At 37.3% G+C, this 144,179-nt stretch overlaps 4 protein-coding genes across 10 annotated transcripts in view; 1 reads left to right on the forward strand and 3 right to left on the reverse strand.

The window, feature by feature from the left end:
• Window positions 1-2,217: 2,217 nt before the first annotated feature.
• On the forward strand, window positions 2,218-6,725 carry LOC133521014 (O-glucosyltransferase rumi homolog). Its single transcript, XM_061855737.1, has 7 exons — window positions 2,218-2,309; window positions 2,418-2,537; window positions 2,620-2,804; window positions 3,065-3,253; window positions 3,898-4,028; window positions 5,078-5,225; window positions 6,058-6,725. The coding sequence occupies exons 2-7, from the start codon at window positions 2,426-2,428 to the stop codon at window positions 6,478-6,480; spliced, it is 1,188 nt and encodes a 395-aa protein (XP_061711721.1). The 5' UTR covers window positions 2,218-2,309; window positions 2,418-2,425; the 3' UTR covers window positions 6,481-6,725.
• On the reverse strand, window positions 6,715-25,758 carry LOC133520972 (probable serine incorporator). 7 transcript variants are annotated; one of them, XM_061855699.1, is made up of 12 exons: window positions 25,564-25,758; window positions 24,608-24,772; window positions 24,147-24,235; window positions 23,291-23,386; window positions 22,207-22,385; window positions 21,952-22,067; window positions 21,480-21,701; window positions 20,458-20,481; window positions 19,555-19,690; window positions 16,425-16,451; window positions 9,418-9,565; window positions 6,715-8,116 (listed from the first exon to the last, which is right to left on the reverse strand). In XM_061855699.1, the coding sequence occupies exons 1-12, from the start codon at window positions 25,597-25,599 to the stop codon at window positions 7,984-7,986; spliced, it is 1,371 nt and encodes a 456-aa protein (XP_061711683.1). In that variant the 5' UTR covers window positions 25,600-25,758; the 3' UTR covers window positions 6,715-7,983. The 7 variants fall into 7 exon arrangements, with proteins under 7 accessions (XP_061711683.1, XP_061711678.1, XP_061711687.1 ...); XM_061855694.1 differs by having other exon boundaries at window positions 9,418-9,580; XM_061855703.1 differs by lacking the exon at window positions 20,458-20,481 and having other exon boundaries at window positions 9,418-9,580.
• A 3,030-nt stretch (window positions 25,759-28,788) lies between these two features.
• Window positions 28,789-107,553, reverse strand: LOC133521048 (zinc finger protein 395). The gene is made up of 8 exons (XM_061855779.1): window positions 106,852-107,553; window positions 82,070-82,239; window positions 71,930-72,057; window positions 69,358-69,515; window positions 40,780-40,877; window positions 39,554-39,712; window positions 39,126-39,213; window positions 28,789-37,514 (listed from the first exon to the last, which is right to left on the reverse strand). The coding sequence occupies exons 1-8, from the start codon at window positions 107,230-107,232 to the stop codon at window positions 37,353-37,355; spliced, it is 1,344 nt and encodes a 447-aa protein (XP_061711763.1). The 5' UTR covers window positions 107,233-107,553; the 3' UTR covers window positions 28,789-37,352.
• A 34,954-nt stretch (window positions 107,554-142,507) lies between these two features.
• LOC133521018 (methylcrotonoyl-CoA carboxylase subunit alpha, mitochondrial) overlaps window positions 142,508-144,179 on the reverse strand; it is an 11,265-nt gene continuing 9,593 nt past the window's right edge. Inside the window, exon 14 of the mRNA XM_061855740.1 lies at window positions 142,508-143,659. Coding sequence (XP_061711724.1) covers window positions 143,486-143,659 — 174 coding nt within the window. The 3' untranslated portion in view covers window positions 142,508-143,485. The remainder of the gene's footprint in view (window positions 143,660-144,179) is intronic.

Below are 144,179 nucleotides of genomic sequence, written 5' to 3' on the forward strand. Positions count from 1 at the left end.
GTAACTTCATTATTGAGTGTGTGGCAGTAAGACCTAAAGTACCTGGCAAGAGGCATCATGTGTAGTACTGCTGTCAGGCAGCTGGCGATAAGCTTAGCATAAGGCCTGAGGCTTTGACTGAGAGTAAAGAGAAGGTAACCTATAAGGTATGAGTTTGGTGTGTTCAGGAGGAAGTGGTAGGAGGCCCGTCAGGGAACAATAGGTTCCCGCCACCATGCTACCACATTCAAACTAGTAAAAAATGTACTAGATGCGATAGATAATAAGATTCCTGTCACTGTATTACTATTAGACATGAGCAAAGCTTTTGATTATGTATGTCATAAGCGCTTGTTGGTAAAACGGTACAAATACGGGATACGTGGTCCAGCTCTAGAATGGATCAAAATGTATATTAGTGATAGAACCCAATGTGTAGAGACTGTCAGATACTGTCCGGTAACTAAATCTCTAAATCATTACAGATCATCCTTCATCAATAATCATTATGGAGTGCCTCAAGGCAGTATTTTGGGCCCTCTTCTATTCATAATTTACATTAATGATATGCCCAAAAGCCTGCCACATAAAAGCCTGTTGTTCGCAGATGACACGTCAGTTATTGTGAAATGTAGAGATTTTCCGACTTATAATGATGACCTAAACAGAACTCTAGCCCTAACAATTAAATGGTTAGAAAGAAATAACTTGAAAATAAACCTAGACAAAACTAGCTACATTCAATTCCATACTAGTAAAGGCAAGTCACAACAGTTAGACATACAATATGACAATGTTTCCATAAAAGAAGTACAGCATGCGCGATTTCTGGGTATTTTTATTGACAAACATCTAAACTGGAGAGAACATGTAGACACATTATGTTCCAAAGTAAATAGGTTTGTATTTGCCCTGAGAAGAGTTAGCCAAACTATTTCCATTCAGGCAGCGTTAATAGCAAATCATGGATATGTACATTCGATTTTAAGATATGGCATAACAATCTGGGGATACTGCACTGATAAACATAACGTATTCATTGTCCAAAAGCGCTGCATTCGAGCCATATTTTCAGTTCATCCTAGAGATTCATGCCGTCCATATTTTATAAAACATAGCATTCTTACTTTTCCCAGTCTCTATATTTATGAAGTTTCTGTTTTCGTTCACAAATATAAATACCTATTCACGGATAATAACCCATTGGATTGCCGCGTAACTAGACCTAAATACAGACACAGATTACCTAAGCCATATGTAAACTTGTCACTCACTGCAAAAAATGCCTATATTATGTGTATCACAATTTATAACAAGTTACCTGATCGTTTTAAGGATATGGATCTCAAACTGTTCAAATCAAACACAAAAATGTGGCTTATAGAAAAATGTTTTTATTGTGTTAATGATTATTTAAGCGACTCATAAGTATTGTTATTCTTTAGATAAATATGTAAATACCTATATATGATGCAAATGTATGTACACCTGAAAAGGTAAAGTCTCAGTGTAACGGAATGTGTAATTGTATATTCGACCTGCAATGTAACCTGATTCTTATATTATATACAATAAATAACTTTGAACTTTGAACTTTGCTCATGTATCATCAGACAAGACCAATGTATAGTTGAATAGGCTACTTAAGGAGGACTGATGCATAGAAAGATTTAAAGTACCTACATGTCCTCACCAGTTTGAATCTGGTTCTCAGTATGAATAAGTAATTGATGCAGTAGACTCTAGTGAGATGATTTATAATTTGCGAGCTTGCTTTCTCGGGTTACGGTCACATCAATAATTATTGTGTATTTTTGTCACTATAAACATACGTATGAATTTACATTAATATCTACTATCTCTGCGACAAATGTGTACACTCTCGCCTCGTGGCTCGTCTCGTGTCATCTCTCATGTATCAATTTCAAACACAAGCGGCAATGTATAAGGTTTGTAACCGAATGAAAACCCGAACGTGAATGTAAATAGCAAGTGCGTGTCCCCCGCGACCCCTTTGACTCGTGCCCGAAAAACCACTCCCGGACGTTGTATGTCTATGCCCGGACGCGAGCTCACCGTTTACATACGCGACTCGTGGCTCGGCTCGTCACTCGCACGCGAATGTAAAGCGTCCTTATACCCTACTCATGACAAAGCAGTATGGCTTAAAGCCTTAGCCTGTCCAGATAGACGAGAAAAAAAAAAACATGTTTGACAGTTGACAGCTTTTGATTTGAACGAACGTAGTGATTATATGCTCTTTGATTTGAACTTGTGCTGAGAGCCTACCGCGAACCACGTTCGACGTGTTGCCTTCCTGTCACACTTACGTACGAATTTACGAGTGCGACAGAGAGGCAACACGTCGAACGTGGTTAGCGGTAGGCCTTCTGGTGCTGAATATGCTTTACTCTTGTTTGAATACATCCGTTGTAAAGTATTTAAGATGTTAAGTATACAAATCCTGATATTTTGTGTAACTGCAACATTATCCTACAATGACGAGACATGTTCCAAATACAACTCTTGTTCGGAAAACCACAATAAATATTCGAAAGGTAAGAAGTTACTTTAGTAGCCGGTATTAGGCCTCGGTTCTCGACATAAATTATCAACTTCACCAGCATAATTTATTTTCAGACACTAATAAATGGACTGCAAATATTTTGAATGAAATTCAAGCTGCTATTGCAGTCTATGTGCCCTGCGAATGGCAAAACTGTAGCTGCTACAAATCCGTGGTTGACCAAGACTTAGGACCATTTAAAGATGGAATTACGAAGGAAATGTTTTCGCTCGCTCAGTCTAAGGCCACCAAATATCAGGTAAGAATATGTTGTCCATGTAGCATATGAATTATTTGAAGAATCCTTCACAACTAAATTTGAAATTATCAATTTAAATTATAGTCCTATGTTCGTCCATTGCTACAGATTAGTAGTTATTGTTAACTTTTAATTGCGGAAAGATTGGTTGATTTTTGGTATAATAAAATAAAGTATGAAAATTTTGTACACTCTTTTTTTTGCATTTTGCTAATTGTTTTGCATAGAGTATACAATATAGAATTTCTGATTTGTTTCAGATAATTGAAGGTAAACTATATCGGCAAAAAGATTGCCACTTCCCAGCCAGATGTTCAGGTGTGGAACATTACTTGATCGCTCTGGCACCAAAGTTGCCAAATATGGAGCTAGCCATAAATACTCGGGATTGGCCTCAAATCAACCATGTTTGGGGTCATCTGAAGGCACCTGTATTTTCATTTAGCAAGGTATAAGAAACAATCATGTTTATATAAAAGAAATTTGTTTACTAACAAAAACTAGAAAACACTCAAGAAAAGTTTTTACATTTACAAATGAAAGCTTTCTTCGACAAAGATTGTATTTACAGACCAGTATGTTCCAATGGTGCACAACTTGGTGTTTAAGATTACATTAATCAAAGAATTTGATTTCACTCACTGCCAAAAAGGACACCAACCATCAACTAGTTTCTTGCATAAGAGTAGTTAGGAGTCTCTAGAACCCCAAAGCCATAAAGCCACTCACATATATGTAGAATCAAAGTTAAACTCTAATTTTAAAATTACATATTTACATCACATGCAACTTGGGAAGAATATTTACGTAACATATACTTGGATACCTAAGGTTGTCTGCATTTGCAATTTTTTTACAACTTACACAACACAACAGTGATTTTAGTTTAGAGCGTCGCTGTTGAAAGACTGATTGTTTGGTGGCAGGCAGCAGCTAGGTTCACCCAATCTTAAATGTGTATGTAAATGTACCTAGTGAATGTGATGAGATGTTTTTTTATAAAATCTAAAAATTGAACACTTATCATTGGTTGCTTCTGCACCACCTAGCTTGGGAATTTGATATAGATGATAAAAAAAATAAAAAATTTCAGACTAAAGATTACTATGACATAATGTACCCAGCATGGAGTTTTTGGGAGGGTGGTCCAGCAATAGCATTATATCCTAATGGAATTGGACGGTGGGACAAACACAGATTATCCATCTCTGCTGCTGCTGAAAGGTAACCTAGTCATTCATCGGGTCATTGTTATCTCAATTGTGTAAATTTTATATAATAGTGATATAATAAAGAGCTTTGCAGTACGAATACCGTGTTTAGACGAAGCATGCTGAGGGGATTAAGTACGAGATTGAAAAGCTTGCTAATATCACTACTGTATACAATACTTTTTCTACGAGTCATCTAAAATAATACTTTTTAGGGTTCCGCACCAAAAAGGTATAAAAGGAGCCCTTATGGTGCGACTGTCCACCCGTCTGTCTGTCTGTCACATTGCTAAATATCTCGAGAACCACTTTTTATAGAGAGAAAAAATGGATTTATGAAGGAGGAAAAATACTGTTCCCCACCTTATCTCTTAAGTTTACCGACGAAAAATTATGAATTTTTTACATAATATTAACATTACTATAAATTTTACAGGAAAAATATAATCAGACATCTATCTTGGTTACCTTTCTTTTTAATTAACAAAAACCTTTCCGATATCAGTTTGCAATTTAACCAACTTTGCGTGTGATTATTACCCTGAAATTTCTATGAGATTACATAAATAGATTTTTTTTCAAATAAAAGATACATTTTTGAAATCGGTTCACATGATAGAGACTTATTCTCGAAAAACCAACATGTGCATTACATGGCGCAAATTAGTTAGACAATTTGCCGATAGATGGCGCTGTACACAATTATACTTAGTATAGGTACTTCTGTTCAAGTCTCTCGCCTTTATAGTTAAACGAGATAATTCAAAGTTTGTACGGAACCCACGGTGCGCGAGTAAAGCGAACTCGCTCTTGACCGGTTTTTATTTACTATAAAATCAATTAATGAAAATTGGTAAAAGTAATAATTAAGGTGTTGTTAGTAATTAAAATGTTTATTCTTTTTTGCATGACATCCATAATTGCCAATCTCAGTTAAATATTGCATCCTACCCTTGTCTTATGCTATGAATGAATATTTCCCTAACGCCCCTAACTAACATAGAGTTTCAATGTAGGTTGCTGAAGTTAATCTTAATTTTCATTTACCAATTAATTTTACAGGTGGCCTTGGAGTATGAAGGAACAGAAAGGTTTTTTCAGAGGTTCTAGGACAAGTGAAGAGCGAGATGCACTTGTTCGCCTGTCTAGGGAAATGCCTAATTTAGTTGATGCCCAGTATACAAAGAATCAGGCATGGAAATCCAAAGCGGTGCGTAGTTATTCGTTAAGCATGAAGCTTATTGGGAGAATACTGCTTTTGGGTGGCTTACTCGTAGTTGGCTCAGGATTGCTTCTTCCAAAATCCTATTTTTAAAGGTGACGACCTTTTAAAATCGTCCACAATGCTATATCGTCAGCATACAATTCCTAAATCGTCACCTTCCTAACTCGTCCACATTACTATTTTGACTACAGTCCCAGATCACGTACAGTCTGTATCAATAGTAGCGGATGAAACAACGCGCCAAAAGTATCTGACATCCTGAATAAAAATAAATTTCTAAAATTCACATTCAAAAGTATATCTTTTACAGTTTTTTGTTAAGCTGTTACAGAATCGCAGATACTTATGAAGCGTTATTTGATCCGTTACTTTTGATACTGACTGTACATTCCTATTTTGACCCCACCACACCACTATTTTGACCACAGTACCAGCTCGTCAACATTAATGTATCATCCATTATTCTGACTGCCTTCTATAAATACGACAAATAAAATAAGGCACTTTTCATTTATTTAATTCCTTTTTTTCCAACTGAAAGTTTTGTTGGCCTGTCATTTTAACCGTCCATAAATTCGTCCACAATGCCAGCATTGTGGACCATTTGTGGACGAGTTATCATCGTAGACTATATAGGAATGCTGACAAGATAGGAAAGTGAGGGTATATAAATGTTGACGAATCAGAACAGTGGACCATATGATTATAATGATTGTGGACGGAGCTGTGCTGAACCTCGTCGTTTACGTTTACCTACCGCAGAAAAAAAGTAATTATTATTAATGTGCTTGTTTGACAACCCAGTACATTATTACAGGACACGCTGGACGCGGAACCAGCTACGGAAGTTTCCTTTGAAGACCATTGCAAGTACAAGTATTTATTTAACTATAGAGGCGTCGCAGCGAGTTTCCGTTTCAAACACCTGTTTCTCTGCAAGTCATTAGTATTTCACGTCGGGAATGAATGGCAGGAGTTCTATTATCCATCTTTAAAACCTTGGGTGCACTATGTACCATTAAGCCCAAAAGCTACACAGTCAGAAATCGCCAAATACATACAATTTTTCCAAGAAAATGATTCGTTGGCGCAAGAGATAGCAGAAAAAGGATATCAATTTATTTGGGAAAACTTGACAGCTAAGGATGTGAAATGCTACTGGAGACACTTGCTGAAAAAATACGTCAAATTACTGAAGTACGACATTGTGAGAGATGAAGATCTCATCAAAATATCATAAGTATGGATAAAGAACTGTTTAAACACGAAGAAGCCTGCGCCTAGTGATGAGGCTAAGGGCTCCTCTACACGATGGCCCAGCGTAGGTCAGTCTAAGGGACGCAGCTATGCGGTGAAATGAGATAGCAATATCATTTGCTCCCTCTAAAGCATAAATTCGTCCCTTGGACTGGCCTACGCTCGGCCATCGTGTAGAGGAGCCATAATATAGGCTGGTGAAAAATTAAAGAACAAGTTATTGGTGTAGATACAGAGTTTTATTGTAATAATTTCGTAGTTTAGGAGACTAGGATAACACAGAACTTCAAACATTTAGCTAGTACTACAAGTATTAAATCGTGATTAAATTTAAATGGGAGTAAATAGATTAGATATTATAGCCTACTAAAATTTGAAAAACGCAAACAATATTATTAAGCAACGTCTACTTAAATGCCAAACGCGAAGATGGACCTTACTATAAAACACGTAAGTCGCTTTTGCCATGATCTATCCGACGTGCAGCCTGGCCACAAAAAGCTCAACTAAGAAGTAAATAGTTACGCAAACTAACATCTGTGGCGGCTTCTCTTCTCCTTTTAACGACTTGCTCGCTTAGCCAACACAATCCCAGCAGTTCTGAACGCTCGTCTTTGTATATTTATATGAAAATGAACAAGTATGTCTAAAGTACACAGAATTACACAGGTCTCCGAAAATTACAACTCTAATACTATGGTATGTCTAAAGACAAAAAAATATTTTTTATGTGCGATGAAAATCAAGCGCTGGTGGCCTAGCGGTAAGAGCGTGCGACTTGCAATCCGGAGGTCGCGGGTTCAAACCCCGGCTCGTACCAATGAGTTTTTTGGAACTTGTGTACGAAATGTTATTTGATATTTACCAGTCGCTTTTCGATGAAGGAAAACATCGTGAGGAAACCGGACTAATCCCAACAAGGCCTAATACCCTCTGGGTTGGAAGGTCAGATGGCAGTCGCTTTCGTAAAAACTTTAGTTGTCAAAGCGGACACCACGCTCCCTTGAGCCGTGGCAATATGCCGGGACAACGCTAGGAAGAAAGAAAGAAAAAAGATGAAAATCGCTGGCAATATAAGGAGAGTAAAGTTTATGCCCCTTCGGCTATGTCCACGTTGTGGCGACCGCGAGACCTATATTATCGTAAATAATTGTTTATATGTCCGCAAAATAATAAACATCTCGCACTTGTGGTCAGAAATAGAGCCACCAAACCGCTGGACTCTAATGAACTTGTTGCCACATTCTCACTTCTCGAGTTATCCAATTTATTATCGATTAATCTCTAACACTAAAGCAAAATAGCTAAATATGGATGTGATATTTATATATCCCATAAAAAATAAAGTTAGTTTTACCCTTTTGGGTTTGCTGTATTGTTTGGTACATGAGATCCCTAAATACGTTTTTCATCTCAATTGCATTTTTTTGTAATTATTCAAATAATATGAACATAATTATGTAATTACATCACAAATACGTAAAGTTTAACTGAAGTCGCGATCTGGGAAGATAGCTGGAGCGACCATGGTCCATATGTAAATCCCGACACAGAGCCACGAGGAGGAGATCTTGATCCACATGGACGCCACGTTCTCTTTCATAAGCTGGGAGCTGGGGCTGAAAACAAACAATCCATACAAATATGTATTCTTGTAATAAATATCATACTCTTAGAATGAATTCAGAAACCGTGTGAATTTTGAACGAAAATGAATGTTCTAATAAAAATATACTTAATATTAATAAAATTACTATACTTAAGAAAAATACTGTAAATATTCGTTCCTATATTAGAAAACACTTTCTACGTAGGTGTCTTAATGATAACATACTATTTACTAAAAAGCTTGTAAATGGGATTAAGGTGCAGTAGGGTCAGAAAACGGAGTTTTTAAAGTCGTAGCGCTATTTTGGATCACAATACGGCTGCCATAAATTTAATTAGCATTCTTGATGTCTTTCTCGTCTCGAGGGACTATAGATTCGAATCCTGAGTTTTTAACTATCGCTCGATAGAAACTAATCACGAACAAATAGGTTTAAAATGCACTTTAAAAATTTGTAACAAATTATGCACAAAAGCTAAAAATATGAAAGATGCTTCTAAAAATCGGTAATATAATGTTTGACGTACCGATTAGTTTTTATTTTACTTAAATAAATAAATATTGGACATTCTTACATAAATTGACTAAGCCCCACAGTAAGCTCAAGAAGGCTTGTGTTGTGGGTCCTCAGATAACGATAAATATAATATATAAATACTTAAATACATAGAAAACACCCATGACTCGGGAACAAATATCCGTGCTCATCACACGAATAAATGCCCTTACCGGGATTCGAACCCAGGACCATCGGATTCGTAGGCAGGGTAACTACCCGTTAGGCTAGACCGGTCGTCAAAATTTTAAATATACAAAGAATTAAAAAACATGATATCCTCTCTTCCGGGCACACACGTCCATCTCGCTCACGCTAACGCTCAGAGAAAGTGAGAGATAAACACGAACTTACTGGGCCTTAAATTAAAAATGGGCTATTTTAACTTATGTTTATCCTCTCACGCCTCCATTTGTCGTAAGACCAATGTCACTTTGCTAATCAGTGCGAGAGAGCTCTAGTAACTTAGTAACTACTTATATTTTTATAAAGTAAATGGTTGTCAAAAGTGTGGTGTAGTTAGGTGTTCTACTTTCTGTTGATGATTATTGGTTAATATAGAAAGCTTTATTGAATATTTTGACCAGATAAACTATTGGCTAGGAATTTCTAGGTTGATTGAAGGGTATAGACGTGTAAGTATGGTAGATCGGCTACAGACGTCAAATTGATTGCCGTTTTGCAGATTCATGCTTACACGGCTATACCCCTTGCGCGTTATCATTAAGAGTGTTTGAATAGCGGAGTATACTCACTTAAACCAGTTGGTGAGCGTCATCATGGAGTACAGGGTGGCCAGCGCGAACACCACGTGGAAGAAGGTCCAGTTGTAGGCCACGCCGTCACCCTCGTTGTCGAACACCTTGGCCTCGCCGCCCTCCCCGCCGTCCGCGCCCGCGCCCTCTATGGAATCATACCCTACGCTCAGTGAGCGAACACACCCGCTGGTTAGCATTGTTATACTCATATTTTTAATTAGCTGGAATTAAAAGACGATTATTTTTCCTGCGAATCTACGTGATTTCATTTATACTTGAAGTAACGGCATGAACACCAACTAAAACTATGTGATTATTTAACTCAATAGTAATCAATTTAGTTCCAGCCAATTTAAAATAAGGCTACCTATTTTGTTAAAGAGATTATTAACATTTAGAAATAGATCAAGTAGACAGATCTCGGAACTGTACAGGTCCGCGCCTGTTATGGTTGCAATGATGACAAGAAATACATTATGTCTCTTATTCTGCTTTAATGTCTTATCGCTTTCACACTGGTTCATTAGCATAATTATGTCGTTTCGGGTTCAGTTAATTGAGATTAAATATAAGTAAATTATTTTGCTGTTGTAGACTGGGGTTGATAAAGGTCAGGTCAGACTACATATATGTAACATTAAAAACGCAAATGAGTACACGCACTATCTACGGGTTAGCTCACTTACCTTATTGAGCCAAAGTGTAACATTAAACTACAGCATTTTAGAACTAGTTTGCAAGGTTTCAATGTACAGCTCAGCGTTCAGCTTGAGGTTTAAAATGGTTATATACGATTCTCATCGATTTCGGTCCCCATAATAAGGTGTTTTTTTACGGTCAGACGTTGAACACTCGGGCCTAGAGCTTGCAATATCGGACGTTTTCCAATTTTCGATATTGGGTCCCAATTCCGGAATTGGGGTTAACCATATTTTTATTAGATTTTTTTTAATAAGAAACAAGAAAAATGTGAAATTTGATTCTATACGTTTATCAAAGAAAGTTATCGAGAAATATCAATAAATTGAGTAGTTCCGTCTTTGCACCTTTTATTTTATGGTCACTTTTATTCACTCCAATGATACGGCGGCGTATTTATTTAGGAAAACTACGGACCTAGCATACCATTTGATGCCTAATTTTATATAATGTCTAAGTATAACGGCTGCGTAGCCTAGTAGGTAGTGGCTCTGTTTACGAATATGAAGATCCTGGGGTTCCGATCTCGGTAAGGGCATTTATTGTGTTTATAACGGTTATTTGTTCCTGAGTTAAGGTTGTGTTATGTGTTTAAGTATACAGGTATAACTATTACCTTTATGCATTGCCGACTAGTGCCCAAAACAAACCTTATTGAGATTAAACCAAATGGGTTAAATTATTAGTGTTAAATAATAACTGTAATGGCTCATAGACTTAATGCAAAACTTAAACGTTACGCTTTTCAAGTTTGGTTTTTTTCTTACTAGTTCCTAATTCAGAATAATATATGTGCTGCTACAGGATCCGAAATCTTTCATTCTTCAACAATCTTTCTTAACTCCTTTCTGAATTGTGAATAAAATATCTAAATACATATTAATAAATTTTAATTCATAAGTTTCGCGTAGGTAGGATTTTGGGCAAGTATAAATGTATGGCTTTGCTTTCTACTTCGTTTTTAGTATTATAAATAAGGTAGTCTTTTGATAAAAAAAAACGCTTTTTGAAAATAAGTTACTTTTACTAATGAAAGCCAAGTAATGTAAATGATTGTATATGATTTATAATACTTACACATTGACTTATTTTTCAAACGTTTTCTTCAATTAAAAGACATGTTAATATCACTCACATCATTCTTTCTAATGCTAAAAAACTAAATCTAGCAAGTAAGTAAAAAAATCGATGATTAATGCGGCATGTTAATGCATGCTGCTAGACTTCAGACTTGTCAGCGATGGCTAATAACACAGTATAGTGTAGTTTCTTAACGAATTTCAGTAGTAAACGTAATAAAATCAAATTAAAGTCTTTAAATCCAATTCCGGAATTTTAGATATTCAATGGTCTCAATTCCGGAATTTCAATATCGGAAAATTTGCAAGCCCTACTCGGGCCCGCCTGCCTGATATGGGCCACACGAGTTATTTGACAGTTATACCGTCTATAAATCAAATATCAAAATTTGAGCCCATGATAAAACAACGACGCTGACTAAGCACGAAGAAGCATGCCAATCGTTAACGCACCGTTACAGAGAGTAAACGATTGACATGTTGGCTACGCGTACGCACCTTGTTCCTATCTCTATCGCACGCGTGTAATTATATTGCTGTCCCGTCGGTCATGCCGGTGGCAAATAGTAAGCCGGTGGTCAATGCCACGGTGCGAGCGGGTCAGCAATATAATTATGCGCGTGCGATAGAGATGGGAGCAGAGGGGTAAATGTACGAAGTTCTTAATACTTAGCGTCCTCACTTTAGTTTACATTGTGGCCACAACGAGATGTCACAGAGTTCCCTGAGTACGTTCGCTTGGGAATAGCTATGCTGGCAACGAAGACTGTACATTGTGACCTGCTAATCACCCGCCAGTCCCGCCACTATGCCTACTAACAGCGATGATACCGACACAAGCATGATTTAAAATTATATTAATTACTAGCTTTTGCCCGCGACTTCTTCTGCATACAATTAGTAATTTTGGTAGCTTGTTTTTTGTCCAATCTTCTTTTTATTGATTCGCCATTCGAACTTCCACCCCTCTTTTTACCCCCTAAAGCGATGACTAATTAGCCAGAAATGCATAAGTTTATTTCTAACGAAAAGTTAAATGATAGAAGTCTTATAGTCTTTGTTTTGAGAAATTGTGGATTCTCTTTATAAACTGCAATCCCCCTTTTTACACACTTGAGGGATGATTTAGGTGATAAAAACTCTTCTTATCCTTCATCACAACTCAAACTATCTTTGTACCAAACTTCATCTAAATTGGTTCAGCGGTTATTGAATTCCACCCCCTCTTTATGTCCTCCTTGACTTAATTAAACTATACCAAATGTCAACTAAATCTGTTCAGCGTTTTAACACATTCACTGCCAGGAACCCACCAGGTGGGCGCTCGGAAACTTTACTCGGATGCCGGACAACCCGCTGCGGGAGTTCACTTTATACACAGCTATAGACGACTACCGTCTACGCCAAAGAACCCACCGGGTGAGCGCACATCTTCACAGGCATATCTCAGGGTTGACACCGGCAGAGATTTATTTACAAGGTCCGACCGAGATCTCGGCCTCGGTCTCGGTCTCGGCATTCTCGGCCAAAAATCGAGCCGAGATCTCGGTCTCGGCTTTCGGCCAAAATGGGCCGAGATTCTTGCCGAGACCGAGAATAGGCAATGAGTTATCAATGTTATCATTGGTGAATTTGAATTTTCCGCGCACGAGCGCCGGGGGTCTAAGCCACTCGTTGCTTGCATCGCCCGTTTGGTGTGACGTTTTTTGTGATTTAAATTGGTTGCGTACCCAGATTTTTAGCCAATTATTATCAAATACTAAGTGTTGGGATCGAATAGGCGCGTTAACTTGTTGTGAGTGGAAGATAACACTGGATATTTTGATACTAAATATATTTGTGTTAACGGGAAAAATCAAAGCAGTAGGTAAGTACAAAACGACACCTGTGGCGGACATTTTGGGTTACAATATAGAACTCTTTATTTTGATTATTGTTATGTGCACCTGTTTTTGTGCACATTCGTACTGATAAAACCGGCCAAGTGCGTGTACCTTCATACAATACAAAAAAGCCGTACAAGCAAAAGAGCGTATGTTACTGGCCGCTTCGTCGTTTTAATGAGATCAGTTTTTTTATAAATCTTAAATGGCTTAACCAACGATATTCAAAATATTTTCCTGAAAAAGTATTTGCTTATTAAACTTTATTATTTAGAAATGTTTTAATGGTTTTGCTCTCCCGGTTCATAAGTTAGAGGGAATCACACTATTTTTTTTAAGCGATTATATCCAAAAGTATTTACTTATTCAAAAAAACGTTTTTAGCAACCTTTATGTATTTTTAAAAACCTATGTAATGATGAGCCACATGATTTTTTTAAAACTTTTTGTTACATTTATATGGAGTATATATTTGAAAATATATGTAACAACTTTTTCGAAACTAAGAAGCGACTAACATAATACATCTAAACCTACGTTCCAAAGGGTGTAGCAGGATATCCTAGGAAAAATTGCCCCCAGCGATTTTGGGCCGAAACTGTAATCAAACGATGCCTTTTGGGGAGGTTATACTCTGCACAAAGTTTCATCCCTCTGTTACCCCCTGGGGGTGAAAAACACCCGATTAACCCCAAAACTGTTTTAATTATTTTTTCCTAAACTATGAGAGTGACGAATTTCAAATTTTGTACAAATATTAATAAGCCTAAAAGCTATGTGCAAAAAAATATTAACCCCCTAACCATTTAAATTCTTGTAAAAAAACAAAAATAAAAAAAGAATCACCCTGTATATCAAGTTTGGCTCATGGTACACACACCATTTTTTTTTCAAAAATGAACCAATTTATTGTCTACATTATACAAAAGTTTGATGGACCTAATCCAGAAGGAACATTGCGAAATTAAAATAAACGTACTATTTCGTAGCCACTAATCATTATACTAGTATCATGCTTAATACGCAACGTCTCGGTCCCGAAACCAAAATAATTTTTAAAAAAACCGGCTAAGAGCATTTCGGGCCACGCTCACCGTAGGGTTCCGTAGTTACTCTTCCGTCACAATAAGCTAAACTGGAGCTTAAAGTATAGTAAATTGTTAACCAAGGGATGAAACGGTACCTTTCACGCGAGTTAAACAAATAGGCAAATTTGCATAATCAGTACCTAATTAAAGTAAGTCTTTTTACTATGAAGGGGAAACTTTTTGCGATAACTCAAAAACAGCTAAACTGATCATGTCCGCTATAGTTTTCATTTAATACCTTTCTTAAGCTCTACTTCCACGATTTTTTTCATATTTTTTGGACCTATGGTTCAAAAGTTAGAGGGGGGGGACACTTATTTTTTTTTCTTTCGGAGCGATTATGTCCGAATATATTCACTTTATCAAAAAATGTTTGTTTAAGACCCCTATTAGTTTGAAATACCTTTCCAACGATACCCCACAATGTAGGATTGAAGCAAAAAAAAAAAATTCACCCCCACTTTACGTGTAGGGGAGGTACCCTAAAAAAAATTAAATTTTTAGATTTTATTGTACGACTTTGTCGGCTTTATTGATTTATACATCCATGCCGAATTTCAGCTTTCTAGCACTATAGACCACGGAGCAAAGCCTCGGACAGACAGACAGACAGACAGACAGACAGACAGACGGATATGGCGAAACTATAAGGGTTCCTAGTTGACTACCGAACCCTAAAAATGTTTTTATAAATACAAATGAGTTTGATTCATACCTTTTTCAAATCGGGCACGAACAGCGGTCCGATCGCAAGCCATTGTTTATTAATAATGCAAGGCTCTTAGTGGGAGTTCAATGAATAGTACGCACCAAAGAGCCAATACATATTAATTTCGCAATGTTCCTTCTGGAGTAGGTCCATGAAACTTTTGTTTAATGTAGAATATAAACTGGTTCATTTTTGAAAAAAAAAATGGTGTGTGTACCATGAGCCAAACTTGATATACAGGATGATTCTTTTTTTAATTTTGTTTTTTTTTTTACAAGAATTTAAATGGTTAGGGGGTTAATTTTTTTTTTGCACATAGCTTTTAGTCTTATCAATATTTGTACAAAATTTGAAATTCGTCACTCTCATAGTTTAGGAAAAAATAATTAAAACAGTTTTGGGGTTAATCGGGTGTTTTTCACCCCCAGGGGGTAACAGAGGGATGAAACTTTGTGCAGAGTATAACCTCCCCAAAAGGCATCGTTTGATTACAGTTTCGGCCCAAAATCGCTGGGGGCAATTTTTCCTAGGCTATCCTGCTACACCCTTTGGTTATAAAATATATCGTATAGTTTTTTAATAAAATGGCTGTGACATACGCACAGACCGACAGACATAAGGACATGACGAAACTACAAGGGTTCCATTTTTGCCATTTTGGCTACGGAACCCTAAAAATACTATTTAATAGCGCTACGAATTGATTATTGATAACTTTTTTTCTGATAAATCGTCGAATTTCTATTATAAAAACATTTTTAGTGCAAAATTCGTCTTTTTTTTCTATGTTATAAATTCTCGGTCTCGGTCTCGGTCTCGGCCGAGAATCCCATTGGATCTCGGTCTCGGCCGAGACAAAAAAAGCGTTCTCGGTGCGGACCTTATTTACTTATTACCTATAATATTATTTATAGACATGGATCAATTACTTTTTAATATCTTAAATTACAAATTGGAGACTAACCTATGTATATGCACGACCCGATAATCCGCGTCAAATTATAATTAATTTTGGCCGCGGATTAAATGGTTTAATTTATGATTACTTACATTAATAATTCCTTTCTAAATGCATCACGAGGGCAAGGGCGTGAGTAGATCCGTACTAACGAAATAAAAGTACTAGGATGTTTGAATATGAAACTTAGCACAGCCCTGGCGCACGCAGGGGCGCCCGCCTGGTGGGCGCTCGGCGTACAGTACTGGTTTAATCATAATGTGAGTTCGCCAACCCGCACAGCGGGCGCTTATATATATTATCCGGTTCCTGGGGTAGCGTGCCGTTCGTCTGGCAGTGAATGTGTTAAGCATAAAGAGGTAACAGACAGACACACTTACGCATTTTAATAATATTAGTATGGATGGATGTATGTAAGTATTTCTTTATTAGTAACAAAAGAATTCCAAGACCATAATTGCGTTACCCATGGTAGTAAGCGGAAACACCAACAACCAACATTTTAATACTAATGATATCTTATTGTTTTGACGATGAATGAGAGGATTGGGGCGCAGCGTCTATCATGAGCTACCGTGGAAATGTTACCTTCGTTAGCAATGAGCCCTCCTTGCCCTGCGGCCGCCGCCGACCGCGCCAAACGTCGCAGGGAATGGATAATTGTGTTAATATTCACTTTTAAATACGAGTAAATTTCAACACTGACAGAGCCTCAACTAAAACACACACCGTGATCCTGAGGTTGCGGATATATTAATGAAGCTGTGGTTGTTACTGTTTGCACAAAAAATGCCACTAAGTAGAATTAATTTCAAATGTTATATGTGCCTAGTAATGTGTCGTTCTTGAGAAGAACGCGGAAGAGAGAATTATAGCGATAAAGATCTCAGTAACGTACAGCGGAAAGGAGATTTCCGAAAGTACAAAAAACGTGCACGAATTTCTGATTTTTTATTATTTATGTATCATTCTACCTTAGGGCCATACCTAGCCACTAGCGTCTCCCGATTGTCGGTGTCTCAACTCTGGTCGCTGTTTGACGGAACGTTACCGCAACTGCGCAGCGACGCCATTTACCATGGCGCTGACTAGACGCTGACGTTCAAAAGACGCTAGTGTGGGGTGGGTCTAAATGGTTGGTAAATATTTAAAATAATTATGAAATGTATACTCTAATCTAAGACTAAAATTTTCTACTCCTTTGAGAATGTCCGAGAATATTCTCGTGAATGTTCCCGGCGAGATCTTTCTCAACAACTTACCTTGCGATTGCTCCGTCGCGAAATAGTATTTCGAACTTTAATAGAACATATTACTTATTACTATTTATTATTAGAATTTCGCCGTCGCCCCCGAATATTAAAACTTTAAACGTTTAGCAAATTTTTAAAAATTATCTTTCATGTAAAATATAAAAAGATATAATTTTAAGTGACTTATTAAAGCCTAAATATGTTTGATTATAATTGGAGTTGCAACTTTACTTACAGGCATAAATAACCTCTCAGACTAGGTGGAACCTAATTTACAGTACATATGGGGCTACTTTATAGCACTAGTGCGAGAAGTAGCATATTACGTTACTGTGTCGAACATTTAAAGGGCCATATGTACTGTAAAACTTTGTACGATACATGTGCGAATAGGTAATTCGCAACTCGTGTCGATTTAAAACACTCCCTTCGGTCGTGTTTTAATTTATCGCCACTCGTTTCGAATTTCCTATTTTTCGCACTTGTATCGTAATGTACTATTATATATAGGTACAGTACCGTACCGGCCAATAATATATCACGGCAATTTTTGTACGGTAGAACTTTTTACAAATTTGTAAGTGATTTACACTTCTTTTTTCTCATCGCTCGCACAAAAGACTACTAGTAGACTACCTAGAGTAGTAAGTTTCGGTAGTCTACTAGTAGCCCTTTGTGCGAACGATGAGAAAAATTGGTCTCATGTAATGGTTTTTTCATAGAGGTTTTTTTATTAAACATATAGTAACCTCATTGTTTTATTAGAGTTTTTGTTGTAATATGCTGTGTCTCCTATAATGACTATAATGCACAGTAACACAGTATTTCGCTGCGGTATTCATCATATATTTGCATAAAATTACTAGAAAAATATGCAATCTACAAACTAACCTATATTGTTTACTCTGTACATGCTCATACAAAAAAAAACACAAAGGTTAGGGGAGAGTCGGCTATATCGTATCGCCGGTTAAATCGTACCAGCTATAGTTTTCCCACTAAACAACTTAGTTTATTGACACATAATGCACCAAACAGTGCTCTAATGGAATTAAGCTCAATAATCTAATCAGATATGGCATATTACTACCATCGAACAAATATGTTTTTCGTTGGACTTGATCTAACTTTTAATGTGTATTTGTAATACCATAACTTATGGTCAAGATAAGTTAAAAATACGAAATTAAAAGTATATTACTATAAATATAAACGGGTTTACTGTGTAGGTGTTAAAAATTGTCTAGTTTTTATACTTTGGTTATTATACTGATTATTTAATAAAAATAGCTAGTCGTTTAAATCATAAGTACCTGGGCGACCGAGCTTTGCTCGGTTATAACTATAGGTGATAATCTTAACTACATTTTTTTACTAAATTAAACTTGTCTAAAACAATAAAAATTAAAAAATATATATAAGCTTGAACATACAAAAAAAAACTAAAGTTCCGGGCGAGATTCGAACCCGTAACACTCGTTTAGCAGTCCGCGTCTTAACCCGCTGGACCAGACGGACAGTGGCCGGCAATACGAAATTAGCGACCATATTCTGCGTCGAAAGAAAAACGCATGAAAACTCGAAAACACGCGTTTTCCCAAACATAAGACTAATCTAGATAGATTGTATACCCCCAAAAACCCCCATATACCAAATTTCAGCGAAATCGTTAGAGCCGTTTCCGAGATTACAGAAATATATATACAAGAATTGCTCGTTTAAAGGTATAAGGTACGAATTAAACGACCAAGTATTTTTGAGTCGTGTATGATTTCGGATTCCAGTAATAAATATTTGTTATTCAAACCTAAAATAAGCAATAAACTAGCAAAACGCTTCATAGATACAATTTTATTATGGGTGGTACGATTTAACCAGCTGGTCCGGTAAATCGTACCAATGGCAGTGCTTCCGAAGAAATGCATTTTGACTTTGTTAATTTAATCTCAGAATGCTCATTTTCATAATGAATGTAGCCAAGTAACTGAACTTTTTTATGCACAGGAAAACATATTTGTATCTACCTCCAAAAACAAAATATCCAAGTTTATGTAAAAACTGGTACGATATATCCGACTCTCCCCTATATATTATTGGCCGTTGGGTTTATGCATATGTCCAGATCATCTATCGGATATGTACTTACCTCAATATCGCGGTGTTTAAAATACTGTTAATTGTTGTAAAAGTCAGAAATCAAAAAAGCGCATTAACTCTGTCAGTGTTTAAATATTTAAAGCCCGACCAGAAATATATGATCATTGTCAAGAGGGTGCTGTTATTTTCATGTATAGAGTGACAGTTCAGTTTAGTACGAAATTTTTACTTCCAATGAAATTCCGCAATATGGCGCGTGATGTATATTACTGGCCAGGCTTTAGGTATATTTGTTTACAGTAATGAAACATAATTGAATGTAGTATTATTGGTTACATAAATACAAGAGAGTAGAAGAAGGTAATCACCTGTGCCTTCTTTTGCAAGGATGTGCTCGGACATGGTGATCTTGGAGGAGTTGGAGGCGGTGCGCACGCACGAGTACAGTACGCTGCACACCCAGATCACCATCCCGATGATGGCCTGCTTGTCGAATGACGCCGCCTACCCACATTATAGTCATTTAGTATTTACATATCCACGTTGAAAATAATAAGTCAGGTCACACAACTAGTCAAATACAATCCTTTAATACATGAATATTCAACCAAACAATATATACGGATACGATATAATTGTTTAAATAAGTTTAGGCTGATTTAGTTAAATATATTATACAGAATATAGATAGTGATAAAATTCAAATGTCAAATCAAGAGTTTTCCACCTCGACAGCCTTTAGAGAGTTCAGTCTTTTTTTTATCTACTGCGCACGTCTCATCTATTGTTGCTGTTATTAAGGGTGTCATTAGTGCGGCGGTATAAGTTATAGTCTAAACCTTTTCTGATCAAGCTCCACGGGCCTCGTTAAATAGTCAAAGGTGCAATGAAATATTTTGCCATGGCCAATGACGACACCTGGGAAAAAAATATTTGTCTGCATAATTATTTGCGATATTCTTTCTAGCTGCCACATCATTTATATTTGTCATAAATTAAATAATATTTAATTATATTACGTTACTTTATTAATTTAATTCTAAGTGAACCAAGCTGGAGAAAATTCGTGCACGTTCATAAATGTATAGAGTGAGTGAGTAAGACGATGACAAGGAGGAAGTGAACTGGTCTTTCCTACGTAAATGCGAGCGTCTGTGGGAACGGGCAGAAGGATTGCTTCATTATGACATTGTGAAGGGTAAATTTGGAGGATTTACTGGGAAACAATGCGCGAAGGTGAAAATTACCAACTACTTTGTTAGTGTACATACCCAGTAAGTATCTTCTTTACGATCCTGGTAATGCATAATTGAATGTAACAAGTGGTCTTAATAAACATACAATATTAAACATATATAATAATAATATATATATACCTATATATCAGAAATTAGTCTACATATTATAGGCAAAAATAGCATTTATCTTCGTGGGACCAATTATTATTTTCTAGGGAGTTCCAAAAGCTATAAAGAAATCAATGAAGTATGTAAACTTGTATATATCGTACGTGTATACAATATATTTAAGTCGTTTTAAATTTTTTCAATTTCAGTCTAATGACGGCACGGCGTCTGCGCTACGGCTTTCCGTAACATGACGTCATTGACGCTTAACTAAGACTTTTATAGTAATTTTTTACCTTTTAATCAAGTGCAACTGCCATGAAATAATTAACACGCTTGCAAGGACACGTCCTTTTGGTGCATACATTAAAGCTGACTCGATAGAAAACAATCACGAAAATATGTCTAGGTAATTTTCATTTCTTGCATACCGGCTACATGAGTCGACCGCTCTGGCCTAGTGGGTAGTGACACTAGTGACCGTGCCTATGAAACCGATGACCCAGGGTTCGAATCCCGTAAGGGCATGTATTTGTGTGATGAGCACAGGTATTATATATATATATATATATATATATATCGTTGTCTGAGTACCCACAACACAAGCCTTCTTGAGCTTACCGCGGGACTTAGTCAATTTCTGTAAGATGTCCCTATAAATTTGTTTATGAGTGTAATGATACTGTATGAAGACTGTACCTATGCAATGTCATTACAACAAGTATAATTGTAGTATAAAATAGGTAGGTAGTAATCTAGCCGAGGGACCTGACGAGCAAAATTTAAATCAGAAGTATATTTCAGGGTAATTGAGGTAAAGGGTAAAAACCCGCGCGACGGCCTTTTTTCAGTCGCAAACTTAGTGCGGTGCGCCATATCATTAGATCCTTTCTAATTTCCTGGCTTAACACCCCTTAACAGGTTACGGAAGAACTAGGATTACGTACATTGTTAGGGTCGATGAGACTGTTGCAGGGAGTCGGCGAGTTCGACAAGGCCGACCACGTGAGGTACATGACGTAGAGCGACACCACCGAGGACTGCAACAGGCCCGAATGCGGATTGTGCTCCTGCACCGCTGGCAGGATGGAGATCGCGCTCGCAATCACCACCAGGATCAGGTTGATCGAGATGAAGAACTTGGACAGGCCGCAGCTGTCCTCCTGCGCCTATCAAAACTTTTTTTTATCACAATCTATCTAACTATTAAAACACCATTGGACTTTAGAACAGCGTCTTTCCGTGTGCAGTTATGAATATACTGAACACGGGTGCATGGGGATGGAGACATTATTATGAATAAATATTCGTAGTATACGTGATTTAGAATAGAAATAACCCAAGACTTAGATTTTAGAAAATATTTCATTAAATATCACCCACGCAGGTAATATCAATGTTGAAATGATCGTCACCGACCTGCGTGAAGTTGAGGAACAAGAGCACGATGCCAGTGAGGGCGAGCGTGAAGCACGTGAGCATGGCGAGCAGCAGCGCCGCGTACCACCCGCGCGACTCCGACTCCTCGTAGTTGGCTGCGAACAGGTGATGAAGAATAACAGAAAAAAAATTAAACCGAAATTCGGGTGTATGTCACAAGGTTCACAACTGAGGGCAACACTCAACTGACAGAAATTAAGAATCTTATGGTACAAGTGACGCAGTGGTACTTACAAACCCATTTCTCTGCCCACGAATGCGCAAAGTCAATAATCAACACCAGTTGTATAATGATGTAGCAAAAACCGCCGATCATGCCGAACACCATCCACGTGGACGCGAACGAGCCCTCGGGGATGAAGAACGCGCCGATTACACCGCCGATCACCACTAGGAACTTGATGCCCCAGAAACTAGAACATTTTTAATCACTTAAAATATAATCAATAATACCAACGAATCATTTATTGATGAAGTCTAAGAGAAAATCGTGTTTCGAATTTGACTAATATAGATGGCGCTGTTTGGCTCTTGTCAAAAGTTGTCGTTTATCAATTCAGTGACCGGGAAACATGACATCATACAGCACCACCTTCTTCAGCTGTCAAACCCTTAGGCCCATTCAGGGCCAGTGACTCCGCATATGGGTCATGCTCAAACAGTTCCGCAGGGCCAGTGACTCGCATGCGAGTCCTGAATAAATTCTTATTCAAACATAGACGAAACGCAATTTGACGTAATAACGTCATCGTCAACATTCGCTTGCTCAAAAGGATTATAATAAGCTAACAACCAATTATATAAGATATATTAGGATAAAGAATTATAAACACGTTTTTTTAAACAGGGTCTAGAATATTCAAGTTTGGTTTACTATCAGTGCAATATCGTAAATATACTGAAATTCTAGATACATACGCGTTGCAAGCAAACAGAAAAATCCATATTTTAAAGATAGCAAAAATATATATACTTCAGAAGTTATTGACATGGCTCAAATATGGGTGACCGTGACCTGGCGCTACTTGTAAAATCTACAAATATTTCCGTAGCCGGCTAAAATAAACTTTATTGGCACCAGCCAAATAAGCTTTTAAACCATTTAAAACTTATTTCATGTTAAGAGAAAGAAACTGTTTGATATTGTACCATTTTACAACGCCGTCCCCGAAACGTCGGAGGTAAATTTAAAACTTAATACGCGATTAAGTCCCGTTTGTATTAGTTAATAATGTGTAAAAATCGTAAAAGTTTAAATCGGTGTTTAATCAATATTTCTTTGGTAATACCCATTTTACTATGAAAACTGATTACTTACCCATTTTGTATTCCGGTACGAGGATCCTTGGACGACTTCACACCTATCATTATCACTGCCATCAGAACGAAGAACATGCACAGCGCAAAACAAATTCTGAAACGTTAATAGATTAATGTTACATAATAGTTATTTGTTTACAAGGGGGCAACGTTGTTGTTTAACCACTCATGCAAAAAAACTGCCTCAAGAGTTCACAAAAATTTTCACCACACCAACGCGAGGACTACTAACTATGAAATACCAAAAGAATGTAATTACTTAAATGAAACGAAGTTAATTTTTTATGAAGTTCATTTGGAATGAACTTAATAAAAAAAAATCGTTCAAAATCATCATTTATATTATAAGTCAATTTTACTAGCTAACATAAGGAAACAACTCAAAATTAACTTTTGCCAGTTGGTGTGGTGATAATTAATTTTTCTACTCCAGCACTCTTGTTTGTTAATTAAATGACTGCTAGTGAGATCGAAATCAACTTCATAAGCGCGGCGCACGGGGCCCGGCGCCCGTCTGCAGGATCCTAAAAGCAGTGTTCTTAGGAATATTATACAACTGTTGTTTTTTTTTTAATTCTGACTTCTATACAAAGATCTACAAATCAATTTTTTATAATTTGGGGTGTTTAGTAGCCGGTGATTGCATTTCAGTTTATTTCCTCATCCCTCACAAGACAGTGTGAAGTGTGGCTACTTTCACTGCATTATGTTGCCAGAATATATGAGTGTTTTACTTGTTAGAGTGAGGCGCGCTTAGTTGCCAGCCACACATTGCCTTAAAAATAAGGCTTGTTTGGATGCACTTCAACATAAAGTGCAATATAATATAATGTAATGGTATGGTTAACACATACCTATAAACTGCAAGGTAGCCAACAGCATTATTACAGTCTACTTTAAAATTGGCTGGTACGACCCCTGTTGAATTAGCACAAAAAGGCACCTAAAAAAAAAAGGTATTTAAAAAAATCTCATCATCAGTATCATCACTATTAAGTCAAGGTATTAAGTATTGATATGGACAAAGTGCTAAATTATGTACCTTACCAACCTAATTGGCCATACATTAAGGTAGTGTAGTGTTGTTAGGTAGTTAGCATTGCAGAACTTTGTCAAATATAAATTTGACACACTACCACTACTATAAAGAAATTACCTACCAGCTCATGCCCAGTAATTTTAACTGTAAATAACATATTATTATTTATCATATTTATCTAGCTTAACAATTAATATGTGCATGATACAGTTATTTGATAAACAACATAATTTTAAAACAACATTTAATTGGTAAGCTCCATAATCATGAGTTTACTTTTTGAAGTTCTGTTTTGAGTCCAGGAGCCAAAGTGATGCATGCGGCCACCATAACCAGCAGCAACATCAGGGTGTACATGAGCCGTGTGGAGGTGGAGTTTGCGCACGACGGGCACGCTGAACAGCATAGTGAGCATGCAGCACTGCCGCAGCAGCACGCGAGCTACAACATCACATATTCCATCTGATCAAATTTTACATAGCAAATGTATGCCCTTTCATGATATCGTATGATATCAGTTTAGGTACATAATACATTCAAATAAAAATAAAATAAATTAATAAATATATATTTCTACCCTAGCCATTGCGAGTGTTTTGATATGGTATGCAAAGTTGAACTTAAATTAGAATCTATATAAAATGTTTTATATATAGATTTTTGAATTTTTTATAGATCTATTGTGTGTGTATTATTATTTAGTCAGCTAGTGCACAAAACACAAACCTTATTGAACTTAATGGGGTTCTAAATACAGGTAAATGGGTCATACACGGTGAGTAACATAACATGAAGGACATTAGAGCCTAATTTCTGGTTAGGACTTATATAGCCAAAATCTACCTGCATGTAGTATTAGGGCTCCCACCCTACCCTCTTGTGCATAACCAAAGCCAAAATGTAGAGGCCCATTTGACAATTTAAAAAAGTGTAAGGGGTGCATCAGCAGATGCAGCGAGCAACAAGGTGTACTATTTGGAAAATTAATGAAATCTAAAATATCTAAATTTTACTAGGCTGTTGGGTTTGAACAAAGAATGAACAATCTGCATAAATATACTTTGGGTTGTTCCTTATACAAACATCAATAACAGCCTTGTTACTTTGGTATAAAAATATGGTTGAACAGGCACAGGCTGATGCTACAATAATTAAATTAGTGATTTACTTTTGTTCAAGCTTATCATGCTAGGTCACAGCAATAAATAATCGTAAATAAGCACAGTACTTACCTGCGCTGCTGAACAAAGACCCAAGACGGCTCCCATTTTGCAATTTTTTTAAGATTATACCAATCGCGACTTTAACTAGATAGCATTGAACACGGCAAAATAATGCAGCTATAACTTTAAACTATAACTAGAAACAAAGTAAGTAATCAGTATTGATTCACGTATGACGTACTTTCCCTTTTGGCAGATCATATCATAGGTCAGTCAGTGTCAATAGTAGTCTAATAATGCTCAGCCAAATAATGCGCGGCCCAATACGGGGCGTTAACTAATAGTACCAATAGACGTACTGGACCGCACCCTTGGTACGGGCCGAGCCCGGAGGGCAAATTCCTTTATCTGTTTTTCTATCGCTCAAAATCCGCAAGTGCGATAGATAAACTGATACCGAAATTTAGTTTTTCACGGTGGGGCCTGGGGGACTACCGCGAAAACTGAAATTCACAAATTGCGGGGATATTTCTCTTTTACTCTCACTAAGACGTATTTAGAGTGACGGAGAAAAATGCCCGCAATCAACGAACTTCGATTTTTCGCGGTTATAGCCTTGTTTTGCCGTTTTACCGCGGACGATAGACTGGTTGGTTGGTTATGTCTCGCTCAGCTGAACCACAGTATATATATATATATGGATGAACGCTCAGTTATACCTCCGTACGGCCGATAACAATGCAATAATATACTAACATGGAGCAGACCTTATGATGATTTCGGAAGATAGCCAAAGGAAGTCTTCGATGGAAAATCGTTAACACATAGGTTTAGGTTCATTAGAAACCTCTCGAAGAATGCTTGACAGACATGCAAAAGAGAGAAAGTACAGTCGGCAATAAAGAATATTTTTGACGATATATAGCTTGTTAGTATTATCATTTAAGTTTTCAATATTTTTAAGTATCTCAAACTTATTTTGCTAGCAATTGCCTCTCGTTCCCCATAGTTTCTCTTACCCCATCTAACCTTACTAATTTAATGTATACACTGCATTTTAAAGCATACACGGCCAAGCCACATATTTTGACTAAAGTGTAGAGTTTGTGAAGTTATGGCTTGTCAGAGGGCCTACCGCGAACTACGTTCGACGTGTTGCCTCTCTGTTGTACTTGTAAATTCGTACGTAAGTGTGACAGGGAGGCAACACGTCGAACGTGGTTCGCGGTAGGCCTTCTGTTCTGCGCTATAACCGCGAAAATCAAAGTTTCTCAATTGCGGGCATTTTTCTGTCACTCTAATTACGTCTTAGTAAGAGTAATAGAGAAAGATCCCCGCAGGCCCGCAATTTACGAATTCGGGTTTTCGCGGTAGGCCCTCTGCTTTTATTTGATACCCAACTCGTGTACATACATATGTGGCCAGTGCTTCTGTCTCCCAAGAGTTTTGGAATAACTGCTAAGAACGCGTTTTCGATGATGAACATGATTTTTTTAATCCTATTCATATATTTGGCAAATTATACTTTAGAAACCCTTCTATTTATGGCAACGAAAGAAAAAAAAACATTAAATATAAGCCAAAAGTTTCAAATACACTATATTTATTTTAAAATATGCATAATTTACATTATTTGGCAACTTTTGCTATTGCAAAGTTTTCTGAGGTTGAAAAACGTCGTACTTTCAATTCATTTTTAGAGATGGGAACGGGGTTTTTTATGGTTCTTATGTCCTTGATTCCGAGAATTTGGTTCGAACCAAAATTGTACATAGCTTCAGGAGTTAAAATGTTGTCACTACCTGTGATGCGTTGTAGACTAGCTTTTCTTACCAACCGTTTAATCGTGCCGCCAGCACCATCACAGGGTGATTTTCCATGAGAGGTGCCAAAAAAATCCATTCTGCTTTTATTCTGCAACTTCTTTCGAGTTTTATACGTCAAACAATAAATTATAGATAAAACAATTCACAAGTATTTTCTTCAAAGAGTTTGCATCGGTCCGCTATAAGTAATTATAACGTTAGGTACTTAATATTCTACCCACATGAAATATAAAAATTGAAGCGTTTTCAACGTCAGAACTTTTCTTTTCACGCAGAACATTTATAATAACCGTATGTTCAATGAAGAACCCTTTTTCATTCATTTATATTACATAAAATACTTTGTATAGGTTTCTGTAAACGTAGCACCTAAAAAAATCATATTTCCTAAATAGCTAAATACAACAGAATAATACTTAATGATGAATGAATAACGAAAGCATAGACTATATTTTCCGAAATTTTCAGATTTTTATTTTTTCCTCCACATGGGTTTTCTGAGAGTCAAAGTTGACCATTTTTCAAAATTCTCTATTTCCACAACTACTTTTTTAATTGAAGATAATATTCTATGGCGATAAAATTTATTTACCAGTATAAGATAATTTTAGAAAAAATTAACTCTTGATGTGCTATAGGGTTGCCACAGATAATAGTTGAAAATTGTAAAAATGGACCGAAAGCGTGACCATTTTAGATGACCACCATTTTGTTTGTAGTTGGTTTAGCTAACTTTTGTCATACAATATAAAATACTCATTTCACACCTAATGAAATAAAGAAAGATTTATTTGGTTACCTATTCTAAATCAAAAGTTAGACCACTTTATGTACAAGTAGGAATTTGACCCGATTTTTTCCTTCGAATGGACAGTGCTCTGAAATTAAAAGATAAAAAAAATGTTGGTTGTCTAACTCTTCTGGTATCATAAAGGTTATCCTCAATTATTTAAATTAAATCAAAATTCATGCGGCGCACTTTTTATTTCAAATTTGTTGAAATCAGATGGAATGGCCCCTATGTATAATAATGCCCCTGTGTAGAATAACGTAAGAAAATACATGAATTTTATAGGGAAGAAAAACAACAAGTACCGAAGATTAAAAAAATGTGGATACCCAATATTTGGATTCTGATTTTGATTACAGTGAATAAAAGTATGTAAGTTAAAATCACGAGTTGCCTATCCACATTGTTCAGACTATACTGAACTGTTGCCATACAAAATAAGAAAAATAGCGCCCTCTTGACAAGGATCATAATATTCCTGGTCAGGCTTTAATAGAGCCCGAAAAATAGTGTGCAATGATCCAGTGTGGTTTGGATCCAATAAGGTACCTATTACTTTTCTGCACCTTATTCCTTAAAAATAATGTTAATGTTGCTGATGTAATAGATGGTCAGATGCCTACTTTGAATCTCGGAATACTTAGGATACGAGTGAGAGGTGATAAAAATAAAGCCACATTTATACTAATAATTAAAATATATATTTTCAAGACACGCAAAATTCATTCTAAACGTATTGAGGTATAATATTTCAGGCAATAGTCTACCAGGTGTAGCACTAGCATGACGGTATTTTACAGTAGTATTTTAACATTTTTCGATAAAGAATTCATTTACTTTCTCTGTACCATTTTTGTTGTAAGTGGGTAAGTCTCTAGATACATTTTTTCGCAGTTAAATTTCAAAAAGGAGTAAAGTATACAGTAATAATAGTAAGTTTAGTTTGCTATAGAGAGCTTGGGGTTGCAATTTTTGCAACAATGCTATATTTATTAAATTTTGTGTTGTGTTAGCTTCACTGCTAATAAAGGTAATTTTGATTATAATATGACAATCTAAACGATTATATTTGTAACATATTAACGAAAACATTTTATAATATAATCTTTAATATCTATACTTGACAAAATCAATTTATTTGGAACACATTCTGGACCTTTTCTCATTACAATATAAAATAACTTTATCTATACTAACACGATTCTCAGTAAAATGTAACAAACACGCTCATCCAACATTAAAAATATAAATAATAATCTAGAAAAATAATAAATAAAAATATAAATATCACAATAGAATAACTGCCAGCTAGTTATTGAATCCAGTAATGCCTCTTTAACACAACAATAATGATTCATTGAGAACATTGGGATTGAAAGAGGATTTATTAGAATATGAGATGAATAAAATGACACGCATTCGAGCTGACAGTGCCGGTAAACTGCTGTGATATTGAGTCCAGCGCGACCGACCGGCGCGGCGCGGTACAGATTCGCGCAGTACAACACCTTTGATCGTCACGTTGCAACCTTAAAACTACTGGTAACCATTCAATCAAATCATTGCTTCAGCGGCTCAAGCGAAACTACGTACTATTAACTCCAAATCGAGTCATATTCGCCAGATTTTTGGCCAAGATGATACACGCGACATCGTTATATAAATATACAGATAGTAAACCATATAGGGTGAGGTGCTCATAAAATGTGCTGTAGGCTATTTCATCACGTTCTCGGTTTAATTTGAGAAGAGTCTTGCTTAAACAGGATGTGTAAAGTGTAACCGGAAATAAAGTTACATATAACGATATCTTAATACATAATGCTCCAAGTGATACATTTTTGAAACAAAGCCTTTGACCAAATAATGTATAAAACGTGTGCCGAGCAGCCGGCGGTCGAGCGCCGGTAGGCGCGGGCGCCGGCGCCGCTGTTGCCGACACGCGTTTTATGGAATACACCCCTACGTTCCTATTTCTACACAGGAGACATATTTTCAGAAACAATAATTGCCCACATATAGTTATTGACGATAAATCAATTTTTGGGAACATTAAAACGATTTATTTACAAACATAACATTTTCTTAAATTACAACTACTTAATCATATAATTAAAATCTTTACATTCGAACGGTAAAGTTTATTATGAAATTATATATGTAGTTTTTAATCTATATATTACTAGATACAGAACAAATGTTTGCTTTATAGACAAATTATTTTACCAAAATATCAAAAGGGATTTCTAAGAAGCACAGTGAAATCAAGTTACCAAATAATAAAAAACAGAGGTATATACAATATTTTATCCGTAAATAATATTCTACGTACAAAATACACATAATATCTAAAAATGGTTCTATTATAAAACATAAAAAAAGAACTATTGCAATCAACAAACATCTGAATCGTGACATTAGTGACATACAGTGGCGTGCCGTGGTGACCTGTTTATCGACACCCGGTCGAACATACGATTACCTACGGGGTATAAGGGCACCAAAGTATAAGGTAGAAGTACTAGTGCTCTACGCTGCACTAGTCACCGACATGGGCACTTTATTTCATGGAAATATAGGTCAAATTTGAACAACGAAGATTTTTCTGTATTCGAACTTAATCCTTGTCACTTAAACATAAAGTGCCCATGTCGAGTACTAGTGCAGCGTCGAACACTAGTACTTCTATCTTAGTGCACTTTTGGAATAAAAAACTATGGTTGCTAAGAATGAAGACTTGAAGAGGCTTTATTTCGTGGCATGTAAACAAATCGGTACAATCGATACAAAATATTATATGGGTAATGATCGTAGCCGTATAAACTCAAGTATAAAGTGGTAACGCCTTCGGAATGCTGCAAATATGTAATAGTGACGAAAAGTAGCACAATCATAATTGCTTTTTTTAAGTATCGGGTCTACGTAAGGGCACACGCTTAACATTAAGTAGGTACACAAAATACACTTTTTTAAAATTAGTAACTATTACTTATGAAACCAAAAGAAAGTAAATAATCGTATATATGATTTATAATTGTTACATATTTGCCTTGACCTATTTATTTTTCAAACGTGTTTGAAATATAAAAAAACACGTTAAATTCGCTTACCTTCTTTCTAATGCTAAAAAAACGTACAATAGGTGTATTCGAATAATTCTGAGTCGATTCGAAGTGTCGTCCAATTTCAGAATTCACCTATAATTCCATCAGAACAGAGTACTTTGTGGGAAGTATTCGGATTCGAAATGACTCGAATGTGAAAATAATGAGGTTAAAAGTTGCAGTTATATCTGTCCAGACGTACTAGGGGATGTACCAGACATTTGTCAGGTTGGCATACCGCAGGGTATTCCCAATAGTTACCACCAAGTTGTTAAAAGTTGGTAAAAGGTGGGAAATAAATCCAGTAGTTGCCACTGGCAACTATCTGGTGGTAACTAGTGGAAATAACCCATACCGCCTGCAATTCAAACCATTTGCATAAACATTTGCTATTTATTTATTAAAGGAAGAAAGCGAAACAGAAAATGTACCTACTCGTTAATTAAACGTTAGAGATTCGTCGAGATCGGCCATAGAAAGAATGGAGAAGATATTATTATTGTAGTGTACCTTATTTAATTTCATACACCAATATAGAGGCAACCCGAAGAAATTAAACACTTTCGATAGCCAATAGATACGTTTCAAGTCAAGCGACAGTGCGCCTGCAGTGACCTTTTAGTTTTTACCTCATTGACGTTGTGTAACTTTCGGCAACCATAAAACTGTAAAATTACCCGAAGTGGCATAAAGTACTACGTGACTTTTATGTCTCGGCGAAGAGACGAAGAAGCACGGGCTTACTGGGAGTTCTTATACTTTATTAACAGCTCGTCGTTTACCGTTCTCAAGTCTCTTACCTAATGAGCGGTTAGGTACAGATTATGCTTTTTGTACTGATATGTTTAAGTTATTTTTTTAATAGTATGACTTTGGCGTAGAGTGTAATAAATTGAGCAAAATTTAGCTAACAAAACTAGTAAATAGGCATTATTATGTACACAATAGCGCAATAAAAATAAAGTTGTCTTTATTATCCAAAAATAATTATGTTCTACAGTAAATATTCAACATAAAACAATCTTTAATACCATGTATTTCTACATCTAATAGCTTCGCGTAGGTATAATATTGAGATCGGTATACCGTAAAACTACGAAACTAGTATTAGAATTACAAAAGAAGTATTTAAACACACAATCGTCGAAAGGCGAACACCCAGCTTCCGACGATTCCTCAAACATGTCAACTTCTAGTAGATATCCTTGCCGTTGTTGTCTATCTATACCCATGCAACTGACATTAGTAATGAAGTGCATTCGACACCGCGTTTCTTACTTCGAGATGAGTATTAGGTGATCCTACACAAGGCATGAAGGAGATATAGAACCCATTAAACATGCTTATTACAATATTTTTCTTTTTGCACAATACTAACACATAACTTACATTAACAATGAAATAAAAATAGTTTGTACTGTCGACTTTCTTTTTGACGCCAATTTGATATTACAATGTTGAAGCGAGTGGCAAAAAATATTTTCTCAAATATTTTCCAGTAATTTTAGATCAGCACAACAAACTATGACTGTGCATATTTTAATCTTATTGCAGCTAGGCTAGCATACTCAATACTATATATTTATTATTATGACTTTAACTTAATATAACACTTATAAGTATCTTACTATTTAGATAACCGCGTTTACATCTAGGTCCTTATAATATGGCAGTTGTCAATTCGCTAGCTGAGTTGTAGTTATAGCCTACAATCTACTCTACCGAAACGGATCGAGCGTGTAGCGCGGAGTTCGTTGTCTACGTCCCACCGGGACGTCGCGGCGAGAGGGTTTGTCAACTTGACAAGACATTCATGCTTCTATCACAACCTTTATTGCAATCAAATTCATATTTGGTAATTTTTGCAGGTACGTAAAAATCATAACACTCGATAAGAAAAAAAAAACGCTAGATTAATGATTCCGTATGATGTTTCATGCTCACTTTACACTTATTTTAGTGGCGTACATTAGGCATATTCAGGCAATTAAGGTCAGTCGGAACAAGTGTGTATGCCTTTGAAGTGTGGAGTAACTATGCCAATTCGACGATTATAAGTAGGCAAAGCATGGAATAAAGGATGGAGGCCTTCTAGCGTGACCGCTCCTTCCATTCCTTATTGAAATAAGTGCGGTCTCGGTAGAAGTGTGATCCGTTATACTTAATATAAGCGTCGCATAGGCGCAATTGTCCCATGAACGGACTTGACCCTACTGACTGAAACTTTGTCAAACTGTTACGACGGGCGGACGGCTACTAAGGAGCAGGGACTGAAGACGGACAATATTGTTCATGTATTAATGTAATGAGAAAAATCAGATCGAGAACCTCCTCTTTAATAGAGGTCGTTAAAATGTATGTAAATTGTAAGGCAAGAATCAAATTAAGATTATGTAAATGAAAGAGATCTTGGTCAGTTTTTTAAAATTCGTTGTATGATGTGGATACTGTGTAAGTAAGTGTACGAATTGTAATAAGGGTAAGCTGGCGATTATTGTCGATGCAACCCACCTCTCGCCTCACCCAATAAAATGTTAATGAAATGTAACATTTAGATACGAAAGTAAACATGGAGAGCTTAAAGAAAGTGCAAATAACATCCCCGATACTTTGAGTACTGAGTTTTTAATATTAAACGATTATAAATATCTCTGAAAGTAGGATGGGAGTTTAATGGGAGTCGAGTCTAAGTTGCTCAGTTAAACTAAATAGTTATTTAGCATAAGACTACATTCCTTAGTTGTGACAAGAAAAACGATAGGAGTAGGGATATTGTGGAGTACGAAAAACAATTAAATAAACATTATATTACTGCGGAAATGTTAAGTAATTGCAATATACGCAATTATTTTAGAGTTGAATTTGAACTGACGTTGGAGCTGCCGAATTAAACGAAATAATTGATCTTAACTCAAGGAAAACTGATATTATCACTTATTAGCTTTCGTTAGTTTAATGAAAAGATTACCACGAGCAAGACCTTTGATAATTTCTTTGGTACGTAGAAACAATGATATTCATATTGCAAGTTGTCACGAGCAGTGGAAAAAGGATTCAGTTTAGACGTTACACAGTTAGCAAACTCAGGCAGGGGAGTCTCGAGCGCCAGTCTGTCGCTGCGTGCTCAACATTGCAGGGATACAACCACAAACCAGGCGGCTTTTATGTCCCTCCTATTCTTACCCCTCCTGTTTAACTAAACGTGCAACACGGACTAATCACCAATGAGTCATGTAATATACATAGTATGTGCCTGCCATTTTGAATGATACTATTTATTGATGTGCAGTTTGCTAAGTATCTGTACCTATGTAGGTTTCGTTTTACTCGGCTGTAGTGTATCAAATTTATAGCACTGCGTAGCGAAAAGAAGGCACACATCATATTTAAAAAGCTCACTAGTCTTATAGACATTAGTTTTCTGTGAGCAAATGCTAACATGCATTGATTGTTTATTCAATCATGATAGCCGACCATAGTATTTCAACGATTTATATACGGTGAATATACTTTAATCTAAACCTATTACTAGTGCTAATATTATTTCCTACTGTATTAATTAACAGAAATAAATAAAAGCATGCACACGTTTGGTCGAGTTCTATGGCAATAGTGCATTTCAGCTGCAGTAGGATGGACTTTATTTTTATTGACCTTATTGTTTAACATTTTATTGCAATAGAACATTACAGGTTAGCCCAAAAATACGACAATTTTTTTACCAGCCGCATTTTGTTGAATACTTCGAAGGAGAATATTTTGACGACAATGCGTTTTGTTTTGGTTAAATTATTGTAGTATTCATTTTTAAGGACTATTTGTAAAAGCGGTGTATGTAAGAAAAATGTTCCCAAAAAAGGTTTAAGTATCACGTATTTTTAGGGCCAACCTGTATGAAAAAGGTATTTCTATAGCTCAAAGTTGTATCAGTACGAGAAACATCGAATTATTGCTTTAACATTATAATATCATCGTTATTTGGGTTTAATTACATATAAGTACATCAGTTTGTTACATATGTTTTATATAGAAAGTCCTGTATCAGGAAACCAAGTGTTGAGATTTTTTTATTTCCTTGATATTTTTGCACTTCTTCAATAATAAGCGTAAAATAAAATAATAAAATCATATATTCCTGGGGGCCTAGCCAAGATGACAATTGAACATAGAAAATGTATCGTGATGACAATGAAGTATCTAAGCTTTTGTATTATAAAAAGTTGCACCATGGAAGACTTGAATTGACCCTCACCAACCACTATTGTTAATCCAGATTGTTAAGCAAACGTGCAGAATTATTCTAGCATCATGTACTGCAAGCGTAGGATACCCAATAACCAAAAGGTCTTATTTAATTGGCACATATAAGATAGTTGCGAGCTATCGGAGGACAAATTTTGAAACTTTTCCGCGTGAACCGATATGGGGTCCTAGAAGTAACGGACGCGCGTCCGCCGCGGTCTCGGCGCGGTGCTGGCACGCGGGCCACTTCATTGTTGGCCGTTAGAACCATTAACGCTGGCTGAACGGTGATTTGGAGACGTCTATACATGTATAAAACACAACATAATTTTACATATTCAATAATAATTGTTTTTCGTGTCGTGTCATATTCGATAAGACAACTTTGTTAAGTAACAGTAATTATAGTGTTAGTTATAGTAAATATTATAATTATGTACAAATATGAACATTGCTTTATTTAACCATTATATATGAATGCATTACGTAGGTAATATTTATTTATGTACATATTTATTCTTCAATATATAGTAATACTTATCTTTGTTATAATATTGCAAATAGCAATCACCTTAACTTTATGTTAATCTTGTATTCTTTTCACAAATGTAAAATAATCTTATTTCGGGCACGTTAGTTGCACAATGTTTCATTGTAGTTCGGTGTTCATTAAGTAACAATTTTACAATCGAATGTATGGCCGGTATGCACGCGGCGTCCGCATCATCGTTCCCGGGTCGGAGTCGGGCAGAGCTCGGTGCGCGGGTGGCTAACGGCCCGGAGCGGCGTGTGCGCGCCGCAGCGGGACGCGGACGCGGAGCAGGAGCGCCTTCACGCATGGGTGCGGGCCGATATCGTGTTGCGACCTTCTGTTTTGAGTATTGTCTCCTTGTTCACGTAGTACAACATACGACTCAGATATGTTCAAAAATTTAACTCTAAACGTGTTTTATAATAGTCTTTTCGTCGAATTAGCGATTTCTTATAACTACTTTAGTCTATTTTATATATTACGACATTATGATCCTCTTATTATTATTATCTAAATATTCAGTCAATATACATAATTTATATTAAGTGATAAATATCACTAAAGTATTCATGTAATTATGTATTTACGTAAATCTACTTGCCATTTTTCAGCAGTGTGAAAACATTGATTTTTATATAACTATTTAAAAGCACATTTGAAAATGTGGACGGATTTTTGTCTTTATAATGAACCTAAAAGTAAAAATCATTTTAATGGTGTGGAACAATGGTCATTTTGAAAAAGCTATAGTTTTAAATATGAGAATGGTATCTTACCTACTCATAAATAATCCGGTGATCTTAAGTGATGTAATAAAACGAATATTTTCACACTGATCTATATGTCAGTCTAAACTTACATTAAGAACTTAGTAGTACGAAATATTCACAGTCTGGGTTTCGGCGCGAGCGCCGCGCGCGGTTGCGGTGTCGCGGCGACCAACGGCGCGGCTGGCCCTGCCTTCTCTACCATGAGTTCGGCTACATTTAAGAGCTCTTTTAACATGAGTTCTTTTAAGGCGATGTTCACTGTTTTACAAAAATACGTGGGCAATGTCCATATTGTATTTAAATAACGGCCCAAATTTAGAGAAAAAAATATGTCTCCTTTAAGTTTATATACTCAATAAATATTTTAATATATTTATATCTATCGCATATATACTTATTCGTCTGCCTACTTTACCTTATATAAAACTGTCGTTTGTCACCTAGTGTTATTACGACTCGCGCACAATTGTCCAAACACCTCGCCTCGCCCATCAGGAAGCAAAGCGTGCCAGCTACGGGCGAACGGTATTGAGCAGGCTCGAGTTACTTGTGGTAGAGCTGCGCGCGCGCATCGGCGAGGTGGCGGCGTCGCCGCTAGTCGCCAAAGCGCGTGCAAGCCTTCTTCCACTTGCATTGCGTGCACCACAGCTCGCGCTGGTCCATGCCGTACACCTTGCGGCATTTCTTGTTGTCGGAGCGCGCGCGCCGCCCCGGGCTACTGGGCGAGCTGTTCGCCGCTGACAGCCGCATGTGTTTCTACCGAAAAAACAAGCATGTTATTATCATACATAAGGTAACAGTGAACGTTATTAAGGTGGGTCCACGCTAGGCGAGCCGAGCACGAGCTGAGCACGAGCGGAGCACGAGCCGAACACAATTCGTCTAGAGTGGACCGACTTACGAGCCTCGAACGAGCGCGCTCCGAACGTTTCGCTCGTGCTCGGCTGCGTTCCGCCAGTTGTCGGTATTTTGACGAACACTAAGGGATTCGCTTCGCGCTCGCAGTGCGCTCCTGGAGGTGTTTAGTGACAGACGTCGGTCGCTCGAGCTGAGCATCATGGACGCGTGGACTGCAATTAATTGAGTTATATCAAAATAATCCATTGATATGGGACCCAAAACATGAGGATTACTATAAATAATCTAAGATTGATGCATGGTCTCGTATAAGAATTGAAATCTGGTATTTTGTTTTGCAATGCGCGGTCCAATTGAGCGTAGTAAATTCTCAAAGTTCGTCGATGTCATTCGAAGAAAGTTCTTAAACTGGCCAGTTGCTTCTTGTCCTCTCAAAATAGTTAGCAAGTGTTGTTGATTGGATCTCATTTTATATAGATTTGTAGATCCCCATCGTCTTGGCCTTTTTCCTTTTTTACTGACTACCGCTATAATAATCGCTGCAACAGCAGCGGCTGCTGCAATATTATTGATATCGTCCATGTTAGCCAAAAGCCGCGAGCACACTGTGGAAAACTACGATTGAGGTAAGTGCTCGTTGTAGGTTCGTTGTACGTCCAGGCTTGACACCGGGAACGACGAACCCGAGAACGGCTCTGCTCGTGCTTCGCTCGTGCTCGGTTCGTCTAGCGTAGACGCACCTTTAGAAACGGCTACTTAGAAAACACGTAACAAATAGAGACATAATATAATATCTTGTGAAAATATAAATCTTTAAAAATTGTTAGAGGTCATGACATTCGGCTGGCAATTTGAAAATTGTATGTCAAGCGTCATTCCAATTTTGACCCGAGATATTTATCATTTCATAATTTCGTACGATTTTCTTCGTGGGTTTATCTAACAATAACAACCTATACATTCAAGTAAATTTTTGAAGCCTAGTTCTTGTACGACTGTTTACACTTAGAATTTCAAATTTAATCGCTTTTATAGTTTTATAACACATGATCATAGAAAAGCATGTCATTCAACAGCGACGTCATAAGACTCATAAGTTTACATCGCAGTTGTGTGGTTAATAAAAAAGATTGATGAAAAAGTTGCATATCTGTAGATTCTGAAATACTTCAGTATTCCTATGATTCCAGTAAAAAAATATTTCATGAATATTTACGCGTAAAAAAACCTATGAATTTCATACAAAACTTCGGACGCCCAAAAATAGCTGTATAGAAAGGGCATTGGAAGAATCAGCCGTGTGCGTTTCAGGGTGATCCTAACCTACGGAAAATTTGTACGCGTGGTCAGAAAGAGTGACGATCTAATTACTACACTTTCCCTATTCTAAAATCTTTCAGTTTGCCTCTCGTATCTATGCTGACTAGTCGACTTGCAAACATTTATAAGAATCTAATCAAGTGCTAATTTGTAATAACAATTGTCTGAATAATCATATCAGCAACTCACCGGAGAGTGTGAATTGGACCAGGAATGAGATACTGGAATACTAATAGGCCTCGCATTTCCATTCTGTAGTGTAGACAGTAGTCCTTGCCTGTAAAAACAGAAAAGGTTGATACAAATTATTGACTTGTTCTAAGATTACTATCAAAAACTCCTTGATTGTATGTGGATTGTATTATATAAAAGATGTAAGGTCTAATATAAATCTCACAGCTTGTGTAGATGGCCCTGTACGGCTCCGTACATTATACGGTAATTTTGCTTGTCAAAAGTTGACTTCCGTGACCACAAAACATGGCAGAGTTCAGTGTCATCTATGTACATATTTCCGCTGAAAAATAGAGGGCACAATTTTCTTTCTACACTCAATTACTCTTTGCTACGTGAAGTATTTGTGTACGATTGAGTCAGATCAAGTTTGGGGATATAACCTGTAGGAGCCGACTAGCTGGCGCTGGTAGTCAGGGTCCTCGTGCGGCGGGCGACACATATCCCGGTGCGAGAGCGTTGGCGGCGCGGCCGGCGCCGGCACCTCACGCTCAGTGTAGTAGAACTCCTCTTCGTGGTCGCTTTCTCCTTCTTTCTTAGGGCTGGAAAATTTAAATTGTCAGGCTGCAATTGAACGGCACGAGCACGATGGACGATCGGACACATGAACGTAGCCGAGTCTAGGGCAGAGGCGGCACTTCCCGGCGAATAGTATAAACGTTTATAAATGATGATGACATTTGCCGAGAATTAGCATTGTGCTGATGGCATGTATATACACACAGGCTACGTCGGCGGAGCAGGGCCGCGTTACGTAAGACGCGGGCGGGGTGACCTTGCGCGCGGGCGGCGCGGAGCGCGCACCGGCAACCTTGTCGTGAAGCCTTGTCGCTTCCGGGTCAGTCCAGGGCCAGCCCTTCATTTTCTACACCTATATATTTTCTACTCTATTACATTCGATTTATTACTAATAAAACTAAAGGTCGTACCCACTGTTAAACGGTGTTTTTTCTCTATGTCCGTGTGCCAAAATCGTATGAATATCTAATGTCACAAGTTTTTGAGTCATAGGTAGGTACTACCTACTACTATTATTTATTATCCATACGTTGTTAATGATTTTACAACTTTTTTACGGTAGAGGTCGTGAGAAATAGTTGAAATTTGAAAACAATGAACGAATGGCAAATCTAAAAGCGTAAATGTTTTTTATCCACGCTTTAACTGAGAATGCCGGTGATTCAATTAGGTATATGTAGCGTTGCAATAGAAGTAATGGCGACATGACGACGGAAATGAGATGGTTACATCTGTGCAGCGGCAGCGGAGTGCGGTGTGCGCCAGCTGGGCATTGCGCAACGCGGTAGGTATTATTGCACCGTGCGTCAGCGCGCGTGCGGCGTTGCCGGTGCACGTGTCCAGCCCGACCTTATCAACCATTTATCACATTTTACTAATAAACAATAACATTTGCTCCGAGCAAGTCAAATGTATATCAAATACTTATACAAAAAACTGATTTTGTGATTTATTAGTCAATAGTTACGTAGCGTAGCCTAATTATGGGACATAACTTTGACTCTTTAAAAATGAAATAAACCTTTTCAACCACATATATTTTAAGATTTTACTCAACAAAAGTGAATAATAATTAATTTCTTAGGCTTACCCTAAATGCGTGAGTCTGATATGACTTTCAATCGAAGAGCAGGAGTTAGTGATGTACCCGCAGCCTCTCCAGGTGCACTCGAACACTACACTGTTAACCTGGAACAATGGCAAAACAATAATTGAAACTGTAATATAATAGGTATATAAAATGTTTGCATAATCCTCGTGCAATGTATGTAATTATACTTATTACAGGTATATTGCAAATACCGTCATGCACATAGGTATGTTTTTTGTAAGAGGAGCGAATGTGATTAGCGCGGGGAAGCGATGAGTAAGTATATACGACATGGCAACGGCGGAAGCAGCTCTAGGTCGCGGCCTTGTTCGCTGCATGCCGCTGCGCGCTGCGCCCGTCCTCCTGCACCGGGCACGCGCGCCACCCACGCCACACCGAGCGCCCCCAGCCCCGATCTCTGACGCATCTCGTAAAAGCTAGCTATGCCATCATATACCCATTAAATAATAATAATAATTCAGCCTATATACGTCCCACTGCTGGGCACAGGCCTCCTCTCATGTGCGAGAGGCCTCGGGCTATAGTCCCCACGCTAGCCCAATGCGGATTGGGGACTTCACATACACCTTTGAATTTCTTCGCAGATGTATGCAGGTTTCCTCACGATGTTTTCCTTCACCGAAAAGCTAGTGGTAAATATCAAATGATATTTCGTACATAAGTTCCGAAAAACTTATTGGTACGAGCCAGGATTTGAACCCGCGACCTCCGGATTGAAAGTCGGACGTCATATCCACTCGGCCACCATCGCTTACTACCCATTAAACCGGGTTAACTGCCGTTTTTAGGATCGTTACTGACGATCTGCGTTCAACGTCTATTACCCGGGATATTATTTGATTCTATTAATCGATAGGTCTGTGTAAAAATGTGAATATCGCTAGCAAAACAAATGCCTTGAAAATAAGAGAAATGAAACGCGAGATGTGTGGGCATGAACAATTGCAATATGTTTAAAGCACCTACAGGATTCGTTGTCGCAACGCAGTGAGCGACGAGAAATCGCGGGGAGAGGGATCGGTGGGCAGCAAACGCTGCTTGCCAAAGATTCTGCAACGACCTTCCGCTCAATGCCACATTATTTCGGCCACCCAGACTGGCCGAGACAATACTATCGCTTTCTCACGCAGAACTGCCTGACATTTGATTTAATAATAGAAAACGCATTTTTTAATAGTATCCTTTACAAGTTAAATAAGAAAAATGTGTTTTTTTTTCATAAGTAAGTCGCTAATGGGCAGCGATTGGTAGTCGTATCAAATTAAATCGACAAACACTAATTAAAAAGCCCCAGAAATTACCATCACATTCACCTATTGGCACCGATCAGACTCTGAAGTAGTCCTGACGGTAATCTAAAAACGTTAAATTTTCAATGCTGTTGTAGAAATTCTTCATTTCATCGCGCTTGTAAGGGGTGTTATTTACTTTAGAATAAAGTTCCACGCAAGGGTACAGTACGTGACAATGCTACCAAAAAAAATATTTTATATGTATTAAGCGGGTAAAAAAGGAGGGTACATTTCTTGTGTTATAACAATTAATGTACCTGATGACCATGTCAATGAATTTAATATTTTAAACAATGTTCGTGCCGGAACTGAGTCTATTTCCCAAAGACAAAGGCTTTGCAACCTTCGAGGACCACCCTTGGCCGTGGTGGTGTGATCTAGTTCGCGGCCCGGCTGCCCGCGCCCCGCTGCCGCAATACCCCTGACCCGACCTACTTTTGGATGCACTTGATATAGGTAGGTGCGCTACCTATACATATACATTACCATAGAGATGGCAACGAAAACGTGTTTGACCTATTTAAGTTTTCAATACTGGTTCAAGTATGTGCAGTTATAATAATACTTATTATTTCAATAGAGTTTCAATCGGTATACAATGTTTCAAATTGATTCTACAATAAATCAGTTCAAAAGTAACGTACTCTGTTACATAAATATGTAGGTATCATATGCAGTGATGGGCAATAGTTATTTGTACAACAAGAGAGCAAAGCTTGATATTTCTTCGAGTGCTTGTTTTGAGTCCCGTGCAAGCGAAAGATTCTATAATAATAATTTAGAATCTTGAGCGTAGTAAGGGACCCAAAAGCGCACGAGATGTAAATAACTTTGATCTCGTGGAGTACACAAAATTTTTCACGTCAGTCAGCCATCAAAAAATACAACCTGAAAAAATGTAATCCAGACGGACATGACATTGACATTGACATGACATTGACATATTAAATACATATTAAATACATAGTAGTTATGTATTCTGTAGAACTAGTTTTAAGATTGTTAGCTTAACAGTATCTTGACGTGAAATATGTATTTCATACAATTTTTTATTTTTTTATTCTTTGACATTTGGAGAACCTTTACACCTCCAAATCTTATTATTGTGTATTATTATTTTTCTCAGACCGTGGGGACCTTATACATCTCCAAACTTAATGTATTAACCGTGGAGACTATGCGTCTCTGTCATATTGTATAATATACTTGACTTGGTACATACTAGTTATGTACAGAATGTAGCATTAGTTTATGAGACTGCTAGTTTAACAGTCCAGACGCGGTTTATTTATTTAGTATACATTTTATTTTGACACTTGGAGAGACTTTACACCTCCAAATTTTATTAGTATAAGTACTCTGACATTGGGGACCTTTTACATCTCCAGATTTAATGTGTTTTTAACCATAGAGACTATACATCTCTATTGTATTGTATTAATTATTTATTTTAAGATTATTATAATGTAATGTTTACCCAGGTATTGGCTGTTGTATTTATAAATGTTGTTATGTATTTTTCATGTCACTATATGATGTTACTATAAATGTTGTATTGACTTGTAAAAGAGCCCTTGAGGCCTCCTTGCAGAATAAATTTTTGAATTTTGAATTTTTTTTTTTAATTTTGGACGCATCACTATTTCACTCATGTTTTCTGAAGGTATTCTAACAATTAACTTTATTTACCGCAATAAAACAAAACGAAAGAAATTTCAATAAAATAATACGAAAATAATGAATTAACGAACATCAATTGACAGTTCAATCGACAACTGTTTTTTTGTAAAAAAAACTTTGTAAGATCCGGTCCGAATTGCGGATACTACTATTTGTCAACTATAGTAGAGATCGTTAAAAGTAGTTAAGTAGAATTATTTACTGCGTAACAATTGCGTAAATTTGTATAAGTTCATTGTGTTGATTGTATAATAAAATACGTAAAATATGGTGTTTTTATTAAATTTTAAACTATTATTTCATTCGTGGTAATTTAGTCGACGAATAATTTATTAAAATAAGAGTAATAATCCGTCAATTATAATCGTCATTCGCGAATAGTTTTGTTATTCTGATACGTATTTCGTCATCGATTAAATTTTTCACGTCAGCAGCTCGAACAAGGGTAATTTGCAGCTTAAAAACAGTGAGCAAAATCGCATTTTGCTCACCGACTGAGACAATAGTTATTTGTACAACAAGGGAGCAAAGTTTTATATTTCTTCGAGTGCTTATTTTGAGTCCCGTACAATCGAAAGATTCTATAATTCGCTACAATCGTGAATCTAATTTAGAATCTTGAGGGAATCAAGGGACTCAAAAGCGCACGAGATGTAAATAACTTTGATCTCGTGTAGTACACAAAACTTTTCACGACAGCAGTGAAAAAATGTAATCCGTCTTTATCACTATTTTACTCATGTTTTCTTAAGGTATTCTAACAATGGAGTTTAATTACCGCAATAAAACAAAACGAAAGAAATTAAAAAATAATAATACGGAAATAATGAAATAACGAGCATCAATCGACAACTTCTTTTTGTAAAAAAAAAACTTTGTAAGATACGTTCCTAATTGCGCATGCAACTATTTGTCAACTAGAGTTCGTTTAAAAGAGAATTAGTTACTTTGCGTAAAAATTGCGTATTTTTTTAAGTTCATTGTTTGATTGTATAATAAAATACGTATAATATGGTGTTTCCATTAAATAATTATTACGAATGAAGACTCGCTGTTTTAGAACGATGCGGTCTAACTAACGGGGGTCTATTATAAACCGTCAATATGCCGTTGAATTACGTATGCACTTTTTTTGTCTATTTCTTTTTGCTAATGACGTCAAAGGGTGAAAGACAATATAATCCAAATATTCTAACGGGGGTCTATTATAAACCGTCAATATGCCGTTGAATTACGTATGCACTTTTTTTGTCTATTTCTTTTTGCTAATGACGTCAAAGGGTGAAAGACAATATAATCCAAATATTTCGAAATTGTATTAGGCCCCGCACGTTGAAATATTTCGTCTCATTCAGTGAGCAAAATGCGAGTTTCCTCACTGTTTTTAAGTAGCAAATTACCCTTGTTCGAGCTACTGACGTGAAAAAAATATTCGCATGTTGCCCATCTCTGATAGGTTGCGTGGTTATTAAGAATAAAGATCTAATGCTCTCTGGCAACCCCACGGTTTATTTTGAATTTATTATTAAACATCACGATTGATTACCAAAGCACAATGGGTAGTTTGACTATTTTGGTGCTTAATTAGTAAACATGAATCAAAAAAATACAATATATTGTATGGTAGCTCGAGCCAAAAAAAGTATTTCTTCAGTGACGCTCCATAAATTCTTACAGATACTCACTTTTACAGCTACTTTTGAGCAGCTAGAAAAGTTTTGCTACAGTCAGTTATTTAGACCCGCAAATTTCTAACAATACACATTCATTATTATTCATATGCATCACATTGGGGTTCATAGTATCACATCAGTGTTTTAGTTGGTATTTTTTTTATCAAAGAAACACAAAAGCTAAATACCTACACGTCGTGTACCATCACGAAACATCAAGTTAAGAAGCACTGGTTGAATATAGCACAGTTTACCTTCCCCTTTTATAGTAAATAGGGCACGCGGGTCAGGAGGGGACGGCGCGGGACGAAGTCAGTTTGGGAGGGAGTCTCCCTAGGTGCACCACTGACCTACTTCCACCAAGCCGAGGAGAGCCGACCAGCCGGGTGACCAAATCGAGCTTTATTTTATATTATAACAAACGCAATTATATGGAAAGATCAAAACGAGTAAAATCAAATGTGATGTATCATATAACCAATTTGTATGATTGCAAGTCAGCCAAGCATTCGAAATAGTTACTAAGCGATGTTAAAATAACTGAGCGATTCCTTTGTTTGATAGAGTGAACTCATTTCTGCGGCTCAGATGAGTAGCCGCAACATGTACTCGCGTTGGACTCCATATTAGACGGCTTTAGTGTAGTGCACAGCACAGCTTACACGTGTTTGCCGATGTGATTGTGTGCAGTGGCGACGCACTCGTGTGGGTGAGTGCAGCCGTGTACATACACCGGGAGTGGGAGGAGGGCAGGAGGGGGTGATGCACGTGTAGCTGTGCCGCATCGGGGAAAACCCTGACACGGCGGGCGGCGGGGAAGGGCTTTGTCAGTTGGTTAATGTTAATAGCAATAGCCGCTTTGTTGCACTCTTTGTTCTTTCTTTATAGAAAGCTTTCAAAATAGGGTCACTATGTTTGAAGGTGCTAAGTTATTGGCGTCGTAACGCACATATATTATTTACCTTTATTTAATTCGTTCGGGGTAATCTATACCATGTAAGCATACATTTGACTCTATATCAAGTAAGTAACTAGGTAAATTGATATATTAACAGCTATATCGAGGTCTTACACGGCTATGACAATAGTATGTAGGTGTAGGTATCTGAAGAAGTAATAGTATGCTGAAAATACAGTAATTATAAGGTAGGGACATTCTATTTATTATGAAATATACCTATGTAATTCGATATATTTTGTTGCAGAATACTGGCTTATAATCCAAAATTTATATAATATAATATACCACACATAAGTACTATAGAAGGTATGTACATATAACAAACAATAAACCAACGAAGTAAATTGTGTGCCGTTCTATTTTAGTTCATTAGGTAAGCTTTAGAAAAAATGTTGTACGTATGTTTAAAAATTGCCTACAAAGACCAACTTATGGCATTAAATAATGAGTTCAAAATCAATTGTATCGACCGTTTATGTTAAACCTGCCGCTTTTGAGTAGTCTGCACCGACGGCTTTAGTCACTTAATTCTGGTTTTATGAGAAATGGTCATCCAATCATTTGATGAACCAACAGAATATTTCACAACGGAAACTGCTAGCTACTAGAAAATATTGCGTATCAAGTCTGTAAACAGTCTTGGTTTCCCCGAAACATATCTCAGTACCGTTTACATAAAGTTCAATATTGTCTACGCCGTGAAACCTACGTAAATGTGCCGGTATAAAATGCCGGTTTGTTGTTTCGCCGTCTCTCTCGCTCTGCCACGAACACGAAGATGATAATTATTGATTTGTTTTCATTGCGTCTCTCTTTTGCCTACAGACTCGCATAAGCTGGTTTCACCAGTGTGACCTTCTAGTTATTTTGTTCACGTACGTTGTTTACGTGTCATCTCGTTCTAGAACTACGGAGCGAGTTGTTTGTGCGTTAAAAGTACGTAGAGTCGGCCAACGCGCCCGGTACGCGTGTGTGCGTCAGACCCGTTGCTACGATTATTTCACTCTAGCGAACTCTCCTCCTTTTAACACACATTCGAAAACTTTACGAATAAACCGTCAAAAATGTACACGTACAAATAGATACATTTTCTACAGTGTCTTGAAGTTTTTATCCGAAAATAAATAAATATTGGACGGTCTTACACAAATTCACTATTCAGACTAGTCGTCTGATAATGTATAACAAAGGCATATGTCCTAGGAGTTCTAGGGCCTAGGAAACTTTCGTATTCGCCTAAAACTTGCCCATTTGCTTGAAATATACTTAAATATCACCTCGATACGCCTTCCACTAACGTGTACCTACATGTGCCTATCTGCCTGACATAATTCTCTGACATTGTTTAATTAGCCCAGATACTAAAATTGTTAAATCGGATCGCCATTTTAGTGCCTGGGAATTAAAAACTGATCTTTGGCACATATTTTTCATAATTAGTGCGAAGTACAAGGCGGGTAACTGACATCATCATAATAAGTATGCTAACTGCGCAGTAGAGAAAATGTTAATCATTGTTTTCATGATATAATATTTTTACACATAATTGAAATGTCGAATGGAAAAGTCTCCGTGTGTTAACTTGGTAAGTAAGTATTGACCAGAGTATAAAGCAAGTTGGGTTGTTGGCGGCGAGAGGAGCGCGGAAGCGGGAGGCGCGGGCTCACGTGGCGGGTCACCGGTTCGCTTTTCATAACAAGCTTTTCTTGCCGCCCATGTTTACAAACAGACTCATTCGACGCCGGACGAAGTCAAGAAATCTCCGTTATATTTCCGGTTGGCACTCAGAAGGAATAATGTCACCAACTTTATTATTTAGATACCTACTGTGGCTAGTCGAAGATATTGGGTGACAATGGCATAGCGATTGGCTTGCGATGGAACACAAAGGATTTGTTTAGTGTCTGCATCCGTTTCGCCGCGCGCCTCCGCGCGAAGTGAGACGCCAACACGCGCCTGCACCCCTGCCGCAGGGCGGTGCATGCAGGTCAGCGAACTCCTACCATCCACCCCGATTAATCATTTATTTCTCAATGGTGTAATCGTCACATTAGTTTTGACCTAAATATATATCATTTTACACCCCGTCTAATTTATAACTACTAATATTTGATATTTACTATTAATACATAAATGATTAGGATTTAGCGGTTCGTAAAACATGTTTGCTTTTCATTTACGAGTATAGTAAACCGAAATTCTGAAGTTAAAAGAAGCTTCGATAAAGATAACTAATAATAAAATATAATATCATGTATCTCTCAGCCCAGGTGTCGAATTTTCTCCAATGCGTTGAACCCTAATCAAAACATTCCCTCCCCATTCGCGACCCCTCCGCCGTTCCTCGCTACCCGCACTGCATGCCCACCCTCGGGTATACTTCTTATCCCACTACGATCCTAATACATATTTAGTCTCAAAGTGAGACTTTTTGAATCAAACGCCGATTTTTTAAAGAGATATATTGTAATAAAATTAATAATAATTTGGACCAGAAGAACATATAGTATATGGTCACGTGGGATGCAAAGCTTGTTCCAGACATAGTTAAACGTCTAATTAGGCTTGAGATTATAACTATTAGAAATCCCGTTTGTTTTTGTCTGTTAAGTAAAATAAACGGGTGATTTGCAGATAGGTACGTAGTTATGAAATGAGTTGGTGATTCAGCGGTGGCGAGACTCGGTCCGACGGCCGGCGCGGGCGCCGCTCTGGATTGGATGCTCACCGCCAGCCGTTTCTGGCTTTGGTCGCTGACCTCAACAGGTTCTGACTTGCTACAATTTCATGTGAATTTTACTTTTTTATCTCATAGAGTTGAGGAGCTGCAAAGAATCTTGCATCTCACATTCGTTTGGTTTTTATTTTTAAATCGTAGCGTTAATTTCTTAGAACCACAATGGTGATTAAATAGAAATATTAATAATATAATTATACTATCCATTGAAAATCCAATGTCGTAGTAGCCTAATGCGACAGCCCCTAATGTCACATGTAAAAGCAAATTTAGTGCTTTATTGAGTTGTCTAACACTTATTTATTTATGTACATACCTATGTACGAGTATGTACACTATAACTGGATGTTAATCAAGTATAAGTACTTAGGATACAATTACTCTACACTCGTAGCAATATAATAAAAATCTTTGGTGAGCTTCCACTACAATTAATTGTTTATTTATTTATTAGTAAGTGCATACAGACACTTAATTGCTGATAAAGTGTGTAGGAATTAGTGATGCGCCGTTTTCGTGAATGTTTTCGGCTTTAGTGTCAGACCAAGCTAAGTTGGCAATGATTTTGATAGCCCAGCCTGTGCAAGTGTAAAGTAAACGTCATAATTTCGTAGAAGTTTGACGCTTAAAATAACACTTGCACTGTCTGGGCTGTCAAAATCGCTGCCAACTTGTCTTGCTTTGACTCTATATATACAGCAAATACTCTCGTGCGAGAACGCAGGTATCCCATACTAAATAGAGAACGTTCTCAACAACGACACAAAACTAGTCAGATTATCTACAGTCCGTGTGTCTCTACATTCCTAGGTCAGTAAGCTAGCACAGTACACCTGCCCAGTTGCCGGACTTGACGAGCCAGCGTGGACTTTACCAATAACCTCTCCCTGTTTAGTGGATCTATAATTAAATGAGATTTATATTTATATTAGCTAAGCGGAAATTACAAGCTAAGTACAGTTATGCCTTGAATAATGATAGAGATGTTGTTGGTTTTGCAAATTTACCTTAGGTTAAGTATTGGGTAGGGGAGTTTGTTGAACCACGGGACTAGTCATTAGATATCGCGTGATGAGGCCGCCGCGCCCGCGCCGCTCTGTGCCGCGCCGCTGCCGCGGCGACGGGGATCGCCGCCGCATATTTGTCACTAGCGGTCACTTCTACGTACCTTTAATCGTTATAAAATTAAACATAATACTTGTTTTTAACTATTCGCACAGTTTGAAATAGGACCACAGCATAAACGTTTTATGGCTTAGATTTTATTGGAACACGATGCAATTTTGCGTCGCACATAAAAACGAACGCATTAGTAAATCAAAATTATTAAAATGACCGCTTATATATTTAATAAGACTACACAACAGACACAGATTACTAATATTATAGTAATACCGCTGTGCTCTAAAATGTTTTATTACGAAAAGACTAAGCAGAAACAGGCAATCTGTGATCCTTGGAGGTGTAGAGAAGAGAGTAAACATTTGAACTGTCAAGAACGGGCAGTGCCCGGGACGCGGTGTCATTGCCCTGTCGATGCTGTTTAAAAAAAAGCGTTGCCTTTTATACGCAACCCAGCGCTTCGTGCCGCTCCCACTACATAAAGAAACGCAGACCAAGTCTCCTAGCACAAGGAAATTTGAAAAATCATGACTTTCACTTATGTTATATATGGTTTATGCTTACTAAACCTTCATCAATGTTTTGTTTTAATTAAGATAATTAGTCCGTGGAAATTAAGATGATACTAATAATAATAAATAGGTAATTTATAAGTGTTTTTTCTACACTGAGGTCGCATTATTTTGACCATAATGTAATAATCTGTTCGCAATCAGCTATTCGAAGCTGGTCAATGTCTTCTTGGGTAGTGCTTTGACCGCGTCAAGGCCGTCAGGATAGGGTACGTGAACTTCGCGGCAACCGCATGCGAAATACCTAGTAACAATTAACTTTGTGCTCTATATAATAAAGAAAAACGTTACATTCATTCATTAATACTTATAATTGTGCAACAGAAATAAATGCTTGGATAATGTTTGTTGTCAGTAGCATTAGGGTTAAGATAGAGGGAGCACCGTCATTGGGGCGTTGACCTGTAGAGTGAGACAGAGCGACAACAAAAATGAAGTTAGAGCGTACCCCGGAGGGGAGTCCGGGGCTCTAGCGTCGCCACGGACCTGCGGCGCCACGCGGGGTTCCTCTTCCTACAAGCCCCGACGAGGGCCTGACGCTTAAGGTCTTTATAGTCCTACGTGATATTATGACGCTGTTCGCTTACGCTGGAACCCTTTGTTCGGAACTTACATTTAGTTAGAACTTACTTAATTATGTCTCTCATGAATGCGTGTAGCGTGTACATAAAAAAAAGTGGTTGTGACATAATCGGACAGACAGACGGACATGACGAATCTATGAGGGTTCCGTTTTTTGCCATTTGGCTACGGAACCCTAACAATTACTAAGTTCAATCGTTGATAGACACAAATATTTTTAAAACTTGTTCCGAACGTACAAGTAAACATTTCTTACAACGGTATAGGTAGTTACAATTGAGATGATATGTAACTATAACATTAAATATGCAAGTACTAAATATTTCGACTAAATGTGGCATGAAGAACAAAATATTAATATAGATGGATTCGACCGGTAAATTACGGAAGTTTTAAAATATATCTATTTCAAGTGCTAAAATTGATACGAAATTAGGTCTTAACACGCTCCTGCGAATGAGTGTATTGAAATGGAATCATTGCATCTGGGTTGTCGGTGGAATTGCTTACAATGCTTACTCAATGCCATCCATACTAAAGACGATTTTGAAATTAGGTCCTGGCACTTTGGCAAAGTTACTTTAGTATGTATGTCGGTAATTTTGGTGAGCTGGTTCGACAATTATTTAGATATTTAATGTCGATTTAGTTTTCGGAAATTTTCCAAAATAAGCCATGGGGCTTCGTGAGGTTTACAGCTCACAGAACCGTTAGTATATAATATAATATAATACTTGAATGATGAAGTTATCTAATAAGTTAACAATTTAAATAGACGTATCGGTGAGAATACATGCCGCCCTAAGTGGGTAGGCCTACTTCTTTTTGACATTAGTGGTCCACAGGAACAGAGAATGTGCATTGCAGTCTCCCCTGACTCCTAGCAGAACCTGCATGTCGCATCTTGTTTTAAAAATACTACGAGTTTACGTCTGATACAGGGATGTTGCCAATATTCGCATCCGCGGATATTCTGCATTATTTTCAAAAACCGCATCCTCATAAATTCTATGCGGTGCTTCTTACGGATGCGGATATAGAACAAGTCGGTACATGGACGTCTTAGGGCCGGCGTAAGCGTAATTTCGTCATTAGCCAATAAGAATCTCGTTAGGTTTTTGTGATTCGTCGATCGAGCACATAGCTTATGACAGACAGCAACAAGAAATTACGAATTTATATTATTTTGACTTTAGTATTGTAATGTGATTGTAGGGCTAAGGGTTTTATAGTAGTGTTGTTGAATTCATATAGAGTCAATAAAACCAATGGCCGCGCCGGCGCAAAGTGCAATTTGAAGTTATTTTAAACAAGACGAACATGGTCGAGAAAAAGCTCAATGTATTATGAATTATATTACCGGAAGGAACTTACAACTACTTTATAATAAAACCATTAATCTATGCACCCGGATCAGTTCATCTTGTTCAGCAGTGAAGTGGCGGTGCAAGAAAAAAAACCGGTCAAGTGCGAGTTCGTTTTACTCGCACACCGACGGTTCCGTACAAACTTTAAATTATCTCGTGTAACTATAAAGGCGAAAGACTTTTGAACAGAAGTACCTATACTAAGTATATTTGTGTACAGCGCCATCTATCGGCAATTTGTCGAACTAATTTGCGCGATGTAATGCACGTATGTTGGTTTTTCGAGGAAATTTATATGGTAATCTTAATATTATGGAAAAAACATAATTGTTCGTCGGTAAACTTCGGACTTCGGAGATAACTTCAAATCGATAGCTTAAGCGGTTCTCGAGATATTTAGCGATTTGACAGACAGACGGACGGACGGATAGAGCCGCACCATAAGGGTTCCTTTTGTACCTTTTTGATACGGAACCCGAAAAAGGCATTTTAGGTATTAGATATTTATTTTTATGTTATTAAATTAATAGTGGTACAACTAAGTTCAGTATATAATAATTTTATCGTCTAGATCCATAAGTCGGGCAAGTTACTGTTTATTATATACATATAATAACGCACCTATATTTTTAAATATTAATTACTGTAATATAATATTTGACTTTTTGTACCTAATCTTGACATCCGCATCCGAGGATGTGAGCTTTTAACTATCAGCATCCGCGGATGTCAAAAAATCTGCATCCGCAACATATGTACCTAATCTGGTATTGCCCTACTTCTAAGAGTTTATAATACCTACACTGTTTATTATAAACGTAGTTCGTTAAATAACAAGAGTAAATGCGGCATGTTGTACTAGTTAGTGCTATATCTATCTATTATCACAGCATGATAATGTGAAGCGTTTTAAATTGACGGGTAATTGTTTGACAAAAGAGTGTGTCGGGCTCTGTGCGCAGTCGCGGGCGCATCTAACGACCGTGCAGCGCACGAGTGCGCCCGGCACCCGCGCGGGTTACCCACCACGCACACCGGAAACACACTTCGTACCCCATAAATTAGCAGCCATGCTAGTTCAACACAGGTCAACGCTTAGAAATTTTAATTATTGGAAAATGTATATAAATCGGCAGTACAAGGTACTGCTTGTTGGTACGATACGTAACCACATACCATTATGTTCGCTAGGTTAGGCCTTTCTTTTTGCCAATAATTGTTTCGAAAAATAAATGCAATGACAAAAAGAACGTCTAAGTACAGTCTAGCTAGCGATACATTCGTCAACAAAATGCATGAACAACCCAAACGAGAATGTTTTAGTACCCTCCTGAGGCCCAGCCATACAAATGAAAAATCCAACATTTGTTACCGGAATTTGAACCTATACTATAGGAAATAGAGTTGATTTCGCTTTGTTTGAAAATAGAAACATGATTTAAATTTCATCGAACTGAATAAGTCCTATAGATAGGAGCTTGGGTTTTAGGAGTTTATATTTAATATTCATACTTGGCCTTGTCAAGAAATTTATTTGAAGGATTTAATTTGTAATAAATGCGATTGCTTTCTTTGAAACTACGATATTACAATACATTTTTTTTATTCGCTTTCAATTAATTAGAATAAAGTAATACCTAAATATTTCATAAAGCGGGAATAGTCAGTTTTGCTATATAATAGTAGCTTTTGTAGTTTCTTTTTCCTTATTGGTAACACTTGTAGGAGCTTCGTTGCATCGTGGGCGTTTCTACTGGTAGGTATTTCTTATGAATATCATCGTGATTTAAATCGCAACATTTTACTGTAGGTATAATATAATCTTTTGTTAGAAATTTAATTACAGATTAATTGTGATATAATTCACAAATGCACGTTTCTTTACGCGTCATATCTAAAAGTTATGGGCACACACTGGATTACGGATTGTAAAGTGTGCATGCGCCGCTAGACGCAAATATTCATGCGAGGCAAGCGTGACGCGCGCGACTTGTTCTGCGGGTGCCATTTACACTCCTAACTGTTTACCGAGCGGGGAGCGATCAGCGCGCCTCTACTATACCGCAATGTCTTCCGCGTTTTAATTTAGAACGCGATGCGAAGGCCGTGCTATTATTTGTGCGCGGTTCTAACGACCATCAAACAGCTGAACGCACTTGACAAACTTGTCAACGGAAATATTTTTTAAATGTGCTTTTCGCATTCAATACTGGCCAAGCTTCTATACCTATTTAAGAATAAGAATATTATTTATTGTCACAAACATACAAGAATACAAAGACGATAAAAGAAAAAGAACAAGCAGACACGTTGAATAGAAGAGCAGCAACAATTAAATTAACATAATTTCTTAAGTCTATCTAAATTATGTAACTGATAAGCAATACATTTATTGCCGTAACTTCTAGTTTTTAAAATTCTTATGCCTTTGTCGCCATAACATAATTATATATTACAAGATTGATTATTTAGCAAAGGCTAAACATTACACTCATTCAAAATTGCGCGTTTAAATAAAAATACCTACTTGATATAGTTGATATGCATTAAATGAAATAAAACGAAATTAGATCAATATTGATTGAAACAAAAAAATATTAAGTACCGGGTGTACGTGTAGCAATTACTTGTTTAACATTTGTCCTACCTATGGAACAACACGCTATTGTAAAATGTTCGCAGGTATAGTATATCATGAACGCAGTGGCCTAGCCCAGAACCGTCATCGAGTCGATTGTGTATGACTGTAGTCGAATCGAATTTAGAATAATCCACACATTTGAGTAGGTACCTGCCGCTGTGAAGGGGTAGTTACATTTTATAACATCTCCGTTTTCGGGTGACAAAAAACGGGACAAAGTACAGTTCAGCAGGAAATCAGCAAAACAAAACAGTCAAAATAAGCGTTTTCGGCCTTAAACAACAGGTCTGATTAAGCCGACAATTAGTGACGAAGGCCACAAGGTTTAGGACGCGAACGCGGAAGCACCTCGACGCTTCGGTAAATAACAATTGGCGTATTTTATCAGCGATACGAGATAACGTAAGAGTGGCCTTCAATTGAACAAAACAGCACGCAGTGAGCTGCTGCCACCGAGCTCGTGCTGTGACGCGTTGTGTTATTCCAACATTTTCAACATAGGACCTTGCTCGCTGATAAAACGCTAAGACGTCATGGTATACTTTTATTGCTACATAGATATCGGTAGGTATATTACAAACGTGACTATTTCAAAATATGAGCGTGCGTTATCTACCTTAAATTAATTTCGTATCGTACCTATCAGAATTTTTAGTAAAGTATTTCATTTTAATATCGCGCTTGCCTGGTCCAAGGCAGATTTCAGCAGCGCATGTAAGCAGTCACAACTACATGCGTTATCCACTGATTTTGAAATGCAGTCGGGACTATCGGGAGGCGTTACGTAACCTGCAAAGTCAGCAAACTACGAGTATTGCATGTATCTACAGAGTATTTAGGGTGTAGGTAAATATATTGATCTGTGATCAGTCCGTATGCGATAAAATGTAAGTGTTTGGCATACCTACGTTGAAACAGTTATATGTTTATATGTACAAGTATTTAGCACAATGGTATTGTTAACATGAGAAAACAATGACCTATTAAGTCGGTTGACAGAAGTACGAGTACCTAGTGTTAAGCAAACTAGGCTAGAAGTTAAGATTACATAACATGATATTATGTCTGTGTGATGCCATCATGCGATTTACGGATCTTTTTTATTAAGAGTAGATATAAACTTATTATTTAATGGGACCAAGGTAGATATTTAGTTGTGGAACCTGAATTTAACGAAAAAAGAAGTAGGCACACGATATTCTTCTTTTATTTATAAAATAAACCAATAATCATTTAATTGTTTATCGAAGGCTGTCAAAGGACAAGTGCGATGCACTATGTGCCATTGTGCATGTGCACGGGTTTCACGCCCGCAGCTGTAGCGAGCGAGCGCATTTACTTTATTACTATGGCGATTTATTACATTACCGAGGTTACACGTGCAGTCGCGCATAATGCAACTCGTGCAACTAACTACATACCTATCCATTTTTTTTTTAATTCGATAAGAATAATTATTTATAAAAGTTTAGAATTGTTGTTGACGTGATGTTGTAGAAACGTAGTAAGTAAATGATATATCAAGGCATATCATTACCTTATTTACAAACTTTATTTCGTTACTTACGAATCTTACGACGTAGGTATGTTTGTTTAAGTCAATTTTTGAAAGCATTCTTGAAAGTTTGCCATGTTTGGTAGAGCTATATCTAAGTAATCTAATAGCTTGCTCACTTCATTTCGTTGATTGTGGAATGTTATGGCACCATTAAGATGGTTGGACACTGGAGAACGAGGTTGCAGTAGGAGCTCTGTAATAGTATAATATCACAACCTCATTATATTTAACTAATTAGAATCGTCTTGATAATTAAATGACTGTGTAACAAAACTAAAGAATTATCTTGAAAGTTTGTAAACAAATGTTTGTTCGTTACGTAAAATATTATAGTATCTTCACCGGTTGTAGTTGTAACGCCCTTTATAGACGAGTCGCGATGGACGTTAGCTGGATGCTAGATCAGTTGAAGCACTTACGCAAGGGACGGCGCGGGCGCGGGCGCGGGTGAGTTGGCGAGGCAAGTGCGCGTGATGTAATGCCCTACATCGTTACGATAGAACCGTCGACGTCAGCACCGGTAGGCGGCGCCGGCTGCGGCCGCGGCGGCCCAGCTTCTCTGCTCTGATAAATGCAATAATCCGTGCGTAACACAACATGACGAATATCGATAACTACTATCAATTTGTATGAATTTTATCTTATTAGTATGGTGCTGTTTAAAAGTACATAAAGCGGAACATAGTCGTAGTTTATAATTAATAGTACATTTCGATGCTAGTGCGGAAAGTATGTCATTACTAACAAGAATGACATTTCGGCACGTGTATCGAACGACGTTTTTTAATACAGTTGCGAAAAAATAAGAAAAACAACAAGTACTTTTTTATGCATGTTCTATAAGACAGAAACAATTGTAAATAATATGAAATATGCTTATATTTATTATTTTTACATTAACAGTAGATTTTTTATGTTGATTACGATTTTTAAAGGAAACTAACATGAACACTCATCAATAAGTAGTCATGAATTGGAACAAGTGGAAAAGTAAAAAGCACTAGTTCGCGAAATTCAACTTTCCGCACGCTAAACAGCTACGTAGAGTAGCACTTTTTGAGCAACTGTATTAAAAAAGAAGTTATCGGCTTAGTTTTGAATAATCGTTGTAGAAGTAAATAGTAGTGGTAGATACAATGAGTGGTTTTAGTTCTCGGTTCTAGGAAAGGAACAGCAACGTAATGACAGAGCTGCGGGGCGGCGCGCCGCTCGCACGCTCGTTACTCGGTGTGCGCCCTCCGCCGTTCGACGCCACTGGAGTAACTGCGCGACCTTACTGTGCACTTTAGCGTCGAACAAAGGGTCTCAGAGAATTATTAATATGCCATTAGTTTTACATCAAGCTGATGAATTTATAAACCAGTAATCGCAATTTGACCACCCATTTATCAACTTGTGTAACTGGTAGTTAACATTGCATTCATAATCAAATAAAATATAAAAGAAAAAGGTTGGTAACTTCATATTCTATCTCAGGATGTCTAACTAAGCAAGTCTGCGTTCACGACGTGACTAAGTGAGATATTGCTACAGTGAGATACGTGACTTATGCAATTATAAGTACATTATATGAATCTGTATTACGTGAAGTAGTAGGATAGTGTTGGTCGTTAGGTGCTGTGAGGCTGGCAGATGAGCGGACACCGAGCATCGAGCACCGGGCATGGCTAGGCTAGAAGCGAGGGCACCGGTGTACGGTGGCACGCAAGTGGTGCTGGAACAGGTTCCGCGCGGATCACATGTGGCGGGTCGGCGACCTCGCCCACGGTGATCCGGGACGGCCAGTGTCGTTGGCCGGTTTTGCTGACCAGATTGGTTCAAATAAAACGTTCCCACGTTCTTAGTCCTTTTTTTTTAAAATCCCGATTTGGGCTTACCCTGTAGCCAGCTAACGTATGCGGAGTGAAATCAGGACCAAGTTATGTAAAAATTAAAAACAAATAAAGAAATTGAAATTATATCTAACTGCCAATTTAAAATCTGTATTCGCTATGTGCACGACTGTCACGCAACCTGGTGTCCGCAAGTCTAGGGGAAAACGTCAATTCACTACATCTCATAAAACTACTCCAAAACTAAAAACTACTGAACGGATTTTCATACGACTTTCATCTATCAGTATAGTGATTCTTGAGGAAGGTTGAGGTATAAAACTTGTTAAGGTTTTGTGTAAATTGGTTGAAATATAACGATGTTGTCGGAAAAAATCACACTGTCTAGGAGCTTTAATCGAAAACGCTGCCTAATCCGTTTGAGCTATAATAACACAATGTATGGTGGGGTTGTCTCTCTTTCATGGGTCTACAAAAAAGTCCACTATGTTGAATGTCCATCTTTTAAGGATAACTTACTATACCCATTCTTAACTTCAAGAAAAAGATCACATAATATGTGGCCTTTGCAAAGCTATTTACACTTGTATCCGTGTTAATAATTATCAAATTAAATACGTTAGTTATATTAAGCATTTCATACATATGACAATGGTCTCTTACACCATACAATTTAAATGAATACTTCAGAAGTAATCGTAAATCCAAGTTTTAATTCAAGCCATATAACTTGTAACCAGTTCTAATTTTTATCACCTCATGCGCTGGGATCGCTTTATATACCCCCACTATGCACTTCGCACGGTCCCAATATCTGTCAATTAATCCGGTAGGTTTCATGAGCATTGGATTCATCCTTTTGAAAATATGGTTAACTAGCTGTTGCCCGCTACTTCGTTCGCGTGGAATCTTATCTAGAACATTTTACATCTTTAGTAAGTACCTATAATATTCATATCCAAGCAATGTTGAAATTACTTTTCTTTTTTGCAAATTGTATGAATTTTTAAGTCAAGTGGATTTTGATGTTGGTTGCTGTAATTCAACATGAGCATATTTCAATGAATGCAGCAAATAATAGCAGTTGATTTAGAATTAGATGAACAAAGACTGTGTTAAGGAAATTAGACAGACAATTGTCAATCTGTGGCAGAGATACAAATCACACAGATCAGCAGATACATAATCAATAATTAGGTATTACATAGCTGCAGTAGTTAGAGGTCTGATAATTCATTGTTTGGGCGACGCTTTGATAAAGTTTAACGGAAATAAGGTCAAAGAGACGAAACATATTTTTTATAGAAGTAAGTAGGTTATATTTCACGTAAAACTTAACCTCTTAAGGCCCAGCCATAGAAATGAAAAATCCATTATTTGCCACTGGAATTTGAACCTATAGTGCACGGAATACAGTAGATTTTATTTTGTTTGAAAATTGCACGAAACAAAACAAATGCAACTCTGTCCTAATTTAATATGATTTAAATTTCATCGAACTGAATAAGTCCTATAGGTAGGACCTTGGGCCTTACGAGGTTAAGAGCATACGGAAGACAGAAAATTAAGAGTGGAGGTTGGATTTAAGCTCCCGAAATATCAGTATTTTTATTATTATAATCACCGTAGATCTTCGGTATATACAACGTTTGCAGTTTCACCCTGAGGTGCTAAAATAACCAAGTTTTTAGCAGAACTAACCCTGGAACAGGACACATACAACAACGTTAATGTTTGGCCTTGAGATTTATTTATTGTCATTACAAAACAAAGCTTTAGGGGAAACTGTATTATTTTAAACTGAAAAGGATAGTCGGATGGTATTAGTGGTATGCGTGGAATGAATTCCGACTCCCCTTTAGCTGATCCTGTCAGCACAGTGGCCACTATAACATTTCTGTGCAGGCTAATAATTCGTAACCTTGTGCCATTACACAGCTTAGGTGGGTTTAGATTTCTTAGCAACATCACGGGTGCTCCTACTTTGAGATGAAGGACATGTTCGGGAAGACCGGAAGGATTCAAAGAATATAAAAATTCCACCGGATAATGCACAGCCTCTTCCACTTCGATAACGGTGTCCACGGATTTATACTGCATTTCTGCAGCTTCAAATGATGTAATTAGGATTTTGTTTATTTCTCCAGCTGAGTTATTTTTAGGGGTCAAAATTGCATGATAATATATCTTTTACACGAAGTTTTAAATCCCTAGCTTAAATTAAAACATGAACCCCATTCAAGCTTTCATCGCCTTTTTACCCCAATAGGGGTTGAATTTCCAAAAATGATGAAATATTTGTTTTGTAATCCGATATTATGACTATCTTAGAACTTTCAAAGCATTTGTAATGGATTCAAACTTTCAGTTAAGGGATACTTTTCTTGTATTCTAACAATATGCAAATAAACAAACTTTCAAGTTCCGCACTCGAAAAACAATTTGATCTCCATACAAACTTTCAACCCCCTTTTCCCCACCTTAGGGGATGAATTATTAAAACGCTGAAATCAGTTTTTTTATTTTATTTTAACAATATGCAAATATACAGTTTCAAGTTCCGTACTCGAAAAACATTTATCTCGATACAAACTTTTAACCCCTTTTTCACCACCTCGAGAGATGAATTTTCAAAAACACTGATATTAGTTTTTTCTCTTTTAATAAAATAAATTTTTACGAAGATTCAAGGTCCTCGCTCAAAATAAAATTTGAATCTAATACAAACTTTCAACCCTCATTTTAACCCTTTTAGGGGATGAATTTAAAAACAAAAAAGCTGAAATAAGTTCTTTTCCCTTTTATTATAATACCTTCTGTACGAAGTTTCAAGTTCCTAACTCGCTATAAAATTTGAACCCCAAGACAAACTTTCATCCCCTTTTAACCCCCTAAGGGGTTATATTTATATTTTTGAGTTAATGTTATTTTGTTATCTTATATTATGCCTTTATAAGTAGTTTCAAGGAATATCCTTTTACGAAGTTTCGAATTCCTAGCTAAAAAATAAAACTTGAGCCCCATACACATTTTCCTCCCCTTTTCAACCCCTAAGGGGGTTACCCTTAGGGATTTAATTTCTCAAAATCGGTTTTTAGCTCTTTAAATTTTATCGATAAATTAAATTTCAACTTTCTAGCATTTGTAGTTTCGGCTCTGCATTGATGAGTCAGGACACGTGCATTTATATATATAGATCTAGAAGAATACCGTCGCGAATTTTTTTGTGGAAACGGGCTGAAGATCTGTTTATGATATTTCTACGTCCTTTTTTTTTACAAAAAACTACCAGTAGAAAGTCTGGTTCAGGGAAACATTCCAGCATTAACTAGTTTTCTGGGAGAGATCGATTAAAGAAAATGAAGGCTCGCTGAGTCACAAAATCTTACAGAGAGGTCACGAGAACATTCAAATGTAGGCAGTAAAACTGGTTAAAAATATTTTGAAGATACGGGTATCAACAAACGAAGGAAAATTAAGCCCACCGTCTCCAGAAATAAATAGGTACTATTGGTACTAACTCTGAGAATGCGGGTACGTCATTTGGTCAAAAATTTCAACATTCATTCAGCAACACGTCACCATAGAATTTACATACAAGCAAAAAACACATCACCGATTTTAAATACACCTAATTGAAAATATCAATTTAAACTAAAGTATTATTATTACTTAGAGATGTATAAAGTCTGAGAGATGTAGAATAACAAACAAATACTATAATAATATTATTTAAAAAAAATATATACAGATATAAGCTAATATTATTTAGAGGTGTCAGGACTACAATTTACCCACCTAGGTAAATAACCGGTAAATACCCATATATGTACCCGGTATTTAATCTTATCTACCCAAATGGACGAGTAGATTAATTTCTTATTGCACAAGTCGATTTGTGGACATATATACCTATATACTGAATTATTTGTAGCAATTATTGTGTGTCATTAAGAATGAAACAGTTTAATGAAATCTGCAATTGTAATTAAAGGTTTTTTTTCGTATAATTTTCATAAATCATTAAAAAATGCCGTTAGAAGAGTTTGCTTTTTAATTTGAGTAAATTATCTTACTCTCAAACTTATTAAAATATTTATTAAATACATAATTATATCAAGACAGATGTCAGATCCACGACGCAGGCTTCGTCAATGTATACGTAAACAAGCAAAAAAGACATCCACAACACGCTTCGTCATCGTAATGTACACCTATCCTACAAAATATATATCCACAACACGTTTCGTCAACGGCCTGCCTAGTATCTATATAAGAAAAAACAATAAACAAAGAGAAACGTACCCCCCACTCAGATTTTCACCCGGATCAAAAGTTCCAAAAATACTGGCGGCCTTGCCTCGCTGAATCGTACTTATAAGTTGATAATAAACATTCCGATTTCAGTCGGTTGGGGGTATGGTTGGGGGACGGGGTTAAAAGGCAACTTTTTCATATTTCTAGGAATCTGTCAGTAATATCGAAAAGTATTGTATGTACAGAAGATAAAATTTCATACAAAAAGGTTATATACGTTTTTGTTATACAACTAACTATATTTGATTTATGAGCTTCCCAAGTTGAGATACTACACATTTTTTTTATTAACTGGCAGTCATGGTTTTCATCAAAGCGTATTAAAATATCTCCGTAGGTTAGAGAATAATTTTACACGATTTTCATAATTGGACTGACACGTTAAAATCGAACTTCACCTCACAGCAAACTTTTCGTTATTAATTTGAATATACATTACATGTAGCATTACAAAATTAACTTAAATTAATCTCATTTAAACTATCACACCAGTTAACACATCTCATATAGAAAAAAAACTAAAATATATCTGGTATTTACTGGGTAAATACCCGCTCCCGGGTATTTACCCGGTTAGTTACCCATCTCTAGTCGTCTCTTACCATTATGAGTTAAGTTTATTTTAATGCTTGGTAGTGTAAGATTATATAAATTATCATCGAGCATGTACATTATGATACAAGTGTGCTAAGTTGGTCATTACACACGAGGCGATATTGTGCGCGCGAGCTGCAAGCGAGCGCGCAATAAGAAAGCCGATGTGTGTAAAGACCAATGCATACGCGTTTCATACGACGTTTTTCAACACACTTGCGAGGAAAAAATAAAACTTATAAATTAGATTTTTTTTTGTCAAAACAGTAATAGTACCATTTTCAAAATGGTGTCTTACAGTTTTAACATCGAATAATTGCACCAAAGCGTGCTGGGCTTGTATGCATTTATTCGCCAGTTCATTGAAGTAAGCTACCAACACGTTTTTCAAGAAAGCCTGGACGTTTTTGCTGATTTTCCATTGAACAAAAGTTTCATATGCCGCCAATTATTTTTCACTCTTGAAAATCCATTTTGATGGTAAAAGGCTATCGTTCTCGGCTCTTGCCTCTATTAGTATTGCTGGCAGCGTCCATTTTATGTGTTCGTTATTTTCAATGCTTGAAAATGACATTTTGGTCATTAAATAAACTAAAAACATGAAAACTATTCAAATTTTATGACAAATGCGGAAAATGGTTGGCGCGTTATTTTTTTTACGCACGATTCTAATGCGCGCGCATGGCCAAGGCGCGAACGAAATCGACAAACAGACAAAAAAAAAAATGTCAAAAAGCTAATGTTTTCGTAATTCTTTTCGACGGATGGAGATCAAATCGATAAAATGTTATGTTTAAGTCGTTAATGTAATTTAATAGATTATTTAATCTACAAATTAAGTTTGGTGTGATTAAAACCTCTTTGAACTAACATTTCAAACCCAATAGTTGGTTAAAAAAATGTATTACTCGAACAAACGAAGAAGGCTCCGTTCCCATGCATATTATTAACAATCAGTTACCTTCTTAACTCAGTCGGATAATAAATGAAAAAGCACGCGTGTTTAATATCTAGCATTGTGAGTCAAAAATCGGTGGAATAAAAACGTCGTTTTGAGCAAGTGTGTTGAAAAACTTATTACAACGATATGAGTATGACATCTTTGCACAGGCACGGCGACACTGCGTCTGGGTTATACCATTGTACTATTGCTGCTGCACCAATAATAGCCAGTGGTGTTCTGCGTGGGCGCTACTCTTTACAATATTTACGATACATTCCATTAGCAATGAGCACAAAGACAAAGACCGTTTTATTCAATTACGGAATCCGGAACCCAGTAATGGTTCATTCAAAATACATAGGTAATTTAATAGTTGTTGTTAATTAACTATAAATTAATTGATCAATAACTACTGTCGCAATTTTGGTTTTTCGCAAAGTAGCTACTTCTCACTGTTCAGAAAATTAAAACAGGTAGGTACAATATAATTTTAAGAAAAAAAAACTACTTCAATGAGGGAGACCGGTGAAAGAAAGATTATTATATTATATTAAAAAATGTCTTGAAAATCTAATTTACTTAACAAACACAGCGAAATGGATAAATCGCCAATCGTGAACTATGCGTCGTTGAAGAGTTCTATTCTGATCATCATCAGCAGTCCCACTTCATCAAATGTCACTTTTTTAAATGTAAATGCTTGATTTGTAAAAGAAAATACAAAAATCACTATATGTATGCCTTTAACATTTGAGGAGTTTTTTCGATTCCTCATAGATTCAACCATCAGATCTGGAGCTTGACAAAAATGTATCTTGAAAACCTTATTTGCCTAACAAACATAAAGAGGATGACAAGTCGCCAATCGGGAACTATGCGCCGTTGAAGAGTTCCATTCTTAGCAGCATCAGCAGCTCCATTTCATCAAATGTCACTTTTTAAAATGGAATGGTTTGATTTGTTAATGAAAATACAAAAATCACTATATGTATGCCTTTCACATTTGAAGAGTTCCCTCGATTCCTCATAGATTCTACCATCAGATCTCGCGCTTGACAAAAATTTGTCTCGAAAACCTAATTTGCCTAACAAACATAAAGAGGATGACAAGTCGCCAAGCGGGAACTATGCGCCGTTGAAGAGTTCCATTCTGATCAGCATCAGCAGTTCCACTTCACCAAATGTCACTTTTTAAATGTAAATGCTTGATTTGGTGATGAAAATATATAAATCACTATATGTATGCCTTTCACATTTGAAGAGTTCCCTCGATTCCTCATGGATCCCATCATCAGAACTGAATTTTGACAAAAACGGGACCATCTGTATATATATAGATTCAATCAAAAAAGAATTTTCGAAATCGGTCCAGAAATGACGGAGTTATGAAGTAACAAACATTAAAACAAAAAACACCCGAATTGATAACCTCTTCCTTTTGAAATCATGAAGTCGGTTAAAAAATACAGTAATGATGCTATTTAAATAAATTGTTCGCGAGAACTGATTATTGATTCATATCATTCCCTACATACCTATACCAATAACTTAAGTAAAAAGCGATCTTTGATAAAAAATGGTGTACCTTTCTCAATAAAAAGGTAAGCAACTTATAGAGATTATGATTGAAAGATGTAATCAGAAATATTGTTTATCGACAACCGGCATGATATTTGCTAGTTTGCTACGATAAAAGATAAACGATATTCGTTGCGTAATTTGATGCCCGGTATGAAGCCTACGTTCCGGCCTGCCCACCGCCGCTCTTGGCCCGCTCCGCGCGCGTGGGCCGCCCTCGAGCACACTCGCCCGGTAAACAAATATAAATAACTGCTGACTGTACTGTAATCTTACTATTACGTAAAATTGCAGTAAAGCTAAAATTAACACTTGACGTTTCACGCAGAAAATAATATGTGTACGACAAACAAAATACGAAAATGTTGTGACCGATATCTAAAAAAACTACCTACTGTTTGTTTGTTACGCAAATGATCTAATGAAATGACGTCAAATTCGTAAATTAAATCTATTATAGACCATCGATAAAGGAGTTATACAGAAAGTTAGTCAAAGGTTCGTTTTACGGTAATATCGCTAGCAGATCAATCATATTAAAGAAATGCTAAAACCGACAACGTCACCTAGCGATTAATGTTCTTAAAAATTTTAACAGCAGGTGTCGGGAAGGGTCAGAAAGGAAAAAAAAAATCCTTTCAAAGAAGAGTCTAATATTTATTAAGTATAACTGACGATTTATCGTATTTATGAAGACCATAAAATAATTTAACGATTGTTTTGCAGCACAATTGCATAATGCCGCTGCGGCTTCAGCCTTGACATTGCGCGGTAGACATGCAGCACTATGAACTCGGCGGCACGTGTATCGTAAACATGGATTCCCTCCTAAACACTGCATTTTACAGCATATACTTATGAAGATATAAGACTTAGAGTCAAATTAAGCTACTTTCTACTAGGGAGTTCGCGAGCAACTACGACGGATGTTGCTTACAAACCGTCAAAGTTAAATTGTAGGACTATAACTACTTTGAGAGCGCAAAAAGCGCATTATCTGTAATCCTCAATCATATAATAGCAGTACAGTATGAAAGTTTCCAAACCTTTGAATGGCACATTTAAGTGACCACTAGTCTTCCGATCCGAGAGACAACATGAAAACTACTAATCAGGGAAATCTTTGCTATGAACAAGTTTTATTAGGGCTGCCCGGCCCTGTACAGAAAATGTTAATGAATTTTCTTATCATTTTCAGCCCCATGTGTACCACTTTTTACCCGAGGGCGCAACCCAAAACAGTGTCTTTATTACGTTGTATAATAATGTAATTCTTTAAAACGTTATACTTAATTCTTTAAAGCGTAGTTCTTTCAAAAACTGCTTTACCAAAAAAATCATTTTATAGTTTTGTTTGGAATTGAAATATCAAGTATATACGAGGGATTTCGTTGCATGTTATATTCGTATTTAAATAACAGTTTGGAACCGAAGCTTTCGTCAAGCGCCTTAAATGGATTTGCGACACCACGACAGGAGATGATTCACTGAATAATCAATGTACTTGGAAGCGCGCATAAATCAGCCACCGTGACTTCCTCCTCAGTTTGTCTATGTTGTGTAGAGGTAGTTTAAATTGACGTTGCCATATAATGTGACGCTGCACTCAGCGTAGCTACGGCGGCGTAAGGAGATCAAGGCGTTTGTGTTATGTCGAGTTACCAGTGTTACCACAGACTACAGGCAATGCCTTCCATGTAGCCACCGCGCATGGATATAAACGGAAACGGGGTTATAATCAAAGTAGTAATATGCACCGTACTCTCGAATAACTTGGGTAGCGAATCAGTGCCACTGCCAATTATATTTTATCAACCATACTTTGCAGCTCGACACCATTTTATTTATACATAATATTAAATACTAGTGACCAGTACCATGCTTTTCACGAAACGCACAGTACTTAGTTTACAGTTTATATAAACTCGATACTAAATATTTGCCTGTTCAGTAGTTGTAAGTGCAAAAATGTATGGAGCAGTATGCACTTGTCCCAGGCGACGCCGCCTGGCACAATTGTTACTTAGGCCAAACAAAGCTGATTTAGCCCTGTAGACACGAGATCGTGCCGTGACTACCCCCCAATACCGTGGCTACCGGGCTAAATCAGCTCTGTAAGCGGCATCGCCAGCGAAAAAAAGTGCATACTTGCTGCAATTACATGTGGTTTGGAAGTGGTTCATATATTAAACAGATATTGATTGGCTTTTAAGAAATCGCGCTACAACGCTGTAAACAAAATAAAAATGCAATTTCGACTTACCTTTAAATACATTTGAATACTACATAGTTTGGACTGTTTGTGCCATAGTCCTATTTGCAAACATGTGAAGAAATACTCTTTCATTACAGGTTTTTTAAGTAGATACATAAAACAATATATTTTCGCCTAGCGGTTAGGAGTTCAGGTCGCTTTGCAATATGGAGTATGGTTAAAAATTAAAAAGAACATTTCGCTGAGCGATATTATAAATATGGCTTCGTTGAACCATCACTTTGTAACATTTTTCAGCAACATGACCATCAATTTACAAATCACTAGATAGATCTAGAAGACCTACAATATTTTAATGGCTATTGAGGTTAATTAAAATAAAATTCAGCAGTATCTAACTTACCAAATGAGTGCAAGTGGAGTCCATCCGTAGGTATAACAGTTGTCAGTAACATATGGATCATTAATATGATTTTACCGAATTTTGTTAAACACAAACAAAAAATGTGTACGTCACTAATTTCTACTAATTTCATTCAACGGGATAGGGAGTGACAACTACAGGGTGGGCAAATAAGAGTGATACACGTTGTTTTTAGATATTAATTATATTAAGTGCGAAATGTACTAAATATTTTTAAACGTTTTTTTAGATAATTACTTGATTTAAGATAATCTTAGCATATCATAAAAATAATTATGAAAGACATCGATTCGTAAAAATAAGCAAAGCAATACTAGTATAACTGAAAAGACAAGCGCGCGATAAATACACACCATAAAATGTCGACGTTAAAGGACGACCAATTGTTTGAGATTTACTGTAACTGGAATTGAGGAATTGAATCGGTGGTGAAATGTCAGCACACATTAGGCGCGTAATGTAAACTTACCCGTTTCTTGCGGGGGTGGAGATCTTCATAGTCCATAGCTATGCCCTCGTCGCTGAAGGAGGAGGAGGCGGGCGGCGGGGAGGGCGTGCCCGAGCGCCACGACGAGCCCGAGCTGCTGCTGGCGCCCGGCGACACCGACGATCGGCCGCCCCACCCATCTGTCACCACCACAATACATAAAACTGTTAATTTATCTACTATTTTTTAAATGTATAAATAGTACACAAAATTATGGATCCACTAAAAATTCATTATAACATACTGGTACGCTCAACTACATATTCGACTGAGCCTGCAATGTCTACATGCAAGACACATGTCATGTTGTTCTAGTCTTCATCAGCAGTTTCACTTTACCAAATGGCACTTTGTTGAATGCAAATAATGATAAAAATACAAGACTCGCTATATGTATGGCTGTTTCCTCAATCCCTCATAGATCCTATCATCAGAACTAGATGTGACAAAAATGAGACCAACTAGGAACTATATACATACTTACTGTTAAACAAAAAATAATTTTCTAAATCGGTACACATGAGTTTCAATGTAACAAACACACAAAAAAGAGAGAATACGGTCGAATTCATAACCTCCTCTTTTTTTAAAGTGGGTTACAAATGTACGCAATTATGAGACATCGACACTAAGCTAAATAATCAAAATATACGAGCCTCCTAATCATTGTACCACTATAAATTAATGTAATTACGAAACGGAACTGTGGCCATCAACTTTCACTGGAAAGAGCAGTTCTTTTCGCGGCACACATGCGCTACCACTGCCGCATTAGAATAAGAGGTCTCTCTTCACCATTGCGTAACGCTCTCTACATTGTAAGAATTTCAACGAATGGATCGTCTTCAAACTACACATTTTAACACATTATTTTGTCATAAAAAGTAATACGATAAGAATGTATAGATTTCAGTTATCTAATGTATATACAAGTTATTTGATAAATTAAAACCATGCATAAACAAAATGCTACATGCATTCATGGAGGGCGTATTTCGTAATATGTATTAGATTCTTTATACAGATCATTATTACGTTTATGTCTATAGCTTACTCAAACATGACGGTTTCACTTAATATAGTTAATTTATAAGAAGTTCGCTAGTTCGATTCGTTTAAGTACAAACATCCATAGAACTAAGTTATAAATAAGCGCCCTGGTCATCTGAAACACTACTTTATTGGTAGTAATATAAAGCCGTTATAACTGTAAACAACTGATAGCAACTCCCATAGTATGGGACAACCTAATGGTAGCTTTTCCTGTGTTTTACGTAAAAATAAATGTATAAAATAGCTAGCTAATCCATTGTTCTTTTTCTACTTATTACAAAGCATTTGGTCTGAGTTGTTAGCCCGAGAGCGAAGTTTCATCAAATACCTGTCTAGACAGTGTCTAGACCGCTGTGCTGTCTAGACGTTAACAACTCTATCCTACATTTAACATATAAACCTAAACGAGGTCCCTACTGAACAGGTATGTACATACCTAACCTAATCTTCGTCATGTTTTTCTTGTTACCAAAGGAGATCATCATTATGACGATATTAAGCCTTTTGCCTCGATATAAGTAATAATACATCTCACGACGGTACTTAAAAAAAAGTCCAAAAGAAAGTATTTCCACGATTGATTACCGTAGCTTGTCTTTTGTTTAGAGTCAACAAGTAGAATTTATTATGTACTAGCTGTTGCCGACGACTTCGCCGCGTGGATTTATTTCCCGAACAGACACTTTCAGTCCTTTTTTACCCTAATAGGGGGGGGGGGGGAGAAGAATAAAAAAAAAAACGATGTAATTACTTTTCTCGTATTTTAAGAAAATGTCTTATTACGAAATTTCAAGTTCCTAGCTTAAAATAAACTTGTCCCCTATAGAAACTTTCATCCCCCTTTTAACCCCCTTAGGGAATGAATTTCCAAAAACGCTGACACCACTTTTCTTCTATTTAAATATAATACTTTTTCACGAAGTTTCAACTTTCATACAAACGTTCAACCTATTTTTAACCCCCTTAGAGGTTGAATTATTAAAAATCGCTTATCTCTTGTAAGTACACTATATATATGTAACATATTGTGCAAATTTCATGTTTCTAGCTTTTGTAGTTTCTGCTCTGCGTTGATGAATCAGTCAGTCAGTCAGGAGTCAGGACACGCGAATATATATGTATAGATTAAGTAAAGCACTAGTATACAGAAATTAATAGCCTTCCTACCGGAGCACTTATACGCCTGTTTTAATAATGTAATGATTTACTGTGGTTGATTTAACTATTTATTCGAAGAATGGATAACCAAGCGCTTCAACTTCATTGTATAGCAACTGACGTAATAGCAACAACCGTAGCGGATTTTTACCTGATCACACGAGACAAAGGATCCTTCGACGAATTTACAAATTATAGCCAACTGTTCCGTATGACAAAACGTGATAAGGAAATGAAGAGAGTTTTAAAGCCTGAGTAACCGATCAGGCGACAGAGTAAAGCCAGGTAGACGAACATGTTTTAATTGGTAAATGTGTAGTATATAACTGAAGGTGCAACTCACTCGGACGCGGCGAGTTAGGCGAGCAGCTGAGCGACATCAGTACCAGCGCAGCGTTGCACTCGTTCATCTGGTCGTCGCGCTCGCCGTAGCCCAAGTCGCACGAACTGCTGGGTCGGCGCTTGCGCGATCTGCAACAACACATTTTTTTTTACTCGTGCCCAATCTAAGAGACCCTTCATTTGATTGCATAATTGAACATGCGCGAAAGGAACACCGAAATTGATTTACAATAACTTAGTTAAATATATGTTTAATAGGCATTGGTAATTGTTTATTTAATCGTGTGGCATTAATATGTACAATTCTTGGTAGCTTTACAAATTAATTCAATTAATATCTAGATTCATTAGTAATTGTGGTAATACGAAACAAATCCATTTGCTCCTCGTATTATGCATTTGCGCTTTATGTCCTTATGGCCTCAGGCTCTCAGGTATGTTGAATGCCTATGAATTGGAATAAACATGACTTGAAATAAATCTTATTTCATTTTCATTTAATTAAGGCCTACAAAGGATCAATCACCTAAGTGTAACGTCCTAACGTTACGTAACGTCTTAATTCATTAATCTTGTGACGATAGCATGAAAGCTAGGGTACCGTTGTGCATAGTAAATATTGATCCGTTTGCATATATATTATATATGTACTCGTATGTATATATTATTTATTTACTATGCACAACGGTATCATGGCTTTCATGCAATCATATATTAATACACTACCTATACTATCTCTGACCACATGTATGTACTTAACAACTTTTACTATAGGACCAACCCCGAAATTGCGAAAGAGAACATAATCACCCTGAATATACTGAGCAGCCCGTAATGATATTAAGCGATATATAGGTTGACTGGAGACTGCTAAATTATTAACGAAGTGCCCGCCAGCCGCAATAGTAACACGGTGCCTTTGCTGCGAAACAGGTCAGATCTATTACAGTATTTCCAAGTATAAAAATCAATATGGCCTTGCTATTTGTGTTAGATTTCTGAGTGTTCATAGTTCATAGGCTATGTCTGTCTTTCTATGATGTATAATAATTAATAGTGACGGATGAATGAATGATAAAGTTGTAAAAAGTCTAGACCAAGTAGTTTGTTGATCTGTCGAGTTCGTAGTGGAGGCGACGGGGGTCGTCGACGCGTCGGGTCGCGGCAGGGAGCTGTTGCGCAACCGGCGGCGGGCGTCAGACGCATGCCCAGATATTTGGGCAAATTGTGTGAGGTCGAGTACTCTGCTCCCGTCTGCGTCTGGCCGGTCACCCCGTACCACTTACCGAAGGATCGACCATTCAACTTTCACTAACTAGGTATTCTGAAAAGCGATTATAAATCGATTGAGACCAAGAACAGATGTCACAGAGGCTCACAACGGCAAATATTAGCCCACTTTGCTGCTAACAGCATCATCGCGAATTGACGTATGCACGTTGTATGCGTATATAACGTGAGTCATAGCATAGCAGTGGATGACGTAGTTTGTGTAGCGGTACCTAAACGTTGCTTCATAAAATGGCGTCGCATTGGAATCAATGCATTACAGTTAAAATTATGCTGATTCATACTTTAGGTCTAAAAAGACAAACCATTCTGGTTTAACAATAGTCTTTATCAAATATTATTAAAAAAAAAAGAGGATATTACAAGGATTGGCTTGGGATTAAAGTAAAATGGGACTCGGGTGCGCGCCGACGCAGTTTCGTGCGCCATAGATATTTCTTGTAATTTGACAAATAACCAGACGAGCGCCAATATCGCCAGAACCAATAATAATGGGCTGTGAGATATGGCCAGTTGCACCAAACAGAATTGACGGACTAATCAACGTCACCCAGCAGAGATCTACAAAAAACTTCCCATACAATAAAAATATGCCTATGCGAATGTTTTAACAGTGACAGATGATTTGGTGCAACCGGCCCTAAACTTGACCAAATTATAGGCCGCTTAGTCGACTGGTACAAACCTACCGGATAATTTAAAATAATGTTTAATGTCACTGTTACTTTCCTCTTTTAGAAAATTGCAATCTGCCAAAAGTCACTCAATAGGTAAGTATGACAATGAAGAGAATGAACTTACGTCACGTGCAGCGTGTCATTGTTTCGCACTTTATTGTTGATAAGGTTGTCGAAGTTAGAGGGCCATTGACTCGCGCTCGGTAGGTCGGTCGGTGACGCGGCTCTGCGCTCGACGCACAAGGTGCTTCACCCATAACCACCCATCTCAAACGCTTTTTCGTCCACCCCGGCCTCCATCCCTAACGCCCGCTTATCAACAAATCCGTTAAGTACCTGCTTATATTTTTATAATTATACCGATCTTTTAACATGCCAATGCCATTAGTTACATTTTTAACCCCATTATTTATAAAACTTGGCAAACCCTTACAAACCTCTGTTAAGTTTTGTCTCTTTCTAACAAACAGAAATGTTATAATGACAGATAGGGACAAACGATTATCAACAGTTGGTTAGATATACTCATAATGTACTCATCGAACGCAGGTTATGCTAGAGTTGATTAACTCAAGAGGGTTTTCAAGGTAGGTGAATGACTCGAGCGTTCTTTTCATCATTGCTCCAGCTGTAGGTGAGTCGTGGTCGTTATCGGCGCGGGCGACGACCGCCGCCCCCGGTCGCGGAGGTGACATTGCTGTCTATATCGCATTCAACTAGGTATAAACGTAGCGTTGCTAAAATAGCTCTGACGTATTTTTTAGTGACGTAACCTTCTGTGATACAGCTAGTTTGATTTATGATATGATGGCGCTAACCATCCTGTGTCTCTGTTACTCTACTATCTAGATCACTCTGACGTGAAAGCAACACTCATGAGATTACCCTATCATTTATCACGTGACAAACAGCATCTAAGTTTGCACGTTTAATTAGGTAATGGAAGGTGTTATGAATCGCCAAACAATAAGACATACGACTAACGTACGTAAGAAAGTTGCGCATGCACGTGATTGACGTCGAAATTTCATCCACATTTGTGAGTATGGTTGAACAAGTGTGTGGCCGTGTTGAACATGAAATCGTTTTGATAACTCGCCACGGTCACCGGCGGCACCGGCTGAGCACACACTCGCTACTATAGCTGCGTATTACACACGCAACATTGAAGACGACCTTGCCGCCTGTTGCCGCGCTCGGTACGCACAGATCTAATACGACCAGACAATACATTTTTAAACAATGATCTTTTGTGATCTTTCACGTAACTTACAAAAGATATTGGTGAATAACTATTCGGATAAAAGATCATGTTATGTACTTGCTGAAAAATATCGCCTAACAATTTAGTACATCCATTATTAAATATGTTTGGAAATGGAAATACGATGTTTGAAGAACAAGTAAAATTATCCCTCATATGGCAACGTCAATCGCTCACTATTTTAATGCTCTATTAAAATGATTTAATTTAACGTAAGCATTATAACCAGGTTATAACCTACTTACTTTATATGCTTTGTCACAATTTAAAATAATATTCTGTGAGTAGTAGGCCTTGAGGGTTCTTTTACAAGTTAATACTTACAACATTTATAGTAACATCATATATACGTAGTGATATAGAAAATACATGGAACATTTATAAATAAAACAGCCAATAAGTACCTGGGTAAACATTACATTATAATAATCTTAAAATAATAGTACATTACGATACAAGTGCGAAAAATATGAAATTCGAAACGAGTGGCGATAAATCGACACGAGTTGCGAATTACCTATTCGCACGTGTATTGTACAACCTTTTACAGTACATATGGCCGTTTAAATGTTCGACACAGTAACGTAATATGCAAATTTTCGCACTAGTGCGGTAAAGTAGCACCATATGTACTGTAAATAATTATTACAGTACAACAGAGGTGTATATAGTTAATAATACATAAAATTCTCCAATGTCAGAGTACCAATACGACCGGTTTTGACGACCGGTCTGGCCTAGTGGGTAATAGTGACCCTGCCTATGAAGCCGATGGTCCTGGGTTCGAATCCCGGTAAGAGCATTTATTCGCGTGATGAGCACGGATATTTGTTCCTGAGCCATGGGTGTTTTCTATGTATTTATATATTATGTTTTCGTACCTCTACCGTACTTCTTCATTTGCCTCTTGTTCTTTCGTAGGTCTCTTGTAGAAGCAATCTATATTCTATAATATAAAGCTTAACAATTAACGTGAAAAACGAACGATAACATATTATAATAACACAAGTTGCCCCGATTCATCTACAACTACTTTACTGGACAAGAACATGGTGGAACGATTGGTTTACCTAACTTTAGGTCCGGCATTTTTTACAGAGCGGTTGATGTAGGTCGGGGCGCATTTTTTGTCGATACAAAAAGTCATGTCCGCAGCGAACGAGCGGGCGTGCGCGGTGATGAGGTCATCGCCAAAGTCGGCTTGTAATTTGCTCGAATTGCCAGGGCACGTCTATGTCAGATTCAATGTGACGCGATTGCGAAATGTATGTACTACTACATAAATTCAAGCCGATGGTCAATATATAACGTCATATTAAGATAATTATTATATAAATGGATAGGTAGTACCTATGTTTATTTATTGTACCAAATAAGTAAAAAACAAGTATTTTCAGAAACACTCCTCATCTTTCTCGAGCTGTCCCGGTAGTTTTGCCACGGCTCATTGATATTTCGTACATTTGAATTTCGAATGATTAAATTAAATGGAAGTTTAAATACTTTTGACTTAATTTAGTCATTCGAAACTACTAGCGTTGATACTTTTTTATGGTGCCCACATTATCTCTGAAATACAGTTCAATAGTTTATGCTTGGGTCCCACTGTGAAGGATTCACTATGAATAGGTACGATTAAGAATGTTTTCGGCTTCTTTTTATACAAACTAGCTGAAGACGTGAAGGCGATTAATTCTGAGGGTCACCTTCGTGTTTGACTTTTAGGAGTTAGAAGACGGTAAAGACAAATACGTTACCTCTGGTTCTGACCTACGATACTGTGTTGTATTGGTGTAAAACGTTATACTTTAAAAATATGTATCCTATTTACTATAATTTTAAACCATTAAGTTAACATCACATACCTTAACAAATAAGGAAACTCTTATTGTTAATAAATTAAATCACTTGATTGCATTAACACCAAACCAATGTGGCTTTACCAGGGGCGTGGGGACTATTGATGCGATCCACTCCATCAAAAGGCGTTTACAGAAGTACAACTCTCACAAGAATGATCTACATCTCAGCTTTATTGATCTGGGAAAAGCTTTTGATCGTGTACCGAGAGATCTGTAATGGGCAACGCTGAGAGCACATTTTGTACCTGAACAGTACATTGATGTAATAAAAGATATGTACCACGAGGCTACCACAAGAGTGCGCAGCCCCGCAGGCTTGAGCGAACCATTTCAGGTTAAGGTAGGAATCAGCAGGGTTCAACCATGAGTCCGCTTTTGTTTTATACGGTCATGTATTTTGTAAGCGAGGACCTGCAGTGACCAGCTCCTTGGACATTATTATACGCTGATGACATAGTGCACATATCGGAGACCTTTGATTACTTACAAAATCGTTGTCCCAGTGGTGCACCCGGCTCGAAAGTAAGAGAATCAAAATAAGCCGCAAGAAAAACGAGTACATGGGCTGCAATTTCTCTGGCTCGACTGTGGATAGACCATCACCGCTAGTAGATAATATCCCCATCAATAAAGTTACAAAGTTCAAATACCTTCGATTTATAATAAAAAGTGATTTGGGTACCTAGGAAGACATAGAAAACAGGATCCTGACAGGTTGGCAAAAATGGGGAGCGATAACAGGCTGAGCTGTGTGTAACGTCTACAAAAAAGCTGTACATCCGGTGCTGTATGTTGCAGAATGCTGGCCAATGCGTAAGGAGGAAGGCCACGTAATGCACTACACAGAAATGCGCATGCTCAGATGGGCGGGAGGAGTGACGCTAATGGACAGGGTTCGGAATAAACATATTCGTGGAACGTTCAAGGTTGCACCTACAGCCGAAAAAATGTGCGAAAGCAGACTACGCTGGTTCGGCCACGTGATGAGAAGAGACGACCCCCACATGACTAAGAGAGCCCTAAACGACATTTCCGAAAGTAGAAGAGGCAGAGGCCGCCCCCTGACGACATGGATGAGCACAGTGTCGAAAGATTTGAGGACGATAGGCGCAAGCCTTGAGATGACGCAAAATGATACGGAGAGCCGACCCCAAACCCTAGGATATGGAATAAAGGCTAAGATAATGATGATGTTTATAATTTTAAACCAATTACGGGGCATATGCCGAATATTCAATGATTAACATCTGTTCGCTGTTCCGCACGAAACAGTAGAATAATTTAATTATTCTTGGAACTGAGTTACATGCACGAAATAAAAGTTCTCATCCGCAAGAATTTATTTAATATTCACTATATCCATCATTGATTTACGTTGAAGAAGATAGTAGCATATTACCTCTAACTGCACCTGCCAACTCAGATAACGGGTCTCTGTAGCACCAACGAAAGTAAACGTGTACTAAACGAGAAAGTGCGCCCCACCTCCGGCCGGCAAGCGCCTTCTCTTTGCTTGTTGCGCAAAACCATGCGGAATGCGGCGGCCCCGCGCCCGCGCCGCTGCCTGCTGCCGCCCGTGACACTCAAAATCCTTCATTAGCATAGACGGTTGACGTCGACCAACCATTTTTGTCACCGAAAGTGTGTTTAAAGTTTCCGTGTGACCTGAATGCAAACGGCATTGTTCTCTGTTACAAAGAAGTCCTAGCAAGTTACTTAAGCTGTACAATGTATTTATTTTATCAATGAAAAGGAGCAGATACAACAATATTATTATACGCTTTTCAAGTTCTGCACCCAAATTTAAAACGGGACCACTAATAAGACAAAAAAACAAGAATTAAGCATAGTTTGAATCTACGAGTATATAGAGAATTAAAGATGTTCAAATATCTGGTCGTGGCGAGAGGTAGGTAAAAATCACAAAGGTAATAAAGGTCAGGGGAATATGGCGAAAGTAGCAGGATAAAGATGCTTTTGAACCAAAATAGTTCTGCCAGAGCAAATGCCGGAATCCCGATTTCGGCCGCTTATTACACCTAGCTGAAGCTTTTGGGGTACAAACGGTAACATACCATTCCGGGTTAACGGTTCGTCGATCCTCTAGCACAACAGTACCAATACGTCCCGTTTTGTAGAAAAATGAGGCAACCATTTGTTCGTGAATGCTCCGCGCTCGGCGACATTTTGTTAGAGTTTGTTTATCTTCAACGTACCACACCGTAGACTGTAGCGTTTGTCAGGATCGTAGTTGAGAATACAGCCAATTTTCGTGTCCTGTCAGTAAGCCATTAACATTTTTTTTTCTCACCGGCGTCGAATTTAGTAGTAGTAGTAGTAAAACTCTTTATTGTACAGAAATGAAAACAAAACGCATCATTAGTACAAAGGCGAACTTATCCCTTTAAGGGATCTCTTCCAGTTAACCATCATGCCTATATAATTATGTACACCAATTTACAAAATGTTCTTTCTGCAAGCCTAACGGCTTTGTAAGGCATCTATCTTGAATCTCGAGCAACGCTTACCAAAGTTCGTGAATAATAGTTTGCAATGCTACTGATCCAATGCCCAGTTCTCCCTTAGGCCGGCGCCCCACTGCTGCGCACGCTACATCCACGGCCCACGTTTTAATACAAACCGTGGGCAAGCCCACGAAATTTTGTATAGGAACGTGGGTCGTGTACATAGCGTGCGCTGCAGTGGGGCGCCGGCCTTAAGCTCTACGTATGTAATTTGTCGGTTCTCACGAATATTTATTATACATTTTTATTAGTAACTGCGATATCCTGCGATACCTCTTTTAGATTCAGCATACCAATTGACAACCGTTGCACTTGAACACTTCTTCATCAAAAGTTGTGTTGAAAAATTAAAATTATTCGTGTGGCTATAAACCTTTTTTTGAAGTTATAATAATTCATAACACGAAAATCACGTCGAGTGAGTTCCATCCAACTTGCGACTTTATAAGCTAATAACCACAAGCCTTCACAATTTTCATATCAAACAAATCAGCATAAAGTATCTATTTTTTTGGCATGTCCCTCGAACTTACGAGCAAGCACCTGAGTGCAAAGCAACTTCTTTTATAATGTCGTTCACTTAGTATGTTCACTTTATTACTCATCTATAAGTATTTAATTGTATAACCCCAAATGTTGTGATCGAGTAAAGTGAAGTTTTATTTAAAATCAATCTCGTAGAAGAACGTTGTTTAGCCATGTATTGTATGAGGGGGAACCGGCGACGTCGAGGACAAGCGGCGGCGGCGGTGCAGTACGTAGGTTAGGTGCTGCGAGTTGCGCTAGTGTGGCGTTCCATTTCGAAACTAGGTCACCGTGTCACACGAAGGCCGCGCCAAGTGCCAACCGAAACCGCCGCCGCCATCTTTGAATTAGTTTATCAAATCGTGTCATTCAACATACGTAGTGTTTTCTCTGCCACTAATCAAGATCATAACATCTCCAATAGACCTCTTGAAATGTAAAAGTTTAACTGACAATCACTTTGCCAATACACTTGAAGAGTACATTTAGAATAAAAAAGACTACTGTTCAAAAACTTTCTCTTTCATACGGCCGCTTGGCCGGTCGGGTAATCACCAAATTGGTTCCTATCTCAAATCTTTAAATTCGGCGAACTTTCTTAAATTGAGTTTGAGTCGGAGAATGTAGCAAAATTGTGCAATCTTATTTTTATCCCTGTATTTTTAACCGACTTCAATTTCATAGGAGGAGGTTCTGTATTCGGTTGTGGCTATTTTTCTTAAGTTGTGTAGTGCATTTATTGAGAGGTCATACGAACAAGTTTTATCACTGCCTTAACACTAAATACCAACCACTGGCTTTTACGGTAATATCAAGTGGAATCACTACAAAATAAAACACTTCATGTTATGAGACACCGCTGGTTTTAAGAAATATATTCCACCTACATTTATTTAAAATGGAAACTAGTATTGCTGTACCCGGAATCCTATTGACAACGTGATTGAAGTCGACTTTTAGGCAGTTGAGATCGTAGACATAAGGAGGGGTGCATGCGCTGAGTAGAACGATATCTGTGTAGATTAGGCCTGTGCCTGTTTGTTACGGTGTTCGTTGCGAAATTTGAACCACGACTGGAGGTCTCGCCTCTCACTGCGCTCACGATAAAAAGTGAAACTGCGGTGTAGTCACGTCGCAGCGGCTTCAGCACCATTTGACGAGGTCTGTTCCGGTTTGTTACCGATGCGCTTTAGACTCTTTTATAAGAAAGTGTACAATGAAGATTTAGCAAGGTTTTGGCTGTGACTATTTGTGATCGATTTTTCTCGTGATGACCTTCATGATGATTTTTTTTAAAGACATCCAATGGTGTCTCTTTGGTCGTGTCGCCTACGCAATTGATAATAGTTGTCAACAAAGTTGCATTGTCTGTCCCTCTCTGGCATGAAGGCAGGGGAGTACGCGGTGCGGGAGGCGGTAGTCAGCCGCAGAATGTAGGCAAGTGTGACAAGGACACGCCCGTACTCCGCGCTAACACTTCCATCCAGTTTCTAACGTGCTTGGCGAAGATTTCGAAACACTCGCCGCGCTTGTCCTTACTTCATCGCTGCACATTTGTATGCCATCCACACTTACCAGCAAGTTAATATAGCACAATACAAACCGAGACGTTAAATAGGCCTACCTAGTTGTGTTGCCTAAAAAAAAGTGTTTTCATCAGACTACCAAAAGAGATCAACTTCTTTAAATACAATGAATAACCAGGTTGATACGGTGATAATATCTAGTAACTCATTTATTGCATAAAAGAGTTCGGTTTCGTGTTCATAGAACCGATCTTGTCGAGGTTTTGCATGTTGTCGAATGCTTTAGAAATGCCACGACCTTCTTCGCAAGTAGCGGCGAGGTAAGCCAGTAGCACAAGGTGAATTAGAACCGACGTTATTTTGTTAATTATGCCACCTGGACCGAGATTGGACGGGTTGAAAGTATCTGTTCTGTAATTATTACACCGATTAAAAATGAGTTGGTTTCTAGTATAGTGTACTGTACACTCACCCTTGCATATGATGAGCAGGCACTTCGATGGTGGCGGAGGCACGACGGCGGTCACCACTGGCCATGTCTGCAAGTCTGGCAAAGTCTGTGTCAACATCAGCGAGTCTTGCAGATTTGCGGGACTCTAGCAGTCTTATTTCATCAAGTCTTTTCTTTAGCTCGATAGGCGCCTGTGGACAAATAAACAATGCATTTAAACTTGTATAAAAACGTGACGTGACGTATACGTATAATATATAACCCTAGCTTTGGTAGAATTTAATTAGATTGTACCTATGTAAATTCCTAGCCAGAATCGGGACAATAACTATGAGGAGCATATACTGCAGCACAGTGGGTGTGGACGAGAGATCAATACGGCCGACCTTCGGTCGGCCCGTTGTTGGGTGGTTGTGACGTCACCACCGGGCTTGCCAGAAGTAGAGCGGGACCGACTGGGTCACGAACTCAACACCTACGTCGAATATATGACCTCGCAATGTTCAACCTCTACTATGAATTCGCTGATATGCATGGAATATTTTTTACTATTTTTGCCACATTTTAAATAGCTCAACGATAGGGAAGAATGTTCGTTTCCTATTAAAAATATATTATTAACACTATTATCAGGGACTTGTATCAGGGAAGGCAACATTTTTGAGATGAAATAGTTAAGCGAAGTTGTAAATCGTAATTGACCATATTAGTATTTTTTCCGCATGATTTGTTATCCTTATAAGTACATATAGTAGTCGTATCATATGTAATGTGCATTGCAAAGGTTAGAATGACCGGTTTTCTAAATACATACACTTAAAGGACATACATATAAGAAACTACAATGGTATCAATACGATCTACAACAGGAAGTATGAGCCATATGTATGTAGGTATGTTGGTGTACAAGTCATACGAGTAGATAAACGCTGCAAAAATCGCGGTCACCTGGTCGGTCAATCAAGCACGCTGGGCACTCGGTCTGTTGACATTGGTTGGGTTTACGTTCGAAGCTTCCTCCTTCTAAACCCTGGTTGCGTGATTGACACGATACAATTGAGCGCGAGCGTCGAGGACACGTTTCATTGTTCGTCATTGTGACGTGTGGTGTGGGCATTAAGTCTTGTAATATTCTCATATTTGTTGTATCTTGGCGACGCCAATTCGGGCACGCTTGATAAACTAACGAGCAATCTCTTTAGCCCCAATTTGTCTGTTTAAAGCAAGCATTTAACAATCTATTACAAACAAAACATTAACCTCTTTGAGAAAACCGTCAGTCTGAACTAAGTGACGTGAAAGGGGTACCTAATGATTCTCCGAAAATTAATTCGCAGATTATCGATTCGCAGACAACGATTCGCCGAATACCGTTTCGCAGAGTGATTCATTTGTAGTTGTAAGTTTTGGTCGACTAACGTTACGCATACTCTTGGTTCACGTACAGATCAGTACCCCTAGTGTAAATTTAGTAGATAGCGAAACGTGACGTACGCGTTTGCGTTAAGTCTCATTTTGTATGGGTTTTTGAACAGCGCGCCAAGCGGGACGTTTTGGAAAGTCAAAAATCTCATACAAAATGACACTTAACGCAAACGCGTACGTCACGTTTCGCTGTCTAAAATATTTACACTAGGGGGACTGTTCGCTTTTGTGTAAATTAGCAGAACTATTATTGGGCGATTTTCATTTGGCAGAGTAATCTTATCGTTTAAGGAATGTTTAGTCGAATAACGTTTCACATTTTATATTATTATTTTCGTCATATTTTTTTTTACAAAAAAAGAAGGAAACCGACTTCAAAAGGGATGAAATAAAGTATTATCCTTTTTTAAGTACATGCAATAAGCACAGTTTAGATTTTAATCTATTTTCAACTTAAATATGAACAAAAGCATAGTTATTGTACAAACAGCGAAACTCTTAACTGTCCACCGGTGGACCTTATGCCTTTTGTAATAAGATCCACCGATGGACATTTAACAGTATGGGCCATCGTACCTATGCAATATAGGTTTTTAATATCTGGGAGACCGAGCCTTGCTCGGAAAATATATAAAATCAAAAATGCGTGTTTTCCCAGAGATACGACCTAGCTAGATCGATTTTTCACCCCCCGAAAATCCCCATATAGCAAATTTCATCGAAATCGATAGAGCCGATCCGAGATCCCCGAAATGTATAAATATACATATATACAAGAATTACTCGTTTCGAGGCATAAAATTGTATGGTCATTTGTGTTAATGGAAATAAGTATATAATTAAACGTATCAAAACCATGTTTATCAGACTCGAACTAAAAGTTGTTGTGTAGGTTAGTATGTCCTAGTCTAGCCATAATTAAGAGCGAAGTTTTGGTAATCAATATTAATATTATTGTGTTTCGACCAATAGTTTCTCGGGTAATTGAGAGAGTTACTAAATGATTATTCTACGAAAAGTAAATATGCGTATCAATGTTCTGCGTATTGACTACTCGTGCAAACGACTATTCTGCCTATTGTTAACCTGTCTGCGAATCGTTGTCGGCGAATCGAAAATCGGCGTATTTTTTGTCGGAAAATCAATAGGGCACCCGTGAAAGTGATGAAAAAAGGGTGTAAAAGATTATCTAAAATCCAAGAATAGTTTAGTTTGTTGTTAGACGGGATGTCGTTGTTGGTAGACACTAGCAGTATGGAGCAGACCACAATCGTAATTGAACTAATTTATTTTGTTAAAGTATTTCTGGGCCTTTGCCCAGCAGTGCGACACGGCAGGCTCCAAATAAATAAAATCTATCTGTTACTAAAAATGATGAGACATATTATTTTATTGTTGACCAAAGCCAAAGGATTGATAGCGCTTAGTAATGATATGTACGCCAAATTATAGCGGTATCAGAGTGGTCGGTTTTCCCGCGACGGTGGTGGTGACGCAGGCGCGCCCGCAACTCACTAGCGGCCGTTGATCGCATCATACTTTCACTTTTACGAGATTTCGTGCGAGTTGTGGACTCTATACACACTGCCTTCTAGTGGCAATCGTTAAAAACAATTATAGAAATGTTTCATGTGTATATTTTTAATATTGTAATCAATGTAACGTTTACATACTATGTAAAAATGAATCTCGAAACTAGAAACTTTTCTTGTCTTGTTTACATTACGAGTATTACGTTTACAGAATCGCTAAGCTAACCGTTGGTGGCTTAGCGGTAAGAGCGTGCGACTTTCAATCCGGAGGTAGCGGGTTAAAAGTTTTAAACCCCAGCTCGTACCAATGAGTTTTTGGGAACTTCCTTTCTTCTTTTCTTTTTGCTTTCGTAAATCTCTAAACTACCGAGTTACCGACCGAGAACATCTACCGGAGTGCAAGCGCCGTTCAGTGTGCGGCGGCCGTTTGCCATCGCGTTATGTAAAAGTGACAGCGGTTGCACAATTGCTATTTGATGGCGAAACTTAGACGCTTTTAAGTGCCAGTGAAAGTCACCGAGTGACTTTGACATGATAACACTGAAATACAATTATTGGACTTTGTGATTGTTCCTAACAATAAATTAAGTATGGTTTATGTAGTTATAGTTATGTTTTCGACCGTTCGCAACATTCTAAAATGTATAAGGCACTATAGTATTAGTTATTGCAGAATTTGAAATCGGCCGTTGACGCCGCGGGCGTTAACGTTACGAAGCGGGTAGGTAGGATCGTGGATGCGAGGTGTCGGTTGCGCATACACGCTAGCCGTACATATTTATCGGGCATCGTCGAGTGCGCGATGCGAGGAGCGGTGACTCGTGGAAACAATGTAGTCGAGCCGGTGATTTAGTTGGTATCTCGGGTTGCGAAAGTTCGGCGCGCTCTACTGCTCATCCATGTTGGCGCTGCGCAAATCAGATTATCGACGCTTGTAATAAGTCAAGATGTTATACTGCGTTAACCCTCATTCCTTTGCTTACCCGACGCATGCGTAATTTACCGTAGTTAGTTAGTTTTAACACCTCTAAAGAACGGAGATAGGTACCTACGTTATATTATAAGCTGAGCCCCAATGCATATTAGGTCGGCTAGCCACATTTTAAAGTACGACACTTATTTCAAAGATTTTGATGATTAGTCGAATAAGTTAACACACACCAAGTCATTAAAGCCAGATTAATCTTGCGTTGTACAAAGTGTAATAATGTTACTAATTTAATATAATTATGTCATAAAATTAACAACTCGCAATAAAAAAAATACGCCTAGTTCATATGTGTCACAAGTCGTCTATTTGAGATAAAAACATTTTTTTTAAAGTTTTTTTAATATAAAAAATATCTCCTTATATCAAAAGGCAAATTTAGAGTAAGTATTCCACTATCATAAAGTAATTTTAGGATTGACAAATGTATAGTTTGAAAATGCATAAAATTGTGGAAATGGCACGAGTTAAGAAGTGCATAAAAATATTATTTACAATAACAATAACGGCAAATCTACGTACTAAATATCTAAGGACCTTTAGTAGGCAAAATCTACGATTCAAACGACCATTAAGCATCATCGAAAACACGGAACAGTCTCCCGATTAAAGAAATCTACCCATCTACGAATAACCAGCAAACCAGAAAACAGGATTCTGAGGAAGATCATCAAGAAAAATCGCCGTGCGAGAGCAGGAGAACATACTGACGCGGCGTGACGCGATAAAAAAACATTTCAGATGATACCTGTAAGAGTGTAATGGGGGGAATGGGCTGCAGTTTTTACACTGCCACAGAAAAACCATTACTTACTCAAAAGCAGAAAACTAACAGGTTGAAAAACCCGATCATTTGCGAAATCTAATATTTATTTATTTATTTTAAGGAGTACCAACAGCTACAAAAACATTATGCAGTTGTTATTAATATTATGATATGGAGTAACGAATCTGAATTTAAGGTCACGGTTATTTTTAATTTATTTTCTGAAAATATAGGTTAATTTAAGATACCAATTTGAATGATTTAGTAATTAGTGGCTCTGTTGAATATTTATAATTTATTGAAAATATAAGATACGACTTCTCGTAAATTACATGTCGTGGCTGAAGATAAAGCACAAGCTACAACAAGAATTAAAAAACCGGCCAAGAGCATGTCGGGCCACGCTCAGTGTAGGGTTCCGTAGTTACTGTTCCGTCACAATAAGCTAAACTGGAGCTTAAAGTATAGTAAATTGTTAACCAAGGGATGAAACGGTACCTTTCACCCGAGTTAAACAAATAGGCAATTTGCATAATCAGTACCTAATTAAAGTAAGTCTTTTTACTATGAAGGGAAAACTTTTTGCGATAACTCACAAACAGCTAACCTGATCATTTCCGCTATAGTTTTCATTTAATGTCTTTCTTAAGCTCTACTTCCACGATTTTTTTCATATTTGTTGGACCTATGGCTGAAAAGCAGTAGGTTGCAGACGAAGAGCCAGCATCGCCAATTGTTGTGCATGTACTCGCAGAAGTTGATGCTACTGCTTTATGTTTATACACTAAAAGTCGACACTTACCACACAATAAATCATTTATGCAAATTAACATATTACTGCATTTGCTATATAAATCAGCCTCTTGCTCTGTTTCTATGCATTTTTGTTTCCCACGGATATTTTTTAATGTTTTTTTACAAGACTTGCATTTAATGTTTTCCATTTTCCACTACAAAATGCAAAAAACAAATGCAGATAATATTATGTGTCAGATGTTATCAAAGCTGACACGTCATCGTTGATGTACTTCTATCTGTACATATAATGCCAGTGACTACTTATTGGAGAATCGTTTTTTTTTGACATGAAGCACGAACATTTGTGCAAATATTTTTATATGTGTATGTAGTGGGAATTAGTGGCTACTCATGCATATTTTTTTGGAGGTGTACCTCCGCGAAAAGTAAAAAAAAATTGGAAGGAAAAAAATATTTTTATTTTTTTCAATGAAGTTTAAGGACAGGATGCTGGTAAAAAATATGCATTTTGTAGTTTTTTTTATTGTTATCAAATATAATTTTGTTTGGTTCACGTAACTTGAATCGTTTATAAAATATGACACTTTCAATGATACCCTAATTATTTTACGTTATCCTGAATAACTCGCAAACAAAAGAAAATCGAGGTCTGATGTTAAGCATGGAGGGTCCTTAGGACCTAACAGTACACTACCAGAAATATCGACAAAATCCGTCGTTGGGGGCACTTCTTGTTCGCTTAGCCTGCTAGACCCTTTGCCTAAGTTATATAACAAGTTTTATTGGAGTATATTCAATAGCATCCGACTCCAACCAAAACTCAGGGGAGCACAAAACCAATGTAAGTCATATGTTTTGTAAGTGATTCGATTTGTAAGGCGAATTGATTCTTAATTTTTTTAATAAGGGTTAAGCATTGCTATGGTCGCTTAGCACCCAGGGGATAGTTTCTACTGGCTTGTCACCATCGGCGTATAAGAAATATAAGTAAACTGCAACGTTTGGATATTGTATTACATGCTAATTTTGCTAATTATATCATTTTATTTCAGGTTATTTCGTGATGCCTATTTAGATACGGCTGTGGGATATGTACAAATTTCTAGAGAAAACGGAGAATGTGAAGTTAAAGCGAAAATAGTACCTTAGCACGGAGTAAATAACAAACCATGTTTTTGTGAATAATTCCCACACGTAAGAACAAGGTTTTTGATAACTTAAGCAATCAAATCTACCTCCGTTTATTAATTATAAATCAAATCGTAACAAACCAGCGGTTTCACAGAACAATTTAATTATGACAATGATGACATTTATGACTTTGACAATAATGTGAAAGTCATACGATAACTTTTATTAGACGATGACTACATAATCAGCCCACGAGAAAGGTCAAACTAAGGTCATAAGTATATTGGTTGAAATATCTTCAATCCTCGATTATTATCTCAGAAAATGTCGGAAACTGAAAACCTCATATCCCGAAATGGTTTTCGAAATATAACATTCTCTTCTACTACACATTTAAATCCTCCTAATTTTTGAGGTTGAAGATAGGTTAATACATTTTTTCCTATTAGACGAACTCATTTGCATTGGGGCTTGTAATAGTGTGTTTGCTACATAATTAAAGGCATGAAAATACGAGTGCAAGTTAATCAAATGAACGAAGTGAGTTTCATAAAACGATCACACGTGTGTTTTAATGTCAGTTCAGTTAGTGTTCTGTTCATATAATTATGTACAGTTATATACACTGCTTTATCTACACACATATTATAAACTCGCTACTTAATTTCAGAAAAAAAAAATGCGTGGTTGTGCATCCAATACTTGGCTCGGTTTGTAGCCAAAGCTGCAATACAATGAAGGTGTCCTTTTGTTACAGGTAGATATTTACAATTCAATTCAACCTAATAGTTCCTTCAGTTAATGTGTACCTGCTATAAAGTAATTCTTTATCATTTTTTAAATTGGTCAAGCTTACCTGCCTATACATGTTACAAATTAGAAAATAAAAACTAGAGTTTACTGCGTTCTTTTCTGCGTTCCAAAAGTGGAAATTTTTAAACACCTCCTAAAACGGCTAAAGCTTTGACTTTGCATAGACTGATTATCCGTCTATATCTTCGAGCAACACCGGTTTCCGACACGTCGGAAGAGAGGAGCCCAAACGATATCTCACCGTACAATTCGTTCTGCCATTTTTTGCCGGGGGAAACGTGCACACAGTCGCACTTCTCACTCACTACATACAAAATCCAATCTGTAATGACGACACAAATACATAGACAATGACACACGTCCAAGACAAATCTTGCACACCTCGATCTCTTTTTGTGTATGGACGAGTCACAACATGCATCGCCATTGGTACAGTTGTATTGTACCCAGTGCCGGATTAAGATATTTTGATGCCCTAAGCATTTCTAGATCATGGTGCCCCCTCATCAAGATTACATTGAATTTTCTTGGTAAATTGAGTGACGTTTATTGTCGCATTACTTCTGAGAATAGAATTTTCAATCCATCACATCATTTTATTACGGAAATTGACAGTAGGCATAAGGTTAAGTGTCAGCAAATTCGACACCCCCGTGCTTCGCATAAGGCCGGAGGCCGAGCCAACCATGTCCAAGTGTAAGCGAAGACGTAAAACATAGGCCGTACTCCGCACAGGGTTTTGCAACCTCTAGAGCTTTCCTACGAAGCTCATTCGTGTGAGGGCAAAGGCCGAGCTTCAGTAGGGGCTTAGCCATTGGAGGTAATTTTAGAACTTGATCAAACGCGATTAAGTCCCGTTTTCTTAAATAATAATGTGTCACAATTAGGCCAATAAAATTAATGTTTTCGAATTTGGTCCTAAAAATGCGTGTAATGCGAGTTTGCTCCATTCCAGGAGGTGTGCATAAATCTTTCCTCTTTTTCAGTTTTTTGCTTGTAAATCAAAAACGGTACGTCTGACTGAAAATTTGTTCTAATTATGATTAAAATTGATATCTGAGGATCCGAAATGTAATTTAACTACATATGTTCTTGCAATAAAATATATTGATTGATTGAAGGTACCTTAATATGTATTCGTCGTAAATTGTAAAAAAAGGTCGACATTTTTTATTTTTGTTAAAATCATGTTAATAATCCGAAAACGCCTTCTTACCAGTGTCAGATTCACCAAGTGCTATTGTAATTGATAGTAGGTTCCTTCTACATCGAGTGTGCTAAGCTACAGGAAATCATCTACGGGAAAAAAATATCTCTTAAGGATCCCAAAATGTATGCTGGGATAAAGCAAACTTGGATTACACGGTATTTATGACCAAATGAAAATATTAAAACAATTTCCAGCTTGCTGGGAATTAATTCCTCAAAACGCTATTTCTGGATCTAATTTGATTGGCCTAAATCGTGAAAGTTTAAATCAGTGTTTTTAAAGGCAAGTCTAAGGCTGAGCTTTTCATAAGGCTGAACGCGCGGAGCTTTCGATCGGCGCTTACGGATGAGGCCAAAGGTCGAGCATGGCTTGAATTTGACTAATGGCCAGGTATGAATGGCTGGGCGTCCGGAGCGTCCGATCGCGGCGCGTTATCATACAATACAACCAATGGCGAGGTGTGAGCAAGGCAGGAGACCCAGCTGCGAGAGAGAACAGCTTTGATTTGGATCCATGGCAAAGTGAAAGTGAGGCAGTTTGCATAAAGTAGAAGCCCTTAGCGTCGCATAAGACCTAACGCCGAACTGCAAAAGAGTGGCTTGAAATTCAACCTATGTAATCACGGTTCTCCTACTGCCTTTGCTTAACTCGAAACCGCAATTTGATAAGATGCTTTTGGTTTTCGGCCTTCGCGGGGCCCTTTATAACACTTTGACAATAGGGTTGTTTCCATCTACAAAACTTAGGGCAGAATTGTATCCCAATAAATTCTATTGGATTATAAGAACATGTTAAACTACTTTTAATGACCATATTTTTGTAAATATTGAATTTAAAATATCTTTTGGCACACGTCACGTGACCAAACTCGAAACGTCATTCTGATGACGTCACAACTCTCGGATTGACACTGTTGACAGTTAGGCGATAAACAACAAATGACAAATGTCAGTTGACAGCTCGTATCTTCTACGTGTGTATGTAGTTATGTGTCAAACCGTAAACTGTGACGTCACACAATTTTCAAAGAGCGTTTTGGACGCGAAAGCATCTGTCAAAATATATTTTGTTAATTTAACATATTCAAAGCCGTTTTTAGTATAGAAGTTAAATTTTAGGGCAACTTTTAGTTAATATAGAACGTAATACAAGCGTTTCAAAAATTGGAAACAACCCTATTAGGTCGCAGGATCGCGGCTCTGCAGCAACTCGGCCTGACCGACACATCTGGCGTGCAAGAGAGCAATTTTGGCTACAAAATCGGTAATCTACGTCGAGAAAATCGGTGGACCATAACTACCTGTAAATTTTTTGGCCATGAGCTTTGAGGGCCTCCGCGTATGGTTGGAGATGTGCTTACGTGTCCTAACTCTCTTACGACCCTTCGTTATTAGATGGTTACTTGCACACGTATCAAGAAGTTACGTACTGTACTTACATTACGACTGCGATGCTGATGCAGCCTGCGCGTTTTTTTTTCATATGATTTTGGTGCCCCCCTAGACGTGGTGCCCTAAGCAAGTGCTTATTTTGCTTAATCGTTAATCCGGCACTGATTGTACCTATGCTTCGGCAGTGGGGAAATAGTACATACGAATGCCGCGGACCTTCCCGGCGTTGCTCGAAGGTCTATATACTTAATGTTGACATAATTATTTTGAAACGTACCTACTTGATTAACATTCACATTGGTTATGAAAAAGACGAGAAAGCCCTACGTTGATACGATAAGTTTTGTGCTGTAAGATACGCTATTAATCTATTTACCTAGTATTGTAGGAGAATTCAGAATAGATACTAGCTTATCAAAAGTCAGTATGGCCAGACGGGATATCGCGTTACGGCAGGACAATGCCCTTTGGTCGGAATTCATTATACGTCCACTTTGTAGTTGAAAAACAATAGACTACCTACGGGGACTGATAAAATTATACGATTCCGAGTACAGTGTAGTGACATTACCAACGCAGCAACTTCAGTGGACTCGGGATTCTATTCCACCTACGCGGGAGCGGGAGTTTTTTTTAATGATCCGCGAGTTTACAATACTTGGGAAGGTCCACCTGCCCCGAGGCAGTAAAATAACCAATAACGCATCTCAATACAGAATATAGTAACTTCACAAACCCAAACATGTTCAGGTAGTTTTAAAAACCCTCGCCACAAAGTAGGTGTAATAACGCCTAGGTCAAAACCTTTGTTAGTATGAGTTAAATTTATGCGATTTTCCATGGGACATAAACGGACTTTGAAAGCCTAATTTTCGAACGTTGTCCTTATTGGCATGTTAAAACCTTTTAATTCTTCAAATTGGTAGATGAAAGCCTTAGAAATATGTATCTATATCGTTAACTTTTGTAATGTCCACAGAAACGACACTGTTGTCCGACCATTTTTGACCACCTATCTAAATTCAGTATGCCATGTGTCAATTAGAGTACAAGAAGTGATTGTTAGTATTCGTGAAACTAGGCATTTGGAGGCTGCAGTCACGTACCCACGCGACGCATGCACAAATAGAGCACTTTAGTCGTCTGCGTGCGCTCGCGCTCTAATAAATAGGTCAATTCATTGCCTCCTATGGTAGGTAGCCACTGACAATCGGGGTATTGTACTGACGTCAGTATAAAGAGGTAGAATAGTTCCACTCCCTTCCTGTCCTGCTGTTTATGCGTACCCTGCCCTGCGATTTAAGAAACAGATACAGCTACATTTATATGTACTGTTTCTGGAAGATATTGCTAAAGGTAAAATCGCCGGTTTTTTGTCTCTATGTGTAAATTTATTTTCTCTTGTCATCAATTTTTATTAGGTGTGCAATAAAGAATATTTTATCTGTATCAATATATATCATGTGTATCTTGCGATTACTATGAGATTAAAATAACTAATGTTTAATAAATGTCTATGTACCCATTAAGCTTAAACTAATGTAGCAATGAACTTGTGAATCAATTAATTAGAGACGAGTATCACGAGTATGGCATGTAATTAATATGCACTAGCTAGTCAACTTTTAACATTCGGGTCAGGCTGCCAATGCATTGATTTCTCGTTCGACAGAACCCACTAAGTTCACGTACATGGAAGGCTATTTGAATTAGCCCCGCGACCTTGTGCGATTAGTGAATACAAACGTTGCAAAGCGGATGCAAGCGAAGCAGGGCACGCAAACGCCGAGCCGAGGCGGGCGCTGGGGCCGCTGCGCGCTGCTGCAAGCGCCAACCTTGCCCGAAATTCTGTGACCTACTTTCAATGCACGGTAAAACGTTCCAAGCGTTTTTATTAAAACAATTTGCCTTGAAACACCTATTTCATTCTCAGCTCAACTGGTGACGTTAGAACTATTCGAGCCCAGTAACCGTACTAGTCACGCGACTATAGTTGCGATTGGGAATGTCCGACGTAATGGATTTGAATTGTTATTGACTGAACAAGGAAAAACCTCTTTCCTCGAATTGATTGTAGCTGGCGTTCATGGCAATATTAGGATACTGCAACGTATGTCGGCGAGTAGGTCGGTGTCATCGATTGCAGGCAGGAAGCCGGGCGGCCTAGTTGGCGTGCGGGCTAATGGCGCGGGACAGGGCGGCGCGGGTGCGGGCCGTGCGGAGCTCCGCGTCCCGCTTTACTTATGCAGCGCTCTGGCCAGCAACCGCCATCTATTTCGGTCTCGAATTGCTTAGTATTTACATTAATGTCAACCGTGGTGTTAAAGGCGGTTCAAGAGTAACTATAGTGGGTGTAATCGCGTGTTGGGCGAGTACGAATGTATTATGTCGCAATAAACCTATAACTAAATCATATCTCAGTGTCAAGCAGAAGCTATTTTGTACCACAAATCTAGTCAACCAGTACTAGAAATATTTCTGCTAATCGCAGCATAGGTAGCTAAACTTATTTATTATCCTGACGTTATTGTCCTTGTCCGCAGCGTGACTGGCGAAGACGGTATTGGAACTATTCGCACTTGGCCTTGATTATTCATTTGTACGCTAGAGTTTCTAGTCAGCCGGCGCACAAAACTCGCGACATCTCTATCTCATGGTTTGACGGTCGATGTTCTAATCACTGATTTCCACTAATATGAAATCCGATGTTCCCCATCCTGTTATTCCGATGCTCTAATTTCAACAGCAGCACTTGACGTACTGCTGTTGACAAGAAAAAATAAATTTACACATAGAGACGAGAAACCGGCGATCTTTAGATAGCGATGTAGCGTAAAACGTGGCTACTTTGCTCCCCACTGGATAATTGTGGTCTAACAGTATTAACTATAATAATTCAGCCTATATACATCCCACTGCTGGGCACAGGCCTCCTCTCATGCGAGAGGGCTCGGGCTATAGTCCCCACGCTAGCCCAATGCGGATTGGGGACTTCACATACACCTTTGAATTTCTTCGCAGATGTATGCAGGTTTCCTCACGATGTTTTCCTTCACCGAAAAGCTAGTGGTAAATATCAAATGATATTTCGTACATAAGTTCCGACAGTATTAGCCTCATTTTAGTGTTAACATGATAGTAGTGAACGTCTAGGTAGGCACTTTAAATCGGCGTATGTATCAACACAGTTACCATTATATAATAATCGCAAACAGGACAAAACAATTTTCGGAAATGACTACATCAATGTATTAACTATTTACCAAATGTAAACTAGAGAAATACATATAAGCATCTACTTTACGCAAAAAGCATTCAGGACTTTAAATAATTCAGGGAATGAGACTACGTCACCGGCAATTTTGCGTAGGCACGAGCTCGTGTGGTGATGACGTCATGGATAAAATGCCGGCTACCCACTCGCTGTGCCTTTCGCTCGTCAGAATAGATCGGCTGCCTACGTCGTGCCGGGATGTTAACTAATCACTGTATAAGCTAATCACACTTACTGTGAACAACAGGATAAAAATAATTATGTATATAAAAGTGATAATATATTAATACATATTAATTCTTTGTACCCACGCAAAATAGGTTAGTCGTCGAGTTACAGAAACCAGGAGGTATGTATATTAAAATACAATATATGTACGGTCAGCAAAACTATTAGGTATACGTTTTGCTGACCGTACATAGTTAAAATATATTTCGTAAACATATTTAAACATGACAATACATATTATGTTACTATTTGATATTTAGAGAGTACCATTATAAAATATTTTCATATGTACAAAGTTATAACATTTGATCTGTATCGCAGGGAGCGTAATACGTCACGTTATAATAATTACGTAATTCGTCGTGAAATCTGCGCAAGGACGCCAGCTCAACGTTTCGACACATCGCTCGGCGTGATGCCATAATCGTATCGTTTTCGCGCTGCGCTTAGAAAAGTGAGCGCCTGGGGACCTACCGCGAAAACCGAAATTCGCAAATTGCGGGGATCTCTCTCTTTTACTCTCACAAAGACGTAATTAGAGTGACAAAGAAAAATCCTCGCAATTGACGAACTTCGATTTTCGCGGTTATAGCTCTGGAGTAGGCGGCTACCGCAAAACATAGAAATATGAATATCGTCGACTATTGTGCGAATAACGCAAGAGCGATAGAAACTGCCCGTCTCTATCGCTCTTTTACTATTCGTGTAATTGAGACGCAGATAGATGATCTGCGAAATTAAATGTTCGCGGTATCCTCTGTTGAGCGTGTCGCCTTGAGAAACTGAGACGTACTTGCCTCTCTAATCTTGCTTATAGAGGTACATTCGAGGAAGCCAACGTAACACGCAGGCGTCATGACCCAGTCTGACCCAAAAATGGATTGTGACCTACCGCGCCCAGAGTTGCCACTTGATAAAGGATAGAGGATTCTATAAGGTTTACCAGTAGTACAAATGCAGGTCGCCGGTAACACCGTTTGCGGCTGACCTGCCTGCGATGCGACGCGTCTCTACAACTTTCCATTGACATTAGCCTAGCATTTCTCAGTAGTCACGGCCGTCAGGCGCCTCAGCACCTCGGGCGATGAGGGCTAACCGCTGCTGCCGGTCTTAACATTTCAAAACGACCTTCTGCTTTAGAGTCATTAATACTCGTAATTATAAATTAAATAGGATTTACATATTTACGTAGTATTACTACGGTAGTACGTACTATTGTTATTAGTGATGCAACGAATGCGAATATTCGTATTCGCCGAATATTAAAACGGTATTACCTTACTTACTTTTTTTCAATGTTCAGTATAAAAAATAGTCTGATTAAGCTTCATAAAGTTTTACACGAAAATTCATAGAGTAAATGATAAAAACTTATAAAAAATCAGTTCATCACCGCGAAGAAATATTAAATGTAATCCAAACCAAATGTATTTTTCAATACCAGGACGCAAAGTTCCAATCTACCGCTAGCATAGCTATATATATAGCAAACTAGCCTTATGCGCACTGATTTCAAAAAATAAAGAAAACCTCCGCAAGCAGGTGTGGTGAAAAATTGTATATTATAAGAGAACATTTTAGGAAACTGGCTGTGTGATTACATTCATTCAAAATTTTCCCTACTTCTTTAAAACCATAAAATTAGGAAAGAGGGAATGTCTTATCAAAATTTATACATTAGAAAGCTTCTATGATGACAAGTTATATTTGCAGTTGGTATCCGTGTCGGTATATGGAGATAGAGAGGGAGTATTTAGAGATAATTACAAGGGTAAGTATGTACTTTAAACATAGCAACGATTAGAATAGAATAAATTTCACAAAAACACAAAAGAGAAAATTATACAAACTGAAAAAATAGGAAGGAGAAAGTGCCCCGAAATAGTCTCATCCCAGCATGTTGCTGGCGACTTCCAGCGCTGATCTTCCGATGAGACCATCCGGTGAAGCAATCACGGCAGGTAACAAAAATAATCAACAATAAGAAAATAAACATACAATAGACAGAAATAAATTTACACATGGTAATCAGACAGATTAAATAAATGTATACAGAAAAAAAAACAAGATTAAGAAAACAGAAGACAAAATAGATACAAATTACCTACATAAAATTAAAATACATAATACAACTGACATCATATCAGTCGGAACCCATCTTGGCCGTGCATTCAAATTTATATGGTCTGAAATGCCTACTACCACCAAACGGCTGCTACGCGAACTAAAATGAGAAAACAAGACCCGTTGATTGATAAGGACCTCGTCAATCACTTATCGATCTTAAAATACAACTCGGTCTCATAAGATTTGACTCTTTGCTGACAGTCAATGGAAAGCGAAAAAAAAAAACAATTGTACCATTTGGCGTTGAAACTCTAGGTCCATGGGGTCCAATCGCGCACAATTTTTTGCAGAAATCGCAAAGCTTCTGGTTGACTTAACTGATGAATTGATGATCAATACCGCCAGCATTTTTGATACAATGCCTCAGGGGCCTATTTTAGATTTAAGCTATTTATAGTTAGTAACACCACTGTATATCCATTATGTATACTGTTATTGCAAATAAAAGTATAATAAATCATTACATAGCGTATGAGAATAAAAAGTAGGTACCGTGGCAATGCAAAAGAAACATAACCCAAGTTGTAATTAAATAGCATAAGTAAAATATAGATTATATATCTACAAGTACAACTCTACCTATTTGTATTGGTTAAATTCGTAAAATTCAGAAACTGACATTCATATTCTTATTCGCAAAAATACTCGTAACATCGTTGCATCACTAATTGTTACTATGGTAATGACTAATAATGAATTTATTCACTAATGCTTTAAATCATTATTAAGTACTAGTAACTAAATAGTTTACAATTTTAAAACTTTGCCTCTATGTGAACACAAACAAGATACTCGTATAAACGTTCATTGCGTTACACGACTTACCCATTTACTTGTTTTTTTTTTTTTTTTTAAATAATTACGGGCGAGAAATAAACTATTTTAAATTTAAACAATTTTACACAATATTCCTTTAATGTATACTTACATCAGTGTCGAGTCTACGTTTGGCCGTTTTAATTGTTACTTTTGTTAATTCCTGTTTATTGTAGAGTAGACACACACACACGCTTTTGTTATTATTATGCTATCAAGCTTCACAAAATCTTTATTACCAATTTACTACATTACATTGTGTGTTCGATACGATACACAAATATAATAAGCACTTTCTGTTTTTACAATTTAATCACCATCCACCAGGAAAAACTCCAAATATTTGACCTATATTGTTTAGACAATCTTCCAACGGCCGAACCGACAGACATACGGTAGAATATAGCTTTACTGTGTACGTACTTGCGTAGAAGTGTAATTTTTATATAAGTAAATAAAAAGGTTTTGATTCAGACGTAAGTAGCGACAATGCCGTGCAGAGAATAGGGCTGAAAACAAATTTGAAGCTAAACTCTCATTTTGTAAAAAAGTTCGCATTGTTAATGAGTTTATTTTAGGCGTTTTATGTTCGCTAAGTGGAGGCCGGGTGGCAAGCAGAGGCGGTGTGCGTCGCTGGTTCAATATCAGTATCAGCGTTTCTGGGTCAGTGGGTTAGCGTGTCAGCGCGTCAGCACGGCCGTGTCGCGCCCCGCGTTCGTGTTCCTCTTCGGATTATGACTTGATCTTCCTCCACTTATATGTTTACAAACATACATTGCGGTTCGCATTCAATCAGGAGCACTGATGTCAACTGCAATTCAAATCCCGAAGATAACCACCCCTGCTCTTAAACTCACATGCTGCGTAAGAGTTGGTAATTTACGCCTACGCAGTAACGGTTGTGTGTAGGTAAGATGGGTAAATGTTAAGACAAACCTAAAAACAAGTTATTTTACGCCACTGAGTCAGACATGTCGTCAACACGCATGACTATTAACGCTTTAAGCCAGATAACTATTCGGTTTCATAAAGAAAATAAAAATGGATTCTTAATATAGATCTATTCTATTAACATTTAGATAAGTAAACCTAGCTACAGCTAGATTTTGTAGGCAACATAGAAAATAGAGATAAAACATGTAACTATTTCAAGGCGAGTGCAATGAGGTAACCCACAAAGGGTCGACCTCGCCTTCGCCGATGTTTTGTGGGAGGGCTTCAACAATAATCTGGATGAAAATAAACCATGTTCCAAGGCCCATCAAGTGATTCGGTTGGGTTTCTTTATAATAAATTGATATTCGGTTAGTAATGAGGCGGACAGCCGCTCGTGTAGCTAATGTAGAACAAGCGGGATTACGCCGAAACAACACGGTAAGCAAGTGTATGTGACGCAGACATGGTGGTATTGGTTGTGTTGTGGCCTCAAACAGCGCCTACAAACTTGTGTTTTTTTTAATTCGCAACGGTTCTTTGGCATCATTAAATGGTCAATCATCTCAATGTTTTTGGTGACAAATGTAGGTTGCATTAGTCGAATAAGACGTTATAAGGAAGACAGATAATATTGTACCACGATAATGGTTAAGATTTCTATAAAAAAATAAAAGAAGATGTCTGACCCGACCCCACTGGCATAGCTGGCAAACACATGGGATTTCATACTAAGTATACGAAATAATCATTACATCTTCAAAGTATTATTTAGGCATTTGCTACGTACAAAGCGGTGAAAGGGGTTAAGGCTGGTACTCGTAGCATGTATTTACAAAGGTAGAGCAGTCGGCCCGTTACGTTCGCCTAAATCTAGCAATTCAATTCTATATATTTTTTATTTTATGACTGATTTCAACTATTCCTACAATTTCTGACTAATGTCCGGTCCGGCGTAGTCCTACACGCCATCCAGTTCCGTATGTACACCTACTGTGTTTTTTAAATAGATACGATATACCTTAGGACTTAATGGATAAAAATACAAGGCTTTTATCCTAAAGTATCTTAAGTATATAATATCAGATCTAATATTAGTAATTCTCGATTCGGTTGTGATTTTACTACTACGAACGAAAGATTCAGTAGCTCTGTATCTACAGCGGATCTGGGTGCTTAGCCAAGGTGCCAATCGTTAACGCTCCGTAACGTAGCGTAGTCATCTCTCTCTATCACTCTTCCATATTAGTGTGACAGTTGCGTTTCGTTCGATACGGAGCGTTGACGATTGGCACGTTTGCTACGCAGCCTGTAGATGCCCAGCTATACAGGCAGATGCCTCTTTTGTTTGCATTTCTTTAATGAATACTAGCATGATGTTACAAGTTCTACAAATGTAAAACGTGTCTATTTCTTCTTTTAGTGTAGTCGTCGTTTTATGGTGTTTTATTTTTGAAGAATATAAGGTCATTAGATAGCTCTCCTTCAAAATAAACAACAGTTTGTTATTACACTGACACTGTTTTGTTTAGGCTGGACAATTATATGTTAGTTATCTGGGATTTTAAAGAATGAGTTAGCTACATGGACAGTGAAATGTGAGGTGTGTAAAAGAGCGAGCGGGTGCGCGCGCGCCGGTAGGGGTGTTGCGTTGCTGTTTTCTCTTCCCATGGTTTCTTTAACGACCGATTACTGTTCGCCGGTTCGGTTTATGCATTTATTACGGCAAAAATCACGTATTACCATTACATTTACTGCATAACTAGAACTATAGAATACTGATACTTCAGTGTAACATGTGAACAGTGATGAACAAATAAATGATTTATGATTTAAGCGCGGGATACAAAATCTGCGTTTACATTTTAACCTAAGTATATGAATTTCATACCACACAAAATATTTTTCGATACATTCAAGATACTAAATATGTTAATTGCCTAAAATTCACCCGCTATGCTTTGTCTACGTGTAAGTACCAGCCCAGCAAAGAAAAAATAAGAGGGCATACAATGTGTAAAATGCATTAATGTTTTCGCTTACGAATCAGAACTGCTTTCGCCGACGAAGTAAGTAATGCGATACTCATTAGTCATTACAATGTTATCGAGTAGTGCGATTATCTGCACCGTGTTCTCTGTTCATGTCGACACAAGCAATAGTTTTAGCTTAGGCCGATTACAGACGCGATTGTACGCAGCAGTCTGATATTAATATATTAGGTCGCCTTGTCACACTTCAAAGTACGATACTTATTTCAAAAACCGGTATTTAAACCCAGGTTGACTTTGATGATTAATCGAATACGTTACAAAGTCATAAAAAAGCGGCCAAGTGCGAGTCGGACTCGCCCATGAAGGGGTTCCGTACCATTTATGACGTATTATAAAAAAACTACTTACCAGATCTCGTTCAAACCAATTTTCGGTGGAAGTTTGCATGGTAATGTACATCATAGATAAATATTTTTTTTAGGTTTATCATTCTCTTATTTTAGAAGTTACGGGGGGGGGGGGGACACCCATTTTACCACTTTGGAAGTGTCTCTCGCGCAAACTATTCACTTTAGAAAAAAATGATATTAGAAACCCCAATATCATTTTTAAGACCTATCCATAGATACCCCACACGTATGGGTTTGATGAAAAAAAAATTTTTGAGTTTCATTTCTAAGTATGGGGAACCAAGTTAACAGCAACTTTAAACCAAACACGGAAATAGTATTTTATACAATAACCCCAAAAAAAAATTTTTTTTCTATTTTTGTGTGAAAATCTTATAGTTTCGGAAAAAAGTGGCTGTGACATAAACGGAAAGACAGACAGACGGGACGAATCTATAAGGGTTCCGTTTTTTGCTATTTGGCTACGGAACCCTAAAAACGGTTAACTCTTGCGTTGTACAAAGTGCAATAATGTTTTAAAACTAATACGGGACTTAAAATTATGAATGAAAATCTTGTTGGTGTAAATCAATATATTGCAATAATGTTATTTAATTTAATATAATTATGCCATTAAAAAAAAAGTCTACTTCATATGTGAGGCAAAACAGGTTGTCTATTTGAGATAAAAACATTGTTATAAGTTGTTTAATAGAAAATAATATTTGTTTCTTAAACTAGAATACCTAGTCTTAGTCATATTTAACGACAGACGGCTATATCAAAAGACAAATGTAAGTATTATTTGCTCCATAATGATAATTCCATAATATCATAACTATATGGATAAGTTCGCCTTAAAACCTCTATTTCAGTAACTTGTATGTAAACCTGTGTTGTGCACAATAAAGTGATTACTACTACTATTATGAGTTTATTATTCTACTTAAATGACACGAGTTAAGCCAGAGACTAAAAAAGTGCAGAATACTATAATTTTCAATAACAATAACGGCAATTCCACGTGCCAAATATCCAAGGACCTTTACAGCTTTATACTGCCAAAGAGAAACTTTCATCTACTCAAAAGCAGAAAACTAACAGGTTGAAATTCACTCAGAAGCATAGAAACTGGACTGCTGATTAGTTGCGAAAACTAATATGGAGTGACGAATACAAATTTGACGTCGCGGAATCGTCAATGCCAAGAAATACTAAAGCATTTTGTAAGAGAGTTTTTTTGTATGGAAAACCTGTAAACACGTAGGTAGGTAAACTAAACATTATGAGTGAACTCGAGCAACAAGTTAGTCATTTTGTTTTCACTCGCGCTATTGACGTGTTAAATTACTTCAATCACTCGTAAGCAGGCTTGAAAATGCACATGGCAGGTGTGAACGGCACTTTCACGTTCCGCGGCCGACGCGCGATTGCCGCGTCACTGGCCATTAACTTTTCAATGGCTTTATAATTGTTCTTATTAATAATAAAAAATGCTGTGTATTAATCATTCTTGTATTGTTTCTAAAGACGTATTGAACAAGTTCTAGAATAATAAAGAATCTAGAAACAGAGAGGAAGATCACGCAGGTAGATGAGATGACGGTGTGCCACTTATCAGCGACGAAGCCGCCATTACTAGCTGGTGTTGTGAGCCGGCGTCGCTACCGCGGATAACGGGACGGGGCCGGCGCTGCGCGCACGTGAAAATAATTCTTGCCGAGATTTTGTGACCAATACCGTTGCTCGGTTCCGGGCCCACCGGTGACCTTATTTCTTGCCGTACACTCTTAACCCCAATGAATTTAAAGCTTAGGCTCGAACTTTTGATAGTAATTCGAAATAGAATCACAAGAATAACTCGGATTCCGACGTTCACGAGGAACTATCGCTTTTTATGTTATTTACGCCACCTACTACGCATTTAAGACGAGCCTGTTTATTTGCGATTATTGCGATGGAACGACGTCATACCCAGATATTTGTTGGAGCTTAACAATGGGAAGTAGCGTTGTTATGATGCTTACGCGAGAAAAAGATATCTAGATAGTCGATTGTTGGATTTAATTTTATTACGGAGCGCACGGCTGCTGCAGCGATAAACGCCCACTCATCAGGGGAAATACCACGTCACATTACTGATGGTAATTCATACTTCGTGACGTCAACAATACTGAGTATTTCCTGCGTAACTGTTCATTGCTAAGTACTCATAAATAAGAAGTAAGTAGAACTAAATTAAAAGCTAACATTTCTATCAATTTTTTAACCTACGCGTACTAAATAGGTCGTTCTAATTAGTAGCTAGATAGGGTAATAGTTTATTACTTTAAGAAAAATGCACGAATATAAATACATGAATAATATTATAAAAAGACTCGTCGTCACATCCCACAATCATGTGGATACGATGAAGGAGAAAACAAACTCATTATTATTTTACAAGCTTTTATGTTTACATAAACTTTGTAATATTCATGCGATCGCATTAGTAAAGTAAATAAATTTATGCAATCTTATTATCAACATCGTAATAAATAATTTATTTATAATAAATACAAGAAATCTCAAATTTTTTCGGTTGTCATATCATACAACGATTGCCAGATTGTGCGAACAAGGTTAAGACACGGTATGATGGTAGTGAGGGCGAAAATACGGCTTGTTACTTCGTAGGTACTGTCGTACCTACCGGTATATTACCGATAGGTAAGTATAGGTGTAGAACAGGTGGCTACAACTTACCACTTTAGCGAACACCGTAAGGATAGGCTACGATACAATCGGATTGTGGGCTCACGGATGAATAGTTAGGAATAGTGGCATGATGAGAGTTGAGAACGGATACCCATTAAGAGAGCAGCAGAGAAATGATCGACAACGTCATACGAATGTCTCATGCGGCGTTGTTTTTGACAATGATGATGAATCTTATGGCTTCCTTGTTGACTCATTTTTGTTTTACAATTCCTAGGTATATCCCGCTGTACCGGATACGTATTTACTTTAATGTGCATGAAGGCTGAAAAAATTGAACAATCCCTATTAATATAAACGTTGACAAGACAAATACAAATTTTTGAAAGATAAATCCCGAGAAATAGATGTTTTTGATGAATGCTGAAGCGTTAGATAAGTGCCTTTGCATACTACACACATTCTGCCGCATAGTGCTTAGAAATAACGGGCCGACCGAATTACTCCGAGTCATACGAAAGGCAGCGCGGGTCATGAACATGGCCACAAAATAAACAAACACAGAAGGACCAGAAGGTCCGCAATACCTACATAGCACAATTAGCGACTCAATCACCATCGCAGACCATGTCAAAGTCAAACAAACACCCAATTCGATAGACTAAATACGATTTTTTTGTACTAGACGTCTAAAATATGCATTTTGTTCATTATGTTGCCTACATATGCCCAGTACTAGAACTATACATATATACTTTAAGTCGCAATTTGAAAAGCTTCTGAGATAATAAAGTAGATACCAACTCACGTGTTTGTTTGTGAGTGATTTATGTACTTACATCACTACACCTTATAAAAGTACCCCGCCGCATCTGTCTGTTTGTATGTACCTACTATACTAGTGAACCGATTTGCATGCGATTTTATCAATAGAGTGGTTCTTGAGGAAGGTTTAGGTGTGTAATTTCTAAGGTTACATAAATGTAACCCGTGCGTAGTTCCTACATACTTCTTTATATGACTGTATAAGTAATAAATGTTGTGATTGAAGAGTTTTGGAATGTCGTTCAAATTAAATGTCACCTTGCGAACGATATCCATGTATAAGATGACATTATTAAAGTTTAAAATGCTATTAGGTATTTGACCTAAGCTATTTCAAGTTTGAATTTATTTGGTTTTCTTCTGTGACTGTAGTAAAATTGTAGTGGCAGTAGTGGGTGTGGGTGCAAAGGATTAATAAAATAGAACCAGGCTGAACCTAGTGGACTTTCATAGGAAAATCGTTTCCAGTACATACTATAATTGTAAATTGGACTATGTTGCTGAATGTGCTTCAAGGTTTTCATACGAGGACTTTTTTTTTATTTATGCAGGCAGGCAGGTAAATAACTTAATCGAGACTGCAAAAAGAGCGGTCTGTTACACCAAGTCTCAATACTTTTGGACCTGAAGGCCACGGTCAGCCTTAGCTCTCCCGCTTCATTTTCACAAAACGGATATGTACCCGGGATACCCAGTAAGTATGGCCTTTGGATCGGGCTGGAGACGAGGAGACCTCTGTTTCCTGACCTCTTTCGCCGGATTTGCCCAAATACCTACCTACTAGCGTGGCATTTACTTTTCTTCAATGGCACAGAGCATAATAATGGCGTTTGAGTAGCCACCTATGAGATCGCGCCTGATTTGTTCGAGAGGCAAACGTGCGTTCGCCTAGTCCGTTTCCCCCCTCCGCCAAGCCGGGCCGCTCGCTTGACACTCTTTGTTTGAGCGCAACGTAAACATTCCTTACCTGTATGTAGGTACTTATTTATACGTGCGGATGGACAATTACATTTTGTTACATAATAGCTTTCATACCGATACGAATGAAGATATTCGTGATAGGAAATCTACCTAATCGTAATATGTAATCCTAATAGGTGCTTTTGCATTGACAATATTATAAACAAAATAGGATGATATGAAGTAAAAAAACTTCCCAAGCGTAAACATTTTTTTCACGAGTTAAGTTTGATGGTAAAGTTTCAAACTAAAACATCTACCTAGGCATTGGAGTAAATTACAAAAATTAATACATAAATGAAACTTGTAATTTAGTAATTAAGTTTAAATTTAGAAATTATAGGCTATTTACTAATTATTTAGGTAGTTAGTTTCAATAGTGTGTGTAATTTTATCATTAATGACCAGGAATTGAACTTATGGAAGACCACTGGTAAAGTATACTACCTATTAATGCGCGTGCCACGATCAGGAACAGGTATAAATGCAGTCGGTAGTTATGAGAAACGGGTACTAATTGTAGCAGCTAAGGGGGTGTCTCTTACCTCCTGTCCGGGCGCGTGGACCTGGACGCGGAGCTCGTCCGTGGTGTGATCGTGCGCGAGCACGTCGGCGCGCACCTCGCGCCCGTTGTAGGTGAGGAAGACGCGCTGGCCGGCGCGCAGGCGAACGCCCGCCAGGCCGCGGAAGCCGGGCCCGATGAGCTCGGTGTCGCGGTACTCGCGGCTGCCGCGACCGCCGTCGAAGCGCACCGTGTAGCGGGTGTTAGGCGTCAGGTTGATGCAGTTGCTGTTGATGTTTTCCGGGAACGGCGCCGGCGTCTTCACCGCCTGGATCATACCAGAGCAGTATATTCCCTCTTCGTCCAGCGCCGCCACGCGCGTCCCGATGATGGACCGCTTCGCAAGCCGCTTTCCCGTCGACATGATGCTCACAGTCCACGCTCACTCTAGTGTCCGGTGTCTGCGGTCCTACTTTCACAGTCTCACACAAATTTAAATCGCTCAACGAGTACGATTGGAGCGGTAGCCGACACAATTTTTCTCAAAACGAATAGAATTTCGAATGAATGCAGCACGGTGCACGCGGTCCGGCTCGTCAGAAGGCCGGTGTTGATTGCGGCTCTCGCGCGGAAACATAATACGAGGGCAAGTCCTCGAAGATAAGGACAAAGGAATATCCTTTCGCGCTAGTAAACTTCGTACGCAAATACGTGCAGACGACCTCTACTATCACGGATCCAACGAGAACTGGCGCGCGGAGCGACCGGCATGCACACCGGCCGGCCGGCGAGCGGGAGCGGCGACAGCCCGTCTCGCTTCTTTGTTTTGATACTCAGCTGTTTGTGGGAGCGGGAGCAAATTATGAAAGTCAACGGGTGCAACCGAGAACGCGCCGGTCGGATATGTTCGGCTGAAGCGGGCTTGCGTTCGGGTGGGCTCGCTATTTTAAGCGGGCGGCGGCCGCCCACGGGCGACATTGAGGCGCGCCGGCTCGTTCGCACGTGGAGTGGAGCTAACGGGATTGCACAACGCACCGCAGCAGCAGAGCGCCCGCGCCGCGCACCACCCGGCCACCGCGCCGGCCGGTACGCGCGCTGATGCCGGCAAATGCGTGACACAGTTTCTATTCGGATTCGGGGTCGATTGAAATGTCAAGCAGATGCACTAACTTATGCAACACTTTGACCCTGGCATTAAACAATACTTAGGTAGGTATATAAATTAGGTAACTGTATTATAAAATCTCAGCAACGTCTAATGAATTATCACATCACAAATGCGTTGAATATGCGTTGCGTATGCGAAATAAGTAAAAAAAATTGTGCGCATGTCGTGGAATACTCGGTTGGAACGAAGTATATTATTGAGTAACAAATACAAAAAAAAACAATAAAATAACAATTATCGACACTGCTCACAAAATTTCACAAATCAGTTCAGAAATGCGATCAAAGTGCCAATTACATGCACACTATCAGGGGGCCTACCGCGAAAACCGAAACTCGCAAATTGCGGGGATCTTTCTCTTTTACTCTTAGTAAGACATCATTAGAGTGACAGAGAAAAATGCCCGCAATTGACGAATTTCGATTTTCCCGGTAGCCGCCCAGGCCTGGGCTATAACCGCGAAAATCGAAGTTCGTCAATTGCGAGCATTTTTCTCTGTCACTCTATTTACGTCTTAGTAAGAGTGAAAGAGAAAGATCCCCGCAATTTGCGAATTTCGGTTTTCTGGCCCGAGAAAGAGTATTTTTCCGTTTTACCAACAACCAAAAAAATTTTAAAGAAAAAAAAGCCGACTTCAATGAGGGAGACCGGGTAAAAGAAAGATGATTGTTGATTTTGGGTTTCATACAATGAAATTAAAAAGACAACCTACGCCTAATTATGTAGAAAAGGAGGTAATAGTAAAGCCTGACAACAGTTTATTTAACCCTGAGATAGTGTCGCTGCAAACAGCTTACGTATGCCAATAATGTGCGTACGTCATGTATGGTCGGGGTAGTGGGCATTGGCTTCATGTTGATACTCGTAAATGTCAAAACATTGCTTACAGAGAATTCGGTTCTTTCAAGTTACCTATTCGTCAAAATCTGATTCTAAATATTCAATATTTATAATATTCTTCGTTTTCTGACTCTGACGAATTCTGATGCTCATCAGATGTTGTGTCGCTTTCAGGACCACCAATGCCGGATTTAGAGGTCTGGAGGCCTCGGGCAATAAAGGAGTGGAGGCCCCCTGGCCCCAAATTATTTTCCAAATAAAATGGAAAAATTTCCGAAGTCTCTATTGTGGGGGCCCCTCTTTTGTGGAGGCCCCGGGGCTGTAGCCCCGGTTGCCCTCCCCTAAATCCGGCCCTGAGGACCACCAACCTCGATTATAAAACGTTCAGTCTCCAATTCGATTATAGGACCTTTATTCCTATAATCGTCTTCATTTTTTTTAACATGGTCACAGCAATTGCTCCTATTTTGTTGAGTTACTTCCTATACGATAATAATTTATTAATTTTTTTAATCATTAATGATATAGACTGAATTCAAAATAATTTACTTAACTAAATTCTCAACATTATAATAAGTTTTATACCTGAAAACTATCTTCAACAAGCTTTAGAAAAGCCTTATTATCGATAGACACATTTTTAGTTGCCACTTTAGCTTTTACAATGCCCCAAATCATCTCAATAGGATTTAAATCACAGTGATATGGCGGTAATCTTATCACTTTGTGTCCGTATGTGAAGAGAATCCTGTCTATTTCATATATTGGTTCAGGTTTGTGACGTCTCAAAATCGCCACCAATCTAGCTTTGGATGCTTTTTGTGGAAATGAAATTTTATTCGAACGCAGCCACTCTGCAATGACATGCTTTCTGTCGCCAGATGTTGGTGGTTTATTAATGCGAAAGGAATGGTACCGGGCAATTCGGGCATTATCCATAGAATACATCTAGTTACCAAGTTTGAACAGTATAGCTCTTATAGTTTCGGAAAAAAGTGGCTCTGACATAATCGGACAGACAGACGGACATGACGAATCTATAAGGGTTCCGTTTTTTGCCATTTGGCTACGGAACCCTAAAAAGCACTCGTTCGCGAAATCCAACTTTCCGCACGCTAAACAGCTATGTAAAGTAGCACTTTTTGAGCCACTGTATTAAAATATGTATTTTTCACTGTTACCTGCTAAACTTTAACCTGTAATCAGTGTACCAGGTTAATGTAAGACTTGGCAGGTGATTGTGACTTCTGTCTCGATCCACATATGTACCTATTTACAAAACCTTTCAGGTTATATATGACCGCTTTCACCAGCATCATATTGTCAGCGTGTGCGTCACCATCTGGATGTTCAGAAACAGGAAATGCAGGACGTGATTTTTTACTCTTTTATTATCATAGGATTCCATAACCTTCTTGTAGGCAAAATCGAAATTCATAGTCACTAGACTAGTGCGGAGCCCATATTAAGGGTTCTTTCCCATGAACATCCCGTTTCAGTAGTAGGTAAAACCGGCAAAAAAGGGACGTTCAGTGGGAAAGAGCCCTAACACTTCAAGACCGTGCGTACATACACCTTCACACACCTTCACGGTAGGGAACACGGCTCTTTCCTCTGAAGAGGATTAATAACACTCAGACTCCATTGGTTATGAACTTTACTAGAGAGGAGTATGCGGGTGAATGGGATTGTTTAAATGCCCCCACTACTAAGCCTCGGCTTCAAGGTTTCCAAGGCTCCGCTAGCTCTAAGAGCTTTCCCCGTTTCTAAAATTTGTATAGACATAGACATAGACATAGAAAAGTTTTATTTAACATCACAAATATCGCATTGGTACATTTGAACATAAAATCTTAAAACTACTAAAACAATTTTATACTAAAATGCGTTGGCTGACATATAAACAGCGTGATGTTAAAAAGGGGCTCGACTCAGCATAAAGTTGCAGTAAATGTACTGCAACGCTGGTTTTCAGTCGGTCCCTAGTAATACAAACAAAACATAAGAAAACAAATTTCAAAACAAAAACATTAGGAAAAGGAAGAGAAGAAAAAGATAGATGGGTGTGTATGTGTATATGTGACGAAACGGAATGCAATTTATAAAATTATTTGTGTACCTACTGTGTAGTTTTTGTATGTGCTTTAGTTTGTGTACAATATCATATTAGAGTATTTTAATAAAATAATAACAAAGCATTTTTTTTGTATATATAAGTTAGGATAGGATATATAGTTGAGTGTAAATTTGTACTTATTAAGAATATAGTTAATGAATTATGTTTGGCTGGGCTATTATAAGAGATAAGAAGGTATAGCTCTACAGCCAAGAGGTAGTGCATTTTGAATATGTAGAAGGTGTCGCTTAAGCCGTGTTTTAAAACTGTTAAGACTATTTAAAATCTAATGATAATCCCTTCTCTCGTGTTTTAATTTATCGCCACTCGTTTCGAATTTCCTATTTTTCGCACTTGTATCGTAATGTACTATTATGGCCAATAACCTAAAATATACAACATGAGCAATACAGACAAATACAATACATTTAAGTAAATGTACTTGTAGGTTTTGTTTTCGCATATCAAAGTTGGCAATATTATTGGACGAAATCTAACGCACCTACTCTATCTATACCATAGAGAAAACTTCCAATCAAAAAAGAATTTTCAAAATCGGTCCATTAATGACGGAGTTATGTAGTAACAGACATAAGAAAAAGCGGCCAAGTTCGAGTCGGACTCGCCCATCAAGGGTTCCGTACCATTTATGACGTATTAAAAAAAATACTTACTAGATCTCGTTCAAACTAATTTTCGGTGGAAGTTTGCATGGTAATGTATATCAAAAATTTTATTTGTTTTTTTATCATTCTGTTATTTTAGAAGTTACAGGGGACACACACACACACACACACGCACATTTTACCACTTTGAAAGTGTCTCTCGCGCAAACTATTAAGTTTATAAAAAAATGATATTAGAAACCTCAATATCATTTTTGAAGACCTATCCATAGATACCCTACACGTGTGGGCTTGATGAAAACATTTTTTTTTTTTTTTTTTATGACGTATTATAAAAACCACTTAGGTACTAGATCTCGTTCAAACCAATTTTCGGTGGAAGTGTGCATGGTAATGTACATCATATTTTTTTTTTAGGTTTATCATTCTCTTATTTTAGAAGTTACAGGGGGGCGGGGGACACATTTTAACACTTTGGAAGTGTCTCTCGCGCAAACTATTCAGTTTAGAAAAAAATTATATTAGAAACCTCAATATCATTTTTAAGGACCTATCCATAGATACCCCACACGTATGGGTTTGATGAAAACAATTTTTTTGAGTTTCAGTTTTAAGTATGGGGAACCCCTAAAATTTATTGTTATTTTTTTATTTTAGCGTGAAAATCTTAATGCGGTTCATAGAATACATCTACTTACCAAGTTTGTACACTATAGTTCTTATAGTTTCGGAAAAAAGTGGCTGTGACATAATCGGACAGACAGACGGACATGATGACGAATCTATAAGGGTTCCGTTTCTTGCCATTTGGCTACGGAACCCTAAAAATTTACAAGACAACCTCCTTCTTTTGGAATCTTGAAGTCAGTTAAAAATGTTATGGAGCATTCAACAAAATCATTTTTGATGGGATTTCAATTTCGCAATGTCCAACAAACTTACAGTAAGTAGGTATGTTTTGTTATGGGTAATATTTCCAGAAAAAATCACGTTTCTCAATTTATCACGTTTCTTAATAATTAGAAACCCATGTTGAATCACGTCTAATACATACTTTAGTTTACCTACACTAATCAGCCGTCGACTTACAAAATATTTTAGTACGGATCATTTGATATAGAAAATCAATACAAAGTGACCGTGTTCTCTGATCTGTAGTTGCGTTGGCACATTATTAACCTAATATTAAGATTATTAAGAGGAAAGGGGACGGCCGCTTCTCCACACAAACGTAATCCCCATTTTCCTCTCTGGATATTGATATTGTGGAAAATATTGTTTGATTTTTTTAGATGTTTTGATTATTGTTAAAATTAGGAGATTTAGGTAGGAGCGAATAACATATTTCATACAAATATTTAAATGCTCCTTACTCCTATAACATTTAAAAATACGAAAAAAATCAAGCTCAGGGGCATAGCTGTGTTTGATATACTTACAACAAATTGCGTAAAAATATTTAATGATACAAGTGCAGAAAAAAAGAAATTCGCAACGAGTGGTGATAAATTAAAACTCGACTGAAGGGAGTGTTTTAAATCGACACGGGTTGCGAATTACTTTCCCTTTTTGGTTTTTCGTAAATAACTCGTAAACGGTAGCCCGTAGTAAAACACGTTTTTATACATAAATAATGCACATACTCTTTCCTACACAATTTTTAAGAAATAAAACCGACTTCAATGAGGGAGACCGGTGAAAGAACGATTATTGTTGATTTTGGATTTCATACAATGAAATTAAAAAGACAGCGTCCTAACGCCTAATTATGTAGAAAAGGAGGCAACAGGGTTTTTTTGTCACTGCACCCACCTTGACACATTTCAGATTTGCCCTATGGTTGACTGGTAAGATATCCGCAATAGGGTATTCTACTGTATTTAAGATAAATTATATCACACCATGCATGAAATAAAGCACCAGATAATTATTAAATGAACTAAATAGGATAGAAATATAAAAATGTGCCTTGAAAACCTAACTGCTTGACAAACATGCAAAGAGAACCAATTGCCAAACATGAACTATGCATCATTGAAGAGTACTCTATTCTGTTCATCATCAGCAGTTCCACTTCATCAAATGTCACTTCTACAAATGTAAATACTTGATTTGTAGATGAAAATACATTTGAGCAGTTCCCTCAATTCCTCATGGACCCCATGGTCAGAACTCGAACTTGACAAAAATTTGTGTTGAAAATCTAATTTGCTTAACAATCACAGCGTAGAGGACAAATCACCTAACGTGTACTATGCGTCATTGAAGAGTTCCATTCTGATCATCATTAGCAGTTCCACTTCATCAAATGTCACTTTTTTTAAATGTAAATCCTTGATTTGTTAAAGAAAATACTAAAATCACTGTATGTATGACTTTCATATTTGAAGAGTTCCCTCGATTCCTCATGGACCCCATCTTCAGAACTCGAACTTGATAAAAATTTATCTCAAAAACAACAAACACAGCGAAGAGGACAAATCGCCAAAGGTGTAAGAGTTCCATTCTGATCATCATCAGCAGTTCCACTTCATCAAATGTCACTTTTTTAAATGCTTGATTTAAAAAAGTGACATTTGAAGCGGCCAAGTGCGAGTCGGACTCGCTCATGAAGGGTTTCGTACCATTTAAGACGTATTAAAAAAAAATCTACTTACTAGATTTTGTTCAACATTTTACCACTTTGGAAGTGTCTCTCGCGCAAACTATTCAGTTTAGAAAAAAATGATATTAGGAACCTAAATATCATTTTTGAAGACCTATCCATAGATACCCCACACGTATGGGTTTGATGAAAAAAATTTTTTTTAATTATATGACGTTTTAAAAAAAAACCTACTCACTAGATCTCGTTCAAACCAATTTTCGTTGGAAGTTTGTATGGTAATGTATATCATATATTTTTTTTAGATTTTTCATTCTGTTAGTTTAGAAGTTACGGGGGGGGGGGGGGGGGACACACATTTTTTCACTTTGGAAGTGTCTCTCGCGCAAACTATTCAGTTTAGAAAAAAATGATATTAGAAACCTAAATATCATTTTTGAAGACCTATCCTGAGATACCCCACACGTATGGGTTTGAAGAAAAAAATTTTTTTTTTAAATTTTATGACGTATTAAAAAAAACTACTTACTAGATCTCGTTCAAACCAATTTTCGGTGGAAGTTTGCATGACAATGTATATCATATATTTTTTTTAGTTTTTTCATTCTGTTATTTTAGAAGTTACGGGGGGGGGGGGGGGGGACACCCATTTTACCACTTTGGAAGTGTCTCTCGCGCAAACTATTCACTTTAGAAAAAAATGATATTAGAAACCTCAATATCATTTTTGAAGACCTATCCATAGATACCCCACACGTATGGGTTTGACGAAAAAAGATTTTTTGAGTTTCAGTTCTAAGTATGGGGAACCCCCAAAATTTATTGTTTTTTTTCTATTTTTGTGTGAACATCTTAATGCGGTTCATAGAATACATCCACTTACTAAGTTTGAACAGTATAGCTCTTATAGTTTCGGAAAAAAGTGGCTGTGACAGAATCGGACAGACAGACGGACATGACGAATCTATAAGGGTTCCGTTTTTTGCCATTTCGCTACGGAACCCTAAAAATGAGTATAAAATGTCATAAATTGTACCTTTTTAGAAAGCTTATGAACTGAGGAAATGAATTCTGTAATTTGGATGCGAAGTGTTATTACTTTTTTTTTAGTTAAGCCCAAAATTTTACCAGATTTGAAAAAAAATACAAAAACTTCTGACTTCAGACGCTTTTATTTGCAAAATTTTGATATGTTTTGTACTTTTTTTATTATTTTACGTAATCAGTGATTCATTGGCTATTCGGAAAATCTTTTTTTTTTTTTGAAAAATACGTAGTTTAAAAAAAAACTAGTTTTAGGTCAAAAAGCGGGTATTTATTAAAAAAATCTAAAATCTTCAATAACTTGAAAACTAATGAGTTTTGACCCCTGGTTGACTGGACTTAAATCACTCCAAATAAGCTGTAGAATAAGCCCCTTGAAGGAATACGAAGAATTACCAGTCACCCTGTATCTACTACTACCTATGATAGTGTAATAAGTTTGTTTTCATGTTCACTTAATGTTTTGTAATGCTTGTTATATTATAATTCCAAAATTTATTTAGTGATTACGTAAAAAAAAAAATGATGATTTTATATTTTAATCATTTTTTTTTCTTCAAGGGGGGAGGTGCAGTATGTGTACTATGTCTCGCCCCCACATGTACGTAGATGTCATATATAATAGCATGTACGCGTTATTTTCTCAGAATATATTCGTACTTAGACAGCAACCGTTGTATCATTGACGCCACACCTTACAAATAAAAGGACCTGAAAATTGATTATAAATTATAATTAACATTTCCTCTTTAATATCTCATTAAATATTTATTTATTTATTTATTTATAATATTTATTTATTTCCTCTTTAATATCTCATTAAATATTGATCCTAGCAAAAAAATTTAAACAACCTTTATTGTAGAAAATGTTATTTTTATTATTTACGTAAGTATAACATTTATTTTTGCAATGGGCCACCGTTTACGTGTTATCTACGAAAAACTAAAAAGTAAGGACCTGTAAATTGATTGTAATTTACTTTCTCCCTTTCATATTGTTTTAAATATTAATCCTAGTGAAAAAGTGTACTTGATCTTTTTTGTAGGCAATTTTATATAGATTATTTGCGTGTAAGAACATTTTATGCCATGGAACCGTTTACGAGTTATTTACGATAACCTAAAAAAGGGACCTTTAAACCAATCGATATAAATCATGCGGGGATTCTCCGTAGACGGTATAACGATTAGTGAAACCCTTAAGTCGATAGTTCGGTCGATATACAGCATGCGGGTGACTCCCCGCAGGATGGGACCGTGTGAAGTGCATGGTGGGGGTAAGTAAAGCGATCCCAGCGCATAAGGTGGTAAAAATTAGGACTAACTGCGGATAGCGTCTTTAACGTTTCGTACAAATTATATGGCTCGAAATTAAATTTTAATTTACGATTACTTCTGAAATATTTATTTAAATTATATGGTGTAAGGGACCATTGTAATCTGTATGAAATGCTTAAGATAACTAACGTATTTAATTTGATAATTATTAATATGGATACACCGTGTAAATAGTTTTGCAAATACCACATACTATGTGATCTTTTTCTAGAAATTAAGAATGGGTATGGTAAGTTATCCTTAAAAGATAGAAATTCAACATCACGGACTTTTTTGTAGACCTATGAAAGAGAGACAACCTCGTCATACATTGTGTTGTTATAGCTCAAACGGATTAGGCAGCGTTTTCGATTAAAGCACCTAGCCAGCGTGATTTTTCCGACAACATAGTTATATTTCAACAAATTTACACAAAACCTTAACAAGTTATAGACCTAAACCTTCCTCAAGAATCACTCTATTGATACCTAGATGAAAGTCGTATGTAAATCTGTTCAGTAGTTTTTAGTTTTGGAGTAGTTTTATAAGATGTAGTGCATTGACGTTTTCCCCTAGACTTGCGGACGCTAGGTTGCGTTGCGTGACAGTCGTGCACATAGCGAGGCATGCGTTTTGGAAATCTTCTGCACCTCGCATACGGGCCCTATCGACCAATAAAACTGAACTATCATTTTACGGAAGAGTATAATTATTTTTTTGCCAGATTCATGTTTTCACTGGAGGATATCTCAACATTTCCGTTTTATTTCGCGATTCTGTTTTACCATAGTACCTAATCTACAGATTATGATGTTTATTAAGAGGTTCGTTTCAATCAAATCCACTCCGGTTTTTTCTGAGCCCAAGTGCTTAACACAATCGACGTTCTCCTTTGGTGTGGTGTGACAGACGGACAGACAGTCAGGCACATTGGTTCCGTTTTTTCTTCTGAGGTACAGGCGATTCTCTGTAAGCCCATAAACGGCAGTCCAGGACATTTTTTCCGAATTTTTTACGAAACTAAATAATTACAGAACAAAAGCATAACAATATTCCAATGAAACATTTAAATCGACATCTTTTGGTGGCGCATTAAGTTTAAAATTTTAGAAAACTGGAACAAAACTTAATATGTAAATTGCTAATTTATTATACAATAAAATGCAAGATTATATGGATAACTATTGACATTAATGTAAAATATACATTTGAAAAAATAACCAAAAATAACCGAAAATTTGTTCGGTTATAATTTTATTTGTTTTTTTTTTTTTTAATTTTTTTTATACTCAAAAATATAGTTTTCATCGTAATTTAGAAATAAATTGCTTTAATATTATTGAACGAAAAGAAAATGTTTTTGCTGCATCCTAATATCTGTCTCTCTGTCCGTTCGTGGCTCTCAGCTCAGGGATCGACTATTAGAAAGCTAATATAAATCAATCACGCCGGCAAAGTGGTAAGGAGCAAAATAAACCTATTAAAAAAATATTTTTTTAGGGTTATTCATTCAGGAAATTTTATGGATTGAACCAAGTCTTCTTAGTAAACACGTACAAGTGCTGCTCCGTTTTACTTGGAATGGACTTACATAACATGAACTAATAGCCCCCTTCCCCTTACAAGTAATATTTGAAACCCTATAACAACACACGAATTGTCCCAACCCAAACGTCGTGCCAATTGTAAGAAAGCCTAACGCAGGTACTTACATGATGTAGGTATTATAAAACAAAATTCGACATCGTTCGGTTAGCGGTTATAGTTCCAATACGTAGTTAGCTGAGCCTTTTCCTTTGTTCCTAAACTCTGAAGGTGCAGGATTTATTCCCAGGTGCGGTGGGAACTTGTTTTTTTGTGTTTTTTTTTTGTCTCGCCGGCAAGGCAAACACTCTAACCTGTTCTGTGCATCCCAAAATCCCATGGTCTCGAGGAGGCGGCGATGAAGAGCCTACCCAACTAGCCAATTTATGTGCTATAAAAGTCGAGAGCACGTTTTTTATTTTAACTTTTTGATGTTAAAAACAATATAACAACACTCGAATAAAAATCCTGTAAACGTTTACTCGGCGCGAAAAAGGCGCACTTTATACAGACTAGAGTGTTATAAAAGTAGAGTAAGCGCTGTATAAGAAGCAAATCGATGCCTAAAGATTTGAGTAAAAGTGGATAAAAACACTTCTAGTGTTTTAATAGCGAAAATAGCACCTTAATTCGATTATTTGTTCTATAAATGCACCCACACTGCTTTTTCTCGGCAAATATGTTACGTAAAAGCTGCCAAAACGCTTTTACTCCGCATTATAAATGTGTAAGAGTGAAGTAAATACTTTTTTCAACTAATATGTGCTAAAAACATATCTCAGGTAAGCGATTAAACAACAAGATTAAGGAACAAAAAGGTACTTAATTATTTTTTACTGACATCGTCCATGACGTTTTTACTATTAATATGTACATACGTTTTTACCGTCTGTTAGTACACGTAATACAGTAAAACTTAGTGAGAAAAAATACTTTATTGTGAAAACCAAAGACACTCGATCATATATATTCATGGACCGCCTATTTATTTAAATTTATATAATAAAATATTAATTAAAATAAGTAAAAATTTGCTTACACGATCTAGTTTCTGTTATATCTTATTTATTTGATTATAAGTCGAGTAAGTGTGTATATTGCTACATTTATAGTACATTATGGGCCATGTTAATGGATTTAGGGTTCCTCAAGTCGAAGAACAGAAACTATTGCTGAGTATATCATCTGATTTAATGTGTTTTTAACTTTTTGACAAAAATTACCACTTCTTTTAAGTCTCTTCCACTTATTGCTATCCATTTTATTAGCAAAATTACCACGTATAAACAGTAACTGAACGACTAAATGGCTGACTTGTGCTGTTAATGTAGTTCAAAACTTTTTAAAAGTACTGTACGCTGAGTACATTTTGTATAAAACCTGTATGATTACAGGCTGAGTAAATCAATTCGATTCGAGTGGCTCTAGATCTTGCGTAAAGCTTAGAAAATGTAAAAGTGAAAAATACTTACCTAGTTGACCAGTGAACTAACAATAGTCTTAGCGCCATAGACGCTATTGGAGCTAAGCTTGGTTAAGTCCTTTATACCAATTTCTGTATATTGAAATTTTCCAAAACTAGATCGACAAAAAAAATATCATAGAATCTGGTCACAAAATTTCACGAGAATCGGTTAAGAATTACGACCTGTAGACAGGGACCGGAAATCTCCTTCTTTACCTTAAGCGCTTTTGGGGCTTAAGCAGTTCGAAAATAAACCATTTATTTAGGTTAGGATTTGTTCTACTTAACTTGTTTATGGGTTAATCGTTTTAACTAAGTTAAGCAATTATGTGGACCATTATGTTGTCTATAATAAATAAATAATAATAATAATAATAATAATAATACGTACCCGAGTGCTCCTGGGGAGTTCTGTTAGCCGCAAGGAGGGTGGGTGGGACAGGATTCTCTGCCTCTGGCTTGCCTTAGCCGGCAGGCCAGAGTGGAGTCGTTAGAGCTATAAGCTCCAGGGGTGGAAGTGAAAAATTGCATAAGACGCGAGTTGGCACAGTGGCTGCTCGCAGCCACTGGGTAGAAAGCGGCGTACACCTCTCGACACCCCTGAGCCCTCACACCGGTGTTGCCCTTGAGCCATCCTAGATGTCGCTTTTTGTGGGGGCCCATCTTGTGGGGGCGAGTTACCGTCTGCCGGAAATAAAATTGAATACCGTTTTATTAGGCAGGCGTCCGGTTTTTTATCCCATAGCCCAGTATTTAGTCCATCGCTTTCACCCAATAGCCCAGTTCATTTTAGATTCCATCAACCCTCAAATAGTCCTTACACCCTGATGGGTGCTGCCTCTGCGTGCGTCCCATGACACGGGCAAGGGCAGCATCCGCTAGGTGTACCCCTTACATTTCATTAAAGTGTCAAAAGGGCCTCTACGTGTTGGCTTCGGCTCCGCGCACGCCTCCCAAAGGTCCGGAGCACCATTGTTCCGTGATGGGAAAGACATACAATAATAATAATAAGCCTAACAAACCAAATGTTATTGGGTTAAGGTTTTGATAGGGTTTTTAAAAGCGTTATGAAGCGGTTTCTATTGTCCGCAGACTAATAAGCTTAAATGTTGTTAAGGCTGCCGAGGCACTGTAGTGCGTCAGGCATGTTCGCTGAGGCGCGAACTGACGACTTTTATGCCATCAGGCGAAAAAGAGTGGCCTCATTGCTACGACGCGTGCGCGGCAGCACTAACAGCATGCTGAGGGCGTTAGGCGAGCGCCTCGACTGCCCGCTAATTGGGTACTGGATAGGAGTAGTTATTGGTAGGTCTAAGTAGATATATAGGTTACTAACATAGTGTTAAGGCTAAAATGGTAATAACAAAATATGGATCGCTTTGTGATCTGAAATAAAGAATTTTTAATTTTAATTTTTAATTTAATTTAAATTAAGTCAATAGAAAATAAATCGTATCTGTATTAAACTTTAGCCCAATATTGTTTGCGTTTAATGCTGAATAACTAGGATATGGTTTCAGCTTTACTTGATTAACTCACAAGAACGACGTTTGGGTTTTTCAAATAAGAATGTATCGAGGAACTGTGATAATAAGGATTAATATGTTTGCGTTGAGTTCGTAACCGCTTCCCGCTAAAACTCTAAACAGGGTTCTGACTGGGTTCCGGTTAATTGTTTAAAGCAATAAGCCGTTGAAAAGCTTAACCAAAATGACATGGTTTCTCAAAACCAGCGTTATAAAACCCGGCTTAAAAACCCTTAATGGTAAGTGGTTCCGGTCCCTGCCTGCAGAGGAGAACATCTGGACATACGAAAGCAATATGCCCGAGTTAAAACGGAGACCTTCACTGAAGCTTCGGTCCAAAATTACCTACCATATTATCATACCTGAAAGAACGTATAATACTACAGACTGGACAATTTATTCACCTTAAAGGGCCCCACACTAGCGTCTTTTGAGCGTAGGCGTCTCGTCGGTGCTATAGAAAATGGTGTTGCTGTTGCGTTGAGCAGCACCAGCACAGCAGCAGCCATAGAGTTGACTAGCAGAGATGCGACTTATTTGAAATACTTGTATTTAAAATGCAAATACAAAATGCAAAATACCTATTTTGTATTTTGTATTTAAATACCTTTTAAAGAAAACTATTTTGTATTTTATTTCAAATAGTTTTTGGGACCTATTTTCTATTTTCAAAATACAAAATACTTTTTATTAGGTAAAGTAAGTAGGAGTTACAATCTCCTCTGACGATACAATCCTTGCAACTCTCTCATTCTTTTATGGCGACCGGTCTGGCCTAGTGGGTAGTGACCATGTCTATGAAGCCGATGGTTCCGGGTTCAAATCCTGGTAAGGGCATTTATTTGTGTGATGAACACAGATATTTGTTCCTGAGTCATGGGTGTTTTCTGTTTTTTTTTGTTAGTTTATTTATTCACTATGAATTTTTTGAAACAGGGTTTAACACAAAAAGCCACTATTGTAAACTTCTAGGGTTTATGTAATATGTTCCTGTCGAAGCTGCTATTGTATCTATTGTTTAAATATCGACCTTATGTATATGTATTTAAGTATTTATAAATATTTATATATATCATTTTTTATAGAAATATATCAAGAATACCGAAGACCATTATACACAGCATTCATTGATTACGCTAAAGCGTTTGATACAATATCACATTCCTCTATATGGGAAGCTTTAAGCCAGTGTAATGTAGACCCTACATACATAAGAATTATAAGACACATTTACGAAAATTGCACAAGTAGAGTCAAATTAGACAAACTAGGACCTGATATACCAATAGATAGAGGCGTCAGGCAAGGCGACCCGTTGTCTCCAAAATTATTCTTAGCAGTACTTGAATCAGTAATCAATAGTCTCGACTGGAACAATATAGGAATATACATCAATCGTAAATATCTGAACCATCTGCGGTTCGCGGATGATATTGTACTAATGACGGAACACTGCGCTCAGCTAAAATACATGTTACAAACTTTACATGAAGCTAGTGCAAAAGTCGGTCTAAGAATGAACTTTCAAAAAACAAAACTTATGACCAATAGCGCTCAAAAAGACATAACCGTTGATGGGACGCTACTAGAGTATGTAGACAGCTATATCTACCTAGGTAAGCAGATATCATTTAACAATCATCGTAATGAAGAAGAAGTAGACCGACGAGTAAAAATAGCTTGGAATAAATACTGGAGCCTAAAGGAAATCCTGAAAAGCAGTATGAATATGAAAATTAAGAAAAAAGTTATGGATATGTGTATTTTGCCTTCACTGACTTATGCAAGCCAAACGTGGCTGTTTACTGCAAAAATTAAATCAAAAATAACTACATGCCAGAGAGCAATGGAGAGAAGCTTGTTAAACATGAAAAAAGTGCAAAAAATACCCCACATAAATATAAGAGCTGTAACAAAACTAAAAGACGCCCTCAAGCACGCTAAAGTACAAAAATGGCGATGGGCTGGACATGTAGCCAGGCTGTCTGACTCGCGCTGGACCTTGAAAGCTACCACCTGGAAGGGACCTGCAGGCAAACGACGCTCCGGCAAACCAAACAGTCGTTGGACTGATGACATTAATAAAATAGTTGGTAAAAACTGGAAATATATAGCTGCAAACAGAGATAGATGGAAGTCCTTGGAGGAGGCCTTCACCCGATGAGGGGTTCTTGTCCGCTACAAATAGTTAATCATTTGTTTATAAAAAAATAATATGTTACTTAATATCTAAAAATTGACTGAACAAATAACAATATAAATTAAAAGAAAAATGACATACCTACTTAAATTATGTAAACGCTGACTAAAAATCAATGTAATGTAATGTAATCCTGGACTCGAAATAAAAGGCTTTTTATTATTATTATTTATTATATATATCATTGTCTAGTACCCACAACACAAGCCTTATTGAGCTTATTACTGTGGGACTTAGTCAATTTGTGTAATAATGTCCTATAATACTTATTTATTATTTTAACATGGAACTGGTGAATCTGTTTAGTAACGCCGCAAATAACCACAAGCGTAGCGAGAGATTAAAAATGTGGAATCTTAAGCGTTGCAAGGGTTTCAAGGCACTAGAGGTAAACAAACTTTTCTGACCTGGTGAAACACAAACGAGACGTTTTCACCAACCAACGAGAGGTATATACTAGCTGTAAAACATTACAAATCTAAATTAATGCTTTTAATAATTGACCATTAAAATAAAAATGTGGAATCTTAAGCGTTGCAAGGGTTTCAAGGCACTAGAGGTAAACAAACTTTTCTGACCTGGTGAAACACAAACGAGACGTTTTCACCAACCAACGAGAGGTATATACTAGCTGTAAAACATTACAAATCTAAATTAATGCTTTTAATAATTGACCATTAAAAACCATCACTTAAAAGTCCATTCAACCGGTAAACATGAGGAGACGCAAAATTTGCACTCTAGAGAACTGATATAAACACTATTTTTAAAGAATAAAGAAAGCCTTTCCAACTTGTAAATTCCGAGCAATACTAACTTTTTAATTCGGACTAGGTATTCACTATTTAAGAGTACCTTTTATCGCAACGTATTTGTATTTTAAAAAAGCATTTTGAAAATACCTATTTTGTATTTAGTATTTTAAATACAAATTTGAAAACTATTTAGTATTTTGCATTTGAAATAGTATTTCAAGGAAGTATTTGTATTTTGTATTTAAATACTTTTTATAAACTATTTTTAACATCTCTGTTAGTCTCGTGAGCGAATCGCGGCGCGAAGCGATTACGAGTGTGGAGTCTTGCAAGTTCGCGCTTCGCGTCTCCTTTGATGCGGGCCAAATACCGACAAAAAACGGGGAATAAGGCGCGAAGGCGTGAACAATCTGCGAAATCGACACGAGGGCCATCCACACTCGCGTTCGCGACTTCGCGCCTCGATTCGCACACGAGTGTGGAGGGCCCTTAACAGCTTTTTCAACACACGCTCAAAACGACGTTTTTATTCCACTGATTTTTGGGTCATAATCCTAGACGCGTGCTTTTTCAGTAAATTATAACACACGTGCTTTTTCATTATATTATCCGACTGAGTTAAGAAGGGAACTGATTGCCAATGATATGCATGTAAACGGAGCCTTCTTAATTTGGTCGAGTAATACATTTTTTTATAACCAACTATTAGGTTTCAAATGTTCGTTCAAAGAGGTTTTATCACACCAAATATAATTTAAGATTAAATTACCTCGTAAATTACATTAATGAATAAACATAACATTTTATCGATTTGATCTCCATCCGTCGAATAGAAATACGAAAATATTAGCTTTTTTAAATTGGCTGTTTGTCGATTTCGTACGCGCCTTTGCCTTGCGCGTGCATTGGAATCGTGCGTAAAAAAAATAACGCGCCAGCCATTATCCGTATTTGTCATAAAATTGGAATAGTTTTGCATTATGGAAGGTAGATGCCTCTACCTTCCATAAGCTGGAGGCTCGTCTTGTGCCTCGGCCACAGCCCCTAAGCTCGTCGAGCTAATCAATTTTGAACACAATCGACACGCTATAAGGTTTGTAACCGAATGGTCACCGGCGAGCCCCTTTGACTCGTGCCCAAATTAAATTTTATATTGTATGTCCATGTGCCCAAAAGACCGCTCCGGACGCGAGCCCGGCGAGTGGCGAGACGAGCCACGAGCCCACAGTTTGATAACATTACATACACGTATCGCGGCTCGGCTCGCGACTCGTCTCGCCACGCGAGTGTAAAGCTATAGTGCCAATTACATCCACACTTTATCAGGCCTGATATCAGACCCGATTTCGGGCCTGAAAAAAAATATCTTTCCGTTTCACCAAATATCAGCACGTCGTTTACAATATCTAAAATGTAAAAAAATTGTTCATATGCAAAAATATCAAACATTGACCATTTTTGGCAATAAGAAACAAAGTATTTTTTACTTTGATATTTGGTGAAACGGAAAACGATCGATATCGATGATTATTATAAAAGCGGCACTTGAGCGCCAATCATATCCACCCTTTCCGATTTCGGGCCCGAAATCGGAAAGGGTGGATATGATTGACGTTCAAGTGTTGCTCAAGTGCCGCTTTTATAATAAGCCCCATTTTTAAAACAATTATGGCCTGGATGAGAGTCCTTTAAGCCAAATAATCTGTGTATTCTGTTTGATGTAGCCAGCAAGCGGTTGAAAAAAAAGCTGGCAATATGGTTATATTGCCAGTTTTTTTCGATATCATTGTTGAAATCCTTGAAATCGATGCGCAACTAAATGTTTTTATAACAACAAAGAAACCTACAAATCTTCTACAAATGCTTAAAAGAAAATTTCACTATTATTACAGCTTAAACTGTTATAAAATTCTCCGCCAAGTATCGATTATAGAATCGAAATACAAATCTTCACAATGATATTTGCGGGCGGTGTAGGAGAGGGGCGATTAATCAAGTCAAGTGAAGGGGGGAGACGGAGCTAGAGGGAGACACGAGACTGGAGAGAGTCAGAGATGTGTGAAAGAAAATGTAGTGACTGCTCGTAGTTGCGGGGATGTAGTTTTGATAAAAATATAGCGTTATTGACATAATTATCAATACACAAAAAGTGAATTATAGTCTAGCATTTCACAAATATATTTACAGCAAGTGTCTCTCTTTATATTAATATTTTGGTTGGTTTTATAATACGCTTGGCCCGGGTTATTGACGTTTCAATAGAGGTATCTACTTGGAAAATTAAGCTTCCGAATGCTGTTTGTGTACAATATTTGTGGGCGTGTGAGAAGTCAATAAGAAAATCTGATACCGGAGAATTATACATTTACGTTGTGTTTGGTTAAAGTTCGTAAATTTTTTAGTGAATTTAGCGTTTCTCATGTGGCAAACCGGATTACCTCACCGTGGTGAAAATGTGACGCTGGTATAATTTAAGGTCAGTGTTAATTACGTTAAATCTTACCGAAAATAATACATGCATATATGCACATTTAGCTTCATATTTTTAGAGATGAAAAATTACAATTTACAAGTGAATATTTTGTACCTACTATTTAATTCTGTGTAAAAAACGGTTTTTACCTGCACTATAATATAATCTACCCACTTAGAAAAAAAACGTTAAACATGTGGAGACAAAAGTTGTAGATATGAGTGATAATACTGATAATGATAAGGTTTTGTTACACATTTAATTGTTTAAAAAACAACATCTCACCTATTTAGGGCCTCCACCCTGCTGTTTCCAGACTTGTCCAACTTTAGAGCCTGTTGGGTGATTTAAAGTACTTTTAGGTAAAACTGGTACACTTTGTATTCCAATCTAATTTAAGTATTGGAATAAGCAATAAAAATAATATATCAATTTTTCCTTTATTGGTGATTAGGGAATGCAATCTCGTACCAAGATTGGCGATTCAAGATCTTTATTGAGATTGAGTGTTCCGAGATCAAAACAAGATCAAGATTTGACAAAGTAATTAAAAATATGTTATTTTGATCAATAATCTATAAGAATTCCATATATTCTACTTATTTAGGGTATGTTATGTTTATTATATGTATTTTAAAAATAAAAACAACAAATCAACATTAACAAAAAAATAAATTTTTTTTCACAAGGAATTACTTAGCTTTTATATTTGTGTCATTAAACCACTAGTGAACTTAACTTCACTTAAGAAACTGCGTAACAATAATAAAGAAATGTGAAATTCCCGAATTCCTTTTCCCATAGTGCATTTATCATGATTTTTTACATGGATCAATCTTTCAACCTCAATTATATATTAATATCGATCAATTATCGAATTAATTGAGATCTCGTGCGATCTTGAAATTGCAAGATTGAGATTGCATTTTCTATTGGTGATGGTCTTTGTTTGTAGATCAACAAACACATGTTTGATTTGCCTCTCCAAACAATAAATTAACCTGTTAAGAACACTTCACAAATGAATAACACTATAAATCCTATATTTTCTTCATAAATAAGCATTTAATCATAGATATCTACAAATTTAGTTAAATTTTTTATTTTATACTAAAATTAAACAAAATACAAAATAAAAATAGGACTAACCTAAGGGACAAAATTATAAACTAACTACAAAAAATGGGCTTGAGCTTGGAGTATGTTGAGAAAGCTGGCAGAGTTACCACACCGGATGTCAATCCCTATGCGCTGGACATGAAAGTAAGAATTAAGAAGGTGTATCTTATACACGCGGTCTATGAAGGATATATTCAAGAAGAAAATACCAATGAAACTCAAAAAACTAGCCTTTGACTCATGCATTCTACCATGCATTCTCACAGGAGGTCTCATCAAACAAATTCAAGTATGTCAACGGTCAATAGAGAGAAGTGTCCTTAACATAAAGTTATCCAACAGAGTTAGAAACACAGAGATAACAAGAAGAACTAAACTTACAGATGCAGCAGTACATATATTGAAGCAAAAATACAATTGGGCAGGGCACATAGCCAGGATGAAAAATAACAGATGGACAAAAATAGCTATTAATTGGAATCCAAAAGTTGGCAAAAGAAAAAAAGCGGCAAAGTGCGAGTCGGACTCTCCCATGAAGGGTTCCGTACCATATATGACATAAAAAAAACTACTTGCTAGATCTCATTCAAACCCATTTTCGGTGAAAGTTTGCATGGGGGGGCGTCCATTAATCGCGTCATATTGTATAGGGGGGGGAGGGGGTCAGCAAAAAATCACCAATGATCACCACAGGGGACGGGGGGGTATGGACACGTATCACGTGTATTTTTTTTTTCATCTGTGCTATACTGTATTATAGTCAATAAAATAAAAATAATAGTTTTCCGCCCTTATTATCCTTCACGTGTACTTAGGTTCATTTGTTAGAAAATATCACCAAAGATCACCATGGGGGAGGGGGGGGGTCTAAAACAAGCCAAAAACGTATGACGCGATTAATGGACGCCCCCTAATGTACATTATATATTTTTTACTTTTATCATTCTCTTATTTTTGAAGTTACAGGACACACAGACATACACACACACACACACACACACACACACACACACACACACACACACACACACACACACACAGACATTTTACCACTTTGGAAGTGTCTCTCGCGCAAACTATTCAGTTTAGAAAAAAATTATATTAAAAACCTCAATATCATTTTTGAAGACCTATTCATAGATATCCCACACATAAGGGTTTGATAAAAAAAAATTGAGTTTCAGTTCTAATGTTTGGGGAACCCCCAAAATTTATTGTTTTTTTTTTCTATTTTTGTGTGAAAATCTTAATGCAGTTCACAGAATACATCTACTTACCAAGTTTCAACAGTATAGTTCTTATAGTTTCCGAAAAAAGTGGCTTTGACATACGGATGGACAGACAGACAGACATGACGAATCCATAAGGGTTCCTTTTTTTGCCATTTGGCTACGGAATCCTAAAAAGGGCAAACCAAAAACAAGATGGGGAAAAAGACCTAATAGAAACAATAGGAAAAAACTGGAAATAAATGGCAATAGACTAATATATAGATGGATTCATTTACTTTAAAAGACACTGCACCTACTTAATCTTTCTGGTTTAACCCATTGGTTGACTGGTAGAGAATGCCTTAAGGCATTAAGTCCGCCATTTGTACCTTCATGTATTGTGCAATAAAGATTAAATAAATAAATAGCCAAAAATGTAAGAAAAGGCAAATACCTAAATATAATAGAAAAAGGCGATTCGGAAGAGGCCTAGGTCAAAAGACCTTACGAACTTGCTTATAGAAATAAAAATATAATAAGTAATTGTTAAATATAATGTCAACAGTTCGTATAATAAAGGCTTTAATAATAATAATAATCTTAAACACGCCACTGCTCCAACTGTCAATAATATGAAATCCCGATTCCTACAAATTTTGTATCTTAATTTGTATTTAATTTACACTTTATAATAATAATAATAATAAACCTTTTTATTCCTTAAATAAAGTATACAATATATTAAAAACATTTGTTTCTTTAAATTGTTGAAACTATGAAGAGTATGTATATGAATATTTGATGTTTTATTTAAGGTCCCGTTCGGGTAAAGGTCTCCTCCAAATTTTTCCAGACACTTCGGTCTTTGGCTATCTCTGTCCAGTTTGTACCGGCTACTTGATATATCTCATCTGCCCACCGTTCTTTTGGCCTTCCTTGTTTTCTCTTGCCTACTGGACCTTTCCAAGTTGTCGCTTTTAGTGTCCATCTTTTGTCAGAGTAGCGAGCTATGTGGCCTGCCCACTTCCATTTGAGGCGTTTAGCATGTTGTAAAGCGTCTATAACATTTGTTTTATTTCTAATATCAATGTTTCTTTTCTTGTCTTTAAGTTTGATGTTCAGGATGCTCCGCTCCATAGCTCGTTGACAAATTTACACTTTACATACTGTTTTTATTTGCAAGGTAGGTAGGTACTAAATTGACAGCCCATGGCACCACTCAACCATACTGCATTTGTACCAATTTTATATTGAAAAAAATCGCAGATCAGTTGGAAAATTGGGACAATAATTACCATTTTACCATCTGCACTATAAAGATAAGTTTTAAATAGTAAATTAAGTTTTTTTTTATAATCAAAATATAACAATTTTTTTTTATAATTAATTCATTCAAAATAACTTAACTATATAATAATTAATAGCATAGTATTTATTTGTTTATTTATTTGTAGTGATTTATTTGCTGGCAGTTGAAAGATCAAATATGTATCAGTCTCACAAATCGGTAGGTATATACAGGGTGTCCCAAGACTATGGGACATCAAGGGATAATACCTTAAATATTGTAGATAGGATATTTTGCTGAAAGAAGACTTTATTTTATTTTTAAAAGTCAGTAACATTGCATTAAAAAAAAAAAAAAAAAAAATATAAATATTATAGGACATTATTACACAAATTGACTAAGTCCCACAGTAAGCTCCTATTTACTAAGTAATACAGTCGACGGCCAAGATACGTTCACATTTTTCGTCTTATTACAAACGAGTAAGATGCACGAGTAATTTAAACATATAGGTATCTTTGACGACAACTGTACAGTCTAAATCAAATATTATTGAACTAATTATCCCATGCAGCAAAATAAAAGCCAATAGTAATCACGAGCACAATACAAAAAACCAACCTTAAAAACCATCACTTAAAAGTCCATTCAACCGGTAAACATGAGGAGACGCAAAATTTGCACTCTAGAGAACTGATATAAACACTATTTTTAAAGAATAAAGAAAGCCTTTCCAACTTGTAAATTCCGAGCAATACTAACTTTTTAATTCGGACTAGGTATTCACTATTTAAGAGTACCTTTTATCGCAACGTATTTGTATTTTAAAAAAGCATTTTGAAAATACCTATTTTGTATTTAGTATTTTAAATACAAATTTGAAAACTATTTAGTATTTTGCATTTGAAATAGTATTTCAAGGAAGTATTTGTATTTTGTATTTAAATACTTTTTATAAACTATTTTTAACATCTCTGTTGACTAGACACCGACGCTCGGGAGACGCCAGTGTGGGGTGGCTCTAAATGCTGAGTGAAATCGTCAAGATAACCCTACCCCTGGATACCCTAAGGTAAAACCTGGATAGATGCTCCAGTTGGATAAGTGCCTTAAAAAAATATTACTTCCCAATATCGAAACGAAAAATAATACATAGTTTAAATAGGAAGCTCCAGCTCCTCAAACCTGAGTCTTTTATAGAAACCGCTGCCTAGGAATGAATGTGTTTGCATTGTTTTTGCTATAACCTTAGCGGCGTGGGAGTAAAAGTGTCATTCTTCAAAATCGGATTATTCTATTTGTACAAATTTTGACCTAGTTTTTTTAAAATTTTATTTAATTTTAAATATAGCCGGAATCTAATAGACATCACTTTTGGCTCATTTATTACATAATTAAGCAATTTAAATTTTAGCTATCAGGGAATGCTAAAATCTTCAAGGGGAGTAAAAAACTACAAGGGAATGAACAAAAGTGGCAAGGAATGAGAAGGACTTTTTGACTTTCGGAGCGATTATTTTCAAAAGTACCTACCTATACACTGAATCAAAAAATCGATTTACATAGATTCTCGTGGTATCTACTGTCTAGTGTACTAGTATTGCAATAGTTGCTTGCGCTGCCTTTGAATTATCCGACACGTGGACCGTAAGTGAGGTTGATGATAAAGTTAAGTTTATTTTAAGTTTTAGAATACAAGTAGTTTAGTTTTATCGATTAAGTTTACTTAATTAATTTAAATTTTACTGAATATTGTCATTTTATGACCCTTCTAAATATATTAAACCATTTAGGTAGGTAAGAATAATTGATTACGAGTTTAGACTGCTATAGCCGTTTAGGTAATCATGTTGTTAAGGTCGGTAAGTAACTTAATTTTGTTTTGTGCAAATATAACAATACTGTGCGTCGTAATGCTGTGAACAAAACAATTGTGTTATAACTGAATCATCGTTTGTACCTAGTGTTTGTAAATGGAACAGTTACCTACCTACGTATATATAGGTATATCATTGTTTAATAATACTGATACTTACATATAACGTACTGCGGTACCCACCTGGTTGATATTTCTAAAACGAGGTTACACTTACAGTTTAATAGTTGATTGTGTCACAAGGGATTAAAATGACATAGGTATTTACGGCGTGGGCGTATATTGATTCTAGGCGTTAACACTTGAATCCCTCAGATTCAAATGTTAACGCCAAAGGTGGAAAAAAATTTGCTACCATGTGACACATTCTGGTTTTCACGTACAGATCTATGAGGAAATTATTTTAGTGTTATTTAAGGCAAGAGTACCTAAGCAAAAAGTAAAAAAAAACAGTATCCTTGAACAGAAAAGTGCTAATTTGATCCCTACTATTAGGGAAGAAATAGTAGATTGTTAACCAAGGGATGAAATGATGCTTTTCACCCAAGTTAAACTCTCTACGTTTTTAATTTTGAATAGGTAGGTTAAAAGTAAAATAGGTACATGGGTTATTTTTAAACATAACTAACCATTTAGGTAAAAGTATCGTTATTTTATGGAATGGGGAGTTTATTATCAGACTGGAAATGGTATAAAAATCCATTTAAACCCAAATTTCAATTGCTTATCGTAAAAAATCGTACCTTGGAAGTAAAATGCTCTAAATGAAGTAAAGTGCAGAAATGTATCACTTTCTGCACACTTTTAAGAACAAAAATGACCCTCTTTCGGAGCATGATAAATTAAAAAGCCTTTTTTCAAATAAGGATGTTAAAAGTTTTAAAAAAATACATATACGATACCAGTAGCTATGTGGACATAGTCTATTTTACGGTGAGGATGGACTTTTAACCAATCAGAATCAGAAACGTCAATCACATGGGGTTGTTGTGTCGATCAGCTGTTCATGGAATGTCAAAAAAAACGACAACAAACCGGCTACCTCGGTCGAAGCTGCGCAGGTAACAATTTGTCCGTGGAATAATAATAACTACCTAGTTTTAATTCACACAAACACAACAGAGAGTCAGTAGGTAGGTAATAGGTACCTTACAATCGCGACGTTGCGATACGCAGGGCATGTTTATTTCCTAGTAGGTATTTATCTATTTGTTAGGACTTCATATTTTGTTGAAAAGAAACCGCTAGTTGTCATCTGGCAAATATCCATAATAAGGTGCCTCGATTGTGCCGGTAACAACTGAAGAACCTTGATGGAAATAGAACAACGCGGAGCGTGCAGCTATCTTTAGGAAACCGCACAACAGCTATAGGTGCTTACCGAGATAAGGTGCTCCTATTCGGTTGAGACAAACCGCGATTAGGTATTTTAGATAACTTCAACGTCCGGTAGTTTTAACTGGGTATCGATGTAATTTTTTTCCGTTTCGATAAAATTAAATTTTTGTTGTTACTGCAACGTAACTTTTCATTTATAGTAGGTAGGTACCTACCTAAATAAAGTTTGCGCTAAAATCGCGACGACTAGGAAGGTACCCATAGATTGCATTTTGCATGATCTCATTAACCTGCATGAAAGAGATAGAGATGATTCTGAAACAGAACGATTATAGTCAGGCAAGAGGTAGCTCAATTAGTCAAGTAGAAAAACATATAGCATTATGCATTACGTAATATATACATTTTTACACACACTCCTATTTACATCCATAGTTAAGAGTTAAGAGAGAGTGGGTATTATTGATCCCGGTGAGTAGGTCTCCAAGGCTAACTGAGCGCTGTACGATTTGAGTTGCCCTCTCCGGCTTGTGAAGTAATAAATAACCACATAAAGACAAAAGTAGTTTCTTCAACTCTTGTACCTGTGTTATTACGTATTTATGAAATAATGAAAATCATGTTTGGTACCTACCTAGGTGCAAAGATTAAAACGTAGGTATTTTTGAACAATGTTAGCCATATATGTAATATATGTCTTCAACTTCAACGAAAGTTGATAATTTACATTTAGAGTAACTGTGGGGTCAGGTATCGGTTTCACTTGCTACTTTATTAATTAATATATATATGTCATCAATCACACTTGTTTATAAAGCGTGGTATTTCACGCAGGTGCATGCTGCGGGAGTTGTAGCATTTAATTCGCTAGGGATTTATGGATTTATTTTATTAAATATGTTATTTGCTTCCAGAAGAGTTTACAATATCCCTAAACCCCGTGTCAACACTGCTCTTGGGCAGCGTTTCTCTTCCCTATATAATAAAATAAAATAGTTAAAATGTACGACATTAGCTACTACCTAGTTGGTTACTAAATTCTGTTACTGTAATAATCTTTATCTACATAAAATATACGAACGAAAGTTGAATAAACTATATATTAAAACGAAGTACACAAAATCAGGAATTACATATGACAATATCATTCAAAATGGCCTCCTCTGGCCTTGACACAGGCCCTCAAACGACGAGGCCAGTCATCAATAGCGGCACGCACGATTGTCATGTCTAATTTCGTCACTGTCTTAACTATGGCCCGCTTGAAGGAGTCAAGATTTGTGTGGGGTTTAGCACAGGCTTTCTTCTCAATAACCTGCCATAAGGCATAATCCAGGGGTTAAGGTCCGGGCTGGAGGACGGCCAGTCTTCGTGGGCAATAAAGTCAATTTTGTTCCTTCGAAACCAGGCTTGAGTTGTTTTTGCCTTATGTGAAGGAGCTGAGTCCTGTTGAAAGACCCATGGCTGGTTTTGAAATAGGGTGTGGCTTAAGGGCTTCACTATTGGTTCGAGACCGGTTTCCTGGTAAACTTTGGCCCCAGTTTTCACACCTTTTTCACAGAAATGAACCTGTATTAGCCCTGAGTATGACACACCCAGCCAAATCATCACATAAGAGGGATGATGGCCTCGTTGCACTCTCGGAACAGCTGTAATCGCCTCTTGACTATTTTTTGCATACACTCTGTCATTCTGGCGGTTACAACATTCTTCAATGGTAAAAAATATTTCTTCTGTAAATAGTATTTTTCGGTAATTTTGTGCGTACCGCTTCAATAGCACGCGACTTCTCTCTAGCCTCATAGTCTTTAATCGTCGATTAAGTAAATGACCTTTTTGTCTGCGGTAAGCGTGTAGTCCAAGCTCTTCATTGATAACTTTTTTTAGGGAGCTTCCCTTCACAGACATCTGTATTGCCAACAACTTTTGCTTCCGGACGGGGTTTCTTGCAATTCTCGCCTTCACTGCCTTTATTAGAGCTGGGCAGCGAACGAAAAAAACATAGAAGACTAAACGTCAAACAAAATATCAGCGTAAAAGTGTTCCCACTATTAAAACACGCAATACTCATAACGGACCAATTGCAACTCGTCAAAGTTCAGGGCGGCTACCGGGAAAATCGAAGTTGGTCAATTGCGGGCATTTTTCTCTGTCATTCTAATTACGTCTTAGTGAGAGTAAAAGAGAAAGATCCCCGCAATTTGCGAATTTCGGTTTTCGCCGTAGGCACCCTGGTCTTGTTTTCCTCGACGAAACTTCGTTTGACCATGATTAGTCAATTTAAACCACCCGAACTACGATTGGTCTGTTATAAAATGAGGCGCTGTGATTGGCTGTAGTCTTGTCACTTGAAAATACATGTCAATGGAAACCAACTCTAGGTAGAAGGTTTCATGCAATATAGAACCTGTTTTAAATGCAATATTGTTGTATGATAATTTATTATTTTATTTTAGAGGCTTATTATTTGCCTTCGAACCAATGAATACATTGTGTCGCTTATCTTATAGGGCACCTGCGACGTTTAGTTAGGTGGCACAGAAATATGTCAGATGTAAATTAATGTAAATTTGATAGGTCAAAATTGAAAAAAATACAGCTGGCATTTGGGATTTTAGATTTTGCTCTGATCAAGATGAAAACCGATATCTGAGTATACGAGAGCGAGAAGCCTTTTATTATGAATTTGAGATCAAAATTTAAAAAAATGCCGCAGTGTTGAATTTAAAAAAATTTGATCCGATCAAGATGAAAATCGATATCTGAGGATCCGAACGGCCCTTCATTATGATTCTAAAGCCATATTTGGTAAAAGCGCCCTCCATCTTGAATTTCTCCATTTTTGCTCTGACCAAGATGAAAATCGATATCTGAGGATCGAAGAGGACGTTTATAATGAATCTGAGGTAAAAAATGAAAAAAAAAACGTCCGCCACTTGGATGTCTGCAATTTGGCTCTGATCGTGATGAAAACCGACATCTAAGGATCCGAGCGACCCTTCATTATGATTCTGAGGCCAAATTTGGCAAAAACGCCAGACATCTTAAATTTCTCCGTGTTTGCTTTTATATGATGAATGATGATCACGATAAGAGCAAAAATAGAGATATTCAAGATGTCGGACGTTTTTACCCAATTTGACCTCAGAATCATAATGTTGGGCCACTAGATCCTTAGATATTGATTTTCATTCAAAAAATGCAGAAATCCAAGATGGCGGGCGTTTGATTCATTTTTGACCTCATATTCATTATAAAGGTCCTCTAGGATCCTCAGATACCGATTTTCATCTTGATCAGAGCAAACATGCAGAAATTCGTATTGAACACGTCGTTATATAATGGCCAGTTGTATGGGAAAATATTATTATTGTTTTTACTATTTTCCTCGCATTCTTTCCATATTTTTTCACCGTTCAAACCGTCCCTGGACCTAAAAATATTCCAATACCAAAATTAGCCAAATCAATCCAGCCGTCCACGAACTTAACGAAAAGTTATAAATAGCAGCGAGTTACCAGGACTTAGTAAGAAAGTACACATAAAAAACCTCCACCTCTAACGGCGATTCGTATTTACTATCAGAAAATTTAAATTATTAAAACAACAACCTGAACAAATTAAAAATGAAAGTTTCTTAATATCAATGGTTGTTTAAAATGCATAACATCATCCCCATATAAAGCCTGTTTTGATCAAGAGAAATCAAAATAATATGATCCTAGCTAAACTATACGTGAAAAGTAATCCCATATTTTTTTCAGTGTTTGTTGGAACGACTAGCACAATATTTATCCGCACAACAAGGCATATTTCTTTTGTTAAAGATATAATTTGAATACTTCTTACTATGACTGTGACAACGGGCCGCCATTTGCGAACTAAATAGCTCCGCGGCACAAAGTTGACGCCCCGCCCGCTTCGGCACAATGTGTGTGTGTGGGGTCATTTTGCAGAGCTAGTTCGTCATCTATGTTTATTATCAATCGCTGGAGCTGGGGTCCGAACGGTGCGTGGTCTTCCAGACCTCTTGCGGTCATCGAAGCTCTGAGTACTATTGTATCTACTAATTGTGCGATAAACAAATTGTTTGTTGATTTTTATGTTTTCAAGCAACTTCAAAATCATGTTTGGCGGGTGCACACATTTGTCCAACGCAATTACTGCGATACGATTCTCTTTTAGGCCCCAATTCATTATAGATACGACGAGATAAGCGTTATGTGTGGTATATAATTATAGCTCACAAATCCAGCACATTATGTCATTTTTTATTTTTTCGGTAGCATTTTGTTTAACGGAAATAAAGACCTTGCAAATCGAGTAACAGAACTTAGTATCCAACTAGGTATAACGTAAAGGAGGGATAGCTGGTCGCCCGTATAACGTTAGCGACAAGTTATCCCTAAATTCAAATGCATGCAAACACTCAGTTACACTCAACACACACCAAATAAAAACATTTTACACTCTACAGTCTACACGAAGTGGGAGAGTTTTTATTCCGTAGCTGTAGGCGGCTGGGCACCATTCCCAGCCAAGTCGGACATAACCGTCCGGTACGGGCCGGCGGTATGCATGAGCATTCTCTCCCTCACCGCAAAAAAATTACTTAAAGGAGGCAAATGTTAGTATACTAAACCTGATATTTTCCTGGAACTAAGAGGAATCAGAAGATATTCTGAAATGTTAGTTTGATCGCCCGTTCCCATCGACTGCAAGAAGAGATTACTAACACTTCGTATTCTTCATTCATTTACTTCATATACCCACACACATTTCTTCCCTCCTCACAATACGCTTACAAGTACACACGTATACAAGTTCACAATCCTCTTTCCTTTATCTATGTAAATATGCATGTATTTAATATACAGGGTAGGACACAAAGGTGTTGGCAGTTTGAAAATTAAATAAAAAAACTACTAAACGTACAACATTTTCAATATTACTTTTAAAAACTACACATTATGGGAATTTAATGACGTAAAATATTTTCGACCCCCTAGTTTCGGCCCGCAAATTCTGGTTTTTTTTTCGAGTTTTCCTCTCGGGAATATTGGCGATTTTCCGGATAATTTTCCTATAGAGCTGCTATGAATCTTTCGAATTATTCTTATAGACTACAGATTTGAGGTAACGTATAGGTTCACGTATAGAAATCGGGGCTGCGTGATATCCATTTGTTATCACGCCTTTTGGAAACGAGTTTAGAGCATCTGATTGGCAAAATGAAGTCGGTTATTCGCATCATTTGGTTTTGATTCATAAACAAACTAAATCGTTTAAACCTTAAGATGCAAATTACGAATTAAAGCACAACGTACTCCCATCTTAAATGCCGGCAACGCACTTACAACCTCTCTGGTGTTGCAGGTGTCCATGGGTGGCGGTAATCGCTTACCATCAGGAGACCCGTCTGTTCGTTTGCCTCCTCTATCATAAAAAAAAACGCTTCAAAACTTGCCACAATGTTGATTTTTTTTTGTCATAAGCCCACCTCTTACGCGTTGACTGTTGCCGATTTACCGAACTGGACGTCGAACTCGATCCACAATGCCGACCCAATGCCGGATTTAGAGGTTTGGAGGCCTCGGGCAATAAAGGAGTGGAGGCCCCCTGGCCCCAAATTATTTTCCAAATAAAATGGTAAATTTTCCGGAGTCTCTATTGTGGGGGCCCATCTTTTGTGGAGGCCCCGGGGCTGTAGCCCCGGTTGCCCTCCCCTAATGCCGACCGTTCTCTCAGAGACCGGACGTGCCGTGACGGGTAATATTGCTATGGTCGAGCCGGTTGTTTGATCAATTTGACATTAATTCTTGGAACCTCCCGCTAATCTCGTAAATGTTATTCCTGTCGATTCACCCATCGTGCCTAATTAATTACTGATTTAGGGTTTTGGTAAAAAGCTCATAAAAAAATGCAAGCTCCGCCCCCGTGTATCCGCTCCCGCCTCTCTATGCCGAATAAAGTTCCACGAAACGATGCGCATAGCAACATGCCTCCCCCGCCGCCAACCGCCAAGCGGTTCGGAGAAATTAAACATTAAAACTACCAACACCCTTGTGGCCCTTGTGGTGGCGTGTGCTGTGGGGGTTCACTGCAATGTGCTTTTGTTTAATTTAATTTATGTATTCAAAAATCAAGCTACATATGTTGACGGCACCAATCATGGGACATTTAAGAGAAAATTTGGAGTATTTTCGGTATTTCACCGACATCTGTAAAATTTCTACCGCTTTATGCTTCAAAAGTTGAATGTCCAATTCGTCCTTTATGTATTCTATTCGGTAAGTAATGTCTTATATTCGGGGAGGTTTAAGACTTTTTTATGTACATGTAATGCGACCCTTATTATATATAGCTTTCGAACACTGAGCACTTGAGCGTCATGGTATAAACTAAATGTGGGATATCTCATTGGCTTTCGCAAGGCTACTTTTAGAACAGCTCTTTGCGCTCGTTCAAGTTTTATAAGGTTGGTAGTTGTTGTGCCTCCCTAGGCAAGAATACAATAGTTTATTATTGACTGACCAAGGGCCAAATAAACTGTTTTAAGTAAGGAAAGGTTAGCGGACTCTCGGAGCATTTTCATTGTGTAAATCAATTTTCTTATTCTTCCTGAGACAGCAATCATATGCTCCCTGAAGGTGAGCTTATCATCAATTTGAATTCCTAGGTCCTTGATTGAACTGGCTCTCGTCATGGTGTCACAATTGCATAGTTGGGCTGGAGCGAAAGAGGTAAAACAATTAGGGATATGGATTTTAAGATTACTCAGAGATCTTAGAGATGAAGCAGATGTTTTATGGAAACAAAGAAACTTAGTTTTTGATGTGTTCAAGGTAAGAAGATTCTGTTTCAGCCACTTTGATACTAGCGAGATTCCGTGTTCGGAGGTAACTTGGACAACCTCCCAAGAAGGACCGTGGAAAACTATTGCAGTATCGTCGGCGTAACACAAGATATCAGCATTTTTTATTGATACAAGCGAGATATCGTTTATATATAAGAGAAATAGACGTCCTAAAATGCTGCCTTGTGGTACACCGAACGATATTGGTTTAATGTCACTAAGGTATTTGCCAATTTCGATGCATTGAGTTCTATTTGTCAGGTTCAAATCCTCGTTAACACGAAATAAAATACCATTCCCTTCCCTTCAAAACCCAATACCTCCATAACTCGAAATATTTAACCCCACTAAGACCAAGACGAAGTAACCGACGATTCCCTTTGCGATTACCTATTCAGTACATTTTTTACCTCTATAGTTGGCCCATTGTGAAAAGGTTTTATAACTACCATAAACGTATGCATATGTTTGATATATTTAAATACCATAAAATCAAAATTTTAAGATACCGTCAGGGGAACGTAACGAGCGACAAGAAAAAATTGATTCACCCAGTAATATTTCATATTTTTAACAAGTAATTTAGTAGACAATCATAAAATCCCAAAATTATGTATGTTTATTTGTATTAAGTATATGTGTAAGTTTATCAATATATAGTTTATATTCATATATAGTCATGGATACAAATTTATTTACTTTACCTGTAAAAGACACTGCACCTACTTAATCTTTCTGGTTTAACCCATTGGTTGACTGGTAGAGAATGCCTTAAGGCATTAAGTCCGCCATTTGTATCTTCATGTATTGTGCAATAAAGCTTGAATAAATAAATAATATGTAAAATCCCAACCTAATCTTTTGAACATTCATATGGCGGCTGAATGCTAGAAGGCGTAGTCAATGTTATCTTTACAACAAGGATCTTTGCAGGAGCGACAACCTCCACTCTCGCTTCTGTACTGGTAGCGTGATAGTCTATGTCCAGCAGTAAAGACTAAACCAGTACTGAGAGCATGATAGTCTATGTCCAGCAGTTAAGGCTAGACCAGTGCTGGTAGCATGATAGTCTATGCCCGGCAGTAAGACAAGATCAGTGCTGGTAGCATAATAGTCTATGTCCAGCGGTTCAGGCTAGACCAGTGCTGGTAGCATGATAGTCTATGTCCATCAGTAAGACTTGACCAGTGCTGATAGCATGATAGTTTGTGTCCAGCAACCTTTATCAAAGCTGGCCTAAACGAAATAACGGAAATTACAGATATTAAAAATGAAAAATAGATAATATATTTAACAAAAAACTTACAAAGTATTTAATAGATAATAGTTTTTATAACTTGCAAGAGTTTTTTGAAAGTTAAATTACTGGTAATAAACAAATTACAAGATCTCATAGGTATATGTAAAATTACTATAATTATATTTAGCTTAAGAATATGTTAAGTATTATTATTAGTTAGTTAAATGAATAATTTTAAATTTGCAGTGCCCTTACAGGTTTCATAGCTGTCCGATATCCAAATGTAACATCTAATGTACTTACCTATGAAAGCAATAAATGATTACTGATTATACTACGCGATTAAAACCTGCTTTGGTTTACAAGGTATTCGTAACATGACTTGCCTAAGAGTAACCCGAAAGCTATGAACAGTGTAACTATTTTGATTATAATTAGAGCAGACTTTGGAATAAACAATGTTCAAGTGTAAGCCAATTCGGAGACCGTGCTTCGCAAAAGGCCGGAGGTAGAGCCGACCAATGTCCAAGTGTAAGCGAAGACGCAGGACGTAGACCATGCTCCGCATAGGGTTTTGCAACCTTTAGAGCTTTCCTGCTAAACTCATCCATGTTAGGGGCCGAGCTTCAGTAGGGGCTTAGCTCTGACAAGAACCAATGGCCACAAGTGTCTTAAATAGCAAATTATTGATTAAGAAAACGGGACTTAATCGCGTAAGAATTACATCTGACCCGACGTTTCAAGGACGGCGTTGTCCCTATAGTCTCGGAGAAGAGTTGAAGGTAATTTTAGAACTTAATTGAATGCGATTACTTCCCGTTTGCTTAAATAATAATGTGTCACAACTAGGCCAATCAAATAAAAAAAATTCGAAGAATTAATTCCCATCAAGATGAAATTTGTTTGAATACCTTTATTTGGTCCTATAATCAAAAAGTGCTGATATTATTAAATTTTCAATTTTATCAAAACAAAAAAACCGTAATCATGCTCCGTTTAAAGTTTCGCAATATTATTGCTGCTATACAAGGATATAAGTAAAACACGACCTTCAGAAATTAGAAAAAAATATACTCATAAACATAATGACACTTACAACTTACAGAAGTAAAAAAATGTAATATAATGCTCAAGGGTGAATCAACTTTTTTTGTTTTGTTATCCTGTCCCGTTGTCCAAGGGACAACAGTGGCACAGTTTGTTTGAAGAGACGTTGTATGCCGTTCTATTAACATGCTTAGTAGGGGGCCCATTATGGACATTGGTACATTTAAGTACCATAAAATCAGTATTTCAATGAACTTTTGTCCCCTGGACAACTAATCGTAACCATGGCAACGAGTGACGCTAAAAGTTGATTCTCCCTCAAATGGAACTAAAATCTGCATTGCTAGAATGTCAACAAATAGAACATGTTATAAAATTCCTAAATAGATTATTTCAATTTCACACCCCCATTAATTTTACTAATACAGTAACTTAAACCTCAGCCGCAAGCTAAGCTAAAAAAGAAAAAAAAGGAAAAATAATGATAAATATGTTAATAACAACAAAGACTAAGGCAGTGTCTTACGTGAGCGAATAACTCGCGAACGCGAAGCGGCGCGGGTGAATTCAATCCTTTGATACACGACATTTTAAAATTAATCAGTAGTTTTTACTGCTTCGCAACCCGCCTAGCAGGCATCTATACATATTGTATGATTTTGGGAGTACTGTTAAATTTGAGAAAATCCCGCAGCGGGACATGTATTTGAAATTTTAATATTGACAGAAAATTGTAATTCCAACAACTCTAAAAATGAGGTATGGCATGAGCCGGGCTACCTGAGGAGTGGGGCGACAGTATCTCGCCCGCGAGATATACCTACTACCCGTCCCTCTGTAATAAATACAGTTCGAAAAAAGTGTGTACTCTATATCGCGGACGAGATACTGTCGCGGCCCTCCTGTGCTAGGCCTACAGAAAGGCTAAAGACCCGGAAATGGACAGGAAATTGTCAGTGTAGTGAAATAGGCCAAGGTGATTCAGTTGGTTGTAGTCGAAGTGTCGGGTTCGAGCCGCACGACCTCGGCGCCCTTGCCGACGGCGTCGCCGGGCCGCGCGGCCGCCAGCCTCGCCACCACGCCGGCGCGGCTTGCCCGCACCACGTACTCCATCTTCATCGCGATCACCACAAACAGCGGCTGTCCTTTCACCACCTATACGAATACGGCCTATGTTTAAAAAACCGCTCCCGATAATTTCCATACGATTTGGACACATTGTGACATTCGAAATTTGTGAGCTCAGTCGATTAAATAAAGTGAAAAATTATCCCAAAATCTGGATATACATATATCATATTAATATAAATAGATAACCTTTTTCGAAATTATGATTTTATATTATGACATTGAAGTCCATTCATTACCAGGACGTATGTAATTAGATTAGGAATAGGAAGTTTCGTTGGCCGTTTCATTGTGATGTTCATAAATTTCATAATATTTGCTTGCACGTTTTTCTGTGTATACTCGTAGAGTATTTTTTTCATACTATACTGTTGAAACTTGGTAAGAAGATGTATTCTGTGAACCGCATTAAGATTTCAAACAAAAATAGAGAAAAAAAAACAATACATTTTGGGGGTTCCCCATACTTAGAACTGAAACTCAAAAATCGCACACTGACCCGCCTGTTCGTCTCTATCGCACGCACATATTATATTATTGTCCCGCT

Source organism: Cydia pomonella, chromosome 1 (assembly GCF_033807575.1).
Source record: "Cydia pomonella isolate Wapato2018A chromosome 1, ilCydPomo1, whole genome shotgun sequence".
Taxonomy (NCBI): Eukaryota; Metazoa; Arthropoda; class Insecta; order Lepidoptera; family Tortricidae; genus Cydia; species Cydia pomonella.

Excerpts from the sequence above, each read along its gene's own strand:
- LOC133520972 (XM_061855694.1), bottom strand. The coding sequence starts at position 25,599 with ATGGGAGCCGTCTTGGGTCTTTGTTCAGCAGCGCAG. Across the intron at positions 22,386-23,290 it reads CGTACCGGAATACAAAATGG|TTTCTGGGGCATCAAGTTCC; the intron begins GTAAGTAATCAG and ends AAAATGTTCTAG. Across the intron at positions 16,452-19,554 it reads CCTTGCAAAAGAAGGCACAG|GGCAAGGAGGGCTCATTGCT; the intron begins GTGATTACCTTC and ends CGGCGGCCGCAG.
- LOC133521048 (XM_061855779.1), bottom strand. The coding sequence starts at position 107,232 with ATGTCGACGGGAAAGCGGCTTGCGAAGCGGTCCATCATCGGGACGCGC. Across the intron at positions 69,516-71,929 it reads GCCTAACTCGCCGCGTCCGA|ATGGGTGGGGCGGCCGATCG; the intron begins GTGAGTTGCACC and ends TGGTGGTGACAG. Across the intron at positions 39,713-40,779 it reads ATCAGACTCACGCATTTAGG|CCCTAAGAAAGAAGGAGAAA; the intron begins GTAAGCCTAAGA and ends TAAATTTTCCAG.
- LOC133521014 (XM_061855737.1), top strand. The coding sequence starts at position 2,426 with ATGTTAAGTATACAAATCCTGATATTTTGTGTAACTGCAACATTATCC. Across the intron at positions 2,805-3,064 it reads CTAAGGCCACCAAATATCAG|ATAATTGAAGGTAAACTATA; the intron begins GTAAGAATATGT and ends GATTTGTTTCAG. Across the intron at positions 4,029-5,077 it reads ATCTCTGCTGCTGCTGAAAG|GTGGCCTTGGAGTATGAAGG; the intron begins GTAACCTAGTCA and ends TTAATTTTACAG.